This window comes from Rousettus aegyptiacus, unplaced genomic scaffold (genome assembly GCF_014176215.1).
Source record: "Rousettus aegyptiacus isolate mRouAeg1 unplaced genomic scaffold, mRouAeg1.p scaffold_m13_p_4, whole genome shotgun sequence".
Lineage (NCBI taxonomy): Eukaryota > Metazoa > Chordata > Mammalia > Chiroptera > Pteropodidae > Rousettus > Rousettus aegyptiacus.
The window spans coordinates 10,980,060-11,124,238 of record NW_023416307.1 but is presented as its reverse complement, the minus strand read 5'-3'; the positions used below and the strand labels follow the sequence as shown (position 1 = coordinate 11,124,238).

General features: G+C 36.5%; 1 protein-coding gene across 1 annotated transcript; it reads right to left on the bottom strand.

Moving 5' to 3' along the window:
• Positions 1-41,756: 41,756 nt before the first annotated feature.
• On the bottom strand, positions 41,757-132,300 carry CYYR1 (cysteine and tyrosine rich 1). The gene is made up of 4 exons (XM_016121318.2): positions 131,897-132,300; positions 126,525-126,627; positions 52,764-52,921; positions 41,757-42,804 (listed from the first exon to the last, which is right to left on the bottom strand). Exons 1-4 carry the CDS (start codon positions 131,967-131,969, stop codon positions 42,620-42,622), a joined length of 519 nt encoding a protein of 172 aa, XP_015976804.1. The 5' UTR covers positions 131,970-132,300; the 3' UTR covers positions 41,757-42,619.
• Between the last annotated feature and the right edge of the window lie 11,879 nt (positions 132,301-144,179).

The following is a 144,179-nucleotide window of genomic DNA, read 5'->3' as shown; positions in this document are numbered from 1 at the left end:
AGATAAAGGCACAGACTCTCTACATGGGAGATTATAATAGCTTTTGCGATAGGGAAATGGGGAGAGCTCTCAGAAGCTGAAGAAAATATACCCTGGGACCTTAGCATAGTAAGAAATAGCTTTATTTTTCCTTCTTTCATCCATTTCCTTCTTCTCTTCTTGTTTGCTCCATCCTTTCTTTCTTTCCTTCATCTACTTGAATCGAGCACTTACTACGTGCCAGACATATGAAGAGGTGAAGACACAGACAAGATTCCAATTGAGTAATAAAACTTTATGTTTATGGTACTGGATTGGGGGTGCATGGGGAGACAATCAAGCTACGAAGCATACATAGAATGAGAAGACAAAATCTTTGATGCTGCTACACGAAGCTGTAGGTACAGCTGAGGTGTTATTCCCATACACGTGGAGGAGCATCCAAAGGAGTCTGTGGGGGAAAGAGGCCATTTCCCAGGAGATTTTGAGATTTAATTCAAGTTTTAAAAAAAATCAATAGGAATCTCCTAGTTGATAATAAGGAAAAAGGCATTCTAGATTAGAAGTGACAGTAATGTTGATACGCCAAGGATAAAATAGGGTACGTTTTGGAAACTTCAATGTGCCAGGTGTCTAAGGGAGAGATGGCATGCTGGAGAGATTAAGAAGATGAAGCCAAAGGTAGACAGAAGGCAGAAAATGAAGTTCATAGAAACTAGAACGAGGTGTCTGTACTTATTGTACATGCTCTGGAAAGTAATTTTAGGATTGTAATCAGGAAAGTAAAATAATGGATCATATTTTTATTGTAGTAATATAGCACTGATAAAGGAAGGATTCCTTTAATTACTGAGAATGTTTTATATGCCAGGAAATGCTTATGAGTTTGAAAGCCTAGGAGCTTAAGAACATAGTATTCCACTTGATTCTAACAAACCTCTGAAAAAAGTATTATTTAGGTTCATTCTAGAGTTTAGAAAACAGAAGTTTAGAGAACCTTCCCATAGGAATATGATGAGAGTGTCATCAAAATTCTCAAGCCTCTAACTCAGAATCCTCAAATTCTTCATCACCATTTTCGTAGTTGTGACTAGGAGAGAGTTTGCAGGGGGAGGGTCACACAGTAGGGAGATCCGTTAGTAAGGAGTGAACCCGGGCTGAAATGGTCAGAGTACGAACTAAAACAATGGCAGTGGAGATTGAGGAAAAAGATGATTTTGACACAAATGAAGGAGATAGAATTTATAGGCTGCTGGATACTGAAGAGCAAGTCAAAGGAAAGTGTTAGAATGTTTTTCAGATTTTTGGCCATGGTAATTGGGTGAAAGGTAGGGCCCTTAAAAGAAATATAAGAAGATCAGGTTTGGAAGAGTTCAGATGTGTTAAGTTGGAGGGGCCTGTAGGGCATGTGCGGTTGGATGTACAGGATTTAAACCCATTAGAAGGCTATGAGCTAGGACAGCCATCAGCAAGTAAACATGGACAAACTGGCCAAGGAATGGTGGGTAAACTAATTAGAATAGAGGACTTAGGGTAGAGCCATGAGAACTAAATATACATTTAGTATATTACACAGAGAATGAAACTTGCAAAAGGAGTCTGAAAAGAAACATAAGGAGACATAGAAATAAAGCTACAAGAGAGAGTTCTAGATGCTAAGGAGATGGGATTCCAGATAGAGGAGATGGTCAACAATGGAAAATATCACAAGGACAATTAAGTTAAGAACGGAAATATGTCCATTTTATTTGATGATCTTAGGGTCATTGTTCAATGTATCAAAAGAAATCTCCTTGGTCTTAAGGAAGCTGGACCTGTCTGGAAGATGGAATAGTAGAGATGAAAAGTGAGGGATGGGAGCAGCCAAGCTGTAGGCTAAGGGAGCTATGAGATGGTGGCTGGAGCAGGGTGGGGTCATAGGAAGGATTTTTGGGAGGGGCTGTGGAAGGGATTTGAAAAGTGATGGACTCCAAGGAAATGTTGGAAAGATTATTTTTGTTTAGCAATTATTTTGACAGATCTCAGAAGTAGTTTGACCTATTTTGAATGCGCTTGTGAGGTAAAGGGAGGAGAGATGCTATTTAGTTATATCTTTTTAGCTTTATTCAGTCTTGCAACCTGCACAAATAGTGTTACCTTTTTAAGTATAAAATAGTTTTTTTCTTCCTTTCCTCCCTCGGTACCTCTTTTTCTTTGTACTTCCTGAAGCATAGGAGCTTGGAGAATAGAAGTTCAGTTTTAATTCATCACCAGTAAATTTTTTTCTTTGATAAGTTAGTATTAACAGTCCTCACCACAGTGCCGCCAGGGGAAGATTTTGAGCTGGGTTAGGATGCTTGTTTGATATAGTGCTGTATCCGGAGTTATCAGCAATGTCAAGCTGACTTTCTGTTTTCATCAGTCTTGATTCTTCCCTTAGAAGTTGGCTGGATCCTCGATTTCTGCTTTAGTTCCTTTGACTGAAAGATTAAACAATGTAATATTTCAGGTGTTTCAATATAAGAATCTCTCTTAACCAGGCATTTATAATTATATAGAGGGAACGTGGTGAACATTATCATCATCTTTATGTTCACAGGTCAAGACTTTAAATAAGATGGAGTTCAGTGATTTCAGGAGCATTTGATTGCAGTGGAGGAAGGTGGGGGTAGAATGGATGGGAAGCTTCCTTAGATGGAGTTGTTTACCCTAGAGACTGGAGCATGCTGGAAGATGTAGAATTCCAGGTTGGCCCTGCCCTTTGGTACTTGTACGTAGGCTGTAACTTTCTTCAAGGATAAGTGCGACAGTCTGCACTCTCTTCACATCTGAGTGCTAGTGACTTCACTCTTAGGCAATGTCAGATAGCCTGACACCAATGGCATTTGCTCATTCTACCAACCTTACCTAGAATCTGTGGTTGTTCCAGTAAAGAGGTCTTAAGCCAGCCAGGCACCATTGAATGTCTAATGACTCAACAGAGTCCACAACACTGGCTGCTGAGAACACTCCATGGTAGTTCAAAGGCTGCTAATGACTGGGCTGAAATCTGCAGTTCAGTCAATCAGTGAGTACTCTTTGGGAGACTTAGCTCAACTTGACAAAAGTATAGCCTGCTGTGGTGAGTTAAGTTGTTATATGTGAAAATTGAGGTTTGCCTGCCCTCCTGGTTTTCCAGCCAGGACACTATAGTCACTAGTTACTTGCACAATTGCACCAGGCTCATGAATTTGACCTCAAAGGTAAGGAAAGTAAAAGAAAAAAAAAAAAAAAAAAAAAAAAGAATGGGACTATATCAAATTAAAAAGCTACTGTACAGCAAAAGAAACTATCAAGGCAAAGAGATAACCATTCAAATGGGAAGATGTACTAGTTAGAAATGGGAAAACAAGGCTCAAAATATGTGTTATAACTGAAGTCACAGAGCCAGTAAGAAGTCAAGGAGGAATTGGTTTCCTGTCTTCTAAGGCTTAGTTCTGCATATAGTTGCTCCTACCCTGGTGTCAGGCATCTTTTAGAGTTTTAACAGCTAGTGAAGTCAGTAGATTCCTGAGGTTAGGAGTTCCAGGGCAAAGAGAGCTTGGAGGTTGACAGAGTATGTACATCTTAGCATTGGTCAGCCTTGAGGTCAAATGCAATAATAGCAGCACTAAATAGCTTTGCCATCCAGGCCATCTTGTGTCTCAAGGAATTAAAACCCCATCAGCTACAACTAGACTTCGATGAAGTGTGTTCTTTGGTCCCACAGAGTATCATATAAAGAGCCTAGCAAATTCTATTTTTACGTAAGGCATGGAAGACTAAATATTTATTTTTACATAAGAGCACATAAAGGAAGAATGAAAATAAGTATAAATGAAACAATAATAAAAAATTATCAATAAAACTTTTTCTGTATTTAAGCGTAGAATATTTTGTGCACGAATCTTCTACAGGAAATGGGATTTTAAAAAATGAAATAATCTTTTAATAAATGGTCATTAAAAATAATGTGTTAAGTAATGACACATCTAGACAATGAGACACTACAAAATTTTTAAACTTGATGGTTCTGAAAATATTCAATGAAACAGAAACATATATTATATTGTCATTTTAAAAAAGTAGGATATACAGTAGTGTGTGTGTGTGTGTGTGTGTGTGTGTGAGAGAGAGAGAGAGAGAGAGAGAGAGAGAGAGAGAGAGAGAGAGAGAGAGAGAGATGTAGGGAAATGAGAGAGGGAGGGATAGGTACAGGACTGGGAAGATAGATATAAGATCTTGGCAGTCGCTACTTCTGGTTCGGGTATGTGCTGATTGAGTTATGTGGGAAGCAGACACTATGACAGAATTAGGGATGCAAAAGGATTCCTGGGGATTTAACAAAAGGTGTTGGAAAAACCGGATATCCACATATAAAAGAATGAAGTTGGGTCTTTACCATATACCATATATGAAAGTTAGCTCAAAATAGATTAAAGAACTAAATGTAATATTTTTAACACTATAAAACTCATAGAAGAAAATGGAAAATTCTTAATTACTTTGGATTTTACAATGATGTTTTTTGGGGGGGGGGGATATGACATCAAAAGTACAGGCAACAAAAGTAAAATTAGGTAAATTGGCCTATATCAAAATAAAAAAATTTTGTGAATCAAAGGACATAATCAACAGAACAAAACAGTAATCTGTGGAATGGGAGAAAATATTTGCAAACCATATATTTGATAAAAAGTTAATATCTAGACTATGTAAAGAACTCTTACAACTCAACAGCAACAAACCCCCCAAATAATTCAATTAAAAAGGGACAAAAGATGTGAACAGACATTTTTCCAAAGAAGATATATAAATAATCAAAAAGTATATGAAAATATGCTCATCATTAATTATCAGGAAAATGCAAATCAAAACCACAATGAGATGCCATCTCACACCCATTAGGAGGGCTGCTATCAAAAAAGCAGAAAATATCAGATGTTGATGAGGATGGAGAAAATGAAACCCTTGCACATTCTTGGTGGAAATGCAAAATATGTATACTATGGAAAAGAATATGATGGTTCCTTAAAACATTAAAAATTGAATTACCATACGAAATAGCAATTCTACCTCTGGGTAGATGGCCAAAAGAATTGAAAGCAGAGTCTTAAAGAGATATTTGCAGACTTATGTTCATAGCAACATTATTCACAATAGCCAAAAGACAGAAGCAACCGAGGTGTTCATGGACAGATTAATGGATGGACAAAACTTGGTATATACATACAATAGAATATTATTTAGCCTTAAAAAGGAAATAAATTCTGACACATGCTACAACATGGATGAATCTTAAGGATATTATACTAAGTGAAATGAGCTAGTCACAAAAAGACAAATACTGTATTCCACTACATGAAGTATCTAGAGTAGTCAAATTCACAGAAACAGAAGATAGCATGGTGGTTGCCAGGAACTGGGCGAGGAGGGAATAAATGGAGCGCTGTTGTTTAATGGGTACAGAGTCTCAGTTTTGCAAGATGAAAAAGTTCTGGAGATTGGTTGCTTAACAATGTGAATATACTTAATACTACTGAACAATATACTTGACAATGGTTACTATGGTAAATTGTATGTTATGCATAGTCTACCACAGTTGAAGAAAAAATGATTATTGGAGCGTAATACCTTGAAAGAAAAGAGAAAGAAGGAGAATTAGACAGGGGAACTATCAGGCTGCGACGCAGCTCTGACGATCTCTACCAGAGCAGTAGGCACTTAGGAACAGAGATTGCCTATTAATTAGAGGGGACCGCATTGGGTAGAAATGGGTAGGCCTTTGCATCACTTCCTTGACTTTGGTTACCATGACTTTGGCTAACAATGGCCTACCTCAGTCATTGTTCGGGTCATGGCCCAAGATGAAAGCCAAGGCAGATGCTAAAGGAGTTAACAATTGGAGGCTGTCAGACAGTCACATTCCTCGGAGCAGGGTGGTGATTTCTTCTTTGAATGGGAATGAGTGACACTTCTCCATGTCTGCCACATGGGAATAAGGATGAGTTTTACATTCTTTCAGTTTGCATTAGTTTGTATTCTACAGTTCTAACAATGAAGAAAAGTGACTTTTTAATCAGAAAGGAAACAAAAGTTATTGTTATATGGCAACCAGTAATCTTAACCGATGAGCAATGAATTTTTTATTAAATATTTGCTTTTCCATATCGCTTGATATTTGTCAATTCTATATTAGTATATGAGATGGACATCTAGTTTAAATATTGCCTTCTTTAGTTTTATTCTGTATCTCTACCAGAGTGTAAAAGATGTTCAAATAGATCATTGCAAAGATATTAACCACTATACACAAACCTCGGAAAGCATCCTTTTATTTGTTGAAAAGTGAAGTTCTCATAGCAGGCTTAAGGCAGCGGTGGTAACTTCCAAAGAAAGTGATGGTAGAAGCAGGAAGATAGACATCGTCATTCTATATGTGGGTAGAAAAGTGTCAGAGCCTCCCATGAAAGAGCGCTTCTAAGAATGAGATGCAAGTGAAATCATCAGAGCGGTGACTCTTTTAACTTTTAATTTTTAATTATTTATGGGTTATGTACCTGCATCCTTGGTAGGCTGGTGTCAAGAGGGCTTAATTCACAGAAGAATAAAGGTTTTCTAATTTCAATGAGGGGAGGATGAACTCAGGGAGCAAGATAATTACAGAGAGAATTACAGACCCGAAGGCTGAGAGAAATGCAGGGCTGTTGGTTTTTCTACATCTGTCAAGAATAACTGCATTGAGGTATTGGGAATTCATCCATGCAAAATTACTTGAGTAAAAAATTACTTTCTCCTGCAAACTCACAAAATAGAGGATCAATAAACTGCCAGGAGACAGAAAACACTGAGTAATCACATGTATCAAACTGAAGCTATTCCTCCTTCACAATCCTGGGACCCAGCTTTATATCTAATTAGGCAACTGCAATGATTTATGGACTTTAACATTTACTCTAAATGTATAATTTGAAGGGCAAATTTGTCTTTCTAAACTTGACCAGTTCAAATAAGATTCACCAGTGATGAGATTCGATAAAATCTCTAGTTAACAACTCGCCTGGGTTTGGGTAAGCCTAAACAGATCACAGAGTAATTTACTAAAACTTGGTAAGGTTTTTAAGTTCTTTTAACCTTGTGGGGCTTTTAGGAGGTCTTTTGTTTGTTCTATTTTTGTTTTTGTTTTGCATGCATTCAAAAAACATTTCTTGCAGTTAATCACTGTTCTAAGTGTTCGTGATATTGCAGTGAATAAAACCAAGTAAAAAGTCTTGTCCTCAGAGAGTTTAGCTTCTAGTGGGGAGTAGGGGAGGTAAGCAATAAATAAAAGAAAAAAGTGAATAAGTTGGTACATTAAAGGATGGTAAGTTCCATGGAAAAGAACAAAGTAAGAAAGATATGTAGGGAAGAGAGTGTGAGGAGAAGTGCAAGTTTAAATTGGTAGAACAAGGAAGGCCTTCTTGAGAAGATGACATTTGAGCCAAGACTTTAAAGAGGCTTGGGAGTGAGTAAGGTGCATAACTTGGGAAGAGAGCTTCAGGTAGAGGAAACAGCAAGTCGAAAGCCCTGAATTAGTCAGAGCAGAAGACCGATGTCAACTTAGGTATTTTGGGTTGATAAAAGTGATCAATTACAAAGACGTGGGCAGAATGTAGGGAAATGACAAGACACAATATAGTATATGGGAGCTAGAGGCAGTGGGGCACTATAATCATCAACAGGCTTGAGTGGGTGACTGGTAGGTGGTTATTGGAACATGCAGTAAGAGACAGCTGTGTTAGAGTCTGCTTGACTGGGGCTGTGACCTTAGGCTGAGTGATGCAGTGCTGTACCGACCCTGCAGGAAGGAAGCAGCAGAAAGGAGAGAAAGGAAAGACTCTGACCTCACTTTTGTTTCTCCTTCTTCACTTCTGAGGGTTACCTGTTGCCCAGATCCACCTGGAAAAAGAGAGCCAGAGAGAACACTGCATTCGTCAGAGAGTCCATCCTTCCAAGTTATGAAGCGGGGTTCAGAAGGGTGGAGAGTGGGTCTGGGGGGGCATACCGAAGGCATGTGGTGTGAACTGTGAGGCAGGATCATGGCTGATGTGAAGAAGAAATAGCGAGGATGTCACCGCGGTACCAGAAGAGCGATTGAGTAGGAAATGAGGTCAGAGTAACTGTAGATTAGAATTTGATGGGCATTGTCAGGGACCGTAAAGTCCTTAGCCCTTACTATGAGTGGAACAGGGAACTTTTGGAGAGTTCTGCATGAAAAGGTGACGCGAACTGACATATCTTGAAAGTATCTCTCTGGCTGCTGAGTTAAAAATAGACCGTGGTGAGATAAGGGTGGAATCGTGACACCACTAACAGAGTTGCCTGATTCAGGCAAGAGGGATGGTGGTTTGGACAGGTGGGCACAGTGGAGGTGGTAGAAGATGGTTCTTGAATAAAGTGTAAAAGTAGAGCCGGCAGGATTTGGTGACGGGCTAAGTGGTGGGGTAGTGTGGGAGGGAAAGAGAAGTGTCCAGGAATCGGGGCCGATTTCAAGGTGGAAGGCTGGAACTACCATTGATCGACTTGGGAAGACTGTGGAAAGAGCATGGTTTTTGAGAAAAGCTCAGAGATCAGTTTTGGGTATGTCGAGTTGGAAGTGTCTGTTAGGACATGGTGAGTAGGCAGTTGGCTTTATGAGTCTTGAGTTTAGGAGGAAGATCTTACCAGGAGATAACATTTTGTGTATGTTAGTGTTACATGGTATTTAAAAATCATTAAATGAGATAAGATCAGTGAGGGGGTGAGTACGGAGACAGAAGAGAGCGGGTGCGAAGACTGGGGCCTGAAGCACCCGAGACTATGTGGAAATCAACAAAGGAGTTAGAGGAGGAGCTGTCAGTGCAGCAGGGAGAAAAAGCATTAAAAAGACGAGAAGGTGGTTTCCTGAAAACAAGGCGAAGAAAGTGTTTGGAGAAAGAGGACGTGATTAACAGTGTCAATGGCTGCTAAGAGATCAAGTGCAGTGAAGATGGAAACTTAGCCATTGGATTTAGTGGCATGCTGAGGACACATCCAGATTTCATAGGGTAATGGGGGATGCAGCTGGTTAGAGTGGGTTTAATGAGAACGAGATGGAAAGATAGACATTGGAAATAATTAGTATAGATTTCTCTTCAGAGTGTTCTGCTTTAGAGGTGAGTAGGAAAATAGGGCAGTAACTGGAGAGAAGGGAAACTAAGAGAAAATTTTTAAACAAGAGCTAGCACGGCATGTTTTGAAAAAATAGCAATGCTCTCATAGAGAAGAAAAACTGAAGATGCGAGAGAGAGAAGAGGAAAAGATTGCGGGAGCAATGCTTTTGAGACGGCAAGGGGAGATGGAAGCGGCTAATCAAATTGAGAGGTTGTCCTTAGATAAGAGTATGGAAAGTTCATTTGTAGTGATGATTTCCAAACTCGCACATTAGAATCACCTGGCGTCCACTTCTCCTTCCTAAACATTAAAACATAGTATCTGGGAGACAATCAGCATAACTAAAAAAATGTTTTTGAAAACAGAAATGGTTCTTAAGCTTTAGCATGTATCAAAATCACTTGGAGGACTTGGCAAAAAGCAGATTGGGGGTCCCACCCCCAGATTTTCTGATTAACAGGTCTGAGTTGATCTGAGAGTTTGCATTTCTAATATCTCAGGTGATACTGATGCTGCTAAGCTGGGAACAACTTTTTAGAGATAACTCATATATAGTAATAGGAGCAAAGTTGTAGTATCTGGGGGCCAATGCTGGCAAATGGGTCAATGTCATGGTGGCCAGAACTTGAAGCAGTTACCTTCTGATTACTTAATTATTCTCAGTAAAGGAAAAAGCAAGGTCATAATTTGGGAGTGTGAAAGGGTGAGGTTTCAAAGATTCAAGGAGAGAAGAAGAAGAGGTATTTTATAATCATTTATTAACCAGGACTGTGAATGGTCTGAGGAAATGTACCATAGTTTTGGAATAGCGATAGGGCCCACTGGAAGTTAGAAGTCGTAAATTTAAAGTGACAGCAAGTAGCTTGTTTGTTTGTTTTACTCTAGCCACAGTTAGTTGCAGGGATGTAAGTGGAGAGATGATGGAGAGACGGATTTGACTAGGGTTCAAGTTTTGCTAGAAGAATGTAATAAGAGAGGAACAAGGGCTTGAGAGTATTCACAAGGGCTGATTTATAATGATCGAAATGGAATTTAGTAAGAAGGGAAAGGAAAACAATAGGAAAATGAGTGAAAAGTTGGCAGGGTTAAAAGAATGGAGGTTTTATTGGAGCAGATAGTTTTATGTTAGAGAACAGAATTGTTGAAATCGAAATTAAAGAAGGGTTGCATTGATTTATTATGACAAGTCTTGGGTTGTTACCATGGGAGTTTGTGGTTGAGGAATTGTTCAGATCAGGATTATAGAGAAGAGGAGTTTAATGGTCTGAGAGTCCAGAGTGTTAGAAAAATCATTCATATGAATATTTAAATCACTAGGATAACAGACTGAAGAAGTTTTGGAAAGAGAGTAACGGTAAGCTGGATGCTAAGGTTTTTGAGAAACAAGAGGGATTCAAAGCTGGGATTTTAGGAGAGATACAGAGCCGTGAAAGTGGCGATGAGAAGCAAGGGAGGCACTTCCCGAGCTCCCCACTCAGGGTAGGGCTTGTGGGAGGAAATAAGCATCTCTTGAGAGGGGCTCAGGGGCAGCATGCCCTCAGGGAGATCCAGGTACGCATTAGACTAAAAACAATAAAGCCCCAAGGGGGAGGATGAGGTAGTCACATGCGGACATTCTGATCTGAGTCCTTTGGACACAGTGGAAGAGTTTCAGAGGTTGGAAAGATATCAGGGATTGGAACAGCTCAGGAACGTGGAGAGATATGGGGATTAGAGACAATGAAGAGTCACCCAGAGCTCCTGGGATTGATGAATATAATTGGTGGCAAGGGCCATAATTTAATGAATTCTGGTGGCCTCAAAGCAGAGAGCTGTGATGAGTCTTTGAATGTTGAGAGGTAGTGAGGCGTGGGGACCTGGGTCACATCCTTCATGGCTTCTAAGTGATGCGTGGAGGCCCTGGAGAGGTGGTCTTACTCTGAGGACATGAGACTATCTCCTGTCTCCTGAAGATGGAGTCTTGAATGGAGAAAGGATGTTTAACCCAAAGTGCACAGCCAAAAGTATTTTAATTATAGGAAATGATATTGCAAATGTTGCCAGCTCAGAGGAAAGAAACTCAGACAATTGCACAGAGGACTGATGCAACATTTTGGAGAGGATTCACTCCTTATTTCTGGCATATAAAACCTGAACAATGACATAAAAATGAAGAGGAATTCCCACTTTCTGTAGATCTTTTAATTGGTTAATTGGGTTTCATTTTTCTAGCTTTTACAATTTTTTAAAGATGTCTTATCTAAGTTGCCCAGGTAGTTGATTTGGCTTTGTACCACGCTGTGTGAACATGGTTGTTAAGATTTCTTGGCGGAACCCTGATCTTTAGGCAATCTCAGATATTTTGTTTTGGCATTCCTTTAAAACTTAATTTCTCTGGATTCGGTGGGGTAAAATTCAATCCAACCTGCATTTATTGTTTGTAGTGTGCCTAGTAATTGATTATGTCCTTGTAAGATGCTTCGTAGCTTAAATGAAACTAAATGCTGCTGCTTTGCTTTTCTCAGCAATTTTTTCCTGCTGAACAGTTCCAGATAATATCAAAAGTACATTCTGTGCTTAAATTTGTTTTATTATTGCTATTACTAAAATTAAAATTTATAATTCGAGAAGAGGTCTGTACATTTGAAACCCCCCACCTGTGAACATTTAAGCTGGTTACGAGGCAGAAGCTATCCTGGTTTACCATCCTAGAAAAGTTTCTGCCTTATAGTCAATTTCAAGTCTCGTTTACCTGTGGACAACATAGAGACCTTTCAGATATACTAATCAGATTATGTCCTTTCTTATCTCAGAACCTTCCAAAACACTTTGTGTCACAGTGACTATAAAATCTAAAGATGCCCTACATTTCCATCACTCTCCCCATTTCCCGAGCACCCCAGCCACACAGTGGTCTCCTGTCGTTCCTTAAACATGAGACGTGTTTCTGCCTAGATCTTTGGCTTTGCTAGTCCTTTGCCTACAATGCTTTACCGTCAAATCTACACAGGCTTCCTTTCTATTTTATTCAAGTCTCTGTGCAAATGCCATCTACTCAGAGAGGACTTCCTGGACCATCTTATTTGAATAGTAACACCCCACTTTCTATGACTTGCTACTTTTCTACTACATTTTATCATTCTTTGAACTCTACTGCCTTACATTATATTATATATTTTTTATTTTTGTTTCCTGCAATAAAATGCTTCCTAGGTCAGACACTTTATTTCTCTGCTGTGTAGGGGGGCACTTAGAACACTTAGAACCTAGGAAAAATTCAATTACTCCTGATGAGTTGAGTCAAAGTCGCATCTTCCTCCAGAGAAAATTTTAATAAGAGTAAACATTTGACAGATGGCCCAGAGTTGCTATAAACATTTAAGTGGCACTAGATCTTGGCATTATATATTGATTTGAAGTTCTCTAATACACTATGGCCATTATACCCATGTCATTCTTCAACCTGTCCCTTATGCGTGCAGTTGTAGACTTTTCATTTGGGATGCTCTTTTTTTCCACTATCTACAGGGCCTAACATGAATTTTTACTAAGATTTCTTCTACAGAGCATTCCTTAATAATCCCAAATGACAGTCACCTTTCACTTGGTGTCCTGCACCAAGCATTGCGATGAACACATGGTGGACATTCTGTAAATATCTGTTGGAAGAATAAAGAGAAATTAACAACCGCATCAGTATATTAGAATTTAGATTTGGTAATGTTTTTCTCTCCAACTCTAAGTTCTGTGAGGGTAATGGTAATTTCCAGGGCAGAAGGATCTGTTGAACGACAGGCTAATCTTCAGAGCTCAAACCGTATGATCATTCTATAATGTCTTTTTTAGGAGCTTTCATTAAAAAACAATCACAGCCTGGTGAAAATTTATAAATAGTCTACTCTGATGGAAGAGAAGAATACATGGTGAAAGCGTTAAGACATGGTCTACCGGATGTGTGATCTGGGGTCTGGTTCTGGAGATCTGATGTCAGTCTATCAGCAACAGGGAACCATTAGAGGCCTTTAAACGGAAAAGCCTGATGAGAGTTGGAGACTGGAGTGGAAGAATGAAGGGCTGAAAAGAAGAAGCAGTGAAAATAGTATTGTAAGAGTTACAACCTGCAAGGATTTGGAAAAGGGAAAAAGAAGTAAAAGAGGGAGGGGCCAGAATGGAGATATATATATATATTTTTAAAAGATAGGTTTAGTGACCAGTTTGATGTAAGGGACGAAGGAGAGAGGGAATTCGAGGATATCCTACTCTGTTTGTGCTGCTACAACAAAATGCCACAGACTGGGGGACTTCTAAACCAGAGAAATTTATTTCTCACAGTTCTGGAGGCGGGAATGTCAAAGGTCAAGGTTCCGGCACATTCAGTGTCTGCCGTGTGCCCAATTCCTGGTTCACAGACTGCGCCTCTTTGCTGTGTGCTCACGTGGTAGAAGGGCAAGGGGTCTCTCTCTGGCCTCTTCTGTAAAAGCACTAGTCCCATTCACGAGGGCTCCCTCTCCTGACCTAATCACTTCCCAAAGGCTCTGTCTCCAAATACTATCACATTAGGGACTAGATTGCAACATATGAAGTGTCTTCTTTGGGAAAGTGGGGTGGGACATGAATATTTAGTCTATAGCACAGGACAACGTAAAATTTTAAATTAAAATTTTGCTAGTATTCCCAACTCTTTCGTTTCTCTCTATTTCATTTCCCCCATCCCTTTTCCTTTTCTTAGAGAACAAAGAAAGCCGTGAGGCCGGAAAAGTGGCTTCAGAATTTGTCTCCATTAGATGGAGACTTTGACAAATAATAGATGTTTTTTCTGTATCATAGAGACATTTAAAATCAAAGTCTATGTTAATAACATTTCTATGTATAATCGAGTGGATTTAAATTCCATACACAAGGACAAGAAGATTGACTTGGCTAAAAATCAGGAAGCTGACACCATTTTGTAGGGAAAACAAGTAAAATGTACGTCATGGGAAAGATGGAAAGGAAAACGGAGAAAAGGCACTTCGTGATGTCACTGTGCGATTGAGCTGATGCTAATCATCTGCTAATGATTAGTATGCAGACATTATCCAACAATCGCTCTTAATAAATAGCGTTTCTGATGAGCCTGCTGTTCTAAATTCCTTTTGGCTTCTCTGTACTTTATCATATTTTACTAGGATTGGAAAGCTGTTCAGTCTGGAAGTAGCATATTCACCGTATGTTTAGGTATAGAAATAAAAAAAAAAAAAAACAAAGGAAGAAATGAAATGAAATAGAAATAAAAATGTCTCATATTATCTTACATAGTCATCATTGCAGTGTACATTTGTAGCACCTTAGATTCTTCACGTTTCATTTTCTTATGTTTATGACAAGAATGAGAAAGCAATATAATCACCCTCATTTTACAGATAAAGGCGTTGAGACATTTAGGAAGTGTCTAAGATTTTATAATTTATAAGTAGAATATCCTTATCTTGACTTTTGGTTTCTTAACTCTTTATTCAGGTATTCTTATTCCTGTTTTGTTTTTTTGTCTGTTTTTGTTTTTGTTTTTTTTTTGTTTTCTTTTGAGGGGAATGGAAGGATATGTGTGGCAGAAGTCTTTAGAGGATTAATAGAGAAAGCCACTGTTCTTTTCTAAGCTGATGCCTCTCCTGTATTCCATCTTGCACACTTGAAATTCAGTGGCACTGGTGAGAGCTATCATGCAAACCGAATTTGATCGAATTCCATTAAATTCTAGACTTCGTGTAAATTTTCAGTTGGTGCAGGCCGCTAGGACCATGTCTTTCCTCTGTTGTCCCTGACTGTTTAAGTCTTGGACACACATTAATTTTCTACTAAAGTATCTGCTTGGTCACTGGAATAGCTTCACACACCTGATTCTTCTGGTGCTTGGAAAGTGATGATGACAGTAAAGACGAACTGGGACAAGAATTTAACAATGTGTGCCTTTCGTCAAGAGTTTTAAGAATGAAGTTGTAATGGAAAAGCAGACCCACTAATTCCACATCTCTGTGATCTCCCACCTACTGAATTGGCGAGTCATCGCTATGACACCTCTTTGGGTCCCGGTCTGGCTTTGTCTTATGCAGACAGAACTCAGCTGCGCCTTGACTCAGCTGGCTGCTTCTCTGACTCAGTCGGCTCCCTTTCTCTCTCCATTCTGCTCTGCTGCCCCTTTCCAGAGTTGCTGCCAGTGCTGCCTCTTAAGCAGTTTCTGACTCTGGCAGCTCTTGGCTTCCTGTCTACTGACCACTCATGTCCCTGTTTCTGTCTTCTGTTCTGTCCCAGATTTCCCAATCCATTTAACATTCCCAATCTAGCAGTCAGCAAGCACAGGTCTTTTTGTTCTACTTAAGTTAAGATTTGCCCCTTTGTTGAGGCACTTGAATGCTATCCTTTGAAATTGCTCTTGGGGAAAGGGCCAGTGGACAACACTTACTTTGCTGCTTTTTCTCTCCTCCCCATACCTGACGGTTCCTTCGGTGAGGCCTATATCTTAGCTTTGAGTGAGGATCTTACTGTACTAAGGTTGCAGCATGGCTACCATCTTAACCTTCTGGGCATGGATGGTCTTAGCTTCTCATAGGTCTTGTGCTTATAATTCCTGGGTCTTGCCACTAAGGATTGAAGAGGTCCACCAGGAAGCATAAGTTAGATTCAAAAGTACTTCTATTTGGAGTATTGATGCACAGCTGACAGCAGATCTGATTCCTACCCAGTATCTTCTTCAAGCATCATTTGAGAGTGAAGATCCTGATTCCCCATCTAGAATACTTTTTCTGTGTTAAAATGATATTATCTATATTATCCATTAAAATATTGCATGAAGTGCTAGTTGGAGATCAAGTACTTGGAGAGACTCAGATGGGTTAACAATCTCATTCTCATACTGACTTAATTACTCCTTCCTGTAGTCACACTCTGACAATGCTGGGGCGTAGCTGGTACCAGTGTGGGCTTTAGCACCACCTGTTTTACAACAGCTTCAGCAGTCAATTAAAGCTGAAAGAGTCAAATATAAGAAATGCCACGTTTAGGATGACAGGGCCACATCTCAGTGTGGGTGAGCTTGGCCATAATTGGGGCCGGAGCACTGTACCTCATACTGAAACCTCCAACAACACAAATGAGTGGAACAATGGGGAAGCCAGGATTGAGAGGAACCAGGGATGGTTACAGAGGTCGTTGTTGGCACCAATTATGGTGCTCACAGGGTTATGGCCCACTCAGCTTGACCTGGGCCGCTTTCGATGCTCTTTCAGGAGTGGATGGGGGATTAGGAACAGTGAGAGCAGAGCCCAGTGTGGGGTTTGTCGCATAGAAGTGGAAGGAGTAGGAGAAGTGAGGCTCACTATCAGGTAGGCGGGCGAATTGGTTCAAAGGGGGTACAAATGGTGGGAACAGCACCTGCACAAGAATGGGGGTTGGGTATGGCAAGTTGCCAAGGCCACAGATAAGAAGTCAGAGGATTAGAGCAGGATTTCAGACTCACTATGGGAATAAATTCTCAGTGGGCAACCAGCTGGCCAAGGATCTCCTCAGGCCCATTAGATGGCAGCTGAGAAATAGAACCAACACAATACTAGATTATAGTTTCTCGTGTAAGGTCTTTCTTGGTTGAGATTGAATCAGTAACTGGGTAGAACTGAATCTTCTGACTGATGGAACTAATTCCTGTAGGAGAAGGGAACTGTGGAAGCTGTGGGACTAGGTGACCAGTCTTCCTGGTTTGCCCAGGACTGGGGATGCCTGGGACACAGGCCTCTGAATTGTAAAAATGAGACTGTCCTGTTTTAATTGCTGGTTACCCTATAGGAAATTAATTTGATAGTCTTCGTCAAATGCCTTCTCAAGTGTTGCTCAGGGTTAAATGAGAAAATAAAAATCTCTTTATGTTTATACAAAATGTGAAATGTGAAATTGGTAGTAATTTTGTGAGACACTAATATTACTTACTTTTTACTGAGATACTTCATCATAAAATCTTAGAATTTCAAAATTGAAAGGGAAATTAGACACTATTTAATCTCTCATTGTGGAGATTCGATAAATAACTCAAATTTGGATGGTTGCTTAAGGGAATACGTATTTTTTGAGTCTAAATTCTTTGCTTGGCCTCACCAATTTTTGTCTGCATCACCTAAAAGTTCTTCCTTTTTCCTCTTGGCAAGAGCATTTAAGAGAATAGATCTTACGAGATCATTATGAAGAAAATAAATCTTTTTTTTTTCTTTTCTATTTTGTATTTATGTGAGATGATGAATGTTAACTAAACTTGTTGTGGTAATCATTTCACAACTTATAAAAGTCAAGTCATAACTCTGTATGCCTTAAACTGACACAGCAATATATATCAATCATATCTCAACGTAACTGAAAAACAAAGAGCCTTTGCCACAAATAAGGTAGTTGTTCTTTTTTCAGTTAGATTCAGTCAGAAGGTTACAGTAGAATCTCCTATAGAACCCTAAAGATATCAGGCTGTAGTATTTCTATGACAATTATTACTATTAATAGCACAACTACTGTTACCACCATGACTTTAGCGTGATAGGAATATAAGAAAATGCTTGTTCAACTCCATTTGCTTAGGTGGGTTGTAATGAAGAGCGCTGTGAATTCAAGGACTCTGGCAGTAATTCCTGGCCACTAGATATCTTTTCGCGGTTAATACTGTAAATCTTTGAGATGGATACTCAGCTCTGGGGTCGATTTACTCTTTCCTACATGTCGTCATTTTCGTTGCAGCCTGGGCCATACGTCATTTTCAAGTTTAACGGTAGGAAAAGAAATGAAGTACTGCACAGTGACCAAAGTTTTAACCCTGTAAACTGTTACAAGGGAATTTCATACCTGCAGAGTACGTGAAAATGACAAACAGCTCTTAAGCTTCGAAGTTTCAAGGAAAAGATCGATTTCCACTGGAGGGTCAGCCTGTCATTTTTCATCCCATACATTGTCAGGTCCATCAGGTCTAACATGCCCAGAGTTGCTCTGGGGGGACATTGTTTGCTACCCACAGTCGCAAATAGAGGAATGTTTTGAACAAGTCCATGGGTAAGATGTTCTCATACTTTTAAGATGCTTTAGGTGGGTTCTGGAGAAAAAAACAGAGCAGATTCTTCACTCCTTAAAATTTGCTCTAAGGCTGATTAATCTTGAACAAGCTCCCTGATATTTAAACTGGCCACTCTCAAGTTTGAATGGAGAATAACTGTGATCTGGGCTGAAAGTTGAAGATATAAATTCATATTTTGGCTCTTGAATGTATGAAATTACCGAATGTTCGGTTAAATAATTAAATATCATCACCAATGATTTTGCTTTGTTAATATGACATCACAAATTTAACTTGGTTGAACTGGCTGATTTATTTGCTCAAACAGTGTCCTGACTGTTTTGGAATTGAGTTGACACTGTTTTTGTGAGAAAAATCTCTCAATGCTCCTAGGGAAACTATGGAATTTTGAATGGTAAAGGAAGAAAGTTTTGTTGTAAGGAGTCCAGAAACTGCCTCTCTGGGCCTGAGAGTGCAGCCCCCACCCCCCGCACCCCCATAAAAGCATCTAGACATAGAAAGGGAAATTGATGTTTCAAAATGGAATGCTTCATCCCCAGAATTCCAGGGAATATTTTTTCTAAACCACCCCAGAAGTATTGCAAATCTCCAGGTAGTTCTAAACTGTCCCTTGATGACCAGTAGATAATCTCTCATGTGAGTTTTTCCTTTTTAATTTAGTTAATGTCACCTCTATCATGCTCTTATATAAGCACCAAGTTCAGTGTTATATAAGTGGTTATAACCAAGAGTTTCAGGCTTCAGTAAATGTAAGGCCTATTAAATACAAACTAAGTGAAGTTCATTGCTTTTGCTACTTAATAAGAGTTTGGCTTAAAATAGTGACTTTTTTTTCCTACTATAAAAGACCTTGCATGTACTTGTTGAAAACAATTAAAAATTAGCTTCATGAGAAAATCAAATTTAGATGGTTAATAAACCCACGCTGGGAACTGGGAGATTGCTTTCTTAGAGAGAGTAAGAGTTTTCCTCTGTAATATATTGTTTTTAATAAAGAATCAGTCCTTACATTAAGTATTCCAATATTCATTACAAAGGAAAATATAATAAAACATATCTTGTCAGATTAAGAAGCTCCCGAATCAACCTTCAGAAGACAAAGCGAAGCTTCTGAATAAACAGATTATATTATATAGGGAACAACCAGCAGGCAATTTTAATTATGCTTTCATCCAGCGTATGATAGCATTTCCCATGAATTATTCTGGGCAAACATTTGGGACAGCAACCAACAATGTAATTTTTAGAGTGGTCGTATTATATGGTAGTTCTTCTGCTTTTCTGCTGTATTTAAGAATGCCTAATTTTATAATTTTCCTTGATTCAACTCACATTTGATTTTGTACGTTTTTTCCAGAATAGATCTCTGTCTAATTAGTAAAGCCTACAAAGAAAGGAGGGAGAACACATCCCATGGTTCGCCCACATGTAAATAAGCAACACTTTTTTTGTGTGTGTGTGGATACAAGAGAGGTTTACATATTTTCTTATACTGTTACATTGTGTGAGAGGCAAGTCAAACCCATCTTCTAGACTCAGTTTTCCTGTGAATACAAATGGAAAAATTGTAGCTAATGCTACTTTTTGAAAGATGCAACAAAAAAGAAAATAAAGAAAATTACCTGAAGTGATATAAAATATTGTAACCGTGATTTATGCACAAAAAGATTCCCAAAAGTTTCATTTTAAATCTAGATTATATAAATAGAAAATTCAATTCACTGGGTTAACTGATTTTTGGAAATGTAATTGATTAATCTTCCTGTAAAACAGATTTTCATATCTCATGCTTCCTTAAAGCAGAGAAGAGACCATCAATCAAGAAAGCCACTGTGTTTATAATAAACTTAGTGAGGGTATACAGAGTTTCAGTATTTTGTGATATGAAAATTTGTTTTGTACTCAAAGTTGGATATGACACTGGAAGCACTTGGGCCATTTTGAGAAGTCTACCACAATCAAGGAATTCTTCCTCAGAAATGATCTCACAAAATTTGTCTGAATTCACTTAAATGTGCTTATAGAACAATGCTTCTGCATAAAATATCGCAGCAAAGTAAAATACCTTTGTCAGCTAGTTAGTAGCCTGATGTATGATATACACCTTTCCATTACTTTTGATAAAAAATCAATTCGAGGTCACCAAAAATAGCTTCTAACCAATAGCTTCATTCTAACGCTCCCAACATGTGCTATCTAAAATGTGGCTAAGATAATATGATGATTGCTTTCTGAACTCCTAATGCTATTTCCTCTATAAAAGACATCTTTTATGGGCAAATAATCTGTGACAAGCTTGACTTTTTTAGGTAATTTCTCAAAGTGACAGCCTTGCCATATCTAATTTATTATTCCCCCCCCCCAATCTATGTGACTGTAATCAGCCTGAATATTTGTCTTCTCACACCAAATAAGATTCTCTAACATTAATGAAAGATAATTTTATTTATTTCAGTTTTATTTTTTAAAATTTATTTATTTAAATTTGTTTCAAATATACAGTACATTGGTTAGACATCTATACAGTTCATTAAATGATCCCTCTAATTGCTCCTTCCCTCCTCTGGTTTTCCACCTAGCCATTATATTAATGCTGACTGCATTCCCCATGCCATGCTCCTCATCCCAGTGACCGTCTATCAACTACTGATTTGTACTTCTTTGACCCTTCACCCCATTCTCACAGCCTCCTCAAAACCCCTCCTCTCTGTCCATCATCAAATTGTCCACTATATTTGTAAGTCTGCTTTTGATTAGTTTGTTCTTTTTGTTCCTTAGATTCCTCATATAAATGAAATCATATGGTATTTATCTTACTCTTTTAAATAATTTTACTCAGCATAATAACCTCTAGGTCCATCCATGTCATTGCCAATGGTAGAATTTCACTTTTTTTAATGGCCGAATCTTGTATATATGAACCATAATTTCTTTATCCAATAGTCTATTGATGGGCATTTAGGTTGCTTCCATATCTTGGCTATTGTAAATTGTGGTGCCACGAATATTGGAGTGCATAGATCTTTATGTAAAGATCTATTTTATTTAATTTTAAATAGACAATACAGTCACACGGTTCAAAATTCAAGAGGCATTAAAGAATATTCACTAAAAGTCCTCTCTCCACCCATGTCTTTCAGTCACCCAGTTTCATTTCCCGGAGGCAGCACTATCAGTAATTGTGTGAGTATCCTTTCAGAGAAAGTCTATGCTGTATATATGAAATATGCATCTACAGATATTGAAGTAGTGTATGCTGGGGACCTGCTACCGAGCTATGTGGAGTGCGCCTCAGAATTGCCTGATTCCCATGTGCATTAACTCTCTCATATGACCAGCTCGTGCATACATCAGAGTGGCTGAGTGGTTTCCACAGGTGCACTAGGCAGTGGCAGCAGAGAAGCCCTGGGGCAAAAGTGGTAGAGGCCATGAGGTAGAGGTGCGATGAAGTTACACTTGTGCTGAGGTGGTTCCAGAGTGTCTGCTTGCTGTAAAAACGTTGAGCCAGGAGGACATGATAAAAGGTGCGAGAGGCATCCAATGCAGAAACCATTTGGGGACGAGTATGCACGACCATTGAGGTTACAGAGGGGCAGGAAACCATTGTTGATATAGAAATTCTAGCATAGGCTCAGATTGCAATCCATTCCTATAATTCTAGAAAGAGACTCATCTTGAGAATTTTCACTCTGCGGATTAGCCTTTCCTACTTGGCTTTCCTACTAGGCATTTTTTTTTTTTTTAAATACACATAACAAATTTACCATTTTAACGATTTTTAAGTGTATAGTTCGGTGGCATTAAGTGTATTCATGTTGTGCAAACTAGTAGGCTTTTGTAGAAGACATATATGGTAGAAACTTTCAAATTTTTGCTCATGTGGAAAGTTGCTTTTTTTGGCCTTATTTATTTTTTTTACTTAGACTGTAAAGTGTGTGACTTTGAAGTCTTTCTGTGAATTTGTCTTCTGCAGATCCATACCATAAAAATCACTAAAAGCTAGTGTTATGTCAGGACTTCTAGAACTCCAGATACAGCCGAAAATGTCCAGGAGTAAAAATGATTTAAAATGGCTGTTATTTTACTCATTGTTTGGAGAAGTGCCACTTTTTAAAGTATCTAGACATGAGTCATTGTTACTTTTTGATAAGCCTAGGCAACACCAAATTGTGCAAAGACCTTTCTCCTAAGCAAAAATGGTGATTGGTTGATCCATGAAAACAATTGGCCTCGGATAAACTAAGAAATAATACACCAACTTTAGATCATGTTGATGATAATCAGTAGAGATATGATGTATCTAAACATTCCTTGGGAATATACGTAGTTTCCAATTATTGGCTATTTCTAAAGGTATTACTAGAATGCTAAATTCCAGGAATGTGAAACATTTTCCTCTCAAGAAGCATTTAGCCTTCCTCTTTCTAGGAGGAGTAAAGAATCTCTCTGATGGTGCCACACTGCATGTTTGTAAACTCGTATATCAGCAACATCAAGTTCGTGGCTGTTTATTGACATGTGTGCATAAGCACACACACAAACGCACACTCACACATACCAATCACTGGTCCAGGATCTTGCAGAAAGTAATTGTCAAATGTCTTTTCTAATTACCAATAAGTCAAATCACAGTCGCTTTTCATTTTGCTCACACACAATTTACAAGAATTGGGATAAATGCTGTGGATTCTTTTCTTTGTTTAGGTTGCTATTACTGAATACCATAGACTGGGTGGCTTATAAACAACGGAAGTTTATTTCGTACAGTTCTGGAGGATGGAAGTCCAAGATCGAGGTACCAGCAGATTCGGTGTCTGATGAGAGCTTATTTCCTGGTTTGTGGGCAGCTGTCTTTTCACTGTGTCCTCGGGCAAGAGAGCTCTCTGGGGTCTCTTCTGTAAGGGCACTGACATTATGTATGAGGCCTCCACATTCATGACCTAGTCACCTCCCAAAGGCGCCACCTTCTAATACCACCATATTGGGAATTAGGTTTCAACATAAATTTTCGGGGTAGAGAGGGTCATTACATTTTGTCTATAGCAGTTTCTAAAGCGTCTTGTCTTGGAAATTGCACACATGACAAAATTTTACTCGTTTCACATGCTCATGTTGATAGTCTAATCTTATGTGCTCTTTGGGGAAATAACTCGATACCATGTTTCCTGAATACACAGGCTGTCATAAAGAATCTGTGCTTGGCATTTGAGACTTTGCGAATGGAACATAAGTATAATTGTTCGGTGCATTTTGGCATGTCTGAACTAATCTGAGGTTGTTACTTGTCTAAGGTTTCCTGTGTTTTATCAAAGAGCAATATGCTTCACATAATGAGGAGCCTGGATATTAGCAGCTTCCAAGTTATTTCTCTGTTGTGTCCTGTTGGATTAGAGTCTTTATTGTAGCCACTGAAATATCAATTCATTCAGTCAAAGAACGTTACTAGAAGACTTTATTATAACATTTATATACCATGCTTAAGGCAGTATTTCTTAGCTTCAGCACTGTTGACATTTTGGGCCAGGCCTCTACCTGCTGGATGCAGATAGCTCCCTACTCCAGTAGTGGTACTCAAAGGTGCATCTGGACATTGGCAAACACGTCCACATTTTAGAACCACCGGTTTAAGGAGTACATGCAGGGAAATCTTGATTTAGGGCATGGTTTCTAGTGCTAGTCGCAATGCTCGATGAGTGAATCAAAGATGCATAGGACCGTAGCATTGTTAAAATATGGGAATAATTTTATATCAGTTGCTAAATAGCTGCTGTTCGGAGTTCTCCAAGTTTATCTCTCACTCTGCCTCGTCTCCTGCATATGACCCGTTTCCCGCCTCCCTACTACTATGCAGGATCCGGCATATGAAGGAGACTCCAGCACCTGTCTTATGTATTGATAAGTTTATGATCTACCTATTATTTTATTATTTACATTTATTTTGTTGTTACTCTTTTATATAACTTAGAAGCAATTAGGCTCATTATATCACTCAATTCACAGTTGAGTCCCAGAATAGAAAGTCAGATTATTCCCTTTTAGTCTGTTGTCTTGATAGGAAAAAAAAAAAAACAAAACAAAAAACCTATATGTTTCCCTGTTCTACATACACATCATCTCTCTATGAATACGACTGTGCTTTCCTTACCACTGATCTCATGTTAAACCATATGCTGGCTGGAGTTTGGTTTTAAGATGGGCTCATTTCGAGAGTCCGTGGGGAAATACCCAGAGAGAAATTGCTACACAGACTTACAATGTAAACATAGCTCCAAGTGCGATGATGACAAAAGCTTTGTCAACTTGCACGTAGTGAGAGTTAATGACAGACAATGCTTGGGACCCACCCTCATGATACTTAACGTCACTCACTGACTAACTGCTCATGCTCTCCACAGCTTCACAGACACTGACAACTGTATTTATTCAGTAGTTATCATGGATCTCAGCCTACATTCTTATTTGCAGCATTATGAAGAATTTAAATAATTACTTGTGCATTCCTTGGATTTCAAGGAATTGTTTTGTTTAAATCTGAAAAAAATCTACTTCTGTTTATGCCTTACATGAAGAATTATTAACTTATTGAAGCTCTTAAATATTAAAACACTTACTTTAAATATGTATAAACAAATATTTTACATTAATTTATATATAGTTAGAATTTTAAATAACTATTGTTTCCTGCTTATAAAAATCAATGAACTATTTATTCTAGAAGAAATAAAATAAAGGAAATAATACTAGTCTCTCACTTAACAATCCAGAGATAGAAGTTTTTAATCTTTTTGTTTGTATTCTTCTGGATTTTATATGCAAATAGTATTTTTATTAAAACCCAAATGAGAGCACACTCTAAATCCTCCTTTTTCTGCTTAATATAATATGGCCATAAAATAGTTTTGCATGGTTCACTCATGATAGCTGTGGAGTATTTTATTGTGCAGGTGATCATCATGCCTTTAGACTTATTGATGCGTAATTATATTGATTTTATTTTATATTCAACATTAAAGTTAATATATATATATATATATATATATATATATATATATATATAAAACCTCTTAGTATACTTGTTCTATTATTTCTGTTAGATCATTTATTCAGAGTGAAATCATGGAGTTAAAAGATATACTCATTTTTGCATTTTGGTGTACGCTGCCAAGTTACTCTCCAGGAAAGTCTGCCCAATTTATACTGTAACAAGGCAAGAGTGTACCTGTACACCAGATACTTGGAAATAGGTTTTAAATTCATTAAAGCAATAAAATTTTTGAATCTCGAATTGGTTTAATTTGTGGAAGTTGGGATTGCATTTTCTTAAGCAATGATCATAAAATTCAACACCTTCCCAGGTGAAATCAGTTTAACCCATAATAGAAGATTGTCAGAGTCCAGAGATTGAGGAGAGAGTGAATTATATGTCTGGTTATTGAAAAATAAGACAATATCAATTTACCTTATGAGAACAGTGTCAATGCTATAGCCAAGTTGACTTTGGTTTAAGTTTCTCTCTCAGAAATTCTGATAAAGAGCGGTGATGGTATTTAAGGTATTGCATTATTTTTATCATATTCAGGACAAAGAACAACCTTAGCCTCACTTTATAGTGCTTCTTCTGATAGAGTTATTTTTGAATCCTTTTTCTCCATTTGCTTTTTAGAGACCAGAGCCCAAGTGAAACACAGTTTGGTTTTGGGTTTGATGTGAGATGGTTTCCAAAAATTGGGGCAGTAATGCTCATTTAAAAGATAATGACTCCAGTTGAGCATGGAGCCCTCTCCTCTGGTGGAGTGAGACCCAAACTAGGGCTAGATCTAGGTAGATAACAGCTAATGACACACAATTTCATTTATTTTTATCCCTGACAGCTCCCATGGGAGACTCCATCCACTGTGAACTCCTCTCTTTCTACTCCATTTCCTAATTCTCCTTCAAAGCCCAAAGGACCCAGCCAATTTACTTTCAGAACTAGCTTTATTAGTGGACCCTCTGTAACTTTGATTTGGGCGGGGGGGGGGGGGATAAAGAGGTTAGGAACCAAAAATTTTTTGAACATTTATGATATTGTTGTACCATTTGGAGCTTCTCCTTTTATTTTTATAACAACATGAGATAATATATTAGTCAGGGTTCTCTAGAAAGCAGAATCATAGGGAATGTGTATGGGGGGGGGGAGAGAGAGAGAGAGAGAGAGAGAGAGAAAGAGATAAAGAGAGAAAGTGAGAATGCGATTGATTTTATTTTAAGGCATTGGTTTATGCAGTTGTGGAGTGGCAAGTCCAAAATCCGTAATGCAGACCAAGAGGCTGAAAACAGGCAGGGTTTCTTTGTTGCAGTCTTGAAGCAGAATTGTTTCATCCTTGGGAAGTCTCAATCTTTGTTCTTAAGACCACCCATATCGTGGAGGGTAATCAATTTAAGCTAACTAATTGCAAATGTTAATCTTACCCACAGATACCTTCCCAGCAACATAGACTAGCATTTGACCAAACAACTGGGCACCATAGGCTAGCCAAACTGACACACAGAATTAACCATCATGAATGGTTCTTGGAAGCTTAGACAAAGCAATAGCCCATGCTAAATGGGTTAAATTTTCAGATGAGGAAACCGAGGCTCAGAGAAATTATGTAACTTTAACAAGTTTCTGCAGTTTGTCAGCTAGTGGTACCAGGATTTAAATCCTGCTCTGACTGACTCCAAAGTTTATAATGTGTTCACTACACACACACACACACACACACACACACACACACACACACACACTAACCTCTCTTGTCTTTTTAGCCTGATGCCTGGAAAATCTATGTCATCAAAGAGGAAAAGTAATCCAGATCATCTTTCATAATCATTGACATGTAAAGGGGGAGGATGCATCATCGAATGAGGGTAAATTGAGTCAGAAAGAAAGGCAATTGTCACAGTAACAAACCAAAATCTCACGATTTTGTTCAGGTCATTTAAAAAAATCTTCCACCATTTTTAGACAAATAAAAATTGGATTTGCAGTTGAAGCTGAGTCCTCTGTGCACAGAGCTTACAAAAAAAATTATTAGCTACATCAGTTGGCTGAAATATTCCAAAAACATATATTTGGGAGTAACAGTTTACATCCACCTGGAGCATTTTCGAGATTTCAGACTCCTTTCCTACCCTTTTCCCTCTTTTCGGGGAAATTAGAATATTTTATTTTCATCAGTTACACCTTACAAAATTGAGTAGTTTGGTAATTTCAGTAGTGGGTTCATTCGGTTTTCACTCTGCATGTATTGAGCTGGTGTTCTTTCATGCCAGCCTGAAGTATAAAGTGGGAAATTTAAAAAGTTAGAAATCAAAAGGCATTAGTTCATTAGAATACAATCATTGAACCCCTAAGTCATCATGTTTTGGCTCTGAGTTAGGAGGCAGCATTGTTATTTCAGAAAAAAGAAGTTTGAGTACAGAGATAGTTTTCTTGAAAATATCCACATTTATCTTTTTTTTTCTTTTTTTGATTCATAAAGATAGCTTTGAGAGAAAGCTGGAAAATGCCATGAACTATTGACTCAAGAAAACTGCTAATCTAATAGTGAAAGATCTGTAGGTATTTGCAAAGTTGAGGTCCTCTATTGAATGTTTTATATTGATAGGGAATTAAAATCTGATAATTGACATAGGAGACATTTGATTGGTTTATAAACTTTATGTAGTAATTAACTTATTTGTAGATGAATAGCGATTTCTATTCATAACATATGATGAATTCTTTAGATTTCAACATCACCTCCACATCCCTCTGCTATTATGAATTTTTTAATTGGACACACACAGCAAATTACTCATCACTGGAAATCTAGAGTTTATTAAAAATTAATAGCAATAAACACAATTTCTACTTTTAGAAGTGTACACACTTCCTCAAATAATTTTAAAGGGGAAGGATCATAAAACAGTATTTCCCATTTTTACTTTATATCTTCCAAAGGGCACGTACCAAGAATATTATATACTAGAAATTGAAATACCTTTTGGAAGTGAAAAGCCCCATGTTACATATTAGTTCTGGCAGAAAATTGGCAAAACATTCCACAAGAACATTTATAAGAACCAAGAACCGGTCCTTTTAGTTATCTGGCACAAACCTGTCCTTATTCACTGGCCGCTGGCCATAAAAATGAAGAAAATTGGCTGTATATTTTTGTGAGGTATCACAGAGACCGTAAACATCCAGATGCCTAGACAGAACCACACATAGAACCTAATTTACCAGCCTAGGAAATAATAAATTGGATGGTAGAACACTTCAGAGAGAAGACCTAAAGGTTTTAAAAATGAAAATGAATTTTTGAGGCTGAATCTTGTGCTGGGAAGTTTTATTTCCAGGTGTGCTGGTTAAGAATGGCTGGGTAGAGCTGGACCCGTATTCTCCAGGCATTAGAGGATATTTTGAGATAAAAAAAAAATCTTCAGGGAGCAATAATTCCCTACTTTGAAGGATTCCTGGTTTTATTTCAGTAGTACTTCTCTGAAAGCCACTCCCAGCTGCTACCCAGGAACCCAGCTATGACCCCAGCCCCCTCAAGATCTTTGGCAGTGACCTAGTTTCCAAAATTTTCTTTTTCTTCTACATGCATTTCTATTAGGGATGTGCTATGTGAAGCACTGTGCTGATAAGTTAATGTATGCCGTGATGGAACAGATAACCATGCCTAATGTGAAATGGTCTCAGGCTACGGATCTGCATATTTGCCTTAACCCACATATCTGTTCCACAGCTCTCACTCACACTCCATCATTCAGCATCCCTATGAGGATAAAAATGCAGTTATATAGAAGAAAGCACTTTGAATCTGAAGAGCAATGTATGAGCAATATAATAGCAAAAGGATATGTACTACACAATTTTGCCATTTGAATTAAACACTTTATTATACATACATACATACATACATACACACATACACACACCTCAGAGTCTTCCAGTGACTTCCCATTTCACTCAGAATAAAATCCAGAATTCTTACCAATGCTTCCATGGCTTGGGCCGATCTCTTCTGATAACTCATGTGACATAATCTTCCTTTTGCTCACTCTGTCCCAACCACAGTGGCCTCTCTGTCTCTTCTTCAAATCGGTTTGGTGTTTGCCCATCTCAGGTTCTTAGCTTTTGCTGTTCCTTCCTCCTGGTCCGCTCTTGCCCTAGATATTTGCAAGCCGCACTCCCTCACCTCTTTAAAGTTTTTTTTTTCCCCCTTAAATGACACAGAATCAAGAGTCTGCCGATCTTCCTTTCAAAAAACACAGCACTCTTTCCCCCTCACCCCCCAACTCTGTCACTCTCTCCCCTTTACATTTGCTTATTTTCTTCAGGGTTTTTCCACAATTGACACACTATTAATTTATTTTTATTCGAAGCTCCAGGGAATTTTTGTTCCCTGGTAAATCCCCAGCACCTAGAATCATGACTGACACATACTGGGTGTGGGTATGCAGTCAATGTCTGTTGAATGAATCAAGGAATATTAGTAAAGTTAAAGCTAGGTAGCATTGCTCACTTCCTTTTTGTTTGCTGAGCAGAGGATGTATGTCTTTCTAAAAAAAACTTTTAAAAAATAAACTTTATTTTTTAGGACAAGTTTATGTTCACAGCACGATCAAGTCAAGAGGAAGGCACAGAGATTTCCCGTACACCCCTCGTCCCCACAAATGCACAATCTCTCCTGCTATCAACATCACACACCGGAGTGGAACACGTGTTGCAACTGATGAACTTACACTGACACGTCATCACCCAGAGCCGCTGGTTTTCATTAGGGTTCACTCTTGGTGTTGTATGTTCTATGGGTTTGGACAAATGTCTGATGACATGCATCCACCATTAAAATATCACACAGAGTAGTTCTACTGCCCTACAGAATCTCCGTGTTCCACCTATTCATTCCTCCATCCCCACTAATGCATGACGACCACTGATCCTTTTATTATGCCCATAGTTTTGCGTTTCTAGAACGTTACACAGTTGGAATCATATAGTAGGACTGGCTTCTGTACGGGGATTCTGCAACTGGAAAGTGGTTGAGCTTTGCTAAAACCAACCAACCAAACTAAAAGCAAGCAAACCAGAGATTTATAACCAATGGTTTTAGTAAAAAAAACTGAATGAAACTAGTCAATGTTGGTCATGTTAAAACAATAAAGAAGAAAACCTCTCAGGTTTAGAAGATAATTGTTCTTAAGTGAGAATCTTTAGATGACATGAGCCATGAGCTTGACTTTAGCAAAAGCACATACACGGCTCTGTGTGTATGTGTGTGTGTATGTATACGTGTGTGTGTGTGTATGTATGTTTTAGTGGTCCTGTCGGCTTTTTGCGTATAAAGATTACATCTGCTACAGCTGTGTTAGCTGGTCTGAGCCCCAGCCTTGCTGCTTCCTCTGTCTACACTCAGCTGAGTCACCTCCTCTTCCACAATTTCAGCCTTCCCACATCTGAGAGAAAAGGATCAAGCTTAATGACCTCTATTGTGCTTCTTGGACCGATGTGTCTTCACAGCACTTCTTACAAATGAATTGATACATTAATTTTGTAGTGAATTTTTTTTTTTTTTTTAAGTCATGTCTGGTACACAGATACTTTTATCATCTTTGAGTCAAGGGACCGCATCCATTTTCTTTATTGCTGTCAACCCAGCATTTAACGTCTGACACAAAGTAGATTCTTCATAAAAATCTGTTGATTGAATAAATGCCCTAATGCATGAACGAATAAATGAATGGAAGTGATTCTGAAGAGGGCGTCTGCAATGTGTCTTGCTTACTTTTTGGTAACTTGTTGGAAAGAGGGCATCATCTTCCTTTGAAATCTGTGGACCTTATTTTATTTTTAAACTTAGGCCTTGAGATGTCATTATATCAATGGACTCATCTGAGTAACTTTTTTTTGTCCTCCTTAATATAAGTGGAAATGCTGCCTCTACTATTTTAGTGTTAATGCCATCTCACAGTTACAGGGCCTGGATTACTTAAATCCATGCTTAGGACATAAAACAAACAAACAAACAAACAAACAAAAAAAAACAGTGTTTTTATTTCCAAAGATATACTTCACACTTGATGACATGAAAACAGTGCTACCTGATCGGATTTTCACCTAACAAATAAAGACCATAAAAAAGGACTTATGTCCAATATCATTTCTTCATACTCCAACAACTTGTGCATCCATGAGTTACCGCTTGCCTCTTCACCGATGATAAAATGCAGCTTTGCTCTATAGAGAATTCATGTTTCTTTCGGCTAAAAACATATGACTCGAACGATGGATCTTTGCATCCATCCCTGGGAGGCAGGCACGTGTGGCCATGACCTGGGTAACGAATAACTGTCAGGGCAAAACTGCAGCAAGAGAGACCGAAGCCCCACGTGAGATAGTCTTGCTATTTAACCCCTGGCATCTGGAGTTTGAAGAGAAGAATGGAGGGAGGTAGGACATTTATTATTACTCCCTTGTCCCTCAGACCAGTGCGGTCAGCTGAGCAATTCGCTGCTAATGGCATGTCTCGGGATCATTAACTATCTGAAACACTTCAAAATTAATGATACTTCATGTCATTATGAACTTTTATTTTTTGGAGATAATATCTGAAGAAGGAAAATCTTAGGAAAAATGTTGGTTCCTATGGCATTTTGAGGCAGAATGATTCTCTGTTTTACGTCATTGTCTTTTACGATGCACCACCTGGCATTTGTCAACCAGAATGTTACCAAACTGATCCAAAGACCCCCAGGCCTGGGCAGTGGTGTTCGGACCACTCCTCACTGTGAGTGCTGCTTGTTAAGGAAGGCCGTATAGAAACAGAGAAGAAGGGACAGGAGATAGTTTTTTGACATATTCTCTTCAAATTTAAGAACTTCGGGCCTAAATCTAACTTTTCTGTTATTGGAGCATTTGGACAACTACTTTCTATACCTTGGTTTGTAGTTCTGTAAAGCACATTTAATGATGAATTCAACATATACTTTTATTGAGTGCCTATACTGCCCCCCCAGGGATTAGGTATAGATTTATGCATTAAACAGGTGTGCCCCCCTGGTCTCAGGGAGCTTACAGTCTAGTGGAGAAATGAGACAGATTAGAAACCAGTGAATAAACATTTAATTACATCTTGGGGTAAGTGCTGTGAAGGCAACACACAGAAATAGTGATGAAGAGTAATGGTAAGGGAGAGTTAGACACGTATTCAGATCAGGTTGTCAGAAGTCTTATCTTATGGTTTGGTGTTTAAACTAAGACCTGACCAATTTGAAAGACAGGGATCAGCATGTGCAAAGGCCCTGAGGTTAGAAAGAGTGTGGCAACAACAGCCTGAACCAATTGTGTAGAGAAGTAGCATAAGGCAGGGGGTAAGAACAAGGGCTCTGGGGTTTCACTGGTTGTTAGCAAGTTGGCTCATTACCAGTGACTTCAAACAAATCTCTTCTGTGTCTTTTTCTTAACCGAAAAAATAAGAGTGTTATATAAAAATATTCCTATGGTGCTTTATCCCTCTGAGTCTATGTGATTCTTTTTATTGGCTTATTCATCCTTGAAAGCTGCTATGCAGTAATTTATTAGTCCCTCATGGGATCACAGAGCTAGAAGTGATCTTAGAGAGAGACCACTTCTCTAACACCTTCATTCTGTTTTTAAGAAAATCGTGGCCCTGGAGAATTCTTCACTGTCTTGAAGCTGGTTAGTGGTAGAGCTGAAACTGGAATTCAGGTTTCCTGCCTGCTTTGTCAAATAAATATCTAATAAAACCAGAGTAGTTGAGAAGAAACTCTGGTCTATTTTAATATATTAAATGACTCATATGCAGATTTTTTTTTTTTTTTTTTTTTAAGAATGAGTGTTTCAATCAGGGCAAGAGACAAATGGCATGGTACACTCAAACTGGGTAATTTGAGGAGAATTTAATGAAATACATGGGTAGAGTTCAGGGCAGTACCCTGGGCTAGTATCAATGGGGAAGCTTTACCAGCCTCAGGCCTGAAGGGGCCAGAGAAGAGAGTGAACAGATACAGCTGTTTGGAGCCAGCATCCCATGGGAATTGAGACTTGTTTGAGAGCCACAGCCCCAGAAATTCCTCAGGTGAATATCTTATCCTTTTCCCTAATTTCCTTCTGATCTCCTGAGTGAGCTTCCTATTAGCCAAACTCAACCAGAGGCCCAACAGGCAAGGGAGCTCGTTCATCCAGTCCATGCAGTATAGACTCCTGGGGCAGAGACAGAGGGCTGGAGATTGGGTCCGGAAGAGCAAGCAAAACAGAAAGGTTTAACGCAAAGGGTCCTTTTACCTTTTATTTTTACTTGACATTTTATTCATCTAACGCTTTTATGCCATGCTGTATATTTGCTCAAAACTCATATGATAAAGAGATGTTTGGCCTTTATTTTGGTTTCTACTCACATAAAAACTTGAAATAACTAATAATAAGTCCATCTAAAGAGTTGATAAAATTATTATCTCGATTCATTTGAATTTGGCTAAACAATAGTTTCATGTAAGTACTATTCTATGGCTATTTATTCTTTACTGGGAGAAATGGGTTGGTCTTCGAAATCATTGTATTTTGTATGTAGTACAGAAGGCAGTTGCCCATATTGAGCTTAAATTGTTCGCTCCTGGCATGTCTAAAAGATTGAGTTGGGGAGCAGGTCCCCCAACATTTTACTTGCACGAGATTATGAAGGTTTATCTTACTGGAGGAAAGGGCCAGAATTATCTCCCCCCAAATATTTCAGTCTTCAGAGGAGAGTGGAATTATTATTATTTTTAAATAATAAAAGCATAATGTCTATCACTAGAATTTATCCTAATGCTCTTTCCCTGTAGATCTATGTCTAAGTCTGAGGGAGAGGACAGAACGTTATAGGTCAAAATCAAAAGCACTGTTTTCACAAAATAGCCCCTGAGCTGTTAGGAATGTGAAGTATTGCTGCTTTGAGCTGAATGGCTTCAGTAAAAGAAAAAGAGGTATTTTTCCATTTAGCCCAGAGAGAGCCATTTTCTTGGTTTGTTTAGGAGAAGAGCAAACACAGGAAGCTTTAGCATATTGGTGACTCTACTTTTTCAGTAGTCCAGGCTTCAGAGAGAGAGAGAGAGAGAGAGAGAGAGAGAGAGAGAGAGAGAGAGAGAGAGAGTGTGTGTATGTGTGTGTGTGTCCTATCTCTAATGGCACCTGGGGGCAACAGTTTCAACAATAGCTAGAGACAGACACAGCATCCCAGTTATTCTCCATGATGGCTCTGCCACTGTGGAAGTGACATTGTAACACTGAAGCTTCTGCAGTAATAGCAATACTGGTGACTGCACACAGCAAATCAATTCACATATCTTATTGCTGGTTCTCAGCAGCATGGCAGGGCCAAGTGACCTTCATGCAATCTAGTGGTTGGCAGATGTCTAGCCAATAACATCAGTAAAAGGGAGCTAGAGAAAAAAAAAAAAAACCGGAAGATGCAACTTAGTAATGAGAGGCCATAAGAAATACCTTCTGGGGGCCCCCAAATATAAGTTGTAGTTCACTGGAGTCTGGAAGTCCTACAATAGCAAATAAGGCCCAAGATGAAGAAATATCATTTATTAGACTGCTGTGGCCGAGAGAAACACAGACTTCACAAATATTTAAACTTGACATTCATGCATAGATAGTTTTGTGCTGGGCAAAAACTTTATTCCTTTATTACTGTAGAACTCTGCTGTTTATGCAGAATTATCTGGAACACTATTGTTAACATTTTTCTCATTTAGAAATCCTTTCCTACCTTTTCTAAATATTATTATTGTCTGGTGGCCCCTTCTGTATGTCCTTAGTTATAGGACTCTGTTCAGCTAGTCTTTAGGTGATTCTCAGTGACGGTTTTCTGTAGTGTAGTTGTAATTTTGTTGTGGTCCTGAGAGGGGGCGAACCCAGCATCTACCTACTCTGCCATCTTGACTGGAAGCTGTCTAATTTAATATTTTGTTGCATATATGTTTGTTTGTTTGTTTGTTTTAAAAAAAAAAAAAAGCTCTGCAGAGATGTGAGTTTCTAAAAAAAATGTATAACCAAAAACTAACAACCAATTCCGTGGGAATATTGAGATATGTATAAAGTAGACACCAGTTTCTGCAGTTCTCATTCATGCTTACCAACATTCATGACTATTCCTTTGAAATTAGTTAAAAGTCCACATCATTTTACAGATAATCCTTTCCTTTGTACCTTTTCCATAAGTATTGACTCATTCCTTTGTTCTAGCCAAGAGAAAATATAGAGCATCCACAGAAAATTAATTGTGGTTTCTGTACAGGTAAAACTCATGACCTCAGAGATAATTGGGTGAAGTTTTCTGCTGGGACCAGGTGCTGGAACAGAGATAAAAGGGTCCTTTTACTCTCTGTCTCATCCATGCTGTACATAACAACTGAAACCAATGGAGACTAAATGATGAATTGCAACAGAGGTACAAAGTGAAGCATACGAGTCATTAATATTGTTCAAACCTGTATAATCATCCACTTGGAACTCAAGCCATGGAAAAGTAGCTTCATTATTGGCCCCAAGGCTGCTCTTCCACGCAAAGAGTAAATATGTATATATTTCTTTGCAGCATTAAAAGTTTCTTCTCACTAAAAGCTATTTTTTGGGGATTATGAAGTGATACATTTACAGTTAGTAAACCTGCAAACGAGGACAATAATAATACCTATATCATGGGATTGGAAGATTAAATGTAATTAAATATAAAGTGCTTAGAATAGTTCCCAGTACCCCCCCCCCAATACACTCCCCTCAAAAAATAACTGTTATTACTATTAAGATTTAGGGTAATATATTTATAGGGATGATTCCATCGAGAATTAATCTTTTCAATGGTATTACTGTTTTTCAGACCTTGGATAAATGCACTATTGTTCTCTATACACATTAAATAATAATAGCACAAAAGTTGGTAGCCATTTTGTGACCCCTTTCTAGCAGGTTTAGTCTTTTTTTTTTTTTTTTTGGTTTCATTTCAGAATATTCTGGGGTTTTTTTCTCAATATACCCTGAAGAATCTGTAATATGAAAACTATGGCATCTTATTTTAGTAAAATTGCCTTTAGTGAATCTTTTGGACACTGCTTTTGAAGTCTAAATTATATTAGAATCCATTATATGGATTTATGATTTATGAAATAATTTTCTCATATTCAGTTGGCATTCTTGTTCAGTAAAAAATGAGCTCAATTTCCATCTGAGAAATTATAAAAGTGCCACTCCCAAGCTGGCATGTTGTCTTGTTCCTACTGAGTCATCAAGATGAGTGTATTCATTTACTTGAGTAGACATGTGTTAATAATGTGTTTAATGACACAATCTAACTGTATTTGGATTGACGCACATCATCAATAGAAAGCTATGAAACTTTTGTCCAGCTCTCTAACCCATATCTTGGATTAGGGACACTACTTATAATATACTACTCACTATAATCTCTCTTCCTTAAAGGTATCTTAACATTCTTTAATGTTAAATATTATTTGCTGACTTATATTCAATTATTTATTTAATGTGCCAAATATCAGTTAGAGACTCCCTGGGGACTACAAATGTTCAAGAGATAGTCCTTGTTCTCAAAGAATTTATGGTCTCATTGGGGAGACAGACATTTACAAATCTGTGACCAGGGGTGTAAGGGGAGTACAAAATAGGTACAAAAAAGGACAGAGGTAGGAATCAATTAATTCCTACCGGAGAAATGATCAGACTTCGCTTCAGAGTATAAGCCCTTCAGCCACATCTGGAAAGCTAGGCAGGGGTTCTGCAGAAGTGAGAGGCCTATCCCCAGGTGAGGAGGTGAGGGAGTTTGCCTCGTGTGTTTTGGACATGGCGAGAGACCCAGGAGTGGGTCTCCAAATGCATTTTCACCACCACAAAGTAAAGCAGAAGGGATCGAACTTCGATGACTTAATTCTTAACTACTTTGACGTTCCTCTCAGAGAAAGAAGATAATACACAAGATGTGTGATAATGAAGACACTAACTTACAATAAGGTACAAAAATGGGAAAATCAGATCACTTGATTCTCTTTGGATTTTAGTCAGGAAAAATTAAATTACTCATCTTAGCTCTCTTATTTACTTATCACCCATGACCAGATGCAATTCAGAAAATGATCCCTGCCTTCTCTTCATACTAAGACATGGCAGGGGGCACATACTCAAACATGGCTCATGACTGGGTTAGAAGAGGGGAAGCAGAGTGGAAATAGGAATCAGAGCCTAACTGTGAATAATTTTTAAAAAACCAATTATTCCTTAATGTATCTAGAGAAGGTGAACATTCTCAGCACATTACTGCAGTTCCAAGCATGCCTTTGGGTTCGTTTTCCATCATTAGTGAAGGTATTCAGGATTAGGTGAGGTAGTAACTTGATCCACACTGAACACTCATCTGGAAACTTGCTTTGGAATTCTTTTCTCGATGAAGATTAAATATCTTGGAACGAACGGGGACCACGTTAAGACTTGACCATGAGGTATGTGGTATGTGGTGTACTTTGCTCCTTGCCAAAGTGAGGTGTACTTTAGTGCAGCTTGTAAATGAAGTTCAAGAGAAGCAGAAATGTCGTGAGTCACTTTCAGTATTCCTTGGGAATGTCTCACTCACCCGGTTAGCGTGGCCCCGTGAATGCGACTGTCTCTATTCTACCCCTGTCAGTTCACTAAAAGCAATTTGAACACAGCCCGGCATGGCCGTCTGATCCTCTCTGCTGTTAAGTTGGTATACTCCTGTTAGAGGGGAGTTCGTCTGACTCCAAATCATGGCCTTCAAGAGAATGGGACGAAATGACCCTGCAAAGGTCACCAGCCACTAAGATGGCTCCTGAGGCTCTCGCCTGCCTCTGGGTTTGTGCCCTCATGGAATCTCCTCCTCTTTTATGCAAACTGGGCTTAGTGACCCGATTCTAAGGAAGAGAACATGGCAAAAGTGGCGGGATGTCACTGCTAGGTTAGGTTTTAAAAGCCTGTGACTTCCCCTTGCTATGTTTTGCTGGCCGGTTCTCTCACTCTGTGGCTGTGCTTGCGTGCTCGCTCGCTCTGGGGAAGCAAGATGATGCATTTTGAGTTGCCCTACAGGTAGGTCCGTATGGTAAGGAACTGAGGGTGGTCTCTGGTCTAAAAGCCTGCAAGGAACAGAATCCTAGCAATGACCATTTTTGCATGAGCCAGGAGGCAGATGTTTCCTCAGTTATGTATTGAGGTGACTGCAGCCCATGAGAATGCCTGAGCCAGAAGACGGCGCTAAGCCATGCCCACATTCCAAGACTATAGAAACTGAGATAATGAATGTTGTCTCAAGCCGCTAAGTTTTCAGGTAATTGATAATTATTACACCTGCTTATGGAAGTGGTAAGGCTTGGAAACGGGGACAAAAAGTCTGGAAAGAGAATAGGTATCTACGTTTTTGTGTCTGAATCACCAACCCAGATAGAATCTTTACGACAGATATTCTAGGTATACTGTTTATGATCATTGCAACAACCTGGCAAGGGGGTCGTTGTTCGCATGTTTTGGATAAGCTGAGATTATGGAAACCCGGTTACTTGGCTCAGAACACGTAGCTAGAAGATGGCAGAGATGAGAGAAAAATCCAAGTCTCTCTTACTGTAAAGCCTTAGTTCTTATCTCTGCATTAACGAGTCATAAGAAGCAAGGGCAGTGTTGGGACTAGGGTGACAATCAGCATCACCTGTAAAATCTTTTTAAAGCTAGTTATGTCACTTTTCCTTTCTGGAGGTCCTGACACAGTTTGAAGTGAACCATCCCACACAGTGGGCTTGTACCAGAACATTGAACTTACACACTTCAGTGATATCCCTCGCATTTTGGGCCAATAATTAGAAAATTTAAATTGCTTTTTTCCAACCAGGTTCTGATTGGGGATCTGGCAATCCTTAGCAGCCTCCCTGGTGGTTAGTAAGATGATCATGTAACTTGACATTCTGGTGTTAGGTTGTTCTAATTAAGTTGAAAATAAGCCAATAGCACCTAGAGCTCCATTATTTAATGGGCTCGTATTGTGTAACGTATGCCTGATCCAACCTCAGCTACAGCCCCAAACAGAATGGGTTTGGCTAAACAAGGACAAGTTGGGAATAATGTGGATGAGTGGTGGGTGCTGCTTTCATTTGGTGGTGAGAACAAGATTATGAAATAATACAAGCGTACACCTCATTGCTACACCTCAGGAAGATGTGGGCGGCCCTGGGCACTCCTGTAATGGACCTGAGCAGGGCAGCTGAAGAACTGATTAGTCTGACAACAGGCGGTGCTCCTCCTGTCTTACCAGCTCCTGGACCAAGTTCAAGGTCTCTCATCTAGATCCTGCCCTTCAGGTCTTGTAATATTTTCCCTACCCCTGGCCCTGAGGAGAGAGGGCCTGAGTGGGCTTCTCATTGCTCATGGTTGTCTTGCAGGTCATAGCCTTACTTCCATAGCAGTGGCGTCTTCACACATCATTTTAGTGGACATCGCCATTAAGTGACAGACAAAGTCCACAGTTTCTCCTGCACAAGATGACTGTAGTGGCTTCTTCTTCAACTCCGTCCTGTTACCTCATTGCATTTTGCGTGGAGGAGTGCTCTACAGCAGCACGGCCCAATAAAGTAGCCGCTAGCCATATGAGGCTATGCAGCATTTGCTATGTGGCTAGTGCAACTGAGAAACTGATTTTTCCATTTAGTTTAATTTTAATTCATTTAAATTTAAATAACCATATGTACCTGGTAGCTAATGTGTCAGATAGCACAGTCTCAGAGGCTATCATCTCTATTCTTTTGTTAATTTTTGGGGGGTAATATTTATAGAACGTTTTCTAATTGCCAGGCACTAAACTTAGAATTTTGCATGTATTCACCCAATTTTCACAAAACCCGATGAAGCCCATTATATGATTTACATTTTCCAGAGTAGAAAGTTGACTTTTTGGAGAGATGAAGGGGACTGTTTTAAATCATACAGGTAGGATACAAGATTAAAAAGCAAACAAATAAATAACAACAACAAAAACAACAGAACAAGTCTCTCTGGCACTAGGCCTTTGTTTCCTCTTCAGAAGAATGAGGCTAAATCAGCAGGAATGGGGTGTGAAGCAAAATAAACACAAGACAATTAAAATATAACCCTTGTTATAATGGGTTGTTTCTTTTTATTGCTTACTGCAAACATTTTGGCCCCAGCAAGTACATTCGTTTTTAAATAACCATAATTCAAAGCTTTCACATCACATACTATTTTCTCCCAAGATGTATCATCTATGAAAATCATTAGTGAGTTCCAAAAGGCTATATTGATGATGCACATTTATGCTATTGTGACTCTAAATATAGATAATAAAAATGCTCATCTATTGTAGGTCTATGGGTTTGTGATATAACTTATGGGAGACCATAAAACTCAGAATAGAGAGATGGTGTGACTTGAAATGGCTCCTTTGTGGGTAATGTTTGCAGAACATAGGAGGTACACAATAAATGTTTATTGACAGTGAAGATGATGAGAATTCAATTTCCACTGGTCTTTCCTCTCCATTTTTCTTAAGAAATATGTGATGCATTTGCTACCAACATTCTGAATGTCACAGAGACCCTGGCACTTTGAGTTTCGCGGCTGCAGTGTAATTGGGTCTGATCACACTTGCAAAGGAGAGATAAATTAAAACATGTTAAAATTGTGCTAAAATCTCAGTCATTAGAATACGCTAGAACTCTCGAATGCATTGCATCTTCATAAATAAGAAAATCATCAGTGCCTAAAAATCAAGCAAGTCATTCAAAACAAACCTAGCTTTTAGACCTCATTGGCAGGTAGACCATATTTCAGTTAGATCAATGTATTTGATCTGATTTGAAAGTAAAATATGTTACTTATATTAGCTCTAATAATTCCCTAACAAGTATGGGAATAATAATTTATACCTTAAGATATTGCTTTTGATTGTTTTATTCAGCAAAATTCTTAGCATTGTTTTGGGATTTCACTGAATTATGATAACGATGTTGGACTAAACATTTTAGATTTAATTGCAAAGTAGTACAAAAATTTAATCATCTAGTCTCCATATTTTCTCATTTTTAAATATATGAAAGGACCAACATAAAAATATAGATGTTAATGTCAGTTGCAGCAAATTATGGCACATTAGAATTTTTTATTAATAACTTTTTCAGCTAAAGATAGGCACTTCATAACATTTGGATTTTGGCAAAAGGCAATAATTAGATGTCAATATCTTAACATTTCTATTAACTATGTAACTTTTTAAAGGGAATAGATTATCAAAATATCACAAAAGGGAAATAAAATTTGTCTAAGCTACCTATGAATGGAATTCCATGGAACAGAATCCAAATGTCATTTTTCCTCTTCTTTTGTAAACTTGTGTTTATTCATAATCAAGTGCTGAGTTTTACTCCCTGATTTAAATCCCGTGGGAATATTTGGCTTCTAATCTTTTAATCAGAAGTGAAGAATTTATTGCTTGTGGAATGATAGTTGTTTTTTTTTTTTTTTTCACAGCTGGAATCTCTGTCATAATACTCTAATTAAAGTTAAATGATTTTTAGGTGACAGAAGCTAGCATTGAGTTCTTGGCTTCAAGCAGATACTGAATCCCTTTGATCCTGTTTTAACTCTAAAATTAAATAGATAAGATTCAACTTTTCTAGTTGTATTCATTCTTGGGGGCATAGAAATTTACCTTGCACCTACCTAAAGTATGAGCAGAACTTTTGAGGGCCCAATAAAACTTCTGCTATTTGCTTTAGAGCATATCTCTACCAGATCGTCAGCCAGGTTCTGTTTGAAGTCTTGGTAACAGGGCTTTTCACAAAAGCTCCAATTGCTCTTTTTCATACTGAAATCAAAGTTGCTTGTTCTTATTCTGAAACCAAAGGTCCTGTAGCTTCCATCCAGTGCTTCAAACAGTATAAGGCACAGAGTAGATTCTCATGCACTTGATCCGCATTTATTGATGAATGAAGGAATGAACAATTCTGGGTCTGACTTTTTAAAGTGGCACGGAATATAGAATTCAGTGGTTTCTTTGTGTAGTCCAGGCTATTTTCCTGTCTTACATAAATCGTCTCTTTTTCAGGATCAGTATTGCAATTTCCTTAAGCAACATGATTTTCAGATATTTTGTCTGTCTCATTGCTCTTCTCTGAATGTGCTTATGTTGATCAGTAGATCTTTTCAAATGTGGTCCCATCAAACCAAACATAACACTCCAGATGGGGCCAACTCTGAGAAGGGTAAAAACCCTGTCTTTCTTCTCCTGGACATTCCACTTCATACGTTGTGTGACTCGAAAGGAATATTTCTTAGAGCAATCCTTTTCTGTCTGTTTCTGAGTAGGCATTTTATTCCGGGCAAGACCTTAGATTGGCACATAGTCTGTTCTGGGAGAAGGATTGTTTCCTTGAATTTCCAGGATAAGGAGGAGGTGGGGAACGCTGTGCTGAAGCCTGTGGAGTTGGAGAGTAGGGAGGAGGCAATTCCGCACAATGTTGCATCTCGTGGTCGTAGCCGTAAGGGGGTGGTGCCACTAAAAAGAAAATGAAAAGGCTGTCAGGCAGTTGGCAAATATTTGCGTATCTACCCTGTTTAAGCCACTGAATACTTTGGGAGGAGACATAATTTTTGCCCGCAAAAATCTTAGTTTTGTTAAGCTGAAGGCACACATATGAAAGGGCGAGGGCTATGAAAGCGGTCCCATTGACCGAAATACTTATAATTGATGTCTTAAGGTAATTTTCTTGGACATATGTTGAGGATGCAGAGAGAAAAGAGGCTAGGAGAACATTCCAGTTTGAGCAAAAGCATAAAAGCAGGAGAATATTTTTGTTCAAAGCAAAAAATATATGGAGGAGAGAAATGGGAAAGACTTTGAAGAATCTGATTGTATCACCACCATGGTGAGCTCTGACTATCACATGAGTGTGTGATGTGCAATTATCACAGACGTTTTGAATATACTAATGAATATGCTTTGGGAAGATGGCTCTTTGTGGTATTGGATTGAGGGCAAGCAAAGAAAAGGCAATATGATATAAAAGTATATGTGAAGGATTATAAAGGACTCATGCAATGGAGAATGGGAATTGTAAGAGCCCTTAGGTAGCTGAGTGCTTAGGTGATGACTGGGTAGGTGGAGAAAGGGATGGAGAGTAAAATAAGGTGTGAAGGTATTGGGTACCCAATACTGGGCCTCGTAGCTTAGAAGGGCATGAAGCCATTACAGGAATAAGGGGGAGGGAGGTGGAGGACAAACAGATTTGCAAATGGGGATGAGAAATTTTGTTCTCCAAATTCTATTTAAAAATCTTTCTTAATATTTTTTACTGTAATATATATTGATGTGTTCTTAAATCACATTTAATAGACTTTATTATGACTACGTATGGATATCTATTTTGTAGTGATCTCAAGCCCATCTCTAGACTGGGAGAGAGGTAACCTTTGAATACTCCATGTTTTTAAACACCAAATCATTCTGCAGCATCTCAGCAAACCCTCCACAAGCCCTCTGATGACTTGCCAGTAGTTGAATCATCATCAAGATCATGATTCCAGCTGGAATTGACATGCCTTAATTACTTACTAAATCACAGGCTACCGAATGTCTAAATGTAGCCTAAATCACAAGACTAGTGTCATAATAATGAAAAAAAAAAAAAAAAGCCAGGCTTTTAATATTAGAATGGTAGGAAAGAATATGTAACATTTCAACAAACATTTCTAAGATGTCTTCTAAATCGTGCTTTTACAAATAGCATTGTGATAGTGTTCTAATTGATATATATGTACAAACATTGAGCCTCACCCTACATGCATACACAAACTATTTCTTCTGGAACACTGTACTTGTCTATCTTTACCAGAAGCTTTGAACCGTTTACTGACCTGCCTGTATTCAGGGATTTGAGAAAGCAGAACTGAGTCAACTGAGAGAAGAGGAAGATGGAGACACAGACCTGGGTGGGATGTCCTCCAAGGACTTCTCTGGTGAATAAAGGCTTTGCAAGTCTCTAGTGGGTGGAGCAGGCTGAGGGCTCACACCAGAGGCAACAGCTCTGTAGAGAAAGCAGCAATGATGGGAACAGCTTCTCCATGGCTAATTTTAGACCTTTGGAGGCAGGGCTATTCCAAGCTTTGCTTTGTGCAACAAAATGGAGTAACTCCTGTGGAGTCTAAACACATATTCCCTTTGCATTTGCCCACTCCTTTGCTTCATTGTATCTAGGAGCACTGAGACAAAGAGATTTAAATAAACTTTGTCCAAGCCAAGGAATGCAGCCTCCATGCGAAATGAGAAGTTACCCATTGAACTGTTTCTTATGAGCATGTGGTTCTAAGTTGTTTTTATACTGAAGCTTTTCCCTGCTTCCCACATGAGGAGCACACACCGAATGATTCTACAGATTGACGCTGCATCATTCTCTGTCATGAAGCCACAGTGTGTGTTTATGCCTCTGTAACGAAGTGTTTATGTTTATCCATCTGCATGAAAACGACTGGAGGACATTTCAGTGAGATTCCCCATGGTTGATACAGCTGCACAGGAACATGAAAACCGAAGATATGAAACAGTGTTCTTTCATTCGTATAGTCTTTGAATTTTGATAAGGTGGATAATATAAGGCTGAAGAGCAATATTTTGAGGACTATCCATCATGAAATAAACATGGCACATCTTTATAGTGCCAGCTACTGGAAGACATTTCGAAATCATACTTGCATAACTGTGGGCCGTGCTGTCTTTCTATGTGGCAGATAATAAGGTTTCACTAGGAAGTAAACTTTTCAAGGTATGAATTTTTAGAATTCTAGATTAACTCTAAGGTGGTTTTGTTCTTCAAGGGTAAATCATCTTTAAAAGATGTATGGATGTGGCTGGAGATACAGTGTCTTTGAAATTCTTTCATAACCGATATTCCAATTTTCTGATTTAAGTAGAGCAAACATGCCATTTATATTTAATGTCATTTGTTGTCTATGATATTACAAAATTTAAGGATGCTATGGAATTCATAGAAGACTTTTAATGTTTTTCACTCAGGCCAACATTTCTAAAGCAAATGTAAAGGGAAGATACATGGTGTTATCAAAACTATACAACATTATTTTAGAAAATTTGGAAGCACAGGATAATCTTCCATAATTTTGCCTTCACAGTTGAACAATTATTTTTGTGTATTTTCCCCATTATTTGGTTTTTATATCCTTATAGTTATGTAAAATGGTATAGGTTTTTTTACTTTTTATTTTATAACATAATCTTTTTCATTCTGCTATATGTTCTTCATAAACTTTATTGTTAATAGCTGCATATTAGTCACCTGGCCATTCACTTGTTTTGAGAGTAACAGTTTTTTTTTTTACTATTATAAATAATGAAGTGGTGAATATCCTTCTACACATAGACTTTTCATTATTTTGGATTAGTTTTTAGAATAAAATTCCAGGACTCAACTAACTGGCTATCACTAACTATTTTGCTTATTTAATAGTGAAAAAAATATAGCTTTTTTTTTTTTTCTTAACATTTCTGCGATAGTAGCTAGGTTTGATGTTCTACATCTTGTTTACTATTTGTAATTCATAATGGGTGATTTTTTACATTTTAATTGATAATTTATAAACTGAGATCTTAATTAGCATTAAGATATAATTAAGATAACAAGATATACACACATTACAATATTATATAATGTGTATGTATCTCTTTCTAAAAATAATTCTTTGTCAAAATGGTTAATTATTTATCGTTTTGATTTTTTCTGGCTTGTTTCTAAGCTTAAAAATGTGTCTTCTCTTTCAGATATTTGATATATAACCAATCTATTTCTCAGTTTTTCCTTTTAAGTCTGCATATTTAATATTTCATTATTTCTGCTATTTTACTTGGTATATTTTTGCAGAAAAGTTTATTTTTTCTAAGTTCTAACTTTTGGTTAAGCTGCATTATCTAAACCTGGATTCTTAATCCTCACTTTTTAAAGTTTTGTTATCTTTCCTTTAGAGTTTGTAAAATTTTAATCTACTTGCTCTCTTCCAATAAATAAGGGCATATCTTTTTGTACCAGAAACACCTCATTTTAATTATTATTGATTTTTAAATGGTCTAATATTTGGTAGGACAGGGAAATCTCATGACATTTTTTAACATTTTTTAAAAAATTTATTTTTTATTGACATATAACGTATAAATTTAAGGTATATGATGTGTTAATTTGACAAATTTATACATTGCAATCTGATTACCACTTGTTAATTAAGCAAGGAGACCACTAGACTGAAGTGACTCAACCAAAATCTAAGTTTATAAATGCCTCAGAGTTACAAAGCAAAATGCTAAGGACAATCAATCACAAGTAGCAAACTAAGCATTAAGCTCTAGCCAATCAAATTTCCTTTCTTTGCTTGCATGCTTTCTCTCTGTAAGGCGGGGTGCCCCTAACCAATTCCTCTTTGGTGCTGTCTGATTCTAACCGATTTTTGCTCAAACGATTAAAAATTTTAATATGCCTTAGTTTATCTTTTAATACACTTTAGCATTGGCTAACACCGCTATCACTCATGACTTATTAGTAATCACAACATTAAAATTATTGCTGGGAGAAAACCTTCTCCACCACCGTCCCCCAAACCCCATGACTCACCATGCACTAGAACCACACTCAGAACCCACAGAGCTCCTGATGAGAGCTCCACTGCCTCCCTCCACTGCCCCGCCATACAAACACAGCCCAGCCCGTGCTCCTCTGCACTGGCCTAAGCTGCAATTCCAGAAAGGATGATGCCATTAGAACCTATCGTTTCTCTTCCTCTTAGACAGGTCTAGTCACGTTTTATATCCCTCTGTCCCCATGAGAAGAACAAGCTCCTGGAACAGCCTACATGGTAGATCTTTAACTATAGAAGCCTTTACATGTCTAATCTTATTAATTATCCAAATTTTCCCAGCCCCTTTCTCTGTGCTCAGGACACAAAGTGTGTCATCAGAAAAGTCTTTTGTGTCCTCACCCTCTTTTCATCCCTTTACATGTTACTCTAGCTCAGAATATGAGGATGTTTTCTTCTGATTGTATCTGTTCTCTCAGTGAAGTGAGATCTGCTGAGAAATCATCGGCTGAGAGTGAAAAGGGCTGAGTGCTGTTTTGAATTTTGAGAAGAGAGAAAAATACATGAAATAGTTATCTCTGGGAGTGAAAATGAGCATTCGTTTCACCTTTCTATTTTATATTAAATCCGATTTTCAAACCACTGCCTATTCTCCCTCTTTAAAAACCCGAGCTCTTTTGTAGCACATGCCAGGAGATCATACTACCTTTAACTGCTTCTTGGTATCAATGTTTGTGGTCCTCTCTGCCCCAAACTCTCACGCACTGAAGGTTTAGCATCAGGCACATGATCTTTCTTTACATCACAAATTCTATTATTATTCTTGGTGATGTCGACACCTGTGTTGAAATAAATTTCTAGCTCCAAGATGGAGCTGCTCTAAGATGGAGCCGCTCCTGCCCGTGTGCCACATCGAGCAAAGTGGAACTTAGATAACATTCATGTCCCTGTAATGCTCTGCTTAACCAGAAACTCAGTATACATCTCCAGTTAGCTAATCCCCAAACGCCAAGCCAACTCTGGGTTCCATACTTACTTACTAGCTCCTTCTCACCCCAACAAGGTTGACTGTGTGGCCCCAGACAATCATATATTTTCTATTTTTCTCTTTGTTGTTCTTCATTTTTTATCCTATGAAAGTTTCCTGCCTTCTGCCCGTTTTACAGTTCTCTGCATGAAGACCGTCTACTTCATGGAGTGTTAAAAGTTTCTATCACCTAAACTGCCTTCGACCATTTTTAAAACACATATAACCCTGTCTTTCAGTCTCTTGCCTTCACAAATCTTTTTCTCACCTTGTCATAACCAATTATAGTACCATTTTAAAAAATCTGAAAATCATTCTTTATCTTTCTAGAATACATATTCCGAAACATCTTGGACCTCACCTGGATTTCCAATTTACTGATGGCATTACAAAAAAAAAAAAAAAAAAAAAAAAATCTAAACTGATGTCACCTCTTTTCTGTCTTCATGTTCTTATTTATTCAGCGTAGATTTATGGTGCATTACTAAAATTATTTCTGTGCATCTATCATCAACTTTCTTATGTCTTTCTTTCCCCATTGCCTGATGATAGTCCAATCTGGATGAAATCTAACATTTTGGCCACTCTGGATCTGTATCTAAGAGCTTAAAGTAGCCAGATAAAAATGCACAATCATGCTGACTGATCTCACTTTAAATGACCATAGTCTTAAGTGTGGAGGCCCTCTGCAATGCTTGGAGATTATGCATCTCTTTAGGCATTTCGCCATCACTCTGTTCCCCGAGATTATGGTTTCATCTTTTTTTCTTTCTCCTTAATTGCAAACACTTCCTCAGCCCACTTTCAGCACAAGACTTGCTTCTTATTTCACTAAGAAAATAGGCACAATCAGATGAGTCCATCCTCACATAACTCCTCTGGTTAGTACATGGAAATCTCCTCTTATTTAGTACATGTACTAATAAGGTTGCTCTCGTTTGTTAATTCAATGATGCCAATGGAGTGTTCATTTCCTAATGAAATATTTCCAAGATATTTTAAAAACTACAAGCCAGTTATTGTAGAATATTCATCAACTTAGGTTCGACAGATATTTTTCACACTAAGATACAGGCTGTGAACTTCCAGCCGAAATAGCACACAGATGAAGCTGTGTCGTCCTCACAGAAACAACCAAAGAGGCAAGATGGCCATTTGTCTCTCTTTGGTGATATTAATTTTGCTTCCTGGTGGAGATGATATTTGGTTTCTCCACTTTTATAATTAATAAGAAATCTGAGAGTAGCCACTTTAAGAGCATGCAAATATTCTGCTCCTCAGCAATCTTTCCCCCTAGAGTTAGTGTCAATTGATGATTCTTGTCTTAAAACCTTTCTCATGATGGTTTTAAAATGATGAATTTTCTAACTTCATAGTTCCTTTCTATGTGTATCCTTTGACATTTTTCTGTTAGCAAGAGCCTCCTTGCCTTTCTCTATTGTTTGTATGTTTGTATGTATGTATCATCTATCTATCTAATCTATTTATCTATTTATCATCAATAAATTATCAGAAAACTCAGTAATGTACTGCAAATCTCAATTTTTTTGATAGCATTGAAATCCCTTGTTTTCCTTTTGTTGGCATTTGATTTTTATCTCTTGGCAAAGCCTTTCATTATTGTCTTTCTTTATTATATTCTTTCAGGTGCGTATTGTCCAAACTTGTTTTTTAATGGGGGTTGACATGATCAATTTTCTTTGTTTACATTAAAGTTCTAGAAAGTAGTGGAATTCTAAGAATTAGCCAATAATTCTTATGTTCATACTGATTACACTGATGGTTTTAAAAGTAATTGTAATTAAACAGAACTTCATTCGTTCTACCCAACATAGCAGGAATGAAAAACTATTTTGGAAAGTCATTGTCCAGCAAAGGGTCAGGAGTGACAGACTACCTTTTCTTGGCAGAGTAATTATATTTCACTGTAGGGTTCCCCACTGAGTGCTTTCACCAAGGGATAAAATAACCTTGGCTAAATTATTTTCTACTCACTTATGTAGGCTCTAGTCTGTAGGACTGTACAACAACTTGGGTTGTTATCTCAATTATCACAGGGTTAATTAATTAATGTGGGTAAAACATTTTATAATTCTACACATGAAAGATTTTGAAAAGCATTTGATACTTCTCTATGTTGTTTCCCTATCCTTTAAGTAAAAGCTTAATTAGTGTCTTTGAGAAGGAAATGAGAAGTAATCAAGCACATTATGTTTTGAAGACCTACTCTTTTTGCAGTAAAAATGCCTCTACCATAAGGTTTATTATATTTCTTGTATCATTTGGTTCTCAGAACAATGCATTTATAAAAAATGCAACGTGCCTCTGTGGTCTGCCAATATAAATGGTGCTACCGTAAAGTTTTAAAAACATGTTTCCATGCATAAAATAGAAACCTCAAATCCAAGAAAACACAAGACTTCACATTAAAATATATTTTTACCATCTATTTTAATTTTATAAAAAAATTTTCAATGTTTTAAAAATTAATTTTAACTAAACAATTCTCGGTCAGCCAAAAAGTGTATCTGAAATGCTATCTGCAGAGCACTTTTCCTTGCCTTCCCTCCAAGTAATGTCTCTGTCCAACTCTTCTTTGTTTTTCTCTTGGGTTATTGACTGAGCAGAAAATAATGGGGAGATGTGAAGAATAGAAAGTAATTCCCCTTATTTATTTATTTATTTTTTATATCCCATAGTCACTCCAATAATACTCTCTGTAAGTTGGGAAGATCAAAACTGTGAATTGCTTTTGTAGTGAGTAAAAGTTACATACACAGGGATGGAAATTAGGTAAATTCCCTAGGTATTGATATATAACTAAATCAGATCTTGTGACAGGTTGCGTTCTACATTTCTTCTGCCATGTCTGCTGAGTGCCCATTATGCGCCAGTCTTAGTTTTACATACTTGAGATTGAGTGGTGAACAACTTAGACAAATGGAACTTGGTATTTCAGTAAAAGGGGATGTACTAAACAATAAATGTAATGATTAGGTGAACTGTGTGGTATGTCAGAAGATGAAAAACGCTCTGAAAAAAAAAAAAAAAAAAAAAGTAGAGTAAGGAGGATTAGGGTACTGTGGGAAGGGACACATTACAATCTTAAATAGGGTAATCAAGGCAGGCCTCATTCAGGAGGTGACCTTTGATCAAAGACTTGGATTAAGTGATGGAGTTAGTGTTCTGGGCTAATCTTAAGATGGGTGTAGCAAGGGAAAAAGTGTGACTGGAGCCAGAGTGGCAAGAAAGAGAATAAAGGAAATGAATTCAGAGAAGTAAAAAGAGGAAGCAAATCATGCAGCGGCCTTGCAGACCCTGGAAGAGTTTGCCTTTTACTTTGGGTAAGATGAGGGCCCACTGGCTTTGACTCTTCCTCTGGGGGAAATGGGAAGATTTCGAGCAAATGAATGATATGATTTGACCACTGTTTTAAAAAGTTCACTCTGGCTACTGTGTTGAGAATTGACCTTGGGATTTGGAGGAGATGCCAGAAGAACAGTTAGGATATTATTATACCAATGGAGGTGACAGCTGATGATGGCTCACACTAGGAAAGGAACAGTAGGTACTGTGAGAAGTAGTCAGACACTGTATATATTTTGAAGATGGAGCCGAAGGAAAGAAAAGAGTCAAGGATGGCTCCAAGATTTTCGGCTTGAACAACTGGAAGGCTAGAGAGGTCATCAGCTGAAATGACAAAGGCTATGAGTAAAAGAGGATTTGGGGGAATGGTCAGAAGTACTGCTTTAGACCTATAAAATTTAAGGCATCTATTAGACATTTAAGTGGAGATGTATAATAGGCGGAGGAATCAAATAAATCTGTAATTCAGGAAAGGTTTATAATGGAGATATATAATTTTGTGGGGGCATTAGCGTATAAATAGTACTTAGTACCATGAGGCCAAATGATATAACCAATAAAGTAAGTGTAGATACAGGAAAGAAGATACTCCAACATGAAGATACTGGAGAAGAGGAAGAGCGGTGGACAAAAGAAGAAGAGGATGATGGTTATTCTCATTTATCTGAAATTTGCTCCCTCAAGTTAAACGTGATAGTGAAAATGTTAAGAGAGGAAGGATTAAGGAATTGATATAAAAGTCAGATGGTATATAGAACGTACCCTCTTCCTGTTCTGTAGAAATTGAGAGAGGTCATGCGTACAAATAGGAAATTATCTTTCTAAGGATGTGTCGAATTTAGAACTTGCCTCTTTTTTATATTCAGACTGTACATATACAGATTGACTTAGAAAGTACTACTGAAATCATCTTATGCAAAACACAGTATTTTGTTTATGGAGTATATATGTTCAAGATATTTACGTATAGAACTTTTAGCAGATTCTCAACAATACTTGTCAAATTATTAACATATTACCTTTGCTCTTTGTTGAGAATTTTAATATGTTAAAACTGGTTCTTTGCATAAAGAAGACACATAAAAACTTTCTTCACTACTTTTTCTCAAAACATACATACCTATTGAATCAGAAGCCAGTTTATTTAGACATGTACCTTATACCTTATAATTATTTATCACAACTCACTGGCTGATAGACACAGTGGGTGTGAATTGTGTATTTCTCTTGATTATAGCTGATGAGCAATTGTAGTCAATGAGATATCCATTGAAAATATGAATATCTTCAAGTATGAGGTAGATTTTATTATTTGGAGCTAAGTAATCTCTATTAACAGCTAGAGTTTCAATTAACATGAACTCAAGAATACACCACATACTTGGAGATTATTCCAGTGAGAGTGTTAATGTTTCTTCTCTCCAAGGAATTGAGCATGACTAACAAATCCGACTTTCCCTTTAGAAGGAGTGAGTGCTTCAGCTTACTAGGATAGGAGGAGATGGCGTTGATGTGGGCGGTCCTGATGACTCCTACCCGGGTCCCGCGGTTGTTTTTCATGCACATGCAGACGCATATGGCGATTCCAGCAATGACCCCCATGATAAATACGATTCCAAACACGATGCCAGCAATTGCCGTGCCCCTAAAATGGGAAAACAAAAGGCTTGTAAGGATTTTTCAGCCTTTCAAACACAGCTCAATGACTACACGACAAGCGCTTCTTTACAAATATTCTTAAGGATAATGTTAAAAAAAAAAAAGATAAGTCTCTGAATTGATTAAGTAAATAGTATTCTGTATTTCAATGGATAAGAAAATGTTATAAACTTTTAGGGGATCCTCCTCCAGAAAAGTAAACCTATCATTCCGACTCTGGTTTTAAAAATTCATGTATTTATACAAAACACAATTCTCTAGATATGCTCTCTAAAATGTTAATTAAAAAACTATTCTGCAGTATACTTAAACAGCAAAGAGTTTACCTATTTTCTGTGGAGTATATGTTTTTAATGAATATAATTTGATAAATGCTAAAATATTAAATAAAATTTAACATGTATCCATCCTGATTAAAATGCTTCATAAGGTGGTGCAAGAATTTTTTTCTTAACAAAACAAAGAAAACCAAACCTTTCAAAAATTATACAGAGAACAGTTATGCCAAACAGTATCCCCTTAAATTCAGAAACAATATAAGTAAAACCTTCATTTTATCAACGTCAGTGTTTTTCTCCAGAATGGTTTTTCTCATGCAACAAAATTCAGAGAAAGAAAACAAACAAACAAAAACTACTGCATGAAAGAGTCAAGTTGTCATTCTGTGTAGATAATATAATTTGTAGGAGACTACATTTGTCCACCATTTTGAAAAGTTACAGAGAAATTTTCATCAAAATGTAAATTTTCAATAGGCAGTATCATTTCTAGCAATGCTTCCTAAAGAAATACAGCACATGTGGGCACAAATAATGACCAAGGATGTTCATTAAAATATTGCTGCTAAGTAAAAAATATCAGATACACTCTAATTCCATAAAAAGGGGATTAACAAATAGAAGACAAAAGTGATACGTCAGGGAATGAATCCTATACAATGATTGAAAAGGGTGAAGAGGTCCACATGGATTGAGATGTTCATGATACATGGTTAACTCAATAATACTACCAATGAAAAGGCATGCATTAACACAAAGGTACCAGTATTAACAGATAATTGCAGTGAGGTAAATTGTATTTTTACAAATTTTGGAATGTATAGATAGTGGTTATCTTGTAGAATGGGAAGATAAAATTTTAACTTGTGTACTCTCCAGAAGCAACCATTTTCAACTCTTTCATTTTTAGTACCGTTCTTCCTATTTCTCAATAATATTATTACATTTATTTAAAAATTTTTAATTTTTACATATTGTTATTGGCTCATCTTACAGTTTTTGGGAACATACATCCCTCAGACAAATTTTATCCTTCATTAAATCAATCATCAGTATTTATATTACCATGCAATTACTTACTGCTGAGCAAGCAACATTCACGGTCATCTTATAGTTATTTTTAAAGGCATTTCCATGAGTTCCTATTTTCCCATATACCTATTGCTTATCATTCCCCTCCAATTCTTAGAAATCGTTCAAAAAATTACCAGTTATTTTTAAACACTTAAACACAGTAACAAGCACTTTATCAGTTCCGTTTTGTCCCCATGGTGATTTCCCTCATAGCCCGCCAACTCCAGTGGTTCCTTTTGAATCTGAAACTGTTTCTAGACCTGCTTGGTGGTCTGTGGATGTCTAGTTTCTGGAACCTAATCTTTCTCTATCTTGGTGAACTTCCCTGTTTGTTGAAGCACATTCATGAATGACTTCTCAAAGAAAAGTTCAAGGCAAGCAGATGTTTCAGAGTCCTCGCATGTCTGAAAATGACTTAAAGCTATCCACATTTGGCTGTGTATGGATGCTAAGATGTTATTTCTCAGAAACATGAAGGCATTGTTAATTGTGTTCTAGAATGTGGTATTGCTATAGAGGAATCACATATCACTCTAATTACTTTCCTTTGTGTGATACTGTTTTCTTTTTTTAATTTCTGAAGTTCTTAGTATTTTCGTTTTACTCTTAGTCTTCTGAAATTCTGTAATGTACTTGGATTAAAAAAAATTATTTTACCAGGTCCTTGGGATATTTCATGTGTGAGACTCATGTTCTTCTCTTCTTGAAACCATTCCATAAGTCGATATTTCTTTTCCACCATTTTCTCTGTTTCTCTTTCTAAAAGCTTATTCTGAAATAAGCCTTTGAACTTTCTGGATAAATTCTTTAACTTTTCTTATTTCTGTTTACTTGAACTACTTTCTGGGGAATTTCACTGACTTCATCTTCCAAAGTTTTATTGAACTTTTAAATTTCAGCTATCATATTTTTAATTTCCAGGAGCTTTATCTCATACTCTATTTCAACACTCCTATTTAAAGTGTCCTGTTTTGCTTTCATGGATGTAATTATCTTCCTTAATCTCTGAAGGTACCAATGTTATATTATTTGAGATTTTCTCTATTCTTTGTATTTCCTTTGTCTTGTCTAGGTTCCTTTCTATTTAATTTTTTTTTTTTTACCTATTTCATTTTTGATATATTTTTAAATTATCTAATGATCCCCGAATCTCCTCCTATTTAGAAAAGACAATACTGAATATCTGCTTGGAAGCTCAGTGAACAAGGCCAGCATTAGACAGGTAAATTCACTTGAGGTCAGTTCCCATAGATTTTTACTTTGGGGCTGTTCATTTTCCTCTTTAAAAGGATCCTCTGATCTCATACTTGCGAGTATGAGCTGGACTGCAAGCTTCCCAGAGCCTGAGGTTTTACCCATGAGGGTATGAACTTTCACAAAATTCTCATGCTTTCAGCTCAGAGACTCAGTCTCACTCTACTGTGATGGTGGAGGATTTCAGGATAAGCCTTTAATAATAATAAAAAAAAATCTTGGTGGTTTAAAAGCATGACTTCTGAAGCCAGACTGCCTGGGTTCCAACTGTAGTTGCTACCCCCACCCCTCCACTCAGTTTTCTTAATGAAACAAAGGTCAATTTGGTACTTCACTGACTCTCCTTCTAAATTTCATGGCATAAAATATCTGTCTCCTGGCTCACTTGAATGATAAGTTATTCTTAGTACAATATGAGCATCCATCCTACACTTTTCTAGGACAGGTCCATAATCTCTCATCCCAAACCACTGTGTCCAGACATGTCTCATAAATCAGGAATTTTCAGGTTTTGGAAAGAGAAAACAGTACATACACTGTATATTATATGACATGCCCAGGGCCAGCATCCTGAACATGATGCATTTACATTTCTGCAGTAAAGATGGGAATAGTAACATTTGTGAATTACGTAGAAATTAAATAAAGCCCTTGGTTTGTTCAGGTCCAGTCTTGCTGCCAATTGGGTTATATAAAACCTTTCACTTTCCTAAACTTTTTGAGGATTTCAGAATTTTAGCGAATGGATTGTGAACCCGTATTTGTACTTTTCAGAAGAGATTTTTCTCTCTATGACCTTTCCCACCCCCTTAAAAAACAGAATAACATTAATAATATTCCAATAGATGCCTTTAAAATAGTCCCACATGCATTTTAACTTTGTTAGTAAATTGTAAAAGAAGAATGCAAGACTTAAGAAGGGCAGAGTCTAGCAGTTTAATAAATAAATTTTTTTTTCAAGAAAAAAGATTTATCAAGGAAGATAATTAGAAATAAAACTGAAAGTGATCCAGAAACTTCTTTTTATTGTAATTTTTAGGTCTAAATAAGATTAAATTGAAGGGCTTAATTTATGATCCAGAAATAATCAATAGCTCAATTGTTCAGGCATAGAATTTCCAAAATATGTGTTATAGAAACTGTTAATATCAAATAGGGATATGTTTATATTCATTAATCCTTTTTTGATAGAGGAAAGTAGTCACATTTTGTTTTCTTCTTAGCAGCGCTAACAAAAGTGCTTGCTCTTGAGGTCAACAATGAGGTCATACCTAATATGTTAAATTAGGTTTTTTAATTAAATCATGATTTTGGTGTCTTTGGTTCTTTGATAGCCATTAACAATTGTAAATTAGTTATTTAAGACAGGGTTAATATAAAAGTTATAGCCTTTTTACTGTCATTAATTCAAAGAAGCAGTAAACAAGCTAAACATACAAATAATTTGGTTTAGTCAACTATTGGAAAGAGACAAGCTATTTATTAAATTGAGAAATCTGGCATCATAAAAAACCTTTAAAAAATTTAGGAAATTTATTTTGAAAAGAATGTATGTCAAGGTGTGCATATTTTTTGGTCATCAGAAAGACCAAAGCATGATGAGAGGGTTGAGTCTTTCAGCCTCACTTCTGACCTCTGGGGAAGGGGCTAGGGATCAGAGATTGCTAATTACTGATGGTCGATGATTTAATCAATCATACCTACCCAAGGAAAGCTCCATAAAAACCTTTATATGATGGGATTCAGAGTTTCTGGGCTGGTGAACGCACTGTGATGCTGGGAGGATGGAGCTCCTGGAGAGGCTGGTTGTAGAAGCTCTGGAAGCTCCAGTTCCCTGCCCCTATCCCTTGCTCTATGCATCTCTTCCATTTGACTGTTTCTGAGTTGTATCCTTATAAACAGTGTTTTCCTGAGTCCTGAGAACTGTTCTAGAAATTAATCAAACCTGAAGAAAGGGGTCGTGGGCATCCCTGACTTTGTAGCCAAGTTGGATGGAAGTGTAGCTAATCTGAGGACATGATAATTGTGACCTATATCTGGAGTGAGGGAAATCTTAGGGGACTGATTCCTTAAACCTGTGGAGCCTGACACTAACTTCGGGTAGTTAGTGTCAGAATTGAATTGGATTGTAAGACACCTAGTTGATTTGAGAATTGGTTGGCGTCAGGAGGTAAAACACCTCACAGACTTCCTTCTCTGTTCTCTGAAAATCTCTGTAGATGAATACAAGTATCCGTGTGTATTGATTAGCTCCATGTTTGGTATTAATCACTTTCTGATAATGAAAAAATTTTGAACAAAATTATGGATTAAAAATTTGTAACAAAAGGAGACTTTTTATTCAAAATATTAAATGTATTCGTAGTGGCTCTAATGATACTAAAAAACTGGTTTACAGCACTTAGAGAGAATATATTTCATTCCATAAATAGCTTTTGATAAGTAAAAAAAAGGTTCTGATTACGTTACAATAATATTTACAACACAGTTTTAAGCTCGGCACTGCTATACAATAACTTAATATAAATATATTGACATGGTTTTACTATTAAATAATGTTTAAGGCAAATAGTAGATATGAAAAGAATATTTCTTTTCTGGTATGACCAATTTACAAAAGCACTTTACAAAACAGTATAATACAAAGAATTTATAAATATCCTATGCTATAATTTAATAACTTTAGCCTCAAGAAAATGGGAAAATAAAAAAAGGTTACAGAGATATTTGATGCTCATAGAAGATGTAAACAAAATTATAGTATATTTCCATTAGAAGAAATTTTTTATGTGGACTGAGTTTTTAAGAAGTCCACAAATGAGAGGTAGAAGTTGTAGATGTTTTCAAGATAAAATGACCATAATTTCAAAAGAATAAACTTAAAATGAGTTCATTATCTATTATAATGAAAAATGAAAGAGAATGTTATATAATCCTATTTATTTTTAATAATTTATGTGCAATGAATGAAAGCAATGAAAAAAATATCATTCCAAACTATAGGGTTGAAAGTAAAATGCACATGTGAGAAAAATAAAAGTTGGAAAATTTTTTCTTCTGATTATTACATTTTCTCAATAATTTGTTCTTTTGGCTAATGCATTAAATTACTATAAAGTAATATTTTTTTGTTCTTAAGCTTTTAGAACCAATATTTTATTCTAAACTTATTGGCAATTTTAAGGTATATAATTTAGTAATTTAACTTGCTTACTTTAAAAATGATGGGTTTACGTCCATGCCACCCTGAAAGTGGTTGATCCTGTCTGATCTCGGAAGCTAAGCAGGGTCGGGCCTGATTACTGGATGGGAGACCACACAGGAATATCAATTGCTGAAGGCATTAAAAAATATATGATGTATTTTTTTCTTTCTGTTGCTTTAATCCTTAAAGAATGAGAAGAATATAAAAATAAACCCAAGAGAGAACAGTTTTCAGTATTCAGGGTATGTGGTTCTATAACTTCTGTTGATAACAGTAGGACTCCAGAGCTACCTCTGTATTTGTCTCTGTCTCTCTCTCTTTCTCTCTCTCATCTATCTTTATCTATTTCTGTATCCATATGTCTGTGTCTACGTATCTATATTTAGCTATATATACATCTCTATCAAATAAGACAATTATAATTTCAAGTAAATTATTACTAAGTATTATTACAATTCCATGTGTAAGTGTTAATGGAGGGTAGAAAGAACAATCCATACGATTTTTCCAGTAAGTCTATATTACTTGCAAAAATATCCTGTAAATTTCAGATATGCCAAAGATGTTTATTTTGCCTTTTTTTGTTGTTGTTTTGTTTTCATGCTAGCTCTTGTCTCTAACAACACTTCTTAACAAATCCTTTTTCTTGTGGCTTTATAGGTAACTTCTCTGTTATCCTCAGAATAATAAAATTAGAAACTAATGTTTCTGTAAATGAATAAATTTACCTTATTTACTGACTCTTGCCCTGCGGTAGAGACAGGTGTCTGCCTCAATATCTGTTCTCTACATTTTCCTTCATAAAAGAACTCTTGATGGTTAATTGGGTACATAGCTACCTGAAATAAATATTGTATCTTCTAGATATTCCTAAATTGTCTTTTTTTTAAAATATATAGGATAAAGTTCTAGAAAATAGTTGTAAGTAAAATATATTTTGTGAAATCACTCAAAAACACTTTAAAGATGGCTGAAATGGGCTTTCTTCCCTTTCTTCCTCATCTTCTCTCCATCCTGCTTTCTGAAATATGAGTGTAATGGCTGAGCTCTGGTCTCCATGTTGGATAGTGAGGCCACTCTGCCTACGGATCTGATAGGTGTCAGTTTGACGAAGTGTATGTCCCCGATAGCTATATGGAGATGTTATATCAGCCCCGAGTTGTCCAACTCTGGATTTCACGAGAGAGAAATAAACTATTAAATTTTTTTTCATTAAAACCTCTGTTATTTTAGTTTACATGTGTGTGTTTGTGTGATATATGCCATAAGACCTTACCTAACACAACTTCTTTGCCAAGATCAGCACACAGTGTAAACAAAAAGATATATTTAAGGTGGAAACAGCAGTTTTAAGGAATGTATAGGTATTCTGAGAAAAGCAGGAGATTCCATGTATGCAATTAACCATCAAGGGTTCTTTTATGAAGGCAAATGTAGAAGACAGATACTGAGGTGGACAACTGTCTCTACCACAGTGGAAGAGTCAATAAGTCAACTTCTATTAAGTTGGGATCGTTCATCTTCCTTCTTCAGTCATTAAATTTTTATGATTCAGTGAGAGACCTTCGAGAAAACTCTATATTGCCTAGACATCTCAGAGGTGTATGAAATGAAAATAAAAAATGGTTTTGAATGTGTCCTGAACGGTAGGCTGACCTGCACATAACACTTCATCACTGGAGTTCAATAGCAAATGATTTGATTGATTAAGAAAGCAAGAATAATTCAAGGCAAAATGTACCTTTAGAGAATTGGTTGGTTTGCACTTATCTTCACTTGCACTTATCAAATTTTCTGAACAATTGCCTAATTCCTATATTAGATTATAAAGTGAGTTCAATGCAGTTCAAATGCATGTAATAAAATAAGAGTAATAAAAATAGCAATTAAATGTTGTTTTGCAATTTACTCCCTCTCTTTCTTCTCTCCCTCCCTCTCTTCCTCTCTCTCTCTATGTGTGTGTATGTGTGTATGTATATATACACATATATATGTGTATATATGTATATGTATATATATAGAATATATTTATATTTCATTTAAGAAAACAGGAATATGAGTGAAGATCCCCCGAATTATATTAGTTGATATGTTCTGTGTAGCATGCGGATTCCAAATGCAGTCATTCATAGTTACAAAAGTTTCTAGAACCTTTTTGTGCAGTATACATAAATGTGATCAATTTCATTGTTTACTTAACAGCAATATTTGGAAATGGAGTATTGACCCAGACTTAAATCAGCTTATAGGCATGGCCTAGAGGTGTTTGATTTATTTGTCTTTATTATGCTTGTAATTCTAAACAGCTGCCACTAGATAGCAATATTCATGAAATGCAGTATATATTGCACATCTATCATGTGCTAAACACTATTCTGGGTGACAGGATACAACGTTGAGTGATACATGGTACTTTCAAGGATGTTAGAGCCATTCATGGGATAGTAAGAAAAGAGTGATTTTGAAGATCAATTATAGAAGAGCAAGACAAGAAAACAAAGAATTTGCTCATATTCGACAAAAGAGAACCACTTCTTTTTTTAAAACAACAATACGATTGTAATAGAGAGTATTAATGATTTCTTAATATTTCTTAGTTGCATATACAGTTTTTTGACACAGAGGATGCTTTTGTTGAATAGATTCAACCCACTTCTTTCACAGACAAGAAAAGCAGCTCTGTGAGAGGCCAAAATAAAGATCTTCCTGGTAAAAAATAGAGCTCGGCAGTCCTAATGTCCAGCCCAGAGCTGCTGATACTGCCGCGGACCGCCTTGTTCTCATTCTCTCATCCTCTCGGCATATGTTTATGGAGTCTCTTCACTCTGCCGGATGTTCTATGAAGCATCAGGCATCTGAAAATGAGCAAAGTCTTGTCGGGAAGCAGAGAAGCAGAGGAGAGAAAGGATTCCTGGAATGTTTGGGAAATTGAAGCTCTGAGACCTGAGGGCTGATTGAGCTGGGGACTAAGTGACAGACAGGAGTGTAGAATGTCTTCCATGGAGGTGACAGCCCCTGACTGCACAGTATGCAGTTCATAAAAATGTGCTGAAATGAAGACTAGATGAGACATGCAGTCAGAAGCTAAATTTAAATAGAAACAGCCTCTGCACAGAGGTTTCCCTGCCTTCTGCCTTCCAAACCTAAAAATTTCCCAATTACTTCTAGATATAATTCTCTCATTTCTAAGGCTTTGGCATAGTTCAGTCTCATGAACTAACCTTTGCTGAAACTTTGCACAGAGTTAATTACCTTGATTTATGAAGATTGCTTTAGACAGGACTTTCTTCTTTTTCTTTCTGTACCTTTTTATCGTATGTCGAGTAGAAAAAAAAAATCACAAAGCCTCTTTTTTTTTTTTTAACATTGACCATATAATTTCTATTGAAAGTCCATTTGTTGAGATTTGAATCCTGAGAGCATATCAGACTTCAGAGAGTGAATCTGATTATGAAAATGCAGTGCCCTCGGCATAATCTGCTTTCCTTCCCATTGACTCTGGCGTGGAGAGTTTCAAATAAATATGGAGGCTCACACAGTCATTGACCTGACAGAATAGCAGCTACCCTTCAGGCGTAGACATTTAAAAATTTAATAAAGTTCCTATAGGACTGCCATGGACATTGGAGCATGTAACCTTTTCCGATTTAACTGCTGTAGCAGGAAACAGACCACGATGGCATAATGGACCCCTGGCAGTGAGCCCGCATGCTGTCTGAGCCAGTGTTTCCTCCTGCGGCCCTTCCAATTGCTAGACTGGACGTTACGAGCTGGCCTGCCCACCCAAACAACTGTGATCCTCTTCCTGGACCTTGGCAAGTCCCCATCCTCTGCTGAGACAAGCCTGTCACTGATCACCATCTGCTGGGGAGGTCTCCTCTTCTAGGCCTGCCAATCATTTGCTCGATTCTGACATTTATTATCTGTACACAATTCTCACGAGCTTGTGGCTTCCCAGGCCCAAATGCTGCTGCCTGATCACACCCTTCTGAAGGCCTTGCTCACACCCTCACCTGTGCCCGCCTGATGTTATTGATCGGAACTGTCAGACTTTGATTTCCTAGTAGAACGTGACCTCGTGCTCATTTTAGTGATTTTTTTTTCAATTAGTGTTGACATTCAATATTATTTTATATTAGTTTCAGATGTACAGCATAGTGGTGAGACATTTAAATAATTTATGAAATTATTCCCCCTCCACCACAGCCCCTGTTAGTCTAGTACCCACCTGGCACCGTGCATAGTTATTATGATATTACTGACAGCTTAAAGCCATCTACGAGCAACACATCCTCATTGCGGCACCTGTCGCTCTCTCTCACTGTAGATGGCTGCCTCTACACAGCTCCAAACAGTTTCTGAGTTTTCTGTCATATTTATCCATGAGAGAAAAAACGATTTCAACCATGTCTCATTCCAGAAGGTACAATCCTAGTGAAGGAATGTCACTGGCTCAGTTAGATTGAGGACCTACCGTTAGCTCAAGCCACTGAGTCAAGGTCAGGAATATGGCGATTGGCCCAGCTTGGGTCAATGCTTGTCCCCAGGCCTGAATATGTGACCAACGGGGAAAGGCATGAGGGATATGCAGGTGGATGACTCAAGAGCAGCAGAGGGTTTGCAAACACGACACAGACATTCATACACACTACAATTTTGTATAGCCGGTGTTATTAGGATTCCAGATCCAAGTCTGAGTATGTAGATGTGAGCTAGGATTATAAAGCATGAAGGACAGATAGAGACAAAGGACCCCAAATCTCAGATCTGTCTGTTCTTCACCTAAATATATAAGTGGTTCCACAAAGTCAGGTAACTTCAGGCAAATTTGCAGGTGTGGGACTCTGAGGATTTCTAATGGCCATCTGCTTAGCAGATCTTATTTCATAAATAAATAAATCACTTGATTGCAAGGTTGGAGAGAATCATACATTTTTTTTGTCATCCTCTCTAGGCTAGATATGATGTTGAAGATTCAAGGAAGACAGAGACATACATGCACATAATTATAACATACAACATTAAGTGCAAATGGGAGAAGCAGAGACCAGGTTCTATGAGAGCAGATGACAGCGCCTGATCGAAATGTATTAGCATGTGTGCAGGCATGTGTGAGTGTGTGTGTAAGTCTAGATTGGGTGTGTGTGAGTAGAGAGAAGGTATGTGAGTGTGTATGAGTAAAAGAGGGTGTGAGAGTATATGTGTATTTGGGGGTGCTTGAAGATGGCTTCGGGAGTCGGTAATCCCTTCTGAATCTTAAAGAAAGATTAAAAATTAATCAAAGGGAATCGAGGGAATTGGAGCAGAAGCACATTTCAGATCAAAAGAACAACATATAAATTCCACAGAAATGTGATATATGATGATGTGTTTAAGGGATCAGGAAATGTTGAGAGTTGCTGGAATAGAAAATAAAGAGGTAAGCTGGAGAAAAAGAAGGGGCATGGGGGGCTGACCTGGAAAGAAGTTGGCTGTTTTATTAAAGTATATGGAAAACAAGTGACAAACTCTAAGCATGGGTCAGTCTAAGAGTAAGGTGGAGAACATCCCCGGGCAGCCCTATTAAAAAGCCATTGTAATTATTTGGGAAAACCTGGTGAAAGGCAGCCTGACCCTGGCAGAAGGGCAGGGAGAAAGGCGGGGGAGGAGGGAGTTCAAGAACGTAGAACATGAAAGGTGAAGTCAGTGTTGCCTTAAGGTCATCAAGTTCAAACTCGGATTATTATAACTATGCTATGCCCATTCACATAGAGCTTTTGGACACTTTCTGGACTTAAAAGCCATTAAATCTGGAAGCAGCTTATTCCATTATGGGACAATACCCCCTGAGTGCATGACACTTCAGTATGATTTAGCTCCCCAGATCGCCAGTCTTTCCAAGAAGAAATCTCTGCAGAGAGAAAGTGCTTATCTTTTATAGGAAATAAAGGCCGTGTCAGACCCAGCAAATGACACAGAGAGGACAGAAGATAAACTTCGCGTTCTGTTGTTGCTCATTGGTCTTATTTCAGCTGAGTATGTTTCATTTACAAAACAAATATGTTTATCAAAAGCATTATGTACTCTGTAATATTATATTACATAAACTTTTAGCATGATGAGCATGCATAGATAGGAGGTTTGCTTTATTTGTATAATCAATGAACTCTTAATTGTCCTTCTCCGAAACTAATGTCCCCGAATCTCTGTAAAACATAAATTAAAAATAATAGTCCTTGAGATATTCTTAGATTGCTTCATGCAGTCTGATCTTCTGATCCTGGTCTTTGTGTAGTTGAAATCTGATTGGATCAGAGAACGCCCGAAGTCCTTTCCAGCTCCTCAGTACCACAACTAATTAGCAGAAATTCCACTCTAATAATACAGCTGCTGCAGGTCAGGAAAGGAAAGCAAAGCAGAGGTGGAAATCTCAGCCTAATGAAGAGACAGAAAAAGATTAGAAGAGTTTTAAATTTCGGTGTGATAATTAATTATAGTCCAACAAGAACAAAGTTCTCTGAATATTGGCTAATTGTAATTTAAGCTATATTCATTCACACAAATCTCTCCCTCAACATCACCTCCAATTCTAAGGAGGAAAGAGATAAGATATCTTGTTCAATAATGCTTATCTCATTTATTATGAATTTAAGCAACAATGTCAAGTCTGTGGAGATGTAATAATCATCCAGGTATTTTGAGCTAGGTGATTATAACTGTATATACTCATTCATATCATCTAGCCAGCTCTTAATTAAATACTCCTACTTTGGAAAAATATAGATTTGTTTCAAAGATCTTGGCATATATGGCTATACTGTGATATAGTAGTTGGTTTGGAGGATCTCTTATATGATTTTTTAAGAGCATAAATGTTTCGAAAACCAGATCGATTTTGTGCATTTTTAGGAGCAGCTATTATAATATGCTCTGAAATTCCAATAGGCCATTCTTACTGCCATGTAAGTTACAGGGAGGAAATTATGCTGGATCTGAGCCATTAGAGTGGTATCACACCAGTTTCATCTCTTTTGTATGTCTCAGAAGTCAGTCACACTTCATCCTGTTCTATCGATTAGAACAGGCAAAGAGCAGGAGAACTGGACCGAGAAATGACAACTCTTTTATTGGGAAGAAAAAAAATTAGCGAATACAAACTGTGTGGCCTGGAAGAATGAGGAAAACTGCAGTTATTCAAGTCAGTATTGCCAGTGTAGACAGGCAGAATAGCAAATTACAACATGGGTCATCACTATAGATTAAAGATGATTCTGATCAAAGTTATGCAGATTGGACAAAGGGAGGCAGATTCAACAAAGAGAACACAGCAGCAGGGGATTAGAGGGATGATAATCTTTAATTTCACAGATTCATCTAAGGCAGGGGAGTGCTGGTTGCAGGACTGCGGCAGAGACAGCGAGAGCCACGTGCTCCTCCTATTTCCCAGCTTCCCGTGCATTTTGGACGGGAGGGGCTGTGTGACTAATTCTCCCCAGCAGAATATTAAAAGAAGTGATGCACCACTTCCTATCGAGATCAGTTAGGACTCAGTATTTTTTCCTTGCCTCCTCTTACTATACTATGGTGACCTTACGATATGGAAAGAGATTGAGTCACTGAGTCACACACAGCCTGAGAGACAGCCACACACGGCTGAGCTGCTTATGTGATCAAGAAATAAAATGGTGTTGGGGTAAGCCACTGAGATTTTAGGGTTTATCTGTTTCTGCAGAATAGCCTGACTATCCTAGGCCTGGGTGTTGTGATTCAGAGCACAGGATGTGGATTTAGCATGACGATGTTTAAAACCAGTTTCCACCACTAATGAGCTCTGTGACTTGACCTCTCTGAGCTTCAGTTTTGGGGGCAAGAATCTTGTTACCAGAATGAGACTTTATAAGGGGTTTCAACTCAGGAAACAAAATGAAAGTCCAGTGGTGGTCCCTGGAAGTACTGTATTCAAAGACAGAGGTAACTTCCAAGGAATCATGTGTGCCTATCAGGCTCCCAGAGTTGTATAGCTGAATGGGGCCCATAGTGCACCTGATTTGGTATATAATATAAGAGCCAATCCCATTTCGCCTCAGAGTGAAGGCTGTGATCCTCAACTCCGATTTCACATTAGATTCCAATTAAATCTCTCTCTCTCTCTCTCTCTCTCTCTCTCTCTCTCTCTCTCTCTCTCTCTCACACACACACACACACACACACAGACTTGTAAAGTTACTCAGTGGTGCTAATACAGAGCTGATAGAGAGCCAGAGTTGGGAGTCAGTGAGTTGCAGTAACAAAGGGGTCTTAAGAGGTTTCTGTTTTAGCTGAAACTGGTTCATGAGGTGAAGGATGGAGCCTAAAGGAAACACCAGGTGGACTCAGATATGTGGAACCGGAAAAAGAGGAGACTTTAGCAGCAATTTCTCAACAAAAAGGAGATAGTACTTTAAGTTAAAACATTCCATTTATAGAGGTAAAATGAAAGAAATATCATTATAAATTTTGCTATTATTTTATTTTCAGTTCTCATTCTATTTCATATTATTTGTCTATGAAATGAAAAATATGGGAAGAAATTATGGGTGTGTAAAATGAATAGTCAACATAGAAAAATATTTCTGGTTGGCACTATATAAAACTAGTAAAACATTTTGTATTACCGAAATATAAAAACTGCAAAGTTGCTTGCAAGCTTTTCTGTTCATAGGTAGCCATTAGAAAACATATTTGACTCCAAGAAAATAGGCAGATCAGTTTTTCCCAAATGAGGAGAAATCTTAGTCCAGCAACCTAGAATTTCCAGATCGGTTTAGACCCATTATTTATCTAATGTCCTGTTCTATTGCTGACCTAAGCAGCGTTCAGTGAGGAAGATCCATTTCCTAACAGATGTAAGTGAATATTAATGGAAAAGTATACCTTAATTTCCTTTAGTCATTTATAACGGTTACTCGTATTTCTCCTAACCATTTTTGAACTCCTAATGTCCAGTGGGATGACAAACTTGAAAATATCTGCCAGTAATGAAAGGTATTTATTGGACAGTAACATATTAATTACTTGGTTTTCATGATATAGAAAGGTTACTAAAGAGTATTCAATTCAGTTACACTAAGGTGCGCTAGTGCCAAAGATTTTTTTTTTCTTCCTTACTTGAAATCAAAGTCAACAGTCTTAATAAATTTGATCGGCCTTTAAAATACTCACACATTAGCTAAGATTTAATTTGCAAATGAGCCCTTTTTCACCAATGTACCCTCATCAGGAAATCCAAATCATAAAAATTCCAGGGAACACCACCAGTACCTAAAACTTATTTTATGTAAACAGTCGAGATTATGCCAATAAATCCACCAGTTCAGGCCTTTAAAGATTGTTTAATCAATCTTCTATCACTCAAGTCAGAGAACATGAAATAAACCCTTTAACAAGAATTCGGATTTTATTTTATTAAAAAGGTCATTTTAAAAAAGCAAATCAGCTAGTAAGAGTGTTATGAGAACTATGCCTAAAAAGAAAAATGGTCATAGAGCCTTTTGGCTCTATTCTATAAATCTTGACCTATTTTTCCCCTTCTGCTACTAGTGGGTAGTTTGCTTCTTATATTAGTCCCTAAGGACAGTTCTAACGCCACATGAGGCTAAGAAGTATAATTTGGTCTTTTACTATTTTAAGTTCAAGTTATTAAAATGCCGTGGACTCAGTGAAGTGTGGCTCATGTCAAATAACCAACCCTAGAAGGAGTCATATGTAATGTCTCTGACAGCGCTATCATGATAATGTAAAACTAATAATTGCTTTTCGGGGATAAATCAATTTAAGACCAAGGCCCCTAAATGATATGTTTTAAAATGCTTAAGAAACACATTCTTTTCTACCCTGAAAGATAAGAAGATGTCAGTAGGATAACAAATAGATTCCAAGAGGCAAGAATGGAGAGAGGGATACCAATGAGAAGTTTGCAAGAGGTGAGAAAAGGCATTGGCAAGTGGTGTGGGTTGAATGATGGTCTTCAAAAAGATATATCCATGTCCTATTTCCCAGAACCTGGGAATGTTTTCTTATTTGCAAAGGGTCCTCAAAGATATAATTAAGTTAAGGATCTTGAGATCAAGATATCACCCTGGATTATCTGGATGGATTCTAAATCCAATGACAAGTATCCTTATAAGAGAAAGACACACAGGAAAGATTTGACAGATGGAAGAGAAGAAGGCAATGTGACCCAGAAGCAGAGAGTTGAGCAGGAGCCAGAGAATGTCAGCAGCTACCGGAAACTGGAAGAGAGGCAAGGAAAGATTCTCCCCTAGAGCTTCCAGGGTGAGAATGACCTTGCCGATACCTTGATTTTGGACTTCTGGCCCCCGGTATCACAAGAACAAATTTCTGTTGGTTTAAGCTACAGTTTTTGGTAATTTGTATGGCATTCACAGGAAATTAATACAGCAAGCTAAGAGAAAGACTGTGGAAGAGGGAGAGGACACAATGTATTTCGGATACTGCAGAAGTCCAGTAGAGCAGGATCTAAGAGCATTCATGAGTGAGGCCGAAAATGAGGTAGACAGATAAGCAGAAGGTTATATCAGTGAAAATCTACTGGGTCTGAGTGCATGAAATATCCGTGAGCAGAATGGCTGAAAAGAAGAATAATAAACAATGGGAAGGAAAATTCAAAAGGGAGAAAATATGAACAGAATGTAGTATTTTCTTGCTGGAGGAAAGGTCTATGGTGGGGAGGGGGAAAGAGCTGGGTCTGGAGAATTTACGCCCCACTCAAACACAGGGTAGTGTCTTAGTCTGCTGTGGCTGCCATAACAAATGTCACAGACTGGGTGACTTACCAGATGTTTATTTTTCTGAATCTTTATATTCTGGAATCTGGGAAGATCAAGGTGCTGGCAAAATTGGTTCTTGGGACAGCTCCTTTTCTGTCTTTCAGATGGCTAACTTTTCACTATATCCTCTCACGGTAGAGAGAGAAAGCTCTGGTGTCTCTTCCTCCTCTTGGAAGGGCACTAATCCTATCATGAAGGCTCTACCCTCATGACTTCACCTAAACCTAATCATTACTCAAAGGCTTCATCTCCTATCACCCTTACATTGGAGGTTAGGGCTTCCATATATGCATTTTGCATATATGGTCTTTTGGTCTTATTTTCTTCATCTGTACAGTGGAGATAATAGCTCCCAATTTTATTTTCTATCTTGCAGAAAGATTCTCATAGTTAGAACACAATCATTTAGTCTGTAACAAGCAAGGGATGTGGACCAGATGTGGGCCACGATGGATAAAGAGCCAGTAGGGGAGCTGTTCTAGGTCCTGACAGACAACAGGGGCAAATAGGGTTGCAACCGGAAGGACTGCTGAGTCTGTGTGTATAGTGGATGATGGAAGGTAGGAGGTGGTGCAGGAAAAAAAAGACAGTGGCCAGTGCAGGAAAAAAAAGACAGTGGCCACATGAATTACATGCCAGCAAGGCCACCAAGCCGGCAGGGAAGAAGCTCTAAGTCCTTGGGGCTGCCGTCAGAGGGGCCCAGCAGTGGATGGGAAGCCAGTTAAATATCCAGAGCTGAGCGAGAACTTTCCTATGCCTTCCTTTTCTCTCTTCCTGACCACAGGTCTCAGTCTACTGGGGCTGCACTGGGAGGAGAGGATCCGCTAAGTGAGAAATGGGTAGAAAAAGAGAGCAATTGGACCCACCTCTCTCCCCGAAAACCCACCTCAGCTAGAAGACGGGGAGAAGCCCAGCATGAGGTTGAAAATGTTTCCTGACATCTCAGATTAGGGATTTAAAATCTCCAAATAAGAGTGTTTCGAGACAGAAGACTTATGGACGGAGTGAGCTGAAAAACTGCAGATGTGCCAAATTTTCAGCCATCGGATGGGAAAATCTTCCTATAAAAAAGTAGTGAGATAAAGTTGTGCTTTGCTTATCTATGAAGCATCATGCTTGTTCTATGTACTGTTTAGACATTCAAAGAAAAGGAAGGTCGTTTTCTCTAAGAATTCCAGTAATTGACATATTTCCTCAGAACACAATAAGGTGGCAAAGGACCATTCTGAATAGATGTTTCCTCAATTCCCTAGTTCTAATTATAGGAAAAATAAATCATGCAGTGATTATTAAATAATGTTTTTCTCTAATTTTATCATGTCTTATAATTCTTAGAGAAAGTTTTATACCAAACTTTCAAGACCACCACATACAGATTCCATTTGCTTTTCCCAGCCAAGAGAGTCTCTAACAAGATAAATACAAAAGACCTAGGTTTGGAGCTGGAATTGAAAAAGTGTTTTCACTCTGTTCACACAGACTCTCTCTTTCCTCTTGGTTCACCACTTAATCTTTTGGTCTTATTTTCTTCATCTGTACAGTGGAGATAATAGGTCCCAATTTTATTTGCTATCTTGCAGAAAGATTCTCATAGTTAGACTGAATGAAAATCTGACCAGTAATACCCACTTATCTACCTCTCTGAAATGTTGTAAGAATTAATGGTTTTCTGCAAAATGTACTGAAGATAAGGAGCACACCATGATGATGAGAATTATTAAAAGTTCCAACAAATAAGAATATTTTAACGAATGTGGAGAAAACATATAGCAAAGGATCTTGACTTGTGTGCCCTTGTTCCTCAATGGCTTAGGGTAGAAAGGAATATGTGCAATATTTGAGTAAAAAATAAAAGCAATAACAAAACAAGACAATCCAAGACCATAAACACATTAACAGTGAAACATTCTTCGCATTTCTAAAAAACCCAGCCAAATCTTAAAAATAAACTACTGATTTATGCACTAAGGCTGTAATGAAATCAAATGATATGACTTGGAAATTTAGGATAGTCTATACAGCAAGGCAAAGAACTAAAGACAGGGCTGTTCAGATGGCAAAGAAATCAAGGATATTTCCTTCCCCAATTTAGAATACAGCATGGACAGAGTTCGCTGGCTATGTAGAAATTTGATAACTTCATTTTCGTCTTTCAAAAAGAGATCAAATGGGGATATGAATGTTGCTTGCTTTGGAGGTAGTCCGGGAGCAGATGAAAATTTATAGCAAGTTTGACAGGAAGAGTAAGTTACATTTATAGAGCAATAAGAGGGAAATACGTTATTTATGAATTTAAACATTTTCAAAGAAAGTTGAAGTCACTGTGTTCTTCCTGTACAGTAATTATTTCAGACTGTCAACTCTCCAGCATATAAAAAATAAATTATTTTGATCCTTACAATTTATCTTGGTCTTTGCACCTATGAGGATGAGATATTATAGTGTCTGTCTTTTCTTTTAGAGGGACCCAATTCTTGGTATTCCTAAAACAGGTGTCATGAGTCTATTTATATTTAACTCCAAATATATTTTCTTTTTTTGTATTGATTGCCTCTGTGCTGTAATACACTAGTGAGCTATTGCTAATGTTAAAGCTAAGATGAGACATTTTATTTAAATTCTCTTATCTTTAATACCATCTGTGAAACAGGTGGTGCTCTGCTTCTGTAGATGCATATTTTTGATGATGAAATTTTTTCTTTTTATTTCTTATTCATATGTGCTATATTATTTTTACCTAAATGTTTATATTCTGCTCTATAGATATGTTCAGAATGTATTTACTGTAGTCAAAGTGTCTATTTTATACTTGATTCCAGAGGTAGGTGGGACAAGGAAAATAAAAGTGGGTGGAACTCATAATGGGTTTAACATTCTTTTTTTTACAAGATTCAATTTTAGAGATGCACTGGATTTTACAAAAAATCAGTCTCTATGATATTAAGTCTAATTTCAGTGGGGGTAATTTTATTGCCATGAAAAACACTTATAGTTACTGTTATAATGGAGAGAATATATATGGGGACCTCATTTAGTTAGGTTACTAGTGAGATAATTTTGAGTCTTTTCTTGAGAGGTGGGACATACTTTCAAATATTTAAGTTTTTTCCTTAACCATTTATTTCATTCTTTAAAAAAGGAAAAAGTAATTTGAGGTATATGATCAAAATTGAATCAAATTTTATTTTACAAGTACATTATTGAGCATTACATTTTGATTAAAAATTCAAATGTTATTTAAAAAGTCCTAAATAAATAATTAAAAATCCCACAGTCTAATTTAAGAAATAAATTATAGATGGAAAATTTTCCTTTTAACTCCTCTCTCCAAGACCCTAGAACTTTCTGGTATATATCAAATACCTCTACATTTCTTCTAAATTCTTCCTTTTTCCAAACTCAGCATCTTTTCATATTTCTGTTCATTTTTATATCCTTTGCAGTATCTATCTGCCTGAAATTCTGTTGCCTGGAGACCAATCTTGAAGAACAGCCATTGTCATGACCTTTTGGAGATTTAAGATGTCTAATGAGGAGCTGACAGAAATCATCAGCTTGTTTTAAGTAAGTTATACTTTTTTAAAGTCATGATAAAACACATATCTAGATATTATCTATTCAGGTTATCAAAACACCTAAAGTATAGAATGTAAAAGAGAAAAAAATACCTTTGGAAAAATGTGAATTTTGCAAATCCATGAAAAAAGAAAGTGTGACAAAAAAAAAATCTCTGTATATTTTTTTAAAAAATAAGAAAAACTTTCAGGTCTTCCCACACATTGTTTATTTATTCTAATTTTATAAACTATTCTGAAGGCTCCGTTATCTGTATTTTTAGCTCTGTTGTTTGTGTCTATTAACATTCCAGTTAGCCCAAAAGGGTTTTGAAGCAGCAAATTCAATGAAATGGCATAAGAACAACTGTTAAAAAAGTCAACAATAAATGAGAGAAAACACAGCTATAAAAACTTCATATCACAAAAGAAACAAGCAACAAAATGAAAAGGTAACCTATGACTCAGAGAAAATATTTGGAAATCATATACACAACAGGAAGTTAACATCCAAAATATATACCCATGCAACTTAACAGCAAAAAAAAAAAAAAAAAAAAAAAAAAAACACCCAAATAATCCAATTAAAAAATGGGCAAAAATCCTGAATAGACATTTTTTCAAAGAAGATAATCAAATGGCTAATAGGTACATGAAGTGTGCTCAACATCACTGATCATTAGGGAAATGCAAATCAAAACCACATTAAGATATTACCTCATTCCTATTAGAATGGCTACCATCAAAATGACAAGAGAACAAATGGCCGTGGGAATGTGGAGAAAAGGGACTCCGCGTGGACTGTGGGTGGGAATGTGAATTGGTGCAGCCACTTTGGAAAACAGTATAAAGTTTCCTCAAACACTTAAATACAAGTATAACTACCCTATGACCCAGTAGTTCCACTTTGCGTATTTATCTGAAGGAAATCAATTCGCTATGTAAAAGAGACAGCTGCACCCCTATGTGCATGTCAAGTCATTATGCTGTATATTTGAAACTAAAAAAAAAAAAAAGAAAAAAAGAAAAAACCAGGATCAGGATGCCTTCTAAAGAATGACAACATAATAATAATTTTTAAATATAATGAAATAATACAGATAAATAGCAAAAAAAAAAAAAATTGGAACATTCTGAGTTCTAAGAATCTAGCACATCTTAATGGTATCCAGAAACCAAAAACAGATTAATATATAGTAGAAGATGTGCACTGTTTAAGAAGTTAGGGATGCAGTCGGGCTATGTTTCTCATTTTTGAAAGATGGTTAAAATATGTTTAAATGTTTATGCTTAAAAGAAAAAAATTCTAGAAACCGGAAAATTTATATGAATTATAATATACCTCAGAGATGATATTGAAAAAAAAAATAGCCCTTCTTTGCTAAAGTGTTATGGTTTTGTACTATTAATTACATTTTATTTTTCATGTGGTACCTCATAGTCACCAAAGTACAGCAAATTATTTAGAATTAATATTTTCTAAAAAAAATTTTTTTTTTTATCTCCAAGCATGTAAAAAGCAATAAAAGCAAGCCGGACTTGCGAATACAGATGTGCTTCTACCTGAGAATTTGGAGACTGCTGGCAGGGGAGGCAGTTCAGAGAGCTTAAGATTATGGTTTGATAACAGACAGATCTAAATTTCTGCCACATTTCACAATGTGACCATACATTGGCTGCTCAACCTCAGTAAACTTCATTTTTTTAGTAAGAAAAATGCAAATATTTGTTGTATTTAATTCATGAGGTTGTTATGAGAGGGGAATGAGTATCTATGTAACCGGAGTGCCTAGAACATTGTAAGTGCTTAATAAATATGAGCTATTATCATTATCATTCTTATTACGTTAACCTGATATGATTATAAAGTTCTGAGGATGAATTTGAAAACAGTTACGGAGCCGCATAGCTAATTGTGAACTGCTGCTTAAGAAAATGAAAGGAAATTGTTGTCTATATAATACCATACCAAGACTACATTCTGAAGAAACTAGGTTAATTAATATATTTATCTATGTATGCGTATGTGTGTGTATATATATATATATATACACATATATATATATATAAAGATTTTTAATGTTATTTTATAGATGTGAGAGAAGAAATGAAGGTAAGATTATATTAAGTGATTATTTATTTTTGGGAGAAATATAAAATCACAGTTCTACCCAGTTCTACTCCATCTCTGCTTTGTTTATTCTTGACTGAGGCATAACTTAAATAAGTGGAGTACATAAATATTAAATGTGCTGCTTGATGAACTTATAATTTTATGCATATGCCATATAACCACTGTCTGCCAACATAGAGAACTTATCCAAAATCTCAATAAACCTTCTCGTGCCCACTCACAGTCAATCACCATCCACCCCTCAAACATAATCGCTTTTCTGTTGATGATGAGAAACTTTGAATTCCTGTCCTAAAAGTACCTGTGAGACTTTTGCAGCCCTCATTCTCTTCCCTGGCTAGACCTGACTCTTGACACATTTTACTTTACACACAGTCTATGTCACCTTGTATCTAATCCACAGGTGTCCTGTCATCAACACACCCCTGATCTAATTTACCAGCACTATGTTGAATAGTCTCCGGACATAAATGGCTTATGAACTAGAACCATCTGACATTTAGGGGGCTCTCCCTCTACTATTATATTAATGATATTTCATTGCGTTGTTTTTATTTACAAACTCAGTAAATATTATTTTCTCAACTAACATTGTATTATGTTTTCCAAAATATCCTGGGCCAAATAAGGAGACAGAGAAAATTAGCTTTACAAAGCCTTCAGGTGAATTGTAGGGTAGCTCTATTCTCAAACTCAACTTCCCCAAAGAAGATTTCTGGTTCTAGTTACAGAGTTAAATCATGACGCAACAGAAGAATGAGCTCATTGTCTTGGTCTGAAGCAGTTTTCCAGTGTTTCTATTATCACTGTCTCCTGTGCCCTGAATCGTGTACCTTGGATACCTGACCAGGTACCCATGCTATGAATCCTATTAGTCTAGGGAAGAGAAACAGGCTCACAAAGTGAAAGGACCTTTCTAGGCTCCCTATACAATCCAGGTGGGTGCCCACTTGCTAAAATGACCCTGACCCCTCATTTCAGTACTTGACCACTGGAAACTCATATGACCAAATGAAGCTCGTAATGAACAGAGGATCAAGGTTTACAGCTGATCACAGAGAAACTAGAATCATTTCTAGTGTCATCCTTTTCATAACAGTACTAGTGAGCTCTGAGCTTGGATTTTCCCACTTGGTGCATGAAAATACAGAGTATAAAAACGCAACTTGGGGAAAAATCAAATAGTAGCTATGAAAGCCCTCAATCCATAGGTTGCTGTGATTTTTCACTTGAGCATTTTACTTTTGACTTTCAAATTTTCACTTAATTTTGACATGAGGCATATGACTCATTTCTTTACAGTACCAATTCTGTAAAAATAGATGACTCAGCTGCCAGTTATAATAGCATATTATTGCAATATTCAGCCAAACATCCCTCTGCTAACTAGAGAGGGGTTTTGACTTGATGGAGCAAAACCAGAAATGTCCCGACTCAGAACATATGCTATCCTATAATCGAAAAAAAAAGCCAAATATAAATACTAAACAGTACTATATCGCTGAAATGCAATTCCTTAAAAAAAAATCAGACATCTTTACTTTCCCCATTGTTTGATTAGTAGTTTTAGAATAGCTGTTCTCTTAAATGAAATCTATTTTTACTCAAATTTCAGCATTCAGGTCCCCTTATAAACCAAGAAACCAGAGGCTGATTTTTCTCAACGGACATCCCCTTCCTAGCCAAAGCATACAGTGCAGAAGAAAATGAGGTCAGCCCTAAGAAGAATGATAATCATTTAATAAAAACGGCTGCAAGCCAAAAAAGAATTACAAAGATAAATCAATCTGGAACAATAAAATGTCCCCCACAAAACCTAAGTAAGAACAAGTGCAACATTAAAGTGCTGTTTATTTTCAAGTTTCCCAATGAACTGCTGAAGGAAATTATTACATTTTCCCTCACAAAGGTTATGACTACACAATACCCACTTTTAACCCAATGAGCCTCACAGGACAGGTGTTGAGATATAGACATGCTATGTTAATACCAAGTAACAGAGCTAGAATGGTGTTTAGAGTTATTAATTCATTCATTTGACATGAACTGAGCGCCTACTAAGTATCTATCATGCCTCTGTGGGAGGGGCTGAGCATACAAAGAGTTGTCTTGGAGGAGTGACAGATGTAGGCTCCAAGTCACCATTGAAATAATGTTACATATTAGAGTTCTTGAGGGGAGATCACTGAAGGCTGTAAAACTGATATGATGTAAAAGCAGAGGAATTTGACAGTTAAACAGGTGAAAAAAATATTTGCTCACAGGGCATGTGCAAAGTTATAGATATGTGAAATGGCTTATGATATTTGTAAAACAGCAAGCTATGACCAAGATTTCCATCTAGAATTGGCAAGAGATGCGGCTTAAAATGCAGGCATGAATTTGATGGTGAGAGCTCTTTAAGTCCAAAGAATGTAGCTCATTCCTTGCAGAGAGGGGAGTGACAACCAGATTTGTGTTTTAGAAAGATGCTTCCTGCATCGGTCTGTAATGAGGGGCTCTTCCAGCATTCACACGAGAGAAAATGAACTAGATTTCACGTTGTGTTGAAGGAAGAGGGGAAAGGTGGATTGGAGAGATGTGTAGGGCAAAGAACTTTTAAAAATGGTTACCAATCTCCAGGGTCTCTGCGTTGAGTTACTGTGCTAATGTCAGTTTTCTGAACTGAGAAAAAGAACACAATGGGCATAAGTTCTGGACTAGCGAGATGGGAGTGGGGAATGAGTTTATTTTTGGAGGTACTGAGCCAAAGGTGTCTGTTTGGGTATCCAGGTGGAAATGGCAAAGTAAACAGTTCGTGAGATCAAGGTGTTCACTCTGTCATTACCTAGGACACTCCAAGTGCTGTTTCACATGCTGTGAAATTATAATGCAACGGTTTTGATGATTTCCAGCACAGGTAGAGGAGAATAAAGGCTTTTGCAAGGATTTCTTTGATGGCTCTATGGCAAGTGTTTCAAATCAGGGCACTGAGCCTATGGGATGGCTGAGAACCTCAGACAGAAGTTCGATTGTCATCAATATAATTTGCACTGTGGATTGATACCACAAGCATTAGTTTGGTGAGAATCACTCATGGATCGAAAGGAAACATGAATAAAGCCAGGGTTACATTGACCATCACCCACTGTTAATAACCGTGTATTGTAATAAATATGCTTTTAGAAAACATTCTCTTAAAAATATAAATCAAACTATGTCGCTGCACTGCACCGCACTTCCCAGTGGCTTCTGATTTCACTCGAAGAGCCAAAGTCCTTGCAATAGCACACAAAGCCCTGCACGAGGCGCCTCTTCCTCATCTTTGCGGCCGCATTTCTCATTATTCCCCCCGCTGCCCAGTCACTATATTCCAACTATATTGGCCTCTTTGCTGCTTCTTAAGCATCAGATAATTGACAGTTCCCTTTTGCCTAGAATACGTTCCCTGCAGATACCTGCATGGCTTTGAGTTGTTGGCCAAATGTCATTTTTTTGAGTGAGTTCTTCCTTGACCACTTGATTTAAAATTGTGGCACCTAAACCTTGATCAATCCCTATGACGTTCTCCTGTCTTATTTTCTCATAGCAGCAAAGAGCAGTTTTTGTACTTCTTTTTAACATCTTAATGGGAGGTAATGGTGTTTGGGGAGATAATGGTAAAATACTAATAGCAGCTGTAGAAAGGATCTAGGTGAGATGTATTAGAATAGGTTGAGCTAATGGTGCTGCGACAAACAAGTCCCAAATCTCAGTGGCCTAAGAAATCTTGTTTCTTCCTCAATCAAAGTCTGCTTAAGTCAGATGACTCACCAGGACAGCTCTCCTCCATACAATGTCTCAGCGATCCAGGCTCTCTATTTTATGGCTCCACTATCCCCACACAGAGCCTCCATTCTTGCCAGCAAAGTGAAAGATGCCGAAAGGTCACATAGAGGCTTTTACCTAACTCAGTCCGGAATGGTGCACATTTTTGCTCATTGTACAGTGATCAGAAGCTATCTGGTGGTCGGTCCCACTTAACTACAAGAAGGCTGGCTGGGAAGTCTAGTCTTCTAAGTGCCCTGGGAGGAGAGGAGACCTGGATATGGGTGAGCACTCCTCAGGTCTACCACAGTAGCCAATTCTGGAATGATCTTGTTAAGATACAGCATGATGCAATGGAGAAGGCGTGGGAGTGGGATTCTGCAGGGCTGGGCATAGGAACTGGTTGAACCCATCACTATCCATGTGTCCTTGAGGAAGTCAGTTATCATTCCTGGGACTTTGTTTTCAAATCCACAAAATGGTGGAAATAATACACATTCTGCTTGTGTCAGAGGGGTTCGTCAGTCTCATATGTAAAGTTTGCAAATAGAGTTACCAAATTTAGGTAGGCTACTATTCAAATACAAATGCATAAATAATGCCACATGAAACAAAGAACACTTGCCTGGGTGAGATAAAATGAATTATACTCTCATTTAACATCAACATTGATAAAGTTTATCCCACTGTTAAAGCCATAGAAACTGGTACCATTTCCAGACCTGCTGGCTTAATAGCTATGATGCCTAAGCAGCAAAGTAAGGAGCTGTTCATGTATCAGTATTGACATATATTCTATGTATGGAACATGAAGAAATGCCAAAGAAGTTGAGATATAGAACTGACATATAAGATTACCATAAGCACAAGTTTGCAGACTATAAAGACATTTTCATGTTATCTTTGCCTCCAAGTTTGAATGAATGAATCTAATATTGGCAGTTTGTGTGGCATCTTCTGCTCTGTTGCTGGAGGGTGTTTTCCTGGATTAGCTATTGTGTGACAAAGTCAATCATATGTTCCAAGGATTAATGAATATTTACAACAAAGTATAATACTGACCAAACATCAGCTATGTGAAAATCTCATTAGAATGTATTTAAGGTTATATACAAGTCTTTCAATAACATTTCTTTTCATTGTTTTGGGTAATTACTGCATACATTCATTTTCAGGCTTCAAAAAGATACTGAATTTATATGTAATTATTTTGTTAGTCACCTCAAGATTGTTGATGATAAAAGATTAATCTTAATAATGATGATAATGATGTCCTATTTGTCAGTTTTCTACACTCACAGAGGGCTTGTATATAAAAAATTTAGTCTTTTAAATACATTTAATACGAATTACTTAATGATGTGGATTCTACTATTAAAATATGCTTTGGGTTCTTTGAGAAACAAATTGGAATCCTACAACATTAGGGTAGAAGAAGTCTAAGTCACCTGTTCCAATTCCCTACAAAATTAACAAATTATCCCTATGGAGAATTTCTTATTATCTTAGCATGCCATTTTCTTAAAACAGCTTTTTTGAGATATACTTGACATACAATAAACTCCACTGACTCTCTTTTGCACCTTTTTCAAAAATTAATTGTTAAGCTTTTTGCAGGTATGTTTCTGAGTTCTTTATTCTGATCCATTAATCTGTGTGCCTCGCCCTTCAGCAATGACACATTATTTTGATTACTGTAGCTTTATAAATAGTCTTAAAATTGAGTAGTGTGTTTCCTGCAGCTTTATTCTTCTCTGACATAATCATTTTGGCTGAAAATGTCATATAAATTTTAGAATAAGCTTGTCTATATCTGCCAAAAATAAAACGATTCAAACAAACAAACAGACAAACAAACAAACAAAATAACCCTACTGGGATGCCATTTATTGTCTATAAGAAAGCTCATTCTATTTGTATGTCTATATCAGATAAAATATTTCCTGTATTAAGCACATGTTTGCCTCTCTAGAACCTCCACCTGTTATTTCCATTCCAAAGATGTTTCTTGCTTCTAGACTAGTACTGTACACACATACTAAGCATTAAGAGCATCTCTGCAGTCATTTAAAGGTCATAGATGGATAGCTTAAAATATTAAGAGACCACAAACCAGTCAGTACTGGGTAATCAACACACAAAAATCCATATGAGAATATTCTAGGAGAACCTTGCCATGGAATTTCTTGCCCAGTCATTGACCCACATAACTCTACTGAGATGAACAAAAGAAGATGGATCCAATAAAGCCAGCCACAAATATTATTTATTTATTTATTTATTTATTTATTTATTTATTTATTTAGGCGAGGCAACCTTTGGTTGATCTCACAGATTGCAAGGACCTTGTCAGTTTACAATTCTTTTATGTAATATAAATATAAATTTTTTATGCCTACAGCACCTGGTCTTCCTAGGTGGTCTCCCATCCAAGTACTAACCAGGCATGATCCTGCTTAGCTTCTGAGATCAAATGGTACTGGGCTTGTTCGGGGTAGCATGGCCGTAGCCACAAATAGATACCCACAGCCAGGTGCTAGAATGCAGACAGCACATGAACAATGTGGTAAAGCTTTCTGAAGCAGAAGGTCACTGAAACAAGATTTCTGACACATGCCCAAGTGCTGGCTATTAAAATAGAGAGTAACAGAAAACACAGTGAATTTTATAAGATGTTTTATGTAATGTCATGAGGAAATAGGATCTGGTCATTGTAAAGTGAATGCTTCTTTGTTTCTCTGTGCTGATACTACGGCCTTGACTCCAGGGTTTGGGTTCATTCCTCTACCCCTCCCTCAAAGATTACAATTTTGAGAATGATTGCTTTTTTCCTTTTCTTCTCTTTAGACATTTCTGCCATTCTCTTTTCGAAAAGACATAAAGAACTGGTCACGGTGCCAAGTTGATGGTGATACATTATATAGACATTTTGGAATAGAGAGTGTAGAGTAATCACTGTAGAAAAACAAATTCTAGGTCAAATGCCTCCTTCTACATGGCAGTTCAAATATGTGTAAAAACTAGTGACAGTGTATGCGCGCGCGTGCGCACACACACACACACACACAGCTTGAACTATAGCAGTAGCCATGGGATTGGTGTCCTATCTCACATCTCTCTTTACACTAACTTATTTCTTATTCAGATTTGACAGTATCATACTTTTCTTAATAAATACTATTAATGGCTTCCCATCATGGCCTCTGTGTCATATTTAGGAGTGTCACTCGCACTGAGCCTAAATATGGTTCAGTAAACTGTAACCCGAAGGCCAAATCTGGTCTGCTGCCTATTTTTGTATAGCCTATTAGCTAAGAATAGTTTTTTACACTTTCAAATAATTGAAAAAAAAAACTCCAAAGAATAATGTTTTGTGAAATTCAAATTTAAATGTCCATAAATTTTTATTGAAACATATCCGTGTTAATTTATTTACATATCGTCTGTGCCTTCTGGTCTGTTACAAAGACAGAGCTAAGCAGTTGCAACATAGAACATATAGCCTGCAAAGCCTAAAATATTTACTATCTGGTCAGAAAAAAACAAGTTTGCCAATCCCCAGTGTATAAGAATGGGACCTCTTGAAGTCGGTCTACGCATAGCCTGTGTGGTTGTATACCACAGCCCTAATCTCTAATACCCATCATACTAAGTACTTTATTCCCTAGCCAGGCATTTAAGATTTCTCATAACCTAGATCTAACCTCTTGAGCACCGAGCACTCGTCAGTCCCTGCGATAAGTCTTTTACTTACAATGTCTCACTTAACATATACGAGAGCTCTGCAAGGAAGCGCTCTTATACCCATTTTACAGATAAGGAAATTGTGACTTAGAGATATTATAAATAATTAGTAGAGCTGAGATTCGAAGGCAGGCCTAAATGAACCCAAACCAACTCCTCCGGCTCCCTACCACTATACCACCCTTCTTTAATAAACATTTATCCAATAAATGATAAAGACAGAAAAATTAAAAATGTACACTCTTTTTACAATTCAGTATGATCTATGCGATAGCATTAATCTTTTCCCCTCCCGTGTTCTCTAGCTTTTTCCTTATAAGTTACATAGTTTTTGTCTCTTCTATTGCTCACAACTCATGGATACTCTACGTCCCATGAGCCAGCAGGCACATGAAATATTCTAAGAACATTCTGGTTGCTCTAGGCAACTGCTTTGGATTTCTGGCCTCCCAGGCCTTTCACAAACTAGTCCAAATTTCCTTTCCAGGCTTATTTTATTTTGTTCAGTTCTCTTGGGCTACTTACTGCCTTTCAATCAACCCGCATACACCTTATCCCTCCTATATTAAATGTTACCTCCTCAATGAAACCCTCTCTGATCTCTTTATTCAGAAACGATGTCTCTCTCCTCCACTCTTATAGCACTTCTTTCTGTATCATTTATATGGTGCTATATTTGATCTAAAATAATACTTGCACACATACCGTAAACTCCAAAAACGTAAGAGTTCGTATACATCTTTTTATTACACCTACTGCCTTACTGCATCATTCACACAAAAAAGGGTATTTCAAAATAAAAAATACTAAAGAATAATGTATAAATAAAATTTCACTTTCTTAGACTCCTCTACACGAGCAATTTTTCCTTCAGAAGTTTGTTCCTATACTCACCCTTTCTCCCCTTTATTTTCAGACTTAAGTCTTTCCAGTTAATACAATTCTTTCTGATCACTGGAATTTTTTAGAAAGAAGCAGTTGTATGAAATGGAAGAAGAGGTTGGCATATCGAAGGTAGACTATGGATGGCTCTTTGTTTCACATCACTTGCAAAGCCTGAAGATCTGAGTCTAAGAATACTTTTCACTACCAATAGTATGTACTGGCTTATTGGCATACAATCTGTTTTTCAGTCTTCAATGAAATATACTGATTTGCATCTTATGATCATATATACTTCCAAGAAATTCTATTTAAGTAACTGCATAATTTACATCACAGTGGCGGTCTTGAGAGTTCACAAGCCCTGTAAAAGCCAATTTGGGTTAGAGAGCAAAACATATTTAGGACATTAAAAATTATTTTAAAGGAGTCTTTTCTTCTCGTTTGATCAATATTAATGCATTTTTTAATGGATGACCGAAGTGCATTACGTTATGAAAAAACAATCTTGAGTTTATAATAACTGCAAGATAAGTCACCATTATGAGAGCTAAAAGTATGAAATACATTCTTTTGGAAATTGCACCTTAAAAATATTGATGATAGAAAATCAAACTGGTAGATTCTGCTGGATGGTAACTTCCCTAGTTTTGATAGATTTACAGAGGTTTCCCAAAATGTAATCATTTTTTAATTATCTATGTAAATAGATAATAGTAGCTATGTATATTATGCATGATAATGGTGAAATTTAAAGCCACTTATACTAGCCCCTAAAATGTGTTACATATTTTAAGGGCTATTTACTTAAAATATTTTGCTCAACTTAATGTTAAAATTATTCTACAAGCTAGTAAGTAATCAAGGCATTCCAGGGAATAATAAAAGAAATATTTAACCAGGATTTAAGAATTCACTAAGATAATCTGTCCAATTATAATTTTGACTACAGTCAAGGGTAAAACTAATGTATCCATCAATAATGTTAATTACAAGGCAGAAATAGAACACCCTATACTAGGATTATCTGAGCTTATTCCCTCTAGAATCCATTTTTTACTTTTCATGTCATTATACGTAGTTTTATTGTGGTTTTACTTCTAATCTTTCAAGCACTGCTGTCAGATAAACTTAATTATTTTCCAGAAGTGGCTTGCAACTAAAAGAAAAATGCTACCCCAAACTTATTTATTTAGACATATTTACTTTATATAAAAATATTTTTCTATCCTTTCAGATGAAGGTGGGCACAGGTGGGCATACGGGTGTCAAGAGGTAGGGGTAGGAATCCCAAAATTTGAGGTAGCTGAGACAATTCTTCATTAAACCATTAAAAGACCCGAAAAGATTTCCATACAGGCACATACGGATATTTCTTGGGGACTAGTATGGACTGAATATTTGCGTCCCCTTCACGATTTATATGTTGAATCCCTAATCCCAATGCAATGATATTTGGCTTTCGGGTTGTAATTGTGTTTAGATGAGGTCATGAGCCCCCACGATGAGATTAGTATCCATAATTAAAAGAGACCAGAAAACTTACTGTCAATGCCCCGCCCTACTCCACCCCATCTCTCTAGCAGAATGGCAGCTGTCTGCACACCAGGAAGAGGCTCTGACCCAGAACCCAACCATACTGACTGATTGTGACTTTCCCAGTATCCAGACCAGTGAGAAGTCACAACCAACACTGATATTCCCCTATAGAGGCCTGAATGGACTGTGAAGGTTCATTTCTCCCATGTGGCCCTAGGGTCTTGGCCCACACATCACAGAACCTTTGTGCTTCGGCTCCTGTGCTGCCGGCATGGCTCTGATAAAGACATTGGATCTTTAACAAGGAAGGGGTGATTTCAAATATGAGTGGGTTATGAAAGCAGAAATCAGCTCTTATGTATCTGCAACCATCTGAGATCCAAAGTTGGATCCCGGTACGGTTTTCCAGGATACTAACTTTTTGAACCTATTGCTTCTTTCTGCTCCTTTGTGAAAAGCAGAAATTATGCTACTTTATTCTTGTAGCTTCACACTTTGTGATGTCCCCAGACTACTATCTTCCTAAAACTTGGCCTTCTAACACACCAGACAGTGGTTCAATTTAGTTCCTCACCAACTGACTACTTAAGGGGAAGGGCTCAGGATCAGTGAGTTAGGAAATTGAGCTGTAATTTACATTTTTGAGAGTATAGTATCACTGAAATCCTGGCAACAGATGTTTTTTCTCTTGAAGTTGAATAGATTTAGTGGAACCATCCCTGTTCCTTCACTCAAGCAGTCTATGATCAGTGGCAAACATTTTAATATAGGTCCTAAGATGAGAAATAAACTCGGTTTTGGACGGAATCATGTCTTATTCATTTTCATATCCTCAGAATGAATTAATATGTAAACCTTAGATTGTACAGCCAGTCCATTCATTCATTTGATTCAACAAATATATATTGAGAGCCTACAATGTGCCAAGTATTATTTTAGATGTTTGGAATATATTAAGATACCTATCCTCGAAGAGACTACATTCTTGAATGAGGAGGGGAACAGATAGTAAACTTAACAAATATTTATGCAATAAATAAAGTATAAATATTGTCTAAAAGTATTGCATTCCACAAGGAAGAAAATAAGTCAGAAGAATAAGGAGGATCAAGGGAAGGGGTACAGGTGAGTTGAGAGACAAAGACTCGAGGATGGTGAAGGAGCTGGCCAAGCAGACACCTAGGCAAAGACATTCCAGGCAGCTGGCACAGATAGAGCAGTCCCTACGGCGTGTCTCATCTATCCAAGCAAGGAAGTCAATGTGGCTGAGGCAGGGCGCCTCAGGGGGAAATGGTAGATCTGAGGACTCTGTAGGCCATTTAAAGACTTTGATTCTTACTCTGCATGAAAATGGCAGCTACCGAAGAGTTTTTAACAGAGAGTAATGTACTGAAACCTTGGGTTTTTGAAAGGTCTCATCACTCTGGTTGCTGGGCTGAGAAGAGACTGTAGGAGTAGCGGTAAAGTAGGAGGAACTGCAGTGACCGAGGTGAGAGATATTTTGAAGAGATCAAATCAGCAAACTTGGTCCCCAAATGAATTAACCTATTGTGTTCTCTAGCCTAGACTGAAATTGCTTTGTATGTGTACTAAAGAAATCTAGTTAAACAGATGCAACACTGCCAATGTAGTTTCACCTGGAGCTATTCTCAGATATTGTCTTAATTAATTTTTGTAAACTGGTGGTACACTGAATGGACACAGGATTCAATAACAAATTCCAATAAAAACTGTCAGGCCTAACTTATCTGAAAGGAACATTCAACTTCACATCAATCAATAATAGCAAACAATAGTCTCCTTCAATTTGTTCTAATTTTGGCTAATAATATTTCTATATTTTAAAAAAAGAATTCCTTATAACTGGTACCTCTATTGAACTCTTAAGTGTATCTCATTCCAAAGAGAATGATCAAAAAATGTTGTTTCATTGGGTCCTGTATTCATGCTATACATTTGACTATATCTATTCATAGCTCACCTGTGACATAGCCTCTGAGTCACAGGACCATCATATTTCGAAGAAGAAAACATGAAGAGACAGAATCAAATATTTGCTCATGTTCAGGAAGAAATTCAGTCCATTTCTTTAGCAGTCTAAGGTAGCATTTGTAATGTTTGTTGTTGTTGTTGAGCTCTTAGCTGTGTAGTCCTTTAGGAAGTGATCTGTGATGGTATCGAAAAGGTTACACTATAATCATTGTACAAATAAATTCTATCTGAAATAAAAATTTACCAATGGTTTTAGATTGATGTTGTATACTTCTATGTGATATTCTGTCAAAACTATATGCTGTCTAGAACAAAAATTTCGCCTATATTTATTAGCACATTGAAACCAATCATAATTTTAGACACCTACTCTATGAAAATAGTGACTGATGATGTGGGCAATACTCTAACCACAGAGACTTACAGTATATTATTTTTTAAAAAGTTCAATAAAGATACTTTAATTTAGTCTTTATCTATTCCGTGAGAGTGGATTTTAGTAGACCTGGGAGCCTCTAAAATTATTTGCAAAGTTGTGTACTGATATGAACTTGTTAAATGATCTAACAGTTTTTATCACAATTTCAAAAGCACCTATGATGGTACTCCTCAACAACAACAACAAAAAAAGAACATTAAAGAAAATATTTTATTTTACCTGTTATAATTTTTTATAGAAGGATAGACCTTAATTTATTTCAACCAACATTTACAAGTGGGGAGCACAATGATGAAAAAAATAGTCTAGGTTCTTGACCCTGAGAATCTCACACTGTATCTCAGGAGAGATACAGATACAGCCAGTGGTCATACATGAAAAACATTATTAGGAAAATGAACTCAAGAGCAGTTTAATCCCTAGAATAATGAGTTCTGCCAAGGGTTATTGGGCCTAGAAAGATGAACAAGTTTTTCCAGGCACAGGAAGAAAGCTCGGATGTTGTAGGCATAAAGAACAGGCATGAAAGTGTGAGCGTACTGTACTGTAGTCCATTGCCTGAATATCCCACAATTATTTCCTTTTTACTCCTCGATAAACTTTTAGGGGCTACATGTTTTTTTTCTCTCTCCATGACTAATAAAACTCTAATGAACATCTTTGAATATGCCCCTGTCATCATATGTCAAAGGTTCTACTGATTTACATTCTAATTAGCAGTGCAAAAAAGATGTTTTTATCGTTCCCTGCTTTGTGCTTTCCTTAGAGCTCTATTGCTGCCTTCAGACTTCCTGAGCTGAATGCTTAACTCGAGTATTTTCAGTCTTTTTAAGATTATCTATTTTCTTCTAAGTAGTTTAGTTTTCATTTCAGAAAACTTTATCTAGTTCTTTTGATGTTATTGTGTTCAAATCATTATGTAATTTTCATTAAGGTTTTCTCTTTAATCCATAATTTATTTAGGAGTGATATTTTCTTTTCTATGTTGTTATACCTTAACTATCTTTAGATGCTTGATACTTTAATTGTACCTTGGGTGGTACAATTGGCATCTGTTTAACTTTTCTTGGTAGTCATTATATGTGAATGCCACATATATTCTTGAAAAGAAAACGAATTCTCTGCTTTTTGGTGGTGCAGGGTTTTTGACCAACATATTCACCTGCATTCTAATCATTTAGGTCTGTACAAATTATATGTCTAAAAGATCTATTAGTTTCTGAGGAGTTTGTTAAAATCTCCCATTGTCATTATAAGGTATTGTCAATTTTTCTTTGAGGTTCTATCAGTTTTGCTATATATAATTTAAGGCTATGTTGATAGATACATAGGATTAGGACTGTATATCTTATGACAACTGAACTAACTGATGGATGGTTTCTTTTTTCTATAACTAATAATCATCTTTATATAATAGTGCCATAGCTTTCAAGTTTGCTTAAAGATGTTTTTTTATCTGATTAAATTTATAAAGCCAGGCTTTCTTTTGATTAATATTTGCATGGTGTGTCATTTTCCTTTCTTTTTATTTTCAAACTTTTTTTTTTTATTCCATACTGACTCCTGTAAAAATCCAATAGTTGGGTGCAATAAAAGAAATACAAACTGAACATCTTTGTTCTTTAATATGTGGATTAGTTGGTTTACTTTTATTGTGATTATGATAATTTTGGAACTTTCTTTTTGTGTTATTGTGTATGTGTGTGTGTGTTAAACCACAATTTCCCTTAGTTTCCCCCCAACCCTCCTTTTTTGTATTCTACTGGGTTGATTAAATTGATTCAATTTATTCTCTTTTCCTTGGCGTTAATTCAGAAATAATACAGTCTATTTTTATTCCTTCAGTGTATTTAACAAGAAGAGTTGGCATAAATAAATTTAAAAGTAATTCCGATCTCCATTGGTTTTCTAAACAACGCAGGAATTGTATCAGGAGATAGAAACAACACACTAGTTAAGAAGGGAAGTCTGTACCTAAAGATTATTAAATTTGATAAGATGATAACTATAAGATATATGGGAACTATATGGTATGCTCACACTGAGAGAGAATGCCCAAGGAAGCACAGACTGGAAAGGTTTCACTTGCTGGACGTTTAGTTCAGCCACTGGGTAGCAGAGAAGTTTGCAGTTTGGCCAGATGTGATCTGTAGTCACTGGGCAAGCAGGATGCCATCCTCCAGAGAGTGGGTTGGGAGTAGGTGGTCAGGAACAAGTGGCTTGGGCCTGTACAGCTGGTGCAGCTCAGTGGGAATTCTGTAGGGTGCTGGCAGGCTGCACAGGCATCTACAGATGGAGTGGAGGTTTGCTGGGGATGCTCTGTCATTTAGGGGGCCACTGAGGAAATCCATGGTGGCTGTTTGAGTAGGAGGCCTCTGCTGAAGGAGGGAAGTCTTAGGGCTGTGATTTTTGTGGTTAATGAGCCAGGGAAAGGTTCCTCCTTTCAGGCCAAAGCTGCAAAGTTGTTAAGAGATCTCGCATTCTGGGTGGATGGCTGGAGCAGGGCTCCACCTGATGTCCTCATATCCACCCTCCTGACCTTCTTCTACCCCGTGTACCGCCACTGCCCTCTACTGAGAAAACTTAGCATCATGCTTAATTTATAAAAGCAATGTCTGAAAGAAATCTATTCTTACAGAGAATTTATTGAAGGGTGACTGGAGCTAAGAGGCAATAAATTGATAACTGGCATGGAGATTTTAGAACATTCTCTATATCATACCCTTTCTGATGCCCCTGATGAATGCCTCAGTACCATTTTCCAATTCACTAAATCTCTCTTCAACCATATATGGATCTTATGCAATTTTTCTTTTATAACAATGCCACATTTTTTTTTTTTTTTTTTTGCTTTCAAGATTTCTAATTATTTCTTCTTCCTCCTCCTTCACAAAATTTCCCCCTCATTTCTGGCTGGTTTTCTTTGTTGCTCTTTCAATTTTTTTTTTTTTAATGGAGCCTCTATATCTTTGAGAATCTTAAAAATATTTATTCTGAATGAATTTTCAATGGCTCATCATATAGATTCATTGCAGCTATTTCAGCCTCTCCGATAGGTGGGTGAGCTGGCCTCAGCCTCATAATAGCCTGCAAGCTCAAGCAGTGAGTCTGGTACCAACCCCCAGCCCCATGAGGCCCCCCATAAGGAGTGCAGTGCTTTAGAATCTACCTCCTAGCCATCCCTGCCTGCTTCCCTGCCCAGAGGCTCCCATGGAGATATTTATCTAATTTTTAAGCCCTACTAAAACTTTTTAAGTAAAAACTGTTATTTTCATGTATATATGGGATATTTAAATGGAAGGCTATCATTTTTTTCTGAAGGGACCCATTTATTAATTTATTAATTTAATTTATTAATTTATTAATTTATTAAGTCATTGTAGGCACTCTGACCCTCACAAACCTCTATGATCACTGTCTACATTTTACTCTGCTGACTTTGTGGGTGGTTCTAATTGGTTGAAGAGTTTTACATTAGCCCACTGCAAGTTATCTAGAGCCAGTCTCTAACTTACTAAAAAACTGTCTTACAAATGTTACATTTTAAATGTCTTACTGTAATGTAGAAACTATTTCCATGTTAAGGCCCTGCCAGCCATTGCACATTATAACTTGTTTAATGAATATGATGATTCCAGCTATACTTAAAATAATTTATAAGTGTTTCAAATGAAAAAAAAAAAAGAATCCAATTTCAAATAAAGGAATTCAGGAACACATATATCCACCTTGATATCCTGGTATAAGATTCAAAAAACCAAGTTTCAATCTCAGGTCAATAATCTAGCCATCTCTGCCCGCTTCCTTCATGGGAGGCTGTAGCCATCAGTAACACACCTGTATTTCTCTTTTTTTTTTTTTTTTTTTTTGGTCCATGGAGACATTTACTTTATTTTTGAGCCCTGTTATGACTTTTTATTAGCTAAGTAACTCTGTGTAAGGCTCTTCACCTTTTTGACTCTTTTTTTTTTACTTCTTTTAATCTTTAAAGTGGTGTAATAATTCTTGTGCTTACTTCAGGATTCTACATATCAAAGGATATAAGAAAGGTGAAAGCATTTTAAAATTCAGGAGCCCCACTGAAGAACACATCACATTTGCTCCATACTGTGGCCCTGTTAATTCTCAACATCCACCTGAGAGAAGGCCTCCCTTCTCCTCACATAAATGGAGCCAAGAGCTCAGGCCAGTTTACTTGTAATGAATTAGACAATAAGGTAAGTTGACCCAAAGGTAAAGAAGCTTTGGACTCTTCTATTTTTTTCTTGCAAATAGACTGTTGTGTTCATAACATGAATGATCAGAAGTCAGGAAACGACTGTCCTCATGTAACTCTACTCTGCCCTGTAAACATATAAAAGGGTGTTTGGACATTTGGAGCACATTAGAGCCAGAGCAAAGCCTGGGACCACTGTTAGCCTCCTTCTTTTTTTCTCCACAGGCCATAATATTATCAAAATAAGCAGACCTATCAATAAACCAAGGCTTGAAATCTGGCAGTTACCAAGCATACTTTCTAAAATATTATGGCTTTTTACTTCGTTTCGTTTTTGCAGGCATCAAGTTGTATAAGCTCAGTATATTTGAACTATGTAAAATAATCCAATTTACATAAGCAATAGTCAAATCACTCCTATTTTTTCTCCATAAATGTAATATAAACCTCCAAGGTCAGAAACCCAACTAAAAAAGAATGTGTACTAAGCAGCTTTTTACATTCTCCTTGAATTAGGAATCTTTCATTATGGACAATTCTTTGTTGTTGAATAGGTCTGTTTTCATCATCAAGTAAAAATGGCCAATGTGGGATGAATATATTCTGTTCCACTGCTGCTTCTGTACCTTTTTTTTTTTTTTTTGCATGAATATGGCCAGATGAATCGTATACAAAGACAGCTCAGCTCCTTCAGAACACTGTTATTTTACAAAGACTTCTGCTGCCAAATTCAAAGCTAAATTCAGGTTTGAGGTATCTGGATCTTTTATAGGTCCCAGGAGAATATTTTGTTCAAATAATATAACAGCGCAGTGATCAGAGGTTCTGTTCATCTCTTGGGTCTCTAGAAATATGATATTCTACAGAGTCAGAGGTAATGAAAGTAAAGGCATTACTTTTTTTATAAAAAAAGCTCTGATAAAGGAGTGAACTGTTTTATAAAAACATCATATAGAAACTTCAAGAAATAAGGTATAGCAATTCTATAAAAAAAAAAAGGAAAAGGAGAATTTCAGCAATGCTTAAAATGAGTAAAAATCTAAAAGTGTTCTGGTTGAAATCTGGTCAACTGTCAAACAAAAGGAGGCAAATATTATTACAGAAAAATGATGTTGACAAAATAGAAATAAAAATATTTATCTTATGCCAAAAAGTTACCATTTTGTAAATAACTAAATTTCTGCATTTAGTTAAAAAAGGTTTGTATTTAAAGCTTTGGTTTCTTTTTAGAAATTTCCTATTAAATACAATTTTCCAGAAATTTGATGATGCAACTTTGGAAAGACATTGAAATAGGAAGAAAAAAAGAGAAAGTTTATGATTCAGTTCAATCTATTAGTTTGGTACCATTATTTATGTACTCGGAGAGAAGTAATTTCCTGATCAGAAATCAATTAGACTTACTATTATTGAGGAGCTTGGTTACTGATAATTTGTGCCCACCAGAGGAGAAAATAAATAAGAGAAGGAAGAACATTCAAATAAATCTTTTATAAGCCTTTTCAATAAAGGTTTTCTGGGGCAGGTAGGCTAACACCATAAAGTTTTACTGGTTTATTATCTATTTCACACACACCTCCATTATTAACAGCAAACAAAGGTGCATAGATGAAATGAAAATAATGATTGAGTCCTTCTCTACATTTTACAAAGATACTTTACATATATTTACTTATTTCTCACGACAATCCAATAAATCTGTATTGTCATTGCTACTTAACCTATAAAGTAAGGCTTAGAGGAGTTTAGTAACTGCCTAAGGTCATCTAGTTAGTAAAGTGTCAAGATGGCAATTCGAATGGAAGTATGTTTAGCTCAAAGTCCATCTGTGTCTCTCACATTGTATTTTCTTACATATGTTCCTTTTGTGTATTTTTAGAAAGGTACAGAGTTTTATAAAATAAATGAGTTTCTGATAAACTGGATATAAATTACCTTTTGTAAATTAAGTCACATATTAGCATGTATATGAGGTATTTATTAATTAAACGAGTGCCATGTATTACATTTATAAAGTACACAATTCATGAAGAAAACAGGTAACTACAATATGTATTTTTGTCTTCAATACACATGATCAATCCTGGCTTTGCCGTGGACTACATCTGTACAAAACATGGCTTTGCTGGAGCCAGCAGCCATTAGCATGGACTGGGAATAAGTACACACTCCTGCAGACTCAGAGGCTGGCTGGACCAATCGCATGGCATGTGCCAACGCAGATCCCAACAACACGGCAGAACGTGGTTTGCACAGTCAAGGTTATCATCAGTCTCTATTTCACTTAATTTAAAATTATCAGCTTCAGCTAGTGTTTTTGACAGAGGTCATTTTGGTTCAATGCTATTGGATTTTATCTTATTAACGCTTAAGTCGCTTGCTCAAATGATTGAGGGGCAGAGGTGTGTTTGGAGAGGTTAAGGAGTTAGCCTTTAGACCTTAGCAATGATGGACTTCAAAACGAAGGACGAAATATTTTGAAATCTCCTTCTTTACATTTTGTTATTGCACCCAACCCATCTTTTCTAGTGACAATGATGAACTAGTCTTGTGTGTTATCAACATGAATATGTGACATATTAGTATTGGTAAGTGACTGCACAACTATGATAAATAAATGAACAGTTCCTTTATCAAAGAGGAGAACAAACCTTTAAAAGCTATGTCATTTGGGGTGCACTGTAAAGCTTAGATATGTCAGCCTGTTTGCTTGTATTTGTGTTATGAAAGTCATTGAAGTTTAGACACTGTTTATGGTATGTGAGCTGTTCACAAGCAGCCTGCATGATTGCTTTTACTATAAGAAATTTACGTTTTTTTAAGAAAGAAATTTTACTGGTATCTAGAGGGTGGACATCCTATTAGTTTGGCCACACTGCAGGCGACACATTCAAAAACTGTTCAAGACAAAACATCAGTTGGGTTTTTACTATTGCTGGTGGTGGTGGTGGTGGGTGGTGCTGTGTGCGTGCGTGCGTGTGTGCGTGTGTGTGCATGTGTGTGTGTGTGTACACGTGCTCACACATGCATATGTATGTTTTGTGTTTGATGTTTGGTATTAGGTCTGAGAGTGTACAAGTTAATGTTAACAGACACCAGTTCATGTCACATAGCCAAAGCTACTTATTCTCTCATGAAAAAAGGCCTAGAAGCTTATATTAAGAATTTAGGACTCAGCTGTATTTGCTGTAAGATTGTTTCAAATGATATAAAATTCAGTGTCAAATTCTGAATACATGGAGCTTCAAGCACATATGGCATATAATTCACCAGTATTTCTGGCACTATGTCAGCATTTGTTTCAAATCAGTTTAAGGTATTTTTAAACCAGAATCTCAAAATAATGACCTCATAAAAAATTTTGTCAATATTTCACCAATATCACTGTGATGTATTGTCATTTGCCTGTTTAGCTGTCTGATTTCTCCATTACAACTCTTTGAAAGCAGGAATGATGTCTTATTTTTTGTATCCTTAGGAACTGGCAGAGTTCCTTTCCATAATAAGGGCTTAATATAGGGTTAATGTTAAATGAGTGAGTCAATGGATATGAGCTGCTGATTTCTCGCTTCATCACACACAGCTGCAGAGTCGGTGGCCACACACTGCATCTCTACTATGCGTTAATGTGCCGGATATTTTCTTCTTGCCCTTCCTGACCACCCTCTACCCTTCTCTATCTTGCCTAGTAATCAGGAAGACTGACCCATAACAACTGCATCAATAGACCAACTTGCCCTCTGACTCCTGTGTGGGTTTGGCCAGTGGAAGCCTGATGCAGGAGGCTGGAGGTTGAAGGTGACAATGAGACCTGTGAGGCTCTGGCTCCCCATCTGGTCAGGCACTGCCACTTGGCTGCCTTCCTAGACGCCACAGCTTTGGGCGGGGCGGGGTTCCTGCTTGTACAGCTTCTCTCTCCGGATTTTGGCAACTGCTCCCTCCCCTTGTCTCTCTCGGGCTTCAGGATGGTAAAGTCTCCCTGTTGTTGGCAGCCCAGAATATTGCGCCATCTTTTGCTGGTTTCTCCAGTCCCTATCTGCATTTTTATAGAAGGCCCTTTTATTAAACTCCCTTCGGTTTCCTGTTTGAGTGTGCTGTTTCCTGCTAGAACTCTGACAGATACCATAATAGCTGCTTGCATAAATCTTATGTAAGTAATTTGACTCCTTGCACTTGCAAGGAAAATAGGACTATAGCCATTTTACAATTTAGCTATGATAGAAATACAGCCTACCTGGAACTTATATTATTCATTCATTCATTCATTCATTCAAATTTTCATTGTTTCCCAAAAGTCATTGGAAATTTGGTGACATTACAACCATTAGGTGTAATTCCTGATAGAACCGAGTGCTGCAGAGACAGCCTTTCCCAAAGTGATTGCCTCTGTTGGGTAAAAGAATACGGCAATTTAAGTGGACTTTATGCTGAGTGAGGGCAAAAAGGAGGAGGGGAAAGTTATTAAAGTAGGAATGGAGGAGGCTCAGCACCGAATACGTTTGCTGTTGGAAAGAACTGTCCTATTGAAGTTTTGCTCATTCTATTCACTCGGGTGGAGGCAGGCAGGCTCGTGAGACCTTTACTAATAAGAAGCCCAGTGGCTACGGAGTGAAGTCCACGAGTTCTAAGCTAGGTTTTATTTATTTATTTAATTTATTTATTTAACGTTGGTTAATAAAATTCCATAGGTTTCAAATGTACAATTCAATAATATGTCATATGTATATTCCATTGTGTGTTCACTTACCAGTTAAATTTCCTTCCGTCACCATATATTTGACCCCCTTTACCCTTATCTCCCTCCCCCGTCCCCTCATTCCCTCTTGTAACCACTAAACTGTTGTCTGTGTCTATGAGATTTTGCTCGTTTGTCTTGCTTTCAGTTTTATATCCCACATATAAGGGAAATCATACAGTTCTCAACTTTTTCTGACTTATTTCACTGTGTGATTACAGCAGTCTCTAAAATCTAGGGGACTCTCTGATTTCATTCATTTTACACACAACATCTGCGTCTGAAGGGTCTCTTCCTTGCCTGTGCTGCCATGGCGAGTCCCTAGTCCCTCTCAGATCCCACCCTCCAAGGACTGCCTCGGTTTCTCCATCAGGCTCAGGAGTCAAGGCAATTCTGAAGCGCCTCCGCCAGAGGGTGTTTGGAACTTGCCTGTCCCACAGACCACCAGGGAGTCTCCTTTGCCACTTAAGGCTTATCTTGCCAGACAGACACGAAAAAAGAAGGAAGGTGTAACATATTGCTGAAAGCCATGCAGATATCAAGCCTTGCTTTTCTATGGGATGCTTCATTATGCTTTTAACAAGTGGCTATATGTACAGTCTGTGTGAATTAAGAAACGGTGTACATTATCAAAGGGAGGCAATGTCAAATTATAACACTTCAGAATCAAGTACGGCAGGAACGTAAGGCTCTTTGGAACGTGTGAGTCACCTGAGTCCATTTTAAACACCTTTTTTTCTCCATACTTCAGAGGTTTTCCTTTTAGAAAAGCATGGCAGGAGTCACTCTAATGTGATTTTAAAGGGTCTTTTGCTTTTAAAATTCAATACTTAGGTAGAAAGAAAATGATAACTCTTTCCCTTTGATTTTCAGTCACTATTTTTATAACACTAGCAGCCCTGAGACACCAGAATGGATTTAAATGTATCTTCTTCTTGACGTTACCTGGCAACACTAAATCGAGTCCTTTAACCAGCTCTGTTTTCATCCTTGTGCTTTGATCTTTATTTTTGTGTTCCCCAAATACCACATCATTTCTGTATTCTCCAGACTTATTCTCGGGTTTCTTGATACTACATTCACTCGTTCTTTTATTCAGTAAATATTTATTGAGCACTTACTGTGTCCCAGGCCCAAACGGAGATGCTGGACTCACGGAGTCAAGCAAAAGAAACAAATATTTGCAGTTGTCGACACTGATAATTATAAACACTGTGAAGGAAAAACGAGTATAGGAGCATAAAGCTGGTGACCTTACTTGGCATCTGGTTTAGAAACAGTTTCATTGGAAAATGATGTTGGAAAGGATTGGGATAAATGACCTCAAGCTCATTAATTGAAGAGTACAGGAGAAAGTCTTAGATGAGTTTATCAGATGCAGGGCCTCAGAGACTGTGTGGTTCTGAAATAAGGTATGGAGGTATGCAGTGTTTGACTTGAAACTACTGGACTCTGGGTAAGTTATGCATAAGATCAAGACTCAGATATTAGAAAGTTCAAGTTGGCTTCCTCTATCCTATTCTTCTGTATGGCATTCCCCTTGGTTCACAACTCAGGCCACATAAAGAGCGGATGCAGGGTGGTAGATGGTAGAGATTTTAGTTGACATTATAATACAAACAACTTTAAGCTCTCAGTGCTTGGTCCAAGCAAGGTTTATCTAGTGCTCAAACTCGGTATCCAACTTGGGTTGGCAGGAAGTGGTTTTTGTCCTGTATGGGCACTCAGAGAGAAGAGTATGTGCCAAATTGTGGACCAGCTCTGAAAGCTTCTTTCCAGAAGAGCTGCACATTTTTCTGGCCAAAGCGAGTCACAGGCAATGCTCACCCTTAAACTGCAACAGAGAGGGAGTAGCCTACCAGCATGAGGCTGGTAAGAAGAAAGCCAAAAATACTTGGTAAGGAACAGTAGTCATCACCATGGAGGTGGACCTTCATTTATCAGATATTGCAGTCTATGGAAGGAGCAAATTATTGGTGTCCTGCCTGCAATCAGCCCATTTTCTAACCTCCTCTCATTTCCAAACATTTACTACTGCACAGGGGAAGGGTAGGAATGGGGGCATTGTAGTGGAGTTATAGTGTTACAGCGAAGGTCAGTAGTGCAATATTTTGTAAATGGAGAATAAGAAGAGCTGATTAAAATATCATGTCCATCTCTTTGACTTTTCCTCTACTTCCTGAAACAAGAAAATGAGTCGTGTTGTCCATATTATTCTGTATGACTGTAGAACTTTTTATTGAAGCTATCTTAATGGAATTTCCAAGAGCTTCTTTGTGTTCTTTATTCCTTTGTAGGTAGTATCCTGGTCTTATTTCACAGATGCAATGTAGTCTCTCATTTCTCTTAGGATATTAACTATGATGTTTCTTTCACATGTTTATTTTCTCACTACTTTGTTTCTTTGCCTTCTTTATTTCTTATTGGATTAATTTTGTTTTGCTTTGTCTCTACCATTCATGGCAGAGGCTGTTCCCAAATGTCTGGTCTTCCTTAGTTGTCAAATCATATTTAAAAGTACCTTATTCGGAAGCACGAGTGTGGCTTATCTATTTGTGAGTCTCACTGTAGGGTTGCTATGATAGGGTCATTCATTCAGTTGGGGGAAATCTCCAAATGCCTGTACCCACAGTTTAGAAGTTCTTAATTTTCTTTGTGCGATGGAAGTTTGGTGAAGCCTGTGAACCCTATTTCAGAACAGTGTTTTCATATGCATGAAATCAATTATGTCAAAATATTTAAAGTTAAATTAATGATAGGATAATATGTGCTTATTTATTAATGCATCATATAATAAGCTTTAGAATTGTGTCTAATGAGTGTTGAAATGATGACTGTAAATACCATTTCAAGATATATGTAATGAGTAATGTGATAAGAAAATAACTGTGATTCCTATTGGTGACAAAGTCACAGGTACTGCTATTACTATGATGGTTTGTTTCCTACATTCAGAAATGTTCAAAACACTAACTTTTAGAGGTCAGTGAAAACAAAAATGAATAACTGCTCTCATTCAAGTTCATAGACCCTCTGGTTAAAAATCCCTACTGGAAGTCTAAACTTTTGAGTGGATTGATTTTTTTCTAGAAGGCAATACCAATCTCCTACCTTTAGTATATATGCCTGGCTGCAGGCCTTTTTGGAGCAATGCAGGGGGCAAACTGCTCTACAGTGGGGAGATTTTCCCATAGTTCCTCTGATATCAGCATGGTAACTCACCATCCATCTTCAACTATTGTTGTTGAATCTAAACCCAGAGGCTGTCAGCTAAATCTTCTCCAGGAACAGACCCCAGTCTATCCCCTCATGGAGTAGGAATGGAGAGGGAATGCAGGAAGTCTAACTTCTCTTTTATAGACGTTCAATCTGTACTTCCATTGTCAGTCCCATTTTTCACACACCTGCCTTCAAGAGCCAATTGTTGCTAATCCGTGAGGATTTCTGTAGTTTTGTGTGGAAATGACTGGCTTTTTGGCTTTCTGCCTCAACAGACTTAGATCATTGCATTCTCTAGAATGTTATTTTTGTTGTGTTGTCTTCCTTTTGCCCTTGTGAGTTTTTTTTTTTTTTCTTAATTCCTTTACTGTCATTGCTTTGTGAAGCTTCAGGAGGAAGTATGGATAGACATTTGTATTCAATCTATGCTATTTAACCGAAGCTTTGATGCATTCATAAATTTATAAACAGAGTTTTATTATGTCTGGATTCACATTTTTTTAACCCTCATAATAGCATATCTCTTTCTCTCTGATTTAATATAAAAGTAAATGAGAAAACAAGGTTGCTATGCATTGCCACTTCAAGAAAGATTTCTATTTTGTGTTTTAAGAAAATTGACTTAATAGAAAGTTTTTTAGACTCTCCCTAGATCAGAGGTCCCCCCAACTTTTGGGCTGCGAACCGGTACAAGTCCGTGGCCTATTGAGAACTGGATCACACGGCAGGAGGTGAGCGGCAGGAGAACAAGCAAAGCTTCATCTTTGTTTGCAGCCGCTCCCAACCACTGGCATCACTGCCTCAACTCCATCTCAGATCATCAGGCATTAAATTCTCATAGGCGCACTGGTCCCGGATACCAAAAAGGTTGGGAACCATGCCTTAGATGCTTTTAGTGTCTCTGCTTAGGACACCAGACTATGCGTTCCTCAAAGGCAATGACCAAGGTGGTGGGAAGTTTCTTATTCCAATAGAATGGTAAAAATGGAGTAACTCCTGTTGGTATAAACCTACCACAGAAAATAACTGTAAATTCTTGACAAAATATTAAAAAATTACCACTGTGAAGTCATTGGAGAGAAACCAAAAGCAGGCATAAATTGGAGGAGAGTCAAAACTTTGAAGAAGGAAATGGGATTTGGTGAATTTCCTGTTGATAAGACTTTTTGTTTAAGAGCATGTCTCAGTCAGATTCAGCAAATTAGCTAAATCTTGGATAGATCCCCCTGCAGTGCACTGGTTTAAAAACCAGAGGACAGGCAGCATTTAGGACTATCAGAGTAGATGAAAAGTGAGGAGGTAAATTAGGAAAAGGATAAACTATAGAGGAAGGGAAACATTAAATTTTGCACATAAAATCTGGAGAAAATCTCAGAATGACCTCTGAATTATAAGTGCATGAGGCGAACAGCCGGCAGCCTAGCTAAGACTAAAAGGAGTGAACAGAGATTTTAGCAGCTACCCAATGCTGGAGTTACAAAGACTGGGACTTGCGTCTTGCCATGTTAGCTATCTGATAAAAGAGCAACAATGGAAATCAATATTCAAGGAAATAACTGAATCCTGTCTCTACCATGTATTTTTACATTATTCAGGATACATCTCAAATTACTAGATACACAGTCATAGGGAAGGCAATTAAAACCACACAAGACATTTGGTCTTGTCTGAAATATCCATGGAGACATTTGGTCCATAGCAAAAGGTTTTCAATGTTTGGTCATTTCTAAAACGTCGATGTTTAGGAAACATCCTGGGTTCAAACAACCCATAATGTTTATACTTTTGGTTTACAGGATTACTATATTAAAAAATACTATTGTGTTTTTTGCTCACTAGATAGGGTAGACTGACAAAATATAAAAAACAAGAATATAAATTAGTAAACTCAGAATTAAAGGGGTTTTATCACTAAAGATCCTATAAATATTTAAGAACAATAAGGAAATATTATAAATAAAATTAAATTTGAATACAGGTAAAATGAAAAAAAATTTTTTGAAAAGTATTTAAGTGGAAATAGAAAATCTAAATAGTCCCACATCTATTAAAAATAAAAAAAGCCTTATAAAATGTATCTCAAAAACTGAACTCCAGATCCAGAGGGCTTTACTGATGAATTCCATCCAGCCTTTAAAGAATAAATAAATCCACATCATACAATTTCTTTCAGAAAATAGCAGAAGAAAGAATACTTCCTGGGTTGTTGTGTGAGAGTAGCATAACTCTGAAAGCAAAATTAAAGACATTTACAAGGAAATAAAATTGCAAATTAATATCTTTCATGAACATAGGTGCAAAAAGCCATAATAAAACTTCCTAAATTAAATTCAGAAAATATATTTAAAAAATGTAAAATAATTACTAAGTAGGGATTTTCCCAGGAATGAACAGATGGTTTAAAATTTGAAAGTCGATCAATATAATTCATGTTACAAAAGAACTAAACATACAATCATTTCAACAGATACAAAATATTTGATGAACTTCTATCTCAATTATTAGGAGTAGAAAGGAATTTACTTAATACGACAAAGAAAATCAGTGAAATAAATTACAGTGGTCATACTTAATGGACTCTCTCTCTCAAAGTTCTGGAACAAGGCAAATATATTTAACAATCTCTATTCAATATTTTCAGCGCAATAAGGTAAGCAAAAGAAATAAGAAATAAGGAAGAAGTATAATTCTACTTGCAGATGACAATTTTTATGTGGAAAATCCTAACAAAATAATTACTAGAAGTACTAAGTGACTTTAGCAAGGTTGTATATAGGATAAATGTACCATCACCAATTATATTTGTATATTCTAGCAGCAAACAGAAAACAAAATTAAAAACAGCTCTATGTATTGGAGCATTAAGTAACAAATTACAACTTAGGAATAAATTTAACAAAGGCAAGGAATGAATCACATTAACCTTTATTTTCACAATGATTAACAGAGTTTCTGACAAATAACATTGAATAAAATTTGTTGAAAAATGAGAATTTTTGTATGCTGTAACAGATATTTAAATTAACTTAAATATTAGAAGTTGTTTTCCCACTTATCTGTCATGGCAGAAGTCCACCACAGCTCAAATCAGGGCCCGAACTCCCACTCTTACCTACTTGAGCCTAAGTTATTTTTGCAGCCTACCCTGAGTATATGTACTGAAGTTGTACTTAACACCTCTGCTCATATATCATTGGCTGTAAGTTAGTCACATGGTTCCACAGAGCTGCAAGGAAAGCTGGGAAGTGTAGTGTTTATCCTGGGCTAACATTGTGCTCTATGAAAATTTTGTTACTATAGAAAAAGAAAGACTGGATATTAGAGGACAACTACTGGTTTCTGGCCTCCTAGTCCTGCTCTGACAGATATGATTAACAATAATTTTAATTACAATATTTCATCATTTGAAAGACAAAATACTTTGAAATTATCAATATGTTTAGAGCTCACTTCTACTAACTCACCCACTAGAATACAGAGGAAGTTCTATTCAGCAGCTGTTTTTATTTAACTAAATTATGTATAAATGATCATTTTTAATCGTCAACATTCTAAAATAGGTACTTATGAGACCTACTGTTAAATGCAGAGCACTTAGAACTTAATAACTTACACTGACCAGGATTTATGAATTACATATTAAGAGAGAAATCACTTAATAAGATTTATGTCTGATCAAATTATAGATTTTAGCATACTGAAGCATAAATCGGTTACTTGAATCCCAAGGGCAATAAAAGAATTTATAAATCAAAACTTATTTAGGATTTATTAGCCAAATGTTTATCATAAGAATGTAATGTTTAAAAATCTTTTTTATGACTTACAAAACTAAATTTTATAAACTCTTTGTAGTCAGGGTCTATCTCTAATGACACTCGATGGGTATACATTGCGATGTACTCTGGTGATAGGGCATACTGATTAATGAGAATGTCAGAAGGAAAGAAAATTTTTATAAAATTGCTTAACATTATTTAAATACATTTTAAAGGATAATTTTATAGCTAAAATGTCTATATATTTTTATATTATGAAAATATGAGTGTAGAGTATAAGACAAATTATAATTTAAGTATAAAATGACATGAAAAAAATAATTTAATGAGACACCGAAAACACTTTAGAATAGGTTAAATGTTTCAGAATACATTCAATGACAAAATTTCTCTACTGTTCTGTGTTTAATACCTAATTTGGCAAATAATTTTATGTTAAATTATATATTTTATTACAAATACAAGATCTTCGTGCTATTTCGAAATATTTTATTTTTAAAGTTCTGTTACCTCATTTATTATGTCATGTTAGTCTTTGGACTTGCCTTCCACCTGGTAAAATGGTAGTCTTCAAAATGATCACATGGCTGCTTCCTTGTTTGTTTTAGTTTTCTGCTCAAATGTGACCTCATCAGGACCCCTTATCTGTTCATCCCTGACCATCCAGCTTAAAGTGCTATCCACATCACTCTCTGTCCTCTAGACTGCTTTATTTATGTGTTTTTTATAGAAAGATGCTAATGAACAACTGGAAGTTTAATTCCAAGATGGCAAAGTTAACAATGGCATGGACAAACAGGTGCACTGTGAAGTTTCTACCTTCCGATGAAAACAATACTCCTAAAAATATTAAAGATGGTTTACCTTATTTACTTCTCAATAACGAAAGATTAAATAGTTAATTTAAAGTAATCTAAATAAGTTCGTAAATTAGGTATTTTCTTGGTTGGGACATGGACATTGCTACTTTAGACATCAGAGATTTCTAAAACAAAATAAAGCAGGAACAAATGGTTTGTAAATTTTAAAACAAAATGCAAGTTCAGTACGTATGTCAAGAAAACTATGATCTGCTTAGTTTTTAATTTCAGAAATAGTTGAGTCATATTTCTATGGGATTTGATTCTCTTGATATTTTCTTAAAATGCATATTTTCAAATGCAAAATTTTGTATTTTAAAAATACAAAATAAATATGTGATGACAGAAAGAACTCTAACTATGGGCAGGGAATATATAATGCAATATAAATATGACTTACTGTTGAATTGTACACTTGAAACTTATTAGATTTAGTTAACCGATGTCACCGTAATAGAAAAAGTATATATACATAATTAATGAAAATTTCCCAGAGTTGAAAAAAAATGCAAATAGATGTGACTATCTAGATCGAAATACCATCAGAAAAATACTCTATACATAAATACATAAAATACAAAATAAATATAAAATACAAAATCATACTTTTTAAAAACCTTTCTATTATTGAACAGATTTCATTAACCTCCCTCCTGATCCTAAGCTCCCATAATTATAACAATGACAATAACAACAACAGATGTTTCTGCTTTAACATGATGTATTAATTCCTGAAAGTACGCAAGGTCTACAATTATCATAAATTAAAAAATATATAATTTATGGATAAAATAGATTGGAGACAGACCAGTTGAGGTCTACGCAACTCGGTAGTCAAAACCAGTGGTGGATAAGTGTTTCCTGGAATTAGAAGCAGGGGGACCCTTTTTAAGAAAAATATATTAGTTTAATTGACTAATGCAAGTTAGCAGTATAAATTCCTACACGTTTTTACTGTATTTTTTGGCTGCAAATTCTTTGAGATCTCTTCACATGACAATGACTTTGCGATATCTTTTTCCAAACAAAGAAGAGAAAAATAATATAGTCTTTCCTCTGGCAAGAGTGATTAAAATTTGCTTTGGGCAATTAAATCATTTTGGAGAGCCATTCCTATATTGGAATGGCAAGCAATAACTTAAGTATACATGGACGTGACTATGAACCACATAAATATACACTAAACTTAGACTAAATGTATCCACAATTTCACTTCCCCCAGCTATATTCCTAAAATGGAGCAGCCATTTCAAAGCCCCTGAAGACGAAGAAACAAGAGAAAAAGAAACTGGTCTTAAAAGAGACAGTCACAATATCTTGCTCTGCAAGTATTCAAAAATGCACAACTATGTGAATGCACCCTCTTAGATGCAACGAAGGGGCTCATGCAAGATAGCAACCCTGAGAAGAAAGCTTCACTAATGCCACTATAGATTCTACTGGGCTTGGAGTCCTGAAGCAACAATAATGGATACTCAGGAAAAAAATATACCCCATTAGGGAAGGAAGCTCACTGTGGCAGGAGCCTGCCTCAGAGGATATTAAAAAGGCACAAAAACAATCTGATGGAAATGCCACCTTCTCAGCACTGAGACAATGCAGATGAAAGTGTAATCTGCCAGAAGTCAATAGCCGAGCAAGGCTGGGGTACATTTTCCTGGTTAGGGAATCCAGAGTTAAGCACTTATTTTTTTACTCTGCTTAAAATAGAGCAAGAAAGGGTCTTGCTGTGCAGCATTTAAGCTTAGGGTTTATCCTGTCCAGCTGAAGACTGTAATTTTATTCTCACTTTTTTGACTCCCTTTGCCAAGGAAAAATCATGTTTAAACCAACACGACTTCCTTGTTATACTAATACCATCCCCTGAGTTACTCATCATGTAAGAGATAATTGATGTAATGGAAGCATACAGTGGAGAATAGATGGTAACTAACAATTACTGAGCTCCACTTGCAGTTCTAAGTGGTTCATAAGTACTAATTTATTCCTTGTTGCCACCTATGGGACAAATTCTAATGTCATCACCATTTTGCAACTCTAGTTCTGGTAGAGGTAAAAGTTTTGTAAAGTTGACTGTTCATAGGCGTACCGAGAACTCGTTGGTTCTTAAGTAATACCAAGAACACTATTAAATTACTTTGATAAAATGTAAATAAAGCTTCATAGCATTTTATTTTCAATACTTCGGAATATATTTACCATAGTAATTTGAAATAAGGCTTCATGTAAGTCTATGTAAGTGTAATGATGTTGTAGTTCATGAAATGACAGTTTGATTATATCTCTTAATTTGACAACTAAGCAAGATAATAGGAGTTCAAAATGAAATGTTTTTTGGTTTGGTCTATTTAGAACAGTGAGGTCCAAGGTCCATTTGTTTCAGAATTTCCTAGTGGGAGGTGGTTAATAAAAATGCAGATTTCTTGACTCCATTTTGGATCTACTGAACCTGAACTTCCAGATTAGGTATTTTTTAGCAAGCCCTCCCAGGTATTCTCATACACACTGAAGTTTAGAAACCTCCAATTTAATGTAAATGTTGTGAAATCTACTTTACTGTTGGATGAACAGACATAATTAAAGTCCAGTATTTATAATCGCAAGACATTTAAAAGCTTGAATGTTATTTTAAAAATTAATAAGTGTTTGTTTCTTCTATGCTAATATAAGCTTTAAAGTGTTATTTGAAACAAATGATGCAGCAGAAAGAAAAAAAACCCTACTAGACTCTGCAGATCTTTAAGGGAGTAAGTCTTCCTAATAGCATAATCTGAAAAATAGAATAGATTTTATTGGCTTTGGATAAATCATTTCAGGATGAACTCTTTTCCCTTCTGAACTACTTTCTTTATGAACTAATTTCATTCTGGAAAGGAATGAATTTTTGTGTCTTGCAGTTTTGTGTGAGCTCTCCCCTCTCATCAATATTTAGACTAGAAGAAAAAAAAATCCAGGATCATTCTTTAAAAAAGTTTAATGAATTTTTAAAAATGTATGAATATAGTTGGAAAAGCCTGCTAATGATTAAAGACTCTTGGTTTTAATATTACACTCATTTCCTCCCCAAAATTCCCTTCAGCATTTCATGAAACAATATATTTCTCTCAATAAACCTAAGATGAAATTGATTATTTTCGTTATTTCAATCACAGCATTTAATTATTGACACTCAGTTTTCTGGTGCTTGTGTTATTTGTTTTTATTCCATGTCACCTACGGAACATACTCTCCATCCAATATGTTAAATTATTATTTCCAGTAGGGTTACAAAATGGTGATGACATTAGAATGCGTTTTTGGTGAACTACAAAAAAGCATATGCGTGGGCCTTCTCCTTAAAGATCTCATTTCCTAGTTGAGGTGTTTACACAGAAAAATTCCAGGGATTTTCAAGTTTTAGTTTGGTTTCAAATTGGAATAGAGTAAACTTAAGCTTCCTTTGTATTATCTGGATTAACTGATAGGAATCGTAATTTAAAATAAAAAGGGAAAATAAAGGGAAAATGCAAATAATTTTATTTAACCCTGTAGGTAAGTCAATATACACATATTGTTCTTTTTCCTTTGTGAGTTTCAACAAACAAAATTATTTACTTTGTATGCTGTTTAAAAAAAAAACTCTCAAAATTTTGAATTTCTCCTTTTGATTGCTATATCTTTTTGGTTGATTGACCCTTTTCTCATTATACAGTATCAATTTTTATCTCTGGGAATAGTCTCTGCTCTGGACTTTGTCTTATATTAATGTAGCTAAACTCTAGTTTTTTTTTCAATTAATGATTGTGTGGTATATCATCTTTTCCATCTTTTTACTTTTTTTCTTTTCATGGTTTGATAGCTCATTTATTCCCCCACCCCAGCTTTATTAAGGTATAATTGACAATTAAAATGATATATTTTTAAGGTGTATAACTTGATTTGATATACATATATACTATAAAATAATCATCACACTCAGGTAATTAATATATTCATCACTTCACAGAGTTACCTTTTTCATGTGTGCATGCGTGAGTGTGTGTGTGAGTGTGTGTGTGTTGAGAAAATTTAAGATCTAACCTCTTAGCAAATTTCAGTTACAAAACATAGTTTTGTAAACAGTAGTCACATTGGTATACATCAATCTCCAGAACTTATTTATCTTATATAATTGAAACTTTGTACCTTTTGACCAATGTCTCCCCATTTCCACTCCTCCTGAACTTTTATCCAACCTATGTCATTGTAGTTGAAGTGAGTTTCATGAAGATAGGATAAATTTCTGTCAGTTAAAAATACCCATTCTCATTAGTTGGTGTGTTTTAACCATTAATGTAATTATTGGTGTTTGGATCTAGATCTATCATTTTATTATTTGCTTTCTATTTGTTTTCTCTGTTTTTCATTCTTTTGAGTCCCTTTTCCTGCCTTCTTTTGATAAAATTGCACTGCAGAGGTTTTTTTTTTTCTTTTTTAATTGGTTTATTTTTTTATTTTTGTTTTTAGTATATGCTCTAAGAATTAGAGTACGTGCTTAACTTTTCTTCATCACTTACAATCACTTTTATAACAATTTAATGGGAATATAGAACCTCACCATCTTATAGATCTCTTTCCCCTTTCCATTTATGTTGTAGTCATGTTATATATTACATCTACATCCACTGGAAATACTAACATACAATGTTATGTTTTACATTCAACAGTCTAACATATTTTAAAGAATTCAAAAGGGGAGAAACCATCTATTATATTTACCCAGATATATGCCAATTTGTTACTCTTCCTTTCTGACATTCCAAGTTCTTTCTGGCATCATTTGCCTTCTTTCTAAAACACTTCCTTTAGTAATCCTTTTAGATCAAGTCTGTTCACTAAATATATTTTTAGTTTTACTTAATCCAAGCATGTCTTTATTTTACCTTTATTCTAGAAGAATACTTTTGCTAGTCATAGAAGTCTGAATTGACACTTCATTTTTTTTTTTTTTTTTTTTCCAGAACTGAACAATGTGCCACTTCTCTGGCCTCCCTGGTTTCTGGTAAGAAATATGAAATCATTCAAATCATTGCTCTCCAAAAGATAATCTGTTGTTTATTTTTTGACTGCTTTCAAGATTTTTTTCTATACTTCTCAGTAGTTTGATTATAATATGTCTGGGTTTGGATTTAAGTTGACCATTTTTAGAATTTATCGAGCTGCTCGAATCTGTAATTTCTTTCTTTCACAAAACTTAGAAAGTTTTCAGCACCACACTCTGCCTCCTCTTTTCTAGGACTCTGGTGACATGAATGCTAGACCTTTCGTTATTGTCTCATGGGTCTTTGAAACTCTGTTATTTAATTTTTCCTCAATATCTTTTCTTATTGTTTTCAGATTATATAATTTCTATTGCTTTGTCAACAAATTCACTTATTCTTTACTGTGACATCTCCATTCTGCTATTGAGCCCACCCAGTGAATTTGTTTAATCTTGGTTGTATTTTTTGTTCTGAAATTTCAATCGAGTTCCTTATATTTTCTATGTCTTTATATTTCTATCTTTTCACTAATTTCAGATAGTGTTTGCTCTTACTTCCTGGGTCATGTTCATTATAGCTGTTTTAGAGTCTTTGTCAGATAATTCCGAAGTCTCCATGGTTTAATGATTGTATGTTCCTTTGTGAGTTGAGATTTCCTTGTTCTTTGTATGCTGGGTAATTTTGGATTGTGTCCTGGACTCTTTTGAATATTATGTTGTAAATCTTTGGGGTTTTGTTTAAGGTTCTGATTTTTTTTTTTAATCGGGCAATCAACTAGGTTCAATTTTGAGCATATGTTCCAATTAGACTTTTGTGGGTTGTAGTTTTAATGTAAGTTTCATTTTCAAAGCCTTTGCAGTAATGTTTGGACCTGCCCCATTCTTATAACACCCAATTGCCAGTCTGGGACCTAGGTGGTTGTCTATCCTATATTCAGTTCTCCAGGTCTATGGTATACTGTTTAGGGTCAGACCCCATGCATGTGCAACTTGAGATGAGCCCTGGAGTTCATGAGCAACTTTTGAGGTCACTTTCTTGAGTTCCTCTATCTTGGTGATCTCCCTAGAACTTTCTGGTTCCCTGGGCAATACTTTTTGGTTCTCTGGTCAGAAAGATGGGCTTTATTTGCCCTGCTCTTTGTATGCTTCCATGAGCGAGTTCCTATTCTGAGTTGAATAGTGGGAGGACAAGGACAAAAAGAAGAACAATGTGGATTTCCCCCATCTTCCTGGTATTTCATCATTCTGATCAGAAAGAAAGATTCCCTGTCCTCAGAGTTTTAGGTTTCTGTCAGGTCCTGTTGCTGTCATTGTCACTGCCACCGCTGCAGCAACCAAAAGATCACTTGGGAGCTGCACAAGAGAACAAATATGTCAGGGTACATCCCCCATTGTCTTTGATTATAAAGAGAATTTGCTTATTTGGCCAGAAGTAGAGAGCTTCTCCTGTATCTCTCTCTGTCTATTTCCTGAAGCCTATTTATATGTTTTGTGCTATGTTTAGAGTAAAATCACAGGGCGGGGGAGGGGAATGGTAAACTCATGGCTAGTTAGGCAGTACTTTGGTTTTGGACTTATTTCTCAATCTGTTCGCTACTGTTTACTCTCCATACATCTGAAACGCCGCTTTATGCATTCCATCCAAATTCTATAGCGGCATTCAGTGGGAGGCAGAGAATGGACTGTGTTTCTCAGTCTTACCTAAAACTGGAGCCAATCCTTCCAATGAAAGACAATAAGGCAAAAGTGATTTTACTGCAAACACTAAGCAAAATCTATAGCATGTGCAAAAAGCTGTCTGAAGCCAGCAAGCTGAGTAAAAGAAACTCATTTTAGAATTGACAGACCTCAGCTGATCCTTGCTATGATCAATGACGTTTGATTCAGCATGCCATCTGGCATTTGTTTGCTATCACTAAAAATACTTTCAATCTGGTAATTGTTGCAAATGTAGGTTGCATACAATATCATCAGAAGCAAGTCATTGCCCTTTTTATTCTTATAGGTTTTATAAGCACTTGACATATTGAGGGAACTGCTGATTACCACCTTTTTTAAAAAGCCTAATCAGGGAAATTCTAAATTTTTACATGCAAAAGCATGCTCAAATCTATTGAGTACCGTGACTGCTAGCCATTAGATCACTGTTTTGAGCATTGATTATTAACATGTCATCAATAGAGATGAACCAGCCATATGTACAATGTATACTTCTGAAAAGTTGCATAGTGAATTAATTAGAACTGTATAATGAATACGTTTGTAAAGGAAATCACTGTCCCCTGATTTTTAGTATTACATGTGTGATAGTTTTATAAATCATATATATTTTTATTTAAACTTGTTTATCTCATTTTTTGAGTCAGCTTCTCTAATTCATAGGTCAGCCTAGGGCAATATGGCAGATCTTTCTACTTAGAGCGCATGACTTTTGGGGCTGTATTATGCTGCTAGCAACTGTTGGACAGCAGGACACAGTACTTAATTAGCTGCCTTAGCAGTTATCAGGATGCAGTCACGTTTGATTAAGTAGGCCATTTATTTCACTCCTGGCTAAGAGTGCTCTCCTGAGGAGCGATGCCCGGGTTTTTGCCTGGAGGACCAGGGAGAGAGCCTCACACACAAAGTGGTGCTCTGCTGGTCAGTCACGGGATTTCTAGTGACTTTGGAGAAGTCACTTCGCTCCTATCTGTTTCCTCTTTTCCCAAACTGCAGGTGTTTTCATAATCCAATGTTTTTTTTTTATTAATGACAGGAAACAGTTCCAAAGCCCTTCTAAGAGTTTTTATATACAAATATTTCTTTCAGCCTAATTCTGAGATATAGGTAAATAATTACGGCTCTTCCCTCTCTATACATTAATAAACTGAGGCTTAGTGATATTAGAACAAAGTTCACACAGCATAAGGGAAGAGGAACGCATAATTTTCATCAATCCAAAGACACTAGGTATTTCTTCTACAACCTACTATCACTAGAGTTACTACTGATTAAAAATAGAGTCACAAAGACTGGTTTCCTGTTTAATTGTACCTGGCAAAGGGCAGGAAGGTTTATTTACTTAATGTGAGTATGGGCATTACTTGAGATTGCAACTGCATAGTTGAGTTTTCTCCATTTATATGATAAATTTAAATTCAACTATTTCCCTTCGGGTGATACTTTGGAAACTGATTTTGTATTATTCCTGGTGTTTGTAGAGGAAAAAAGTTGTATCGACATCGTGCAGTCGGTTACTCGCGACCACAGGTAGTACTTATTTTTTGTAAAATGCAGCATAGAAAGATTTATTTCTGCCTACTTTTTGACAGCGTGACTTCTTACAGACTATGTTTGAAGTAATTTGTCATGTTTTTCTCTATTTTTGTCAGATTTGTGCCAAAGCTTAAAAAAAAAGCATTTTTCTTGTTACGTGTAAGATCGTTCTTCGTCCTCTTTCCGTAAGAATGAATGGCAACACTACAAATTCTCTGGGTTAAATAGGCCAGGCTCTCACCCATGGCACTTTCAGAATTCTGCTACATTTTATGAGGTTACCATTACCCTATAAAACTGTCGTTCATCATGGGTGTGTTCATCCTAACATTTTGCAGTTGTAAAACAGCTGGAAGATATTGAGTTCTGGCCTGCAGCTACACCCCAGAATTCCTCCAATATAATGGAATGAGAATTGCTGTGTGTGCATAACCTTTCCCTCTTCAATATTATCAATAAAACATATTATCTCCCAAAATAATGCAACTGAATAGAGTTGTATGGCAGCCTGTTGCCTTCATAGTCAGACTGGCAGACCATATTTCCTCATTGATAGAGCAATTCAAATATGTTCTCTGCCAATGAAATATGACAAGACATTAAATCATTACAATCAAATTGGCGCTTGAGTTCTAATCTTATTATCTGATTATAATTTATCATACACGGTGTGACTAGAAAATGATGACTGACTCCATATAATCACTTATTTTACTTTGTAATGATTCCTGATTTGTATTCCGTGAAAAGAAATTCTCTGAAATCAATAATGTATTCAAATTATGATTTGATTTTTCTAAGCAAATATTTATCCAGATGACACGTATTTATTTAGAACACACAAAATGTTAGTTTTTTCATGTTTAAATAGAGGACTAACCTCCATTCAGTTGGTTAGACCCTGTACCTTCAATGGTTACTGGTCAGATTGCCTTCTTGTTCCCTCAGAGTCTATAGTCTGGAAGGGCAGACAGATGATTCAGGAACTTGAATAAAGAGATAAATAATAACAGGGTAGAGAGAGGATAGCAACAGGAAAGAATTTAATCCATATATTGAGGCTAAGAAAACACAATGTTAAGGACTTCAGAAGGTCTTATGGCGATGAATAGTTTCCATCATCCCATCCTGAAACTGGATTTTCGGGAGTGAGTGGCAAGTAGCAGAAAGAGCTCCAGCATGCCTAGTTTTAAATGCCAGCTTATTACATAGTAGTACCTGTGTGAATTTTGATAATACTTAACCCTGAGCTTCAACTTCTTCATCTGTACAGACAGGAATAATAATACCTAGGTCATGAGGCTATTCTGAAGATTAATAAACTAACATATTTTAAGTATTGTGGGGGGGGGGAGCATCAATAAACACTAGTTCCCTTTACTCTAATAATTCCTGCCCCCACCAATCACACTTTCTCTTATAATACTCGGTTCTGATTTCCATCTAATTAAGATGGCCCTTAAAACCTGGAATATATGACAAGATAAGAATTAATTTGGTGTGGACACAATCAGAATAAATGAAGATGGATTCCCCACATAAACTGCTTTGTTATGGCACCATATGCAATTCAAAATGAACCAAAATACCGTTAATCCTGTCGTTTATGTAGTTATCAAACACTAGAAGCACATAGGAGAAAATCGAGGCATTTACTCTCCCTACTATGACAGTAGGTGTGTTCAGGCTGATTAGTGAAGGACAGATCAATTTTCCTAGAGGTCAAAAGCTTTAAAGGGATGGGGGACACTTTAAGAAAGGCCGAAATAGATTTAGGACACTGCTCAGGAAGCAGATCAAATGCAGAAAGGGGAGAAATCACAGTGTATTTCTGAATCTCCTGGGGCTTCGTCATTGGCTCGCTGTTCTCTTTTTTACAACTCTTCAAAACACCTCATTCATTCCCACACACCTTTTTCAAACAGCACCTCTAGGCATTCCACCAACTGAAAGCCCGCTGAATTTGGCCTCTAAGCTATAAAGCCTGTCCCCATCCCCACCCCTGCTCCTGCCACTCAACGTATTAAAAATAAAATTCATTTTCTTCTCTGAACTTTTTTGAATATTCTCCATTGTTCCCATGACACAATCTACCCAGTCATTCAAAGAAGAAAGTTCAGAATTATTTTGGACTGATCCCTCATTTTAGTCTCAACCTCTTGTCCACATCCCACCAGTTCTCAAGTCCTGATAGCTTCTGTCATTTCATCCTGTTGTCTAGAACATTGCCAGATAGCACCAGTCCCCTCCACCCAAGTATGCTTGGAGGCTGGGCAGCATCAGCATCACCTGGGAGTTTGTTAAAAATGTAGAATCTCAAGTCCCACTCCAGACCTATAGAATTAGAATCTGCATGTTAACAAGGTGTTATGATATTTATAATAAAAATATATATATTTGGTCTTTGTCCCTGTGTCTGACACAGAGCTCCTACAACCCCTGGAATTTCCTAAGTGATAAGAGCAATAAAGCTATCTTGATACTCATAACCCCTTTCAACCATACCCGAGTTTATGTTAATGAGATGACTTTGGAAAGTATCTAAGGATGGAGGCTGAAACCAACTTTCTGATTAGAGGATTGGAACTTTCAATCCCATCTCAGACCTCAAGGAAAGGGAGAGGTGCTGGAAATTGAGTTTAATCATCAATGGGCAATAATTTCATCAGTCATGCCTGTGTAATAAGACCTTCATAACACATCCCCAAAGCAGGGTGTGGAGAGCTGTCAGGTTGATGAACATATGGAGACAAGGAAGGTAGGGAGTGGAGTGCCTGGAGAGGGTGCGGAACCTCTGCACACTTTCCCCATTCCTTGCTCTACATACCTCTTCCGTCTGGCTGCTCCTCAGTTATATTCTTTTATAATAAACCAGTATCTAGCAAGTAAAATGTTTCTTTGAGTTCTATGAGTAGCTCTAGCAAATTAATCAAACCCAAGAAGGAGGTCATTTGAACCTCCAGTCCATAGCCAGTCAGTCAGATGACAACCTAGACTTGCAATTGGTGGCTGAAGTGGGAGGCAGGGGCAGCCTTGTAGGACTGAGCCTTTAACCTGTGGGATCTGTCAAATTTGAGGCAATTGCTTGGTGGTATAGGAAAAAACACACAATGGAACTGGTCTCAGAATTATGGGTGTCTGGGTGAATCCATTACAGTTATATTGGACTTTTTCATTGTCTTCTTCTTTTAAATCATAAAGATTTTCAAACATATAAGAATTGCAGTTAATACTAAAACACCAACACACTTATCACTCAGACTTATTACAAGTTAATAACTTAGAACACTTGTTTCAGATGTTTGATTTTTAAGTAATAAAATATTAAGAGTGGGAGATCTCCTTCTTGCTCCCCACTCTGGGATGACCAATTTGTCCGAATTTGCTCAGGACCCATCTAGCTTGGGCACTGAAAGTCCTGCATCTCAGGAAACCCCTCAATCCTAGGCGATCCTAGAATTCTTGTGTACCCTTCCCTCCCTCAGACTTCCATACATTACCATATGTTTCCCTAAGTAATACACAGAATTAGTGTATATATTTAACTTCCTACCAACAGTATCATGTTTGGCACATTCTTTTTCTGTTAGCTCTTTTCACACAGCATTACCGGTTTTGAGATTTACTATAATGATACATTAACATGCGTTGATTTAATTGCTCTATCTCATTCCACTGTATGAATATACTTTAATTTATCCGTTTTCCTCTGATAGAAATTTATGTTACTTCCAAAGTTTTGCTATTTTAAGTAATACGTCAGCCAACATTATAAATATCTCTTTGTGCATATCTGGGAATTTACTAGGGAATATATACAGAAAAGGTATTGCTAAGTCCTAAAGTATGGCCATCTTCATCTTAACTGCGCATGTGGACCAACTGCTCTCCAAGTATTTCTAACCTATATGTGTTCTCCCTCCCCCAGCAGTGTGAGCTCCCCTTCACCTTGGCCCACACTGCTTGATACTATTGAACTTATAGAGCATCGCTAGCCTGGCCAGTATGAGATGGCATTGCGTTTCACTGTACCTACAAGTGTCCTTCTAGTTTTCTGTTCTATCACTTTTTTGGTGCACATACATTGTCCCTCCAGATACTAATCTTTTATGAATTATATAAATTGCAAATGTGTGTGTGTATATATATATATATATGTTTTTTTTTTTAATTGCACATATCTTCTCCAAGTAGGGTATTTGCCTTACATTTTTCCTATGGAATTCTGCTGCTTTATATATTTAAAAAAATTATTCAATCGAGATATGAGTCTCATATCATAAAATTCACCATTGTAAATTATACAATTCAGTGACTTTAGTTTTATTGGGTTTACAGTTCTTTTAGCGGTTTTTATTGTTTCTGCTCTTTATCTCTTATTTCAGAAATCTTTCCTTTCCTTATACCGTGATGCCATCCCATCTTCTCCCTTTTGTAAAAGTTGTGTCTGCTTCTTGCACTTACGTAACTAGTCGAATAGGAGTGGATTTTGGGGTGTAGTGTGATGGAATGATCTAGTTTAATGTTTATCCATGTGGATAGTAATTGTCTCACCATCACTTACCAAATAATCCATCCACCTCCACTGGTTTGTAATGCCATCTCTGTTATCTAAGTTCCCATATATAAAAGAGTCAATTTCGAACTCTATATTCTATCAGTTTATGTGTGAATCGATATCACACAAGTTATTTTCTATAACTTTATAATAAATCATGATGTATCTAAGGCATGTCTTCTCATTTTGTTCTTTTTCATAGCTGTCTTCTTTTTTAATATGTCCTTTACCGTCCAAATGATAGGCTCAGTCTATCAAACTCAACAAAAAATGGTCCTGTGGGTTTTGATTTGAATCAAAGTGAATTTACATATAGCTCAGGAAGAAATGACATATCCCAATATTGATATCCTCTCAATATTCCCACATGCAATGTGCTATATCTTTTAATTTCTTTAGTTTTCTCTTTCATTCCTTGAAATTTTTATATACTTATATTACTCAAGAAATACCATGCAAATATTATTATTGGATTTTTTACTGGGTACCATATTATATTTTCTGAGCATTGCTGATATATAGGAATGTACTGGTTCTCATATCCTGCAATCTTGGTGAATCCTCATATTTGATTTAGGAGTCTGAGGAGTACAGGCAATCATATCATTTGTAAATAATAATTTAAGTTCTTCCTTTCCAATTCTTATTACCTCTTTTTAATTTGTCTTGTTGGTTACACTGACCAGGACAGTAGGATGTTGAATACAAATGGTTCTAGAGGCTAGTTTGTCCTGTAGTGGCCTTTAAAGAGAAGGGTTATAATACTGGATTATTAAGTCTGGTGTTAGAGGTAGGGTTTTTTTTTTTAAGGTATTTACTAGGTTAAAAAATTTTCTTTTATATTCCTAGTTTGCTAGGGTTTTCTTTTAATTTTCAGTGATGAATTTTACCAATTTATTTTTCTTTTAAGGTTGATCTTAGAAGCCTTCCTAGAACCCTAAAATTGGACTAAAAGGTCCTCTTCTCTGATTCCACTGCATTTTGTGGTTTCCCTAGTAGATTAAACTATTTATTATAGTTCTGTTTTTCTCAGGAGCTTGTAAGCAATGCAAGGGCAGGAATCATGTTTGATTCATGGCTGCATCCCCAGTACCTGGTGCAGAACATAGAATATCTGTGTACATAGTTATAGAAATAAATTGTTGAGAATATGTTCTAAAAAGTTCATTTATTACTTCCTAAAAACAAATTATGTTTTTAACAATTAAGCTTAATTTACAAAGGTACTTATGCTTAAATAGAATATAGATTTGACTGATAAAAGTTTTACATATCTACACATTTATATTTGTTCTTAATAAAATAACCCACGAAATGTAAATGTCTCTTGAGAAACACTGACTTCTTTTATATAACAAACATAATTTGTTACATTTTAAATCAAGGTCACATTTATTTTAACATTATATTAATTATTTATCTTTGTGTCATTACTAAAACAAAAATAAAACTCCCACAAACTTTGATTTGCTTAGTATGTACTGTTCAGAAGTGTTTTTTTCCCATATCTAAGTATTAAGAATATTTAAATTTCAATGATTATTTAAAAAAATATTTTTTTATTTTTCAATTACAGATGACATACAATATTATATTAGTTTCAGGTATACAACATAGTGATTAGACATTTATATAACTTATGAAGTAATCAGCCCAGTAAATCTGACACCATACATAGTTTTTACAATATTATTGACTACATTCCCTATGCTATACTTTACATCCCCATGTCTATTTTGTAGCTGCCAATTTATACCTTTTAATCACTTCTCCTATTTCACAAATATGATCAACACCCTCCCATCGGGCAACCATCAAAAACGTCCTCTGTATTTATGAGTTTGTGTCTGTTTTGTTTATTCATTTATTTTGTTTTTTTTAGACTCCATATTTAAGTAAAATCATGTAATATTTGTCTTTCTCTGTCTGACTTATTTCACTTAGCATGATTCCTTCTAATTCCATTCATGTTGCAGATGGCAAAATTTTATTCTTATTTTATGGTAGAGTAATATTTTTGTATATATGTAACTTTTTCTTTATTCATTTATTGATGGACACTCAGGTTGCTTCCATATCTTGGCTATTGTAAATAATGCTGCAATTAACATATGGATGCATATACACCCTAGTTTTTTTGTTTGTTTGTTCGTTTGTTTGTTTCCATTTTCATGAAATAATGTTTTTCCATCTCTTTACTTTCAGTCTGTGTGGGTCTTTCGATCTGAAGTAAGTCTCTTGTAGGCAGCATGTATAAGGGTCTTGTTTCTATCCATTCAGCCACCCTATGTCTTTTGACTGGTGCATTTAATCCATTTAAATTTAAAGTAATTATTGATAGATTTTTAGTTATTGTCATTTTATTATTCATATTTTAATTTTTCTTCTTTTTCTTATAGGAATCCCTTAACATTTCTTATAATACCAGTATGGTGATGATGAATTTCTTTAGCTTCTTCTTGTCAGGAAATGATAATTTTTCTGGGTAGAGAAATTTTGGTTGTAGGACCTTGCTTTTCAACTCTGATTATTTCATGCTAATCCCTTTTGGCCTGCAAAACTTCTGTTGAGAAATCAGCTGGTAGTCTTACGAGAGCTCCCTTGTAGATAACTAATTGCTTTTCCTTTGCTGCTTTTAAGAACTTCTCTTTGTCTTTGATTGTTGCCATTTTAATTATAATGTGTCTTGGTGTAGGTCTCTTTCGGTTTATCTTTTTTGGAATTCTCTGCACATTTTTGGGCTTGTGTATTATTTCCTTTGCCAGATTAGAGGAATTTTCCATTATTATTTCTTCGAATAGGTTTTCAATTCCTTGCTCTCTCTCTTCTCCTTCTAGTACCCCTTTGATTCAAATGTTGATACACTTGATATTGCCCCAGAAGTCCCTTAAACTATTCTCATTTTTTAAAATTGTTTTTTTCTTGTTGTTCTGATTGGGTGTTTTCTGCTACCTTGTCTTCTAAATCATTGATTCATTCCTCTGCTACTGTTGATTCTCTCTAGCGTATTCTTCATCTTAGTTAGTGTATTCTTCATTTCTGACTGGTTCTTTTTATGCTTTTATCTCCATTTTTATGTTTCTTATTTCCTTGTTAAAGTTCTCCCTGAAATCATTGAGTGTCCTTATCACCAGTTTTTTGAACTATATATCTAATAGATTACTTGTCTCTATTTTGTTTAATTCTTTTTCTTTCATTTGGGACATGTTTCCTTATCTCCTCATTTTTGCTGACTTCCTGTGTTTGTTTTGATGTATTATGTTGAGTTGCAATGTCTCCTGGTCTTGATAGAGTGGACTTATGTAGTAAGTGTCCTGTGGGGTCCAGTGGCGAAGTCTCCCTGGTCATCTGAGACAGGTGCTCTAGGTATGTCCCTTGTGTGGGTTGTGTGTGCTCTCCTGTTACAAGTGGGTTTTGATTACTCTTGGCATGTGAATGGGAGGGACTGACCCTTAGTCTGATTGGTTGTGAGGACTGATTGTGACTACAGTGGAGGAAATGTCATGCAGGAGCTGATCCTGCTGAGCAAGATTCATTTTAGCAGGGCTCTGGTGCCTGCCGAATCTTCCCTTTGGGTGTGTCATTTGTGGAGGTAGTTGGGTGGAGCTCCAATGTGGTCTAAAGCTAGCCATGAGCTGTATTGGTTCTGGGGTCTCTTGGGAGGGGCTCTGGTGCAAGCCAAAGTCAGCTGCTTCCTATGCCCTGCTCAGGACAACTTTGTCTGATTTACAAAGTGATCTGCAGATGGTTACCAGTTGTGCTGGTCTTAGAGGTGCCTGGGATAGGCTGAGTTGCAAGAGATAGGGGGGCTTGAGGCTGCCTAGCAAGAGGTACAGGGTACCATGAGGCTAGATGCTGCTTGTTTAGGGTTTGTGAATCTTTGAGAACTTTTACGAAAGTCTGCAGAATGAGCCAAGACAGGCCATTTGTATGGAAAAGCCACTGAGAGTGGCTTGAGTGGGCCTGAAATTTGAGTTGAGTGGTCTCAGGGCATCACCAGGGCGGGTTGAACAATGTTAGCTAGGTTGGTGAAGATTAAGATGTGGTACCCACCTGCATAAGCAGTTAGGTTGGGGGAGGGGTCAATGAAGGAACAATGGCCTCTGCCAGTACTTTTATCTGGGAAAGAGCTGTCCCTCCAGCCTGTACTCCGAAGCTGGCAACTCAGTTCCTCCACATACGTCGTTCATAATTTTCAAGCTACTGTCTCAACACTGGAGCTCAGAGCAAGTGAGTTCATAGGCATGTAAGTCCATGCACAGATCCTTTAAAAGAAATGTTTGTGGCTCCCGCAGCCTTCTTTCTCAGTTAGCCACAATCTCTGCTATTTTTCATAGCCAGAAGTTAAAAGGACTTTTCTTCCTGGCACTGAAACCTGGGGCTGAGGATTCTCGTGTGGAGCTGAAACCCCTTACTTCTCCTTGCTGCAGAAGCGATATCCCTCCTGACTTTTAACCACAACACATGGGTGTGTGACCAGCTGATTCCACATCTCTGCCCCTCCAAGCAGTCTCAAGGTGGCTTCTTCTGTATATGCTTAGTTATAGGACTTCTGTTCAGCTAGACTTCAGGTAATTCTCAGTGATGATTGTTCTGTAGGTTAGTTGCAATTTTGAGGTGGTTGTGGGAGGAGGTGAACATATTTACCTACCCTGCCATCTTTACTGGAAGTCCCAAATTTAAGTGTTTTTATCATTGCCAAAGGCCTTTCAAAAGACATTATGTTTCTGTCAGTATTTGAATAGCCTCATGTATTTTATTCACAATGCTAAGCTACTTAATGAGCATAAGACCTCAAATACCATTTGAAAATATGAAACCTTTATCTTTTAACTCAGTTTTGCCTTCATGCATAACACTGCTCTAAAATCACAGTTGTGATATTTGTAAGCTGTCTTTGCAAAACTGTGGGCAATACATCTTTCACATTTCATTGAGAAGAAAAGAAACTTAATCCCACCAGGATCTCCATTATTAGTTCTCTCTCTTGATTTTTCCCTGCGGGGATTTTATTTTGGCCAGATGGAGCTCTGAAGAATCCTTAGACAGATTTACATTTTATAAAAGCAAACTGGAAAAACAAAAATCTATTTTGGAGTAAGGGGATTAAACTTTACATCTTGTCATCTGGCTCACTATATCCGACCCAGTCATTATTGGTTCATATTCAATATTAGTAAAGTCTAACAGCAATTAGACTCAACTCAATCCTCTATTCCCTTGAATTCTACTAATTCTAAAGGCTGCTCTAAAAACCACATCTTTACATTGGATTCTCTCTCTAGGGAATGTCAATTCAATTTCATCGGCAGCAAAAACTGAAATATCCCTTTTCATAATCATCACAGATGTTTATCTTCCATGGAGAAGAGTGACTGAATGAAACGTTTTAGAATCAATTTGATGAGAAATTGTCTACTTCTTGAATTGGCCCAATTCTGGTTTCCAAACATAGCAAGGCTCCTACCCTTGTGATCGAAAATGTCAAAACTGTAGAAAAAAATGCCAAGGTCACATATTCTGCATAAAAGGTTCTAAATAGTGTAATATCTCAAAATGTTTATTCCAAATCTTTTCTCTATGGAATAAAAGAAATAATCATCATCATTTGGCACCTCATCACTTTTGTCCCTTATCTCAATGGTGTTTAAGAATGGTGTCTAAGAATTTGTCCTTTCCATATAAACTAGCTGTCATATTTCCAGGAAAATAATAAATTATTTTATTTCAGTTGTGATAGGCATGACCAATAAATGTATATAATCTATAATAAAAGTATGCAAGAGTAAGGACCCATCTTCTGTTTTACCTACTTAATTGTATGTTGTATTTAAAATTTGCCCTTACCTCCCTAGCAACAATGAAAAACATGATCAATTCCTTTCTTATATCTTTGCCTTTGTAAGAAAGACTTTCTCTGTTTGGAATGTACTTCTATTCTTCAGTTGCCATTTATGTAAATATCTACTCTTCCTTCAAAATTCTGTTCAAATTTCATGTTTATGAGGCTTTCTCTAAACATTTTTTTCCCAATACACACACACACACACTACATAGTTGTTTTTACTCTTCCCATCCTCCTAATAACACTTCATAGATTAGTTCATTGAATTAGAATTATTTGTATACATTCTCTTCTCCAATTAGATTGTGAGATCCTAGAGGTCAGGGGACGTCACTTATTTATCTTTGGATCCCAGGACCTAGCTCATACTGCCCTAGTTATGGGCACTCAATATGTATTTGTAAATAATTGATTCCATAGTATACACTGACTTCTGTAAAATTATTCTTAAACTCTGGAAAATGAAACTGTTTGTTAGTTTTCTATATCAAAGTTATCATCTGTGACCATAATGATCAAAACTACATATGCTATTTTAAATGGACTTAAGTTAAACAGACCTACTGCAGTACAAATATCAAATCATTATCTTGTACACCTGACACTAATATTATAAGCATATCAATTATATCTCAATTAAAAAAGGTAAATACACTATTTTAAAAGTTTAATTTTTAACATTTTCATGAGACACAAGTACATTTTAAAATTCCTAAGCAGAAAAGGAAAAAAAGGATGGGAGAATCTGAATTTATTTGTCAAAATTAACTCATATTCAAGTAAAATATCAAAAAATGAGGGACCTGAGTAAAATAAGACTTTTCTGCTGAAAGGTAAATTGAAAGTTAGCTCTTGTGAACTCTCCAAAAATGAGTCTTAATGGTTACTTTGCAAAACAAAAAGGAGACGACAAAATTTTGTTTAATTGTGTTGAAGTAAACAAAATTAAGGGTTAAACATGTGTACTCTGGTAACTAGGGAGAGGCCTCAGCAACCAGAATCAAGTATACCCTATCTTACCATTTATAGTCTAGAAAGACCCAAATTGTATTTTGTACTCTTTTTAGCTCATTTTAAACTCAGCCTAGATATCTTCTGTTTTTAAACAGACAAGAATAGAAAGCAAATTATAAACAATTTATAAAATTGTTCATTTAGGATATGTAACATTACATTGTGTTTATTACTTTCTTCCTTATTACTTTTGTGATAACTACGAAAATTTAACTCTTTAAGATGATTAAATTTATTTTACTAAAAATGTGCCTGGATGCTTGAAAGAGAGAAAGTATAGTTTATGAGTTCCAAAATAGCTACATTTGAAAATATGTTCATGAAAGAACTTTTATAAGCATTCTTGGAATGATGTTCTTTTTCTCTCAACCCCCTCAAACAACTTTTTTAAAAAAGTTTTGGGTGGAGTTAAGAACTCTTTTCAAATCTTAAACAATAACTGGATATCCTGAAAACATATTCTCCTTTATCCAGAAGGGAAAACATGTTAAAGTCCACCCCCCTTTCCTTTTTCCCCTAAGAATTGTTTAGCAAGAGATTTACTTAGTGGATTCTATTTTGAACAGAAAATTCAGTTTTAACTGCCTGAAATATAATACCATCTGCGTTTATTTTCTACAATAAACATATTTTTTTTCAAATATTAAAAGTATATGGTCCTAATAACCCATAAAATGTATGTCAACTTAACTAATCCTTGACTTTAACCAAATGGTGAAATTAGAATTTGTACCATAAAAATGTGAATCTGATTGCAAATGTGAAACATATAAGGCGTACCTGTACATTTAAATTTTTAAGTATTCTGATTATAAGTAATTATGTCTTCTATATATATTTGCTAGGGTGGACGCAGCTATAAGGTGAGATATAACGGCACAATGCACACCATAAAGTAGTTAGTGGACAGAGAAACAGGCAAGGAGCCAGAAGACCGTGGAGTCATAAAATCACTCTGATGCCAGTTTATTTAAATCTACACCACTTGCTGGGCCCCCACACATATCTATCTTGACCAACAGTATCTGGCATGTGGAGACCACTTGAAATAAAATTGGAATTTAGTCATAATGTATTTTAAATTACTTCAAAAGTGTGAAGTGATACACAAATATGAAATATCATTATATATTTATATTTAGGGTATCCTGAACTGATTAATTCCTACAAATATCATTCTGACTATTCTCTAATGTATGGAAAAGATTTCATCTTGTTCCCACCACATCTTCCACGAGACAAATTTCAAACATTTTATTTAAAGCTTATTTGCATGTCAGAGAATGCTTAAGTTCTATTCATCAATCTTTATTAAAGCCTGACATTTCTTACATAGTCATGATGGTCTTCAAGACTACCCTGAAGTCTGATTTTTTTTTTGGTTTTATTCAGAGAGACATGATCTCTAATATCAGCCTCAATTTTGATTCTAGAAAGTTTATGTTCTACTAGGTTTTCTATTCCTGGAAAACAGAGGATGAGTTAAAAGACCTTTCAGTAGACACCCTTTAGTGCTTAATCTTCCCTGGTTCCACTTAAGCTTTCATAGAGCATGAGTTAAGCCACAACAAGATAGCCCCCAAATCATCTGATGTTCACTTGAAAAATAAAAACTGAGGAGAACAGAGTCGAGACTCTTGCCAGTAGCTGAAAGTCACGGATGATTCTGATAGAGAAAATTCTTATGTTTCTAATTCTCTACATTTAATTTCTCAACTTGAAGGTTCATAGAGGAACTAAGATTTGTATAGACATGCAACCCTGAAGGCAGTTCCTGCTTCTCCATTTCCCTTTGCCCAGTAGCATCTTTAAAATAAATTCTTGATTTGTTATGGAGACATGCTTTACACATTCTAAGTGTGTATGTCTCATTGCTTTTTATAGTTGGTTATTACTTTACATTGTCGATGCCTAGCCTACCTTGGGTTCTACACTTGTTTCCTGAAGTTGCTTTCTTTGTATTGTATAGAAAATTGACATTTCATATCTCATCTGTTTTTTTATTCCTAATGTCTCTTTTCCCTGATATCTACTGGATGAGTTAGACAGGTACATGCACAGCAAAATAAACTGGTCATAATTAAATGACAAATTCTAACTTACAAATGAAGTAAAGCAGACAAATACATAATTTAAAATGTTAAAAAAAAGATCAATAATATGAATATGAGCTACTTAAAACATTATTATAAAACAAATTAAACGATAAAAGAATATCTTATTTTGTATATTGATTTGAAGATTTTGTCAAATAATTTAATGTATTAGATAGTTATGAGTATTTACTATCTCCAAGTAAAGATTTTATGTCAACAGCCACTCTTAAAATTTCTTGCCTATACTTATAACTTAGTACCTTCTGAAAACATAACTAGGCAAGAGAAATAGAATCGATATTGCCAAGTTTGGCCAATACTCACGAGAGGATGTTCCCAATATAGGCGTAGTAGGAGCAACAGTAAGGTGTGGTCCCATCACAGCAGTAAGACCTGCAGTCTTTGTCACACTGAGCAAGGCAGTTGTCTACAAAATGAAAACCATATATGTACAGTTACAGTTCTGAAATCACAGCTTTATGAAAAATCATTCCATTTCATATCTTCCCTGGTCAATGACCACTGTTCAGTGTATTTAGATTTTTCATTTTATGTACTCAGAACTCTAAAATATTTGCAAACATCTAAACTAGTCTTCCTTCCCTGTTAGACATAGAAAATATTTAAATTATTATAGCTAAAAAAGGCAGAGGCCATTCTTAGGCTCTCCTGCAGCAAGCGCTGTAATTGGTAGCCAGAAGTGGATGAGACAGTGAAAGGAGGAATAAATGACTCAACTAAGCAGTTGTTCAATTCGTCAGTGAGTCATTATAATAACTTTTAAATGATAGAGTCTTTTGACTTTAGGGTATTACTCTCAATTCACTTGTTTTAATAGAAAGTGTTATTGACATGAATAATGTCAACTAAAGATAATTTTAAAATAATGTATTTTTTTCATGACAATGCATTATATGCTATTCTTTCTCCACCATTTTTTTTTTACCTTCATGATCACTTTGCCTGCATATGATGATAACACAAATGAGTCTGTATAATCTGTCAATCCATTTGGATGGAAGATAAGTTTCCCTAGATAATTAACTTGTAGTTATTTAAGAGTTTATTTACTATCAGATTTAAGAATCAATAAGCTATGAAATGGAACTATGTGAAGAGGGAAAAGTATTCTCTGATTAAAAAAGGACATGTTGGAGCTAACAAAACCCAATTACTGTCTTTTTCCCATACGTTTTTGTAAAAGAAATTTATACCAGAAATATTAAATAAGAATTATCCTGGCTTTTAAAAATTCTTTATTACACCTAAATAATTTATGTTTAATAAGTTAAGGTTACCATTTAGTATAATGAGTGGTATAAATTATAATGGATATGTGAGCTACAGGTACGTGATTAGGAATACATTAAGTATAGTCTGATAATTTAAATTACGGATTCAAGAATCACAAAATAAGTCATTTCCAACTCAATCTCCGAAAGTAAAATCAACTATTATCTAAATTATATGTCTTTTGCTTCCTTGCTAAAGTTATAGCAAAAGTGTACAATATGTTATATTTATACCTACATGTCCATGAAATTGATTTATCTAGAAAGGAAAATTTAGATTTTCGTTTTAAATCATCTCTGTGCCAAGATTATTATTATTTTTTTTATAAAAAGATGCCATCAAAAAGTAGCAAAGTTCATTCACCTTTATCAATAATGCAGGGCCTTTTTGAAACAAGTGAAAAAGTTCATATTCTCTTTCCTTCAGTTTTATTTCTACCTCATAAATGAACAAATCTTAATGTTTTCTTCTGGGATGTGGTAAAAAGAAATGAGAGGGGAAAATAATTACCTGTGTAAGATGCAGTAATCTATTTAAATCTACTTGTAAATTTTGGTGACAGAAGGGAGTGGCTCCATAGTGTAGTGGTTAGCACATCTGCTTTACAGGTTCAAGCCCCAGGTGGAGTCACAGACTATATACCCCGGGTGCGCCAGGCCCCAGGCCCCAGGCCCCACCCAGGCCCCGGGTATCTTCTGAGATCCAGTTCTTATGGGGAAATGGCAACATCCATGAGTCCGGGATGGAAGGGGTGTGGGAATTGAAAAAAAAAGAGAGGGAAATAAATTTTTGATGACAGAAACACAATCTAATGATTTATTGACAGTGTATGCTTTTTGCAGAGTACATTACACTTTTTCAGGCAATTTATTTTTATCATTTTCCCACTGAATAGCTGTAGCTTTCATTTTTCATGCTGTTTAATTAATTCAAATATTTAAACTGGTCAGTTATCTCAAGCACTTAGCAGGAATGTTTACTTAATGCTCTTAAAAGCCATTAAAAGCCATTCAGATAGTGGGAGAGCTGATGTCCCCACTTATTCTGTGGAAGCAGGACAACCAATGTGTAAGTAGCTTCATGAAGTGTCTTTTAAACGATGCCCAGGACAGTGCTATCTTATTAAATGCTCCATGAATATCAAAGATTCAATTACTACTATTGTAGTCCAATTACTATTATTATAAACACATGGTGTTTTCGAAATATTTTGAGCCAATGTTACAGGAAACCAAGCCTAAAATCTCGTAGCCAAGAAGCTAGATTTTACCTGCAGCAAACATCTAGATCATGTCACACATTGTTCATTATTTTTATGGCATTTTCCAGAGCTTTTGTCTATTTCCCAGAATTAAATGACTGAAAAGGGCAGATTAAATAGTATGACAAATATATTCACAATCACTACATTTCCAAACTGAGTTTTCAACAATACCTCAAAGCTTATTTTGGTATGTTAGTTGCTTTCTCCAGTTTATTTGAGAATAATTCTATGCAAATCCAAGTTTGGACAAATGCAGGAGTGTTTTCTCCCTTGGGAAAGAATGGGACATTCCAATTGTCTTCAGAAAATAAATACCATTACTTCTAAGATTTAAGTCAATATCCTTGAAAATCAGCTTATTCAAACTTTCTTCAACGACTTTAATTAAAGGCATAATCTGGAAGAAGGGTCCCCACCTCCACCCCACCTTAAGGAATGTGTGGTACACAAAAAGCATCATCTGGCTCCAAACACTTGCTCAGAAATGGTTCTTATAAGCTAAGGATAAGAGAGGAAGGAAAAGGAGGAGACAGAAGTCACTGGCTGAGACCAGGAAGGCAAAACCTTGGCCGAATCCTGTTTCTGTAGCCTGCAGCAAGAGTGAATAATAACATAAACATTTCATTGTGTCTCTTTCCCAAAATGACTCCACAGTACAGCATGGTACTTCAGGTAAAACACATCGCTCTTATTTCTTTACCAAATGGAATGTGAAGTTAGTGCCTTTGCTTTGGCGAAAATAATTCAGGTTATGGACAGAGCATCTACTTAGGTTTTTGTCCCATTAAAGCTGGCAATTCATTTAACAGGGTGTCTGAACCATTTTTTTTTCTGCATTGTTCCCCCATCTCACCCCAATCCTCACTTCCAACTGTGTCTCTCAGTTCCAAACAAACCGAATTATCTATTTTTATGTATACACATCTCATGATTTCTGCCTTTGCTCACACTACGTCCTACTCCATCTCTTCTGTCCAAGGCTTCCCTATCTTTCAAATGTCTAGTTTCTAAAACTCCTCAACTCATTTTTTCTGAGCAAATATTTACTGAGCTCCACTTATGGGCCAGGTGTTTTATTAGTCTCTGAGACCATTATGATGAGTAAAACAGACATCATCTTCAAGGAGCTTACATTCCAAAGCCAGCAATAAGGCCCTCTCCACTAAGCATCTATAGCGCATGATTATATCTATACTATGACATTGTCTTTTACACATTAAAGGGAGCACTCTACTACCTCCAAGAGAAGACTCAGAGCATGGCTTCAGTTCTGTATATTACTCATCACATCTCACTCAGTAAATAATAGTTGAATGAATATGGCAAATGTAAAAAGACCTCTGAAATAAAGTGTTCAGGAATTAACACCAAAGAACACATTAGCTAAACTTTTTTTTTAATCAAAGACAGTGAGTCAACCTCATGTAATTGGCTGGTGATTATGTTACTTTGTAGCTTCCCAGGGAGGGATGCTGGAGGAGAGAAGAATGAAAGGAGAGAAAAGTTTCTAAACTAATCAGCTTTGAGCCTGGTCAGCTTTGTGAGTTTCCTGAACTCAGGAGGTTGTGCACCTAGCACTGGAGAAAGATGAGGAAGGGAAGGAAAAGTGTGTAGATTAGAAGCTTTCCATTTACCATATGGAATAAAATAGAAGAATAAGGAAGAGTTGTTCTATGATGTAGTTAAGGGCAAGTGAGGGTATTGAAATTTTTATTTGCTGTGTTCCATTTTCTTATTTTTGGATTCTTTTGATAAACAGAAGTGGTGGAAAGAATTATTGCTTCAAATAAATTAATAATGAGATTTTAATATAAAAGTAATATTAATATAATTGATTCTGTTGGTCTCTTAAGTTCTGAAAACCTTTTACGATTTCAGTAAAAGGAATAAGCGTCAACAGATTAGAATATTGATTCTCTTCATTAAATAGGAAGTATTTTTCCTACTTTTATGAATTTCTGCATTTGAAAGTCAGCATTTCCCTACAATAAAATATCTTTAAAATAACTTATAGAAACCACTAGTTTTCATTTTAATAAACAAATTGAAAATTTCCATAGAAGTTATTGTGACTCATTTCTGGTTAAGTAAAAAGAAAGTCAGTTCTTTTGATGTTCAGATAACGGTGTTGCAGAACATCTTCATTTCAGTGGTAGTATCTTAATAAATATCAAAAGGCAAATCACAGTACTGTATATAAATTTAGTATTGCAAGGTCATGGGTTTTTTTAGTATCGTTATAGGAAATTAGAGACATGGACACGTTTTGCAGAGAGCTTTGCTTTTAGCTTGTTTTATGAAGAAGAAGCAGGTGTGAAACCACCGGTGTAATTAACTTTATACCTAAATAACTAATGGAAGGCCATATCAATGAGCTCCATGTCAATCGCAAACCAAGAAAACTGCTTGTTTCATCAATTAATAGCAATTCTCAGCAGGGGTAATTAGGAGAAAGGGATGAGATGCCCAACACCTATAACCAAGTGCTTAACAAAATCAACAAAAACAGATTAAACTCCAATTTATGCTTCTCAAACACCTCATCTTTGGCCTCAAGGAGTCCAATTGCCCAGTCTACCACACTTGAGAATCATCTTCTACAGGATGAAAACAAAGGTCCAAGGCTTTTTATTTCCAAAAAATAACCACCAGAATATTCAAAATGTGGGGGTGAGGGTGGGGTGCAGTGAGTGGCCCGTTGGCCTATACTGAAATGGAAAAGTCACCCCATTAGTTTATGTTAAAACTTCAGCAATATCTCTAAATTTTCGGTGCTTTGTGAAAATGCGTCCCTCACACTCCCTAGCTCCTGCCGTCACGCCCGGAGTCCTGAGCGGTGGATATGATCGTATGTATTTTATGCTATCCGGGGTTTAAAATCCCCTAAAGGAGAGATGGGGTTTCCACAAAGCTTTTTGGAACAGAAAGAAAAAAGAAAAGGGAAGAAAAGGAAACGTTATAGGAAAGGGACTGAACAAAACCGCGCGGAGGTGGAGCCGAGGGTTACTGTCCCTGCGGGACCCCATTATCTTTGCGCCCCCACAAAGGTCCCGGTGCATCCCGCCCAAAGCTGCCCTGAGTGCGATCCAAGCGCAACCCCAAGTCCCCTTCCCCTCTGCTGCCGCCCCAAGTCACTGACCTGCGTAGACAAAGAGCAGGACCAACTTCGGAAGCAAGACCCCTGGACACACGCGCAGCCTCCGCGCGTCCATGCACGCCGGTGGCCGGAGGTTGGGCGCCACGACTGACGGACGGACAGTCAGACTAGAGCGAGGGCTGGGGGCGACGGGAGAGCCCGGAAAGGGAAGGGGATGGAGGGGATGGAGGGCGGTCAGATGGCGAGAGCAGCGCTCCCAAGAGGGGAGTCGCGCGGGGACCCGGCCATCTCCCCGGGAGCCTGCAAGGGGACCCCTGGTGCCGGCCACGCTGGGGCCGAAGTCTCTTTGTTTCTCTTGGCGGCGCTCGGCGGTGCGGGGCAAGGCGGCCACTCCTGAGTCCTGGGCCACCCAGGCTCACATTTCTTCTCTGCTCGTGGCACCGACGTGGGCGGGGGGCGGGAGTGGCCCCGACTCCTCCCCACGCTCCAGTTCTTCCTTCTAGAGAGTCATCTGGGTGTCCCTCTCCTGAAGTCACTTTTTCTAACCCTTTGCTGTGGAGTTTAGCAAGCTCCCTTTTTGCCCTGTCCTTAACTTCATCCCCCCCACCCCCCTTGAAGCAATGGATGAAGAAAAAACTTACTTTTTATCTGTAAAAACAAATAGAGGGAATTTTCAGGGAGAAAGGTATTGGAGAAAGAAAGCCAGTGACGAAAACCTAGGAGAATTGAAAAATTACAGATACAGTAAATGGTATATCTCCTGAAATCTGATAAATGTTTGTTATTTGTTAAATACCCAAAGCATTTTTGGTACAGTCATGAAAAACAAAACGACAAGAATGCACATTACCATCGCTATTATTTGACTGTGTTATGAAGTTACTGGCCTATGCAATTAGATAAGAGAAGGAAAATAGAATTATAAAAATTGGAAGCAAAATTTTCATTTGCAAGTAATATACTCGTATACATGGAAAATCAAAGAGAATCAACTATTAAGCTCTTAACTAGAGTCGAGTGACTAAAAAACAATCGTTTTCTTTCATGCAATTAAAAATCAAAGTTATCACTTATAAGCATGAAAAAAAAATAAATATAAAAACAGAGATACGTACTCCTCTTGACTAAAAAAATTAACAGTATAAAAATATCAAGTTTCCCTAAAGTAATCTTTAAATGTGGGAAGTAAACCAACTCAATAAGAATACCCACATGAACTTTTTCAAATCAATCTGATTCTAAAGTTTGCATAGAAAACAAACATGTAAGAATATCTATTAAAAATAAGTCAATGTGGTAGCCTCAACGGATAATAAGTATAATATCACAGTAATTAAAATGGTTTTGATTAACATTAGCATAGATAGGCTCAAAGGAACAGAGAATCCAAAAATAGAGAGATATATACAGAAATTTAATTTAGGAATATAAAAGGTATCATTTTAAAGCAAAAAGGAAAATAATGGGTTACTCAATGAATTGTGTTGGTGCCATGAGTAGGCACCTTGAAGTTTTATTTTCTTTCATTGAAATCAATTCTATATGAATTAAATACTTAAGCTTAAGGATGTAATTATGAAAGTATTAGATCAAAGAATGAGAGGATGCCATTTAAAGAATGATGGAATAGAGAATGCTTTCTAAGCATTATAACCACTCCCCCCAACCCCAAAATCATAATTTAAAAAGTTGAACAATTTGAGTCCCTAAGAGTTAAAATTTTTTGTATACGATAAGCCAAGCATTTAACTGACAAAAATAGAGACGCCAGATCTCCTTAACATATAAGGAGCTTAAAAACATCAATAAAGAAAAGAAAATAACCAATAGAACACTGAGTAGGGACATTAACAGATACATAACTGTTTTCTATGTCTTCTAATCTTCTAAACATTTAGAAGATGCTCATCTTTACTACCCCAAAAGAAAAAGAGTAAAAATCAAATTGATAGTGACACATCATTTTCTGTGTATTGAATCAGGCTCCCCCCCCCCCCAAAAAAAAATCTACTTTTAAGAAGAGCAAAGGTACATGAAGTTTTATTTAGTCCAATGTCTTCTAGGAATTTATCTCTAAAAATATACTGTCATATGGGCATAAGAGGAAGGGAGGCTATATAACCTCTAAAATAAATGTAACTTGAGATCCCTAGTGAGATTTATGCCTCAGTGTAGGCCCAACCATCTACCTCAGCCAACAAAAAAGGCTGGTCAGTTCTTCCTTCTTTTTCAGATCCAACAGCTGATCTATCACTAAATTCCACTGATCGTACACCTAAACAGCCCTCAAACATATTTGCGTGTTATCCTCTATCTCTGTCCTAATCTAGTCTTTTAGAGTTTCCTTTATAACCAGTCTCTCTACCTCCAGGGATATTCTCTAGACTGAAGCTAGAATATTTCTTCTGAAACTATAGATTTAATCACATTCACTCACCTGATTAAAACTCAATGGCTTCCTACTGCCCTTAGGTTAAAATCCAAACATTTATCCAAGAGTCTTATTTCCCAGATTCCATTAATATTTGAATCCATTAAGATGTTTATGACAGTATGTATTATAATTTTAAATCATGATAGTGTACTTGCCCAATGGAAAAAGAGCTTACATATTCAATACTTTAACATGATGAGAAAAGGCCTTATAATATCATAAAAATGGGAAAGGGAAACTGGAAATAACTCATGGATAAACAAATTGTGCTATACCCATACAGTAAAATGAAGTATGAAGTTCATGCAAAAACACGAACAAATTTCTTAATAATATGCTGAGCAAAGAAGCCAGACACAAACAAGTTACTGTGAAGTTTTGTTCATATGAAATTACAGAGAAGGTGAAATTAATCTAGGAAAACAGAAAGCAGATTAATGGGTGCCTGGGAGAGAAGGTAAGAATAGGAAACTGAGAGCAGAGGATCATGAGGGAACATTTTTGGGATGATGGAAATGGTCTATATATATTGATAATGGTGGCTGTTACTCAGGTATATACATGTGTCAAAGTCGTGGAACTGTACACTTAACAGTACGCTTAAAATATGTATGTAAATTATACCTCAAGGAAGTTGATTTTTTTAAAGCTGTATCTAATGCATGAATGGAAGGTAAGAGTATAAACAAACATTCGAAATAGCTATTTTTTGACTGCTTGAATTTTAATTGTTATTTCATAATTTCCCCAAATTTTCGCATCTAGCTCTTATATAATAATTGCTAGTTTTAAATAGATGACAAGTCTATCTTTTGCAATATTATTCCATCGTTCAACTCATGTCTATGGAGAATTTTTAAAAATGCAGAAAAATACTAATGGTCTCTAAGGAAGAAGCAAAGCTGTATTTATTTTAAGGTCCTAATTTAGTAAATATATAGATATGTACCTATTTATTCTTGTTTATGTGTTTTCAAATATCTTACAATAAGCATTGCTTTATAATGAGAAAATGGGTTTATAAGTAAAATCTTTTATTCTGATATGCCAGTTGGAGTGCATATTTCCTAACGACTAATATGAAAGCTTGTAAATACAATTGCATTTTGAAAACGGAATGGCTTTACCTGTGGAGATATTTTAATTCTAGCCATAATGCTATAATTTTAAAGTATAAGCTCATCAGTGGGCATTTATTATTATATCATATGTAATTTGGTGTTGCATTTGTATTATAGTTCTGCCTTTGCATGATATATATAGACATTGTAAATGCCTGAAGATGATTAAAAACCTATAGATGATATATGACAATGGAGTAATTTTAACCTAAAATCTTCTTTAGAACCAAAGAGTTACAATAGGACAGGACTTCACAGACTGTCCAGGTCAGTTTCCCTGTTTCATAGATGAGGTTGCTAAGGGCCAATGACCAAGTCAGTTAGAGGCAGGACAAGTTCTCATGCCAAGGGATCACTTATCAGATTTTGCTATAATGTGATAGAGTACACCTGAGCTTGATGATTCCCTTCAAATTCTCCTCTTTCTTTCTTCAAATAATTTATCTCACTATATATTTAGACAGATCAATATAACATCTTGCAATTAGTTACTCATTAATGAATAAAACAAAAACATTTTGCACACATTTAGGGCTTCTACTTGTGTCTGGTCATCACCTTCATTAGAAGATGTGTGGATACCAAGATAAGAAAGTTCTCATATGGACACAGGCAAAATTCCAGAAGAAAGCAAGGAGAAAAAAATGAAGATAAAGGTAGGTGACTTAAACACGGTATTCAGGGCATAAGACGAATATCGAATGTTTATTATGTTCCAAGGGCATCTCCAAGTTCTTTAAAAGTTAAATCAATACTCTCACCATCCTAATGAAGTGGATACTATTGTTGTCACCCTTGTTGTATGAGCAAAGTCACTGAGGTCCAGTGTGGGTAGATGTCTGTGCTCAAGGTCACACAGCAATGAATGGTGCCCTGGTAGAGCTTCTGCCCTTGACCATAGAGGCTAAATTGTCTTTTTAAACTACCAGCTTGTTCAGTTTCGGTGAAGTTTAGGATTCCCAGTTTGACTGTACCAAAAACAAGAGGTAAAGTACTTGATGATGAGCTTTCTTAATGGCAATTATTTCAGTTGGCTTCAGTAAAGCTTCGTGAACAAATCCAGTGTGAGACCTAGTACCAAGTGTGGGAAGGTTTGAGGAAATAACCGTCTTTCGAGCTTTTTGGAAGAACAGTTTAATAAAATCACACAGTATTATTATTGGTTTCAGAATTTTTTTCTCCCATAATTCTGTCACATAATAATAATCTGCCATTAATGATGAATGGGTTTATTACAATTTAATGAATCATCTCTACATGTGTAACATCTCAATCATCTCCTAAGATGGAATATAATACTATTACTATTTTTTATTACTACAGTTATGTTATAGTTTAGAAGTATGGTTCTGAAACTTTAGTGTGCATGAGAAGCAGCTGCAGGGCCTGTAAGAATACAGATCACTGGACCTAGCTTTGATTCTGGAGGTTTTGAGTCATGATTAGAAAGCATTTTCCTACTCTCAGGAGATACAGAAATTCACCATCAACAATAATACTTGTATAGTTTCATATTATACATTTAGATCTCTTTGTTGTTAGGCTCATAATTCAGTAGAGTAGCAGCATATAACAATCATTTAGCATGTAAATATGCAAATCACGACTAGTTAAGAGATACTATATTTGTTTTGTTGGTGTACGTTTATACAGGGAGATTTGAAATCAGATGGTCACCATTGCTTTCTGGTTGGAGAGCTGATGCATTTATTTAAACAGAATCAGGAATTCTTCAAGTGGATGATGTCTTCTTTGTGGCTTTAGTGCAGAAAATGATAGAGAAAAACTAATGAAATCCTTTTGATTAAAAAGATAAACTGAAATTCACTTTACAGTGATAAACACAAATACGCATGTGGCTCATATTATCAACAATTTTATCTTCTAAGCTGATAAAAATATTTCACAAGAGGATGGGCAAGATAAATCTTTCAATTAACTGAAGATAAGTTTCCAATTTATATTGTTGTAAAGTAATATTACATTAATTTAATTTTTGGGAAAGGAAACATACATATTTGCTCTATTTTTTTCTTCTTTGAGGTACATGTGGTATATTCTCATTTAGTCCTTATATGCACATACGACTTCACATAGTTGAAGTATAATGTCTGCTCAATTTTATATACTGCTTTTTTTTTTTTCAGTTAACATCGTATCCTAAACATCTGCAGTACTTGTACTATCTTTATAATTATTATTGTCAGTAGCTGCTTAGAATTCCATTAGATTGTTTCAGCATATTTTTTTAGCCCCTTTATTGCTACAGTAGTCTTACTATTCTGCCCATTTCCACTTTGCTCATATTCAATCAGTTTTCCAGGCATTAGCATCAGTAATCTTTTAGAAATATCAGATCCTCATATTCCACTGATTGAAATTCTTCTGCATATTTCCTTTGCACTTTGAATAAAATTTAAACTCCTTACCAAGACCTACAGTGCCATGAATAATTCAGTTTTCATCTGTCTTTCAGATTTCTTACCACATCTTTGTCCTTCCTCCCTATGATCTGGCCCCAAGAGCCTCTTGGAGCATCTCAGAATTACCATTTTCTTCCCTCAAACCATAGCTTATACTATTCCATCTCTCTGTAGCAGGACTCTTCCCAAATCTTCACCTTCAGACTCCTAAAAGGTCACTTCAGATTCCTTCCTTGACCACCTTCTAGTATTTTCAATTAAAACACTATTGATTTAATATACCTTCCAAGTAATTCTGATGCATATTAAAGTTTGAGAATCATTCATCTAGGAAATTGCTGTCCAGGAAGAAAATCACACAAGCCACATATGTAATTTAAAATTTTCTGCAGCCATGTTGAAAAACTCAAATGCAAGAGTGATATTAATTTAAAAATATTTTATTTACCTCGATCAATCTAAAATATTATTAGAGCATGTAATCAATATAAATAATTATTGAGATAGTTTATGTTATTTTTTATATTGTGTTCAAATTCCTGTGTGTAGTTTACACTTAACTCAGCTCAATTTGAATATTAAACTTCTATCAGAAAATCTTATTTCTGGATTTTAATTTCATAAAATTTACAGTTTAAAAAGTAGATATACATACTGAAGTTTTTCTAAATATAGTTAAAAGTTTTCTAATAACTCAATAAAGCAGCTGTTTTAAGTTTTTAATTTAAATTAATTTAAAAATGTAGTTCATCACACTTCTCCCTAGAGGACATAGAAATGTCCAACAAATATATAAAAAGATGTTCAACATCGCTAGCTATTAGGGAAATGCAAATCAAAACCACAATGAGATACCATCTCACAGCTGTTAGAATGGCTATAATCAACAGGACAAGTAATAACAAATTTTGGTGAGGATGTAGAGGAAAAGGAACCCTCATACACTGCTGATGGGACTGCAAATTGGTACAGCCACTGTGGGAAACACTATGGAGGTTCCTCCAAAAACTAAGAATTGATCTACCATATGATCCAGCAATACCTCTCCTGGGTATTTACCTCAAAGACTTGAAAATCCATATCCAAAAAGATATTTACCACAGATGTTCATACTACCACTATTCACAGTGGCAAGGACATGGAAGCAACCAAAGTGTCCTATAATAGAAGCTGTGGTACATATATACAATGGAATATTACTCAGCCATAAGAAGAGATGAAATACTGCCATTTGCAACAATGTGGATGGACCTTGAAATAATCATACTAAACGAAAGAAGCCAGACAGAAAAGGTTGAAAATCACATGATATCACTTATATGTGGAATATAAACCTAAAAGCAACAAATGAACAGGACAAACAGAGACTCATGAACATGGACAGTGGACTAGTGGTTACCAGAAGGTATGGGGGAGGGGGAAAGGGGACAGTAGATGAGGGAAAAAATTTAAATCATTTCTTCAATTTAAAAAAGTAATTAATTAATTAGTTAATTTTAAAAATGAAAATAAAAGAAAATGTAGTTCACCAGTTGTACTAGCTACATTCTGAGGGCCCAAGAGATGCATATGACTGTTAGCTACCATATTGGATGGTACAAATCTAGAAAATGTCCAGATTGTACCAGGAGTCTGCTTAACTGAAGACCCCACATCTTGTATACCAACACCTTTTACAAAAATCTCTATTCCTGGTCCCTCTCTGGCCAAGATAACTTTTTTTGCAACACTACAGCACTCTCACAAAAAATACATTCTGGGTATATGTCTTCATCTTTATGTACTTTCTTTTGTATTAGTGTCTTAACAATGCATGTGATCGGAAGGGCCATAATCATATGCCGTGACTAGTTGCAAGAGATTCTGAGGTGTTGAGTGTTTAGCATCTTCCTTGGGAAGACAGGTCTGCATAGGTATGAAATTTGCAAGGCACTGGAAGGGTTCTCAGAGAATTCTGGGCAGTCATGAAGCGATGGTAAACAGCCACTTCTTGTCCCCAGTACAGTGTAAGCTCCCAAAGTCAGGACTGCATCTATTCTATTTGTGAATATTTTATCCAGAGCTTTAAACATGGTTTGCCTTAAATAGCATTTCAAAATTTTTCGGTTTAATAAACGAGTTTCTAATTCACACCAAAGAATATGAACTAAGAAATATAAAACATACTCGTTTCAGTGTCCAGGGAAAATCAGTTTTATTCTGACACTGTTGTGAGGAAGGCATATGCATATCCATTTGCTTTTAACCTCTGTTACTGTGAGGATGATTTTTATAATATCTTCCAGGGATTTCTCTGGATGGTAAATTAAAAATGGAACACGAATGATAGCAGAGCCGAAGGGTAGAATGACCTTGAGTTCACAGCAAAGAGTGATTCAGCTAGTGATTTCAGGAGATGTCAGTCAAGAAGCTTGTTTATTCAGACTCTAAAGAGAAACTGACTTGCCAGCAGTTCTGCTCAAGAGAAACTGCAGGCAGGTATTGTGGTACTAACTCACCTTTTTCCATCACAGACTTAACCATTAGATTAAGAAAGGGCATCTGATCCAAGTGTAGTCAATCCTTAGACTGACAAGCATTTTAAGGCATTACTTGAAACAAAAAGGTAAGTTCAGAAAATTGATAAATTGGATAAAATTAAAAATGTCTGCTCTCTGAAAGGCATCATTAAGAAAATAAAATTACAAGCCATAAACTAGGAGAAAATATTCACAGTATACATATCTGACAAAGAAGTTGTGTCAAGACTTTATAAAGAATTTTAAAATTTTAATAATTAGAAGACAAAACACCCACTTTAAAAGATGACAAGTCCTGAGCAGATATTTCATCAAAGAAGTGTATGAATTATCAATACTGACATTAAAAGATGTTCAAAACCGTTCATTATCAGGAAGACACAAATTCAAACCCCAACGAGACATCACCACTCATCTACTAGATAGGCTGATATTAAAAAGACACAGTACCAAGTGTGGACAAGTATGTGGAGCAACTGGAACTTCTGTGCGCTGTTTTTGGAAGTATTAAATGGTATAAACAAACAGTTTTACATTTTCACATAGAGAAAACATCTATTTACCTACTATTCCTTCCTCTGTATTAATATAAGAAAAATGAAAAGATTTCTACAAGAGTATTTTTACCTGAAGGTTCATAGGAATTTTATTCATAACAACCAAATATTGGAAATAACCCAGGTTTCCACCAATAAGTGAGTGGATAAACAAATTGTGGCATATTCATAAAGTGGAATACTCCAGAGACTAAATTATACAATTTCTAGAACACTTCTTTAAATTCAGCTTTATTTAATAAACATCATTTCCACTAGAGTGGGAACAATTTTTAAAAAAAGGTAAATGTAGCCCATTAGATGAATTTAAATTTGGAAATATCAGAATAATGAAGCGGAAAAGAGTGGGAGCTGAGACTGGAAGAGGTTGATGTCAGGCGAGAGCCGGCAACTCTAATGGGCCGTTTGCTGGCCCATGATAGTGAGGGAGAAGCAATGATGAATCAACAGAAGCGAGGAAGTAGGGAAAAGTGAATGTAAATGCATACAGTTAATTTAAGTGTAGAAATGTGTATATGCTGTTTTAGTGCATTTGGGCTGCTATAACAAAAACACCATGGACTGGCGTACTTATTAACAGAAATTTATTTTTCACAGTCTTTGAGGCTGGGAAGTCCAAGATCAAGGTGCCAGCTGATTCAATCTCTGGTGCAAGCCCATTTCCTAGTCAGTTCACTCTTTACTGCATCCTCACATGATGGACGGAGCTAGGGAGCTCTGGAGGTCTCTTATATGAAGGCACTAATTCCATTCTTGAGGGCTCCCCACCACATGACCTACTCACCTCCCAAAGCCTCCACATCGTAACACCATCATTTGGGCAGGTTAGGATTTCAACACATAAATTTTGGGAGGGCACACTTATTCAGACCATAGCACATACATATACACACACATACACACATGTATGCATACACATATACACACATACACACATATATACACATGTATGTATACACATATACACATATACTCACATGTACACACACACACACACACACACACATACAGCACTGGCTCTTTCTTTCTCCTAAAGTTCTTTTACTAGGAATTCATATGGGAAACATTTAATTATCTCTTCTAATTAATTGTCTTTTTAGTCACATGTTACCTATGTGGTGGGTCTTCCATGATTTCCCAGTCTAATTTTGCCTCCTCTGCTTCTTCCCCCATCATCATTCATTTCTAACACATTACACTCTTTTATTTTCTATACAATACATATCCCCACCTGAGTTAACTTATTTATTGATGAGTTTACTATTTACTATCAATTGTCCCCCTGAATATAAATACCATGAAGGCAGAGGTCCTAAATATCACATATACTGCTGTATATGCAGTGCCCCCAATGGTCCCTGACATATTGTGGGTGGAAAATAAATATTTGTTAAAAGAATATGTGATAAGTATAAATTTATATGTGACATCTATAATGTCAGGTTGGTAGATAGAAAAAAAATATTGAGAAGCGCAGAGACTGAACTCTGCAAATAGTGAAACATTTGTGTACAAATGTTTCCTGCTTGTCCTGAGATCATATAATAATTCAGGGTTGAAAGTATTGACATGTCTTGCTGCAAGGCTTTCCTAGTCATATTTTTTGTTGATTAAATTAAAGAGTAGAGGATCTTTCTTGGGTTTGTGATTCTCTCTTCTTTACTCTGGTAATAGTGCTCCATTTCTCTACAAATCAGTGGTTCTCTACTAAGGGAATTTTCTCTCCCAGAACATCCAATAATATCTGGAGACATTCTGTTTGTCACAACTGGGAGGGTGACCAGGTGATGCTACTAAGCATCCCACAAAGCTCAGGGCAACCCACACAACAGTTACCCAGTCCCAAATGTCAGTAGTGCTACGGTTAAGAAATGCTGCTCTAAACTCCATCCATTGTTCTTATACAGATAATGTAGCATTTACTTTGACCTAACCCTAAGAGTTTTATGTCACTTATTATAATAGAAGACTTGGAATAGAGAAATCAAGTTAATGCTAGAAATGCGTCCCATTAACCAGGCAGATTGATTACATGCATGTATCTACTGTCCCTCTAAAACTTCACTAAGCAAGAATTAAAAATTAAAAGTTTATCAATGCATAAGATTGGTCTAAAGTGAAAATATAAAGATTGGTCTAAAGTGAAAATATAAAAGTGAGTAGACTTCAATCTCTCCTGCATCCACAAAATTCCAGTTGCTATGATTTCCTTCTCTCCCTCCTCCTCTACTCCATCTTCTCCTTTACCCCCATGAACACCTCATATTTGGACTCTGAAAATTTTAAATAAGAGAGTTTCTGGAATCAGTGATCCCAAGCATGACTGGACTAATATAAGTGAGGAGACACTGGTGCGAGATGGTGGTGTTGAACTCAAGTCTGTTAATTCTGGAAGACCATAATGAGAAGTTCAAGATTTATTCTAAATATGGCAGAATGACTTTGAGAGTTTCAAGAAGAGGAATGCCACAATTTGATGTATTTTTAAAATTTTCCTCTGATTGCTATATAGAAAAATGGATTCTAGAGAGAGTATGATACAAGCAAAGAGATAATTTCGGAAGCTATTTTTGTATTTCATGGTGATTTGGATCTGCATGATGGTAGAATAATTGACAGAAATGGATGATTCAGCTCTCATTATAGAAATAAAGAACAAAAAATTGCTATTGATGGAATATATGTAAGAGATGAGAGAAAAGGAAGACTAACAGATGACTTTTAGATTTTTAAATCTAACAATTATGCAGATGTTAACCCCACTTACTGAGATGAAGAAGGCTAAGAACAAAAAGTTTTGGAGTTGGAGGGCTGGGATATTTGATAAGTTTTGTACATGTTGAGATGACTTCTTATGTATCCAAGTGGAAATGCAAGTGAGCAATTGAGAGATCACTCAAGATCAACACCAAAAATGTATATTTGGGACTCATCAGTATATTAATGGTGGTATGGGTTGAATTGTGTCCCTTTAAAAGATATGTTGAAGTTTTAACCCCCAGTACCTTAGAATGTAACCTTTTTTGGGCAATACTGCTATTGCAGATGTAAATAGTCAAGTTAAGATGAGGTCATATAGGGGTAGGGTGGGCCCTAAATCTAATACGACTGGCATATTTAAGGGCAAGGACTTAGATGAAAACATCCAAGGAGAGAATATATACAGAACATAGGGCCAAGAACTGAACCACGAAGCACTCCAATTGGAAGGAGAGGGCTATGGGATTGCCCCAGTTTCTGACTTATTTCTGACCTCCCAAACACCTCGGTG

Coding starts and splice junctions, on each gene's coding strand:
- CYYR1 (XM_016121318.2), bottom strand. CDS start 131,969: ATGGACGCGCGGAGGCTGCGCGTGTGTCCAGGGGTCTTGCTTCCGAAG. Junction 126,628..131,896: donor CCTGCTCTTTGTCTACGCAG/GTCAGTGACTTG, acceptor TTCATTTTGTAG/ACAACTGCCTTGCTCAGTGT. Junction 42,805..52,763: donor CGCCATCTCCTCCTATCCTA/GTAAGCTGAAGC, acceptor TTTTCTTTTTAG/TGGCACCACCCCCTTACGGC.